The 144,179-nt window shown below is 45.1% G+C and overlaps 1 protein-coding gene and 2 long non-coding RNA genes across 3 annotated transcripts; 2 read left to right on the plus strand and 1 right to left on the minus strand.

Moving 5' to 3' along the window:
• The first annotated feature begins 13,381 nt into the window (after nucleotides 1-13,381).
• Nucleotides 13,382-32,484, plus strand: LOC136788718 (uncharacterized). Its single transcript, XR_010827347.1, has 3 exons — nucleotides 13,382-13,514; nucleotides 14,008-14,165; nucleotides 31,031-32,484. It is a non-coding gene; the product is annotated as an uncharacterized lncRNA (long non-coding RNA).
• Nucleotides 32,485-35,194: 2,710 nt separating this feature from the next.
• LOC125181591 (microtubule-associated protein 1B-like) lies at nucleotides 35,195-101,503 on the minus strand. The gene is made up of 7 exons (XM_066987367.1): nucleotides 101,179-101,503; nucleotides 93,324-93,425; nucleotides 78,799-78,881; nucleotides 50,115-50,255; nucleotides 42,224-48,449; nucleotides 37,687-37,925; nucleotides 35,195-36,971 (listed from the first exon to the last, which is right to left on the minus strand). The coding sequence occupies exons 1-7, from the start codon at nucleotides 101,348-101,350 to the stop codon at nucleotides 36,816-36,818; spliced, it is 7,119 nt and encodes a 2,372-aa protein (XP_066843468.1). The 5' UTR covers nucleotides 101,351-101,503; the 3' UTR covers nucleotides 35,195-36,815.
• On the plus strand, nucleotides 62,814-70,434 carry LOC136788709 (uncharacterized). Its single transcript, XR_010827341.1, has 2 exons — nucleotides 62,814-68,659; nucleotides 69,111-70,434. It is a non-coding gene; the product is annotated as an uncharacterized lncRNA (long non-coding RNA).
• Nucleotides 101,504-144,179: the final 42,676 nt, after the last annotated feature.

The following is a 144,179-nucleotide window of genomic DNA, read 5'->3' on the forward strand; positions in this document are numbered from 1 at the left end:
GGTACCCCTTCCAGCGGGGATGGGCTTTTGTCTACATCGTTGTTTGCTTGACTGTCAAGTTCTAGAGCCTCATACCTGTTGCTTAAGGGTAGCCAGGAAGGTGAGGTAGACAGGGAGGGGGCTCACCTGTCACCCCGAGCAGAAACCTGGTTCCATTCACCCCACATCCTAGGTCCCCTCCTACTGCCTGATGGGGTAGGGGAACCCTTGCCTCTTGTGTGGTGGATGGCTGATGAATCTGTCTCAGGAATGGTAGAGTATACTTCTACCAGTCAATTTCCCTCTCTCACTCCCTGATGCTCCTCAGCCTACTCACCTCCTCACGAAGCGCTGCCACCAGGCTGAGCAGGTGTAGTGGGTTTACGTGGCAAGGTTTTGGTAGCAGGGGGCCATAAGGGTGGCTTCTGTGAGAAGAATCTAGAAGCTGCCCCATGTTAGGTAAGGGCCCCACTGCTGACCAGAGCCACGCCAATAAGCGATGTTGTTTGAGCCTCCGTGAGAGCATATTTAAGACAGGGGGAAAAAAAGAAACAAAACAGAATGCCTCACAACAGCTGGGAGAGTGGGAGGAGTGAGGAACAGCCTTGCAGGCACCAAGGTCAGTGAAGAAGGAGGGGGAGAGGTGCTCCAGGCGCCAGAGCAGAAGTCCCCTGCGGCCTGTGGTGAGGACCATGGTGAAGCAGGCTGTCCCCCTGCAGCCCATGGAGTACCACGGTGGAGCAGGGTTCCACCCTGCAGCCCATGGAGGAGACCATGGTGGAGCAGGTGGACCTGCACCGATGGAGGCTGCGGCCTGTGGAGGACCCCTGTCAGAGTAGATTCTGGGCCAGACCTGTAGCCCGTGGAGAAGAAACCACACAGGAGCAGGTGACCTGGCAGGAGCTGCTGCCCGTGGGGGACCCAGGTTGGAGCAGTGTGCTCCTGAGGAATGGACCCCGTGGTACGGACCCATATCTGGAGCAGTTCTTGAAGAGCTGCTGCCTGTGGGCAGCCCACGCAGGATCAGTTCAGCAAGGAGTGCATCCCGTGGGAGGGACCCCACAGCACAGGGGACGAGAGTAATCAAGAAGGAGCTGCGGAGAAGAAGTGCTATAGACTGACCATAATCCCCATTCCCCCGTTCCCCTGCGCCGCTTCGGGGGAGGAGGAGGTGGAAGAGGTGGATGGGGGGAAGGCATTTTTGGTTTTCTTTCCTTTGTTTCTCACTTCTCTAGCTTGTTAGTAATAGGCAATAAATCTTACTATCTCCCTATGCTGAGTCTGTTTTGCCCATCATGATAATTGTTGAGCGATCTCCCTGTCCTTATCTCAACCCTTGAGCCCTTTTCATTGTATTTTCTCCCTGTTCCTCTTTGAGGAGGGGGAGTGAGAGAGCGGTTGTGGTGGAGCTCGGCCGCCCACCTGAGTAAAACCACCACAGCACATCTTCAGCCTGGGCACACCTCCCACAGGCATACCCTCTGCTGCTGCTGTCAGACACTGACAGAAGACTTGGGCACACCCTGCAGCCCAAGACCTGGACGGCCACATGTTTCCCTGAGACCTCTGTCTGGGTAGCTACATCGGTAGCTGTGGCTGGAGAGGCCGCAAGGGACACAGAGGCCAAGGCTTTCTCCTGGGTGGATACCATGGCTGGGTTCTTCGCAAACAGGTTACAACCACTGTTAAAAAACAGTGGTGACAGCACCCTCCCTGCTCGCCCCGCCTGCGCAAACTGCCACGCCACGCCCTGACATGCCACGCACTGACTGAGGTGCCACGCCCTCTTTGTCCATCCTGTTCGCCATGCTCCTCGTGAATTTAGTGAAACCTTAGGCCACAGCATGAGCTCTACATCACCTGAACCTGGTATGTAGTGGTGATTGAGCAACAGTGAGCGGCATTGTGTTGGGGGGCCTGGGTGGCACCGATGGGGGAAGGGGGGGGGGTGCTCACTAAGGACAGCACCAGATCAGGGCCTGCACTATTAACAGAAGCCATCCTCCTTTGCAACAAAGAACAATCTGAAGGAACATAACATGTATGTGTTAAGAACTGAATGGGTTATAGAGGATGAAATGAAGACTGCACAGGTAGAAAAACCCTGGGAAATTTTTGAGTGGGGTCCCTCCTTGGAGGCACCCAGCTCAAGCTGATATATGGGTACCATTAAATTCTTGCTGCTTTAAATAAGAGTCGACTCTTTGAATGAACTCTGGATGCCTGGGGAGACCCATTCTGCTAGGGGAAACGATGGGATCCCCTAACAAACTGTAACAAGCAATGATAGGCAACAAGAGTGAACAGACATGCAAAATACAGCTAGCTCCTGGATGAATAATATGCAGGCAATTTTTGTGCAGCCTCACAGCCCATTGGCTTTCATACTTAGTCTGTGTATTTAATAATGATATTCACCTGACTGGGATTTGATGCAAGAAAAACACAACACTACTCTTGACATTTTTTTTCTTACAGTAATTGGCAAGTCTTTATCAGCATGTCTTTCTGTGAGAACTGCAGTAAGATTAATTAGCAGCTGTGTTGTCATTGAGAAAATGGTAATTAGTCTGAAAACCAGAATAGCTTTCCCTTCCAAGTAAACTGCATTCCTGAAAAAAACAAGAGCAGTGTCAAGGCAGTCTGAGAGGGTGGGTAGCCAGCCTTTCCCACACAGCCCCTGTCCCTGCCTGCACCCCTCCTGCACCCCTCCTCCTCCTGGTCCTGCCTGCACCTATCCTCCTTGCCTTGAGCTCACTGAGCTCAAATTTCAATGCATCTTTTGCTGTTGCTCTGGGGAAGCTCTGCATATATAAACACGTTTATATAAGCATATAAGCTTATAATCAAATGACAGAAAGTAAATAAGAAGGGGGGGAAAAAATAATGTTCTCAAAATGTGAGATGGGGTTGCTGTTTATTGTCTTGTGTGTGACAAAGACTTGGGGCTAATGATCTAACTCATTTAAAGAAAGCTAGTTTTCTTAACATCTGTTCTTTTTGGTGTATTTATTTGAAAGGAGACAGACCGTATATTGTGAAAGGGAAAGAGGGCAGGTCTCCCTCTGTAGCATCCAGTTCTGGCATTAGCCTTTGTAATTCATTTTATTTTAATAGCTCTTCTTCCTTGCCTAACAGGAATGCATACATAAGGCTACATACAATAAAACATCCAATTGCTCTGTTAATAGAAGATCCCCACGATCTGACAATTTAGTTATCCCTGCACCCTTCCCCCCAAATGAAGTGATTAGGCAGAGTTTATTGAAACTAGTCTTTATCACTGGAAAGGAAACAAAAGAAACTGTCTCCCTTTAGTTGCCATAGAAATTGCATATGTAATAGTTGGCGACAGACAACACACACTTTGCTTCAGGCAAAACTAAGCTTCATATATAAATAGAAGCTAACAAATTAACGTAGTTAGAAAAGAAATGCGAATAGTCATATGCAAAGTTAAACAAAGATACATACTGGCCACCTGACTCAGCCACCAACTTTGGACTTCACTGAAGTTGCTCCAAGTCTTATCTGGAATCTTGGAAGTGATCGTAAACGTGCCAGAAGGCAAATATTTTGTGATATCATCAGAGGAGGAGGTGACCCGTGCTGAAGAAGCCCCACTGTACAACAAGCTACCAGAAAATGAGACGAAATATGCCCTGTTCACTGATGGGTCCTGTCGTATTGTGGGAAAGCATCGGAGATGGAAAGCTGCTGTATGGAGTCTTACATGGCAAGTTGCAGAAGCTGCTGAGGGAGAAGGTGAATCAAGTCAGTTTGCAGAAGTGAAAGCCATCCAACTGGCTTTAGATATTGCTGAATGAGAAAAGTGGCCAGTTCTCTATCTCTATACTGATTCATGGATGGTGGCAAATTCCCTGTGGGGGTGGTTACAGCAATGGAAGCAGAGCAACTGGCAGCGCAGGGGCAAGCCCATCTGGGCTGCTGCACTGTGGCAGGATATTGCTGCCCGGGTAGAGAACCTGGTTGTAAAGGTACGCCATGTAGATGCTTGCATACCTGAGAGTCGAGCCATTGGAGAACATCAAAACAACCAGCAAGTGGATCCGGCTGCTAAGACTGAAGTGGCTCAGGTGGATCTGGACTGGCAACATAAAGGTGAGTTATTTATACCCCGATGGGCCCATGACACCTCAGGCCATCAAGGCAGAGATGCAACATACAGATGGGCTCGTGATTGAGGGGTGGACCTGACCATGGACACTATTGCACAGGTTATTCATGATTGTGAAACATGTGCTGCAATCGAGCAAGCCAAGCGGTTAAAGCCTCTTTGGTATGGAGGACGATGGCTGAAATGTAAATATGGAGAGGCCTGGCAGATTGATTACATCACACTTCCTCAAACCCACAATGGTAAGCTCCGCTTCTCAGGGATAGGCTGGGACCGCTGCTCAGGGATAGGCTGGGCATTGGTTGTTGAGTGGTGAGCAATCACATTGTGCATCACTTGTTTTGTACACAGTAGTAGTAGTAGTACTAATATTATTATTATTATTATTATTAGTTTCATTTCTTTTCTGTCTTAATACACTGTCATTATCTCAACCCGCAAGCTTTCATTTTTTTCCTGATTCTCTCCCCCATCCCCCAGAGGGAAGGGGGAGGGTGAGCGAATAGCTGAGTGGTGCTTAGCTGCCGGCCGGGTTAAACCAGAACTGTGTGACATCATATGGTATGGAATATCCCTTTGGTTGGTTTAGGTCAGCTGCCCTGGTGATGTCCCCTCCCCACCTCTTGCCCACCCCCAGCCTGCTGGCTCTTGGGGGTGTTAGAGGGAGTCCTGATGCTGTGCCAGTATTGCTCAGCAGTAGACACAACACTGGTGTGATACCAATGCTGTTCTAGCTACAGGTGAAGAGCACAGCACTGTATGAGCCGCTGCAGGGAAAGTTAACTCCATCCCAGCCAGATCCTGTACACCTGGAGACTCAGCAGAAGTTCCCTGTTCAACCACGCAGGTCTTCTTCCCCGCCAGCTCATCTTACAGCACATGGGGACAGCCTGCCTCTGGGCCTTTAAGACTTCCTTCTTGAGGAGCGTCCAGCCTTCCTGGACCCCTCTTCCCTTCAGGACTGCCTCCAAAGGGACCCCCCATACCAGTGTCCTGAACAATCGAAGTCTGCCCTCCAGAAGTCCAAGGTCGCAGTTTTACTGACCCCCCTCCTGACTTTGCCAAGAATAGAGACCTCTACCATTTCGTGGTCACTGCCCAAGACAGCTCCCGACCACCACATCTCCCACCAGTCCTTCTCTGTTCATGAACAGTAGGTCTAGCAGGGCACCCCCTCCAGTAGGCTCACTAACCAGCTGGGTAAGGAAGCTATCTTCCATGCACTCCAGGAACCTCCTAGACTGCTTCCTCTGGGCTGTATTGTATTTCCAGCATACATCCGGGAAGATAAAGTCCCTGTCCTGGTTTTGGCTAGGATAGAGTTAATTTTCCTCCTAGTAGCTGGTAGGGTGCTGTGTTTGGGATTTAGGATGAGAATAAGGTTGATATCACACTGATGTTTTAATTGTTGCAGAGCAGTGCTTACACCAAGCCAAGGACTTTTCAGCTTCTCGCTCTGTCCTGCCAGCAGGCAGGCTAGGGGTGCAGCAGGAGTTGGGAGGGGACAGACCCAGGACAGCTGACCCAAACTGGCCAAAGGGGTATTCCATACCATCTGACATCATGCTGAACAATTAATATGGGGGGACTGGCCGGGGTGGGGGAGACCAACTGCTCGGGGATAGGCTGGGCATCGGTCAGCGGGAGGGTGCGCAAATGGCTGTGTGCTGCTTAGCTGCCAGCCAGGTTAAACCACAACAGTCCCCCATGAGAACAAGCGCTGGCAATTGTGTGACTTCTGCCAGCTGCTTATAGAACGTCTCATCCTTCTCTTCATCCTGGTTTGGTGGTCTATAAACGATCCCCACCAGAATGTCTGCCTTGTTGGCCTTCCCCCTGATCCTTATCCATAGTGTCTCGACCTTATCATTTCCAGCCCCAAGCTCAAGAACATCAAAACACTCTCTAATACAGAGAGCCACGCTACCGCCCCTTCTTTGTTGCCTGTCCCTTCTGAAGTGCTTGTAGCCATCCATTGCAGCACTCCAGTTGTGGGAGTGGTCCCACCACGTTTCAGTGAAGGCAACTAAGTTGTAGTTTGCCTGCCACACAGTGGCTTCTAGCTCCTCCTGTTTGTTGCCCATGCTGCGTGCATTAGTGTAGATACACTTCAGCTGAGCCATTGCCTTCACCCCCAACCCTGGCATTGCTCCCCCCAGCTCATCTCTATTGAGCCTCATGTCATCCCCGTCCCCCTTCATACCTAGTTTAAAGCCCTCTCAGCAAGCCCCACCAGCTCCTGGGCTGGGATCCCTTTCCCCCTTTGAGATAGGTGGGACCCTTCTGCAGCCATCAGGCCAGGTGCCAAGTAAACCACCCCATGGTCAAAAAAAAAATAAAGAATTCCAGCAATGGCACCAGTCTCTCAGCCATTTATTGATCAGCTGGGTTTTCTGGGTCCTCTCAGTATCCCTCCCTGCCATTGAAGGGAGAGAGGAAAACACCATCTGTGCTCCCACTCCATCCACTAACTGCCCCAATCCCCTGAAGTCCGTTTGATAGCCTTCAGGCTTCTCTCAGCAATTTCATCGCCACCAGCCTGAATTATCACTAAGGGGTAATAATCAGAGGGGCGAACCAGGCCAATAAGTTTCCTGGTAATGTCCCTGACCTGGGCCCCAGGGAGGCAGCAGACTTCCCTATGGGTAGGGTCAGGCTGATATATGGGGCCCACTGTTCCCCTCAGAAGGGAGTTGCCTACAACAACTACCCTTCTTTCCTTCTTGGTGGAGGCAGTTTTGAGGCATGGAGTAAACTTCCTTGTCCTAGACAACCTCCTGGGTGGTCCTTCCACCACATCCTCACCTACCCATTCCTCAAGCTCCAGAGCCTCAAACCTATTGTGTAAGGATACCTGTCATCTTAAGAGAAGGTTCAGTGGTGAAGAAATTTCCAGGGTGAAATACGACAGTTATGCATTGAATCTGTTCCATGATGGTCTCCTTGGCAACATAGCCTGCAACCTTAGGTATTGGTAGCATCAGGGAAGTTCGGTGTGCTGACTCTAAGAGATATAGCACAGAAGGTGGAGTGAAGACACCGCAGCCAGGCTCTGTGCTATCAGTGCAGGGATGGGGAACCTGATGGTACCATGGAACTTATAGATTGCATGGTCGGCCCTTAGTCTAACTGATAACCAAGTCATGTCCTCTGGGTGAACTTTGCTCATTATAATCTCATTATAATGCCAAAACACATCTCCATCCCAAAGGCTACCCACCTCCAAGGTGCACCCACCCCTCGCTGAGCATGCGCTCTGAATTTCTCTGAGCCTATACCTTTAAACAAATGTGAGAAAAATTTATACCAATCAACGAAGACACGTATGACTGGAGTCACTCAAGCTCCACCTAAGTAAGAAAATAGCATAAAAATGGCTCAAGAGAAGGAAAATGTAGGGGAAGACACCATCACAGATAAGTTGTAAGGACATTGCTGACTTCGGGGATCAGTTGACGGGCTGAACCTCTCTTCCCCCCCCCCCAGGGACTCCTATTGGGTGAGATTCGAACTCTTGGTTATACCGAGTGCTTCCCTGGGAAACCTAACATTCTCTATAGAGTTGTTTCATAAGTTAGTACATGTGTAGTTGGTTGTGTTTTTCATATTCTGGGTATTTGCACGTGCTTTGCAGACAGTGTATTTATCGCAGGCAAACCAAAAGAACCTGTACTCCTCTTGCTTCAATAAACTACACCAGTCATTTACCAGACTGAAAGTGTATCACGCTATTTGTGCATCCATAATTGTGATAATTTAATATAATTTAGTATATTGAATGCGACCAGACTTATAGTGTCAAATTGGGCATCACTCGGAATCTAAGCCCGGCCACCCTCAGCCCCTCTGATACCTGAGGACAAGCTGGAAGGCAAGGGGGTTTAGGTCCTGCCAAACTTCCTTACCCTTTAACACAACAACAGGGAAGGTCTTTGTGGGTGATGTCTTGGTTGTAGGCCATCTTGTGCCCAGTGATCATGAGATGAGAGAATTCTTGATCTTTGGGGAAGCAAGGAGGACAGTCAGCAGAACTGCTAATTTGGATTTTCGGAGGGCAGAACTGGCCTATTTAGGGACCTGGCTGACGGGTTTAGAACACAATTCTAAAGGGCAAAGGAGTCCAGGAAGGTTGGACCTTCTTCAAGAATGAAATCCGGAAGGCACAGGAGCAGGCTGTCCATATATGTTGAAAGACAAGCTGGTGGGGAACAAGACCAATGTGGCTGAACAGAGAGTTTCTTCTGGAACTCAGGGAAAAAAAAAAAAGAAAAGAGACAGCTCGTCCGGGATCTTGTCGCCTGCTGAAGATTTCTTGCCACCACAGACAAGAAGGTGCACCCCGCTGATTTCAGCGGTCCCATCGGGGATGGTGGGTCATCTCGATACGGCTGGCAAAGGACCGAGACTGTTAATCTGAAGACAGGCTCTGCGAAGCTCTGGGGAGAAGGGAGGCCAGCACAAACATACACAGACACAGCCCACATATAGTCCAGCCCGGATCGGGAACATGCACGGGTATTACTGCTGATAACCCGGACCGGGAAGCCGTGCACGGACCAAGGTAAGTGAAACTTTACCGTATCTTGCCTCGGGTTGTGTTCGGGGAGACTCTGGTGTGAATGAGTGTGAGTGTGAATGAGACGCACTTTTAGTGCGGAGCGAATGTGAAGTCCCGATCCGCGAGGCTCGGTGGTCCTGCGAGGGGATGAACAAAGTCCCCTTGGCTGGAGAGGGACGAAGCGAAAGAGAGAGGAGAGGAGTGAAAGAGAGTCTTGGGGGTTTGGGCCCTTAGGTATACGGTACCCTGAGCACAGTGAAGTGAGGTGCTCGGCAGTACACCCCACCTCTGTCCTAATCCTAGGTGAAGGTGTGTGGTACCCTGTGGATGGTAAAGTCCACAGCAGCATGTCAGGAAGAGCTGGGGATTAAGGGTTCCAAGAGTCAGCAGGGTGGGGGTGGAGACCCCGGGATTGTGCCTAAAGATAGTCCTTTGGGGAAAATGATAAGGATTTGGAAAAACAACCCAAAAAGTAGGGAAAATGATTAAAAATTATATAATTAAAAAAATTGTTTGATATTGTGTAATTGTCTGGTCTGAAAAGCTAATAAAACAACTTCAGTATTTTGGCCAAAATACGGGTCTGATGAAAATTCAAGCTTGAAATTTATATGTAAACAATAAGGTTCCGTTTTCGGAGGAGGAATCAAGTTATGCTCCCTATAATCCTAATATTGCACCGGAGGCAGCGGCAGCTGCTCCAGGAGGGGAGACAGGGACTGCAATTGACGCTGTCCCTGGAGAAGTCGCACCGGGGAGTGCGGAGCAGCAGGAGCAGAGGTGGGGGGGGTCCCGGTGGGGCCTCGGGGCCGTGCAGGGCCGACTCGGGGCCAGTGCCAATCCCCCCTTACCAGCAGAGAGTTTAGGAGTTTTAAGAAGGAAATGAAGTCTTTAATTGAGGGCCTAGCAGAACAGTCAAATCCGTTTCTAAGGCCTAATTTGTATTCCTGGGGGGGGGGGGGGGGAAATGTCAATCTTGGGTATGTTGTTCACTGGAGAAGAATGTTTAGGAGGGGAACGATTCGGCAGGCAGCTATGCAAGAATGGGAAAGAACTAACACCTTCCCCCAGACCGAGAGTAATTCCAATAGAGCAGAAATATCCCCTTATCTAACTGTGATAATAACAACCCGCAACATAGAAATCATATGAGAGACTTGGGGTCAGAATGAGAAAGTACTCGGGGATGAATCCTGAGGACCCGGTAGCCCAAGGGCTCTTTAAAGTTCATTTTGTGATTAAAGCCTGGCCAGATCTGCAGAAAAAGCTCCAGAAGGTGGGAGGATGGAGTGAACAGTGTAGGTAGTATGAAGGTGTATGACCAGGAGGGGAGATGAGAAGGAAAAGCAGAGAGCAAAATAAATGGTATTCACAGCATACTGGGTAGTGAGGCAGAGGGCTGGAGATAGAGGGCCCAGGATGGAAAGGAGAGGAAGAGAGACGGAGGAATGGCAGACAAGGAAAGCTACCTGTGTTGCAGCCTAAATCCTAGCAGGGACAGGCTTTGAGAAGATGTTTTAAGTGTGGCCAGGCCGGCCACTTCAAATAGGAGTATCCGGAGTGGAAGAAGGAGGAGAGATTGCTGTTATAAATTCAGAGTAGGGGAGTCGGGGCTTCTCAGAAAGCTAGTTCCCTGATAAATGAAAAGGCGTACCTCAAGGGTTCCTCCGGTGTACCACAATGGGGATCACTCTACAATTATCATTACTGGCAAAACAGACTTCGAATAGGAAGATTAATGAAATTTATTACCTATTGCTGACAGGCTGGAGCGGTGAGAAAAAGAGAAACAAGCTGGGGGCACCTTCCCCCATCCACCTTCTTCCACCTCTTCCCTGCCCTGAGTGGCACGGGGGGGCCGGGAGTGGGGGCTGCAGTCAGTCCGTGGTGCTTCGTTTCCACTGCTCCTTCACGGTCACTCTTCTCCCTGCTCTGTTGTGGGGTGCCAACCTTCCTGGGCTGGTCCTGTGTGGGTTCCTCCACGGGCAGCAAAAAACAGGCTCTTTGGGAGCTGCTCTGGTGTGGGGTCCCTCTCATAGGGTGCTGACCTTCCTGGGCTGCTCCTGAATGGGCTGCAGCGTGGAGATCTGCTCTGCCATAGTACACCATGGGCTGCGGGGGTCTGCCTTCCCCACCAGGGGCCTCTCTGTGGGCCGCAGGGGGGCTTCGGCTCCGGCACCTGGAGCATCTCTGCACTGCAGTCCCCCTCCTCTGCACTGACCTTGGTGTCTGCAGGGAGGTTTCTCACTCCTCACTCTCCCAGCTGCTGTTGTGCAGCAGTTTTTTCCTTCTCTTGGATGTGCTGTGATAGAGATTTAAACTGCATTGCTCATGGCTTGGCTCTGGACAGTGGTGGGCCCCTTTGGAGCCAGCTGAAACTGGCCCTTATCTAACATGGGGCAGCTGCTGGATTCTTCTCACAGGGACTACCACTGCAGCCCCCTCCCTGCTACCAGAACCTTGCCATGTGAACCCAATACACTGGGGCAGCTAGGTCATTACTGGCCTGTAAAGTATCAAGGCTTAAATTAACTAATGAAACCCTAAATGTGATGGGGGTAGAAGGGACTGGGATAACAGTGCCACCTTTGGGGGATACCAAGCTGAGACTAGGGATAGAATGATCACTGGGCAATTACTGTATGTACCTGAGGCAGGGACTAACTTGTTGGGAAAGGTGTTGATAATGAAAATGGGCATTCAAATAGTAAATTGTTAGGCTAGAATAATGGTGTTATTAATGGGGTGCTCTCAGACCCTGAGAGCAAAGATATATTTGCCTTTGAGTGGAAAGACCCTGAAATGGGGCGGAAGCAGCAATACAGATGGACGATTTTACTTCAGGGGTTTACAGGGCCACCAATTTATTTGGGCAAGTTCTAGAACAAATTTTGGAGTAATTCCAACCTCCAAAGGAGGTGTTAGTGTTACAATATGTGGATGATCTTTTATTGTCAGGACAGGCGAAAACAGCTGTGAAGGAAGCCACTGACAAGCTATTCGACTTTCTGGGAAAACAGGGCTTGAAAGTATTGGAAAATAAATTAAAATTCATACAAAGAGAAGTCAAATATTTAGGGCATCTAGTGTCTGAGGGGGAATGAAGAATAAATCCAGAGAGGATTCAGGGAACTGTTGAGCTACCCCTACCCAAAACGTAAAGAAGTAAAAAGTTTTAAGAGAAAGAGGTTTTTAAGGAATTAGGAGTCACGAAGTCCAAAGGAAAACACAGCCGTGCACGGCTTCCTGGTCCGGGTTATCAGCAGTAATCCCCGTGCCTGTTCCCGGTCCGGGCTGGACTATATGTGGGCTGTGTCTGTGTATGTTTGTGCTGGCCTCCCTTCTCCCCAGAGCTTCGCAGAGCCTGTCTTCAGATTAACAGTCTCGGTCTTTTGCCAGCCGTACCGAGATGACCCACCATCCCCGATGGGACCGCTGAAATCAGCGGGGTGCACCTTCTTGTCTGTGGTGGCAAGAAATCTTCAGCAGGTGACAAGATCCCGGACGAGCCCCCAAATTGTGAGAAAAATCTCAAATGATATTCTTCAGACAGGATCTTCTGTGAAGCTATTTTATTCGCGATTGGAATGGCAGGCGTCTTGTCAATCAGGAGCGCATTTTAGTAAACAAATCATAACCTTTTATTCTCTATTACCTGATGCTTGATCACCTTCCCTGTTTCCTCACTGGATGAGTACTACAGGTTCACAAGCTACTCGACGCTCCTCTATAACATCAATGTACAATTTCTCTTTTTTTCAACCCTTTAATTTCTCCTTTCTTATGTTTTGAGAACTTGTGATCTTTGTTTTACTGTTCTCACACTGCTCGTCCTGTTTTTCTCAAGCTTCTACCTTATTTTGGAACAGTGAGGCCTTCTACTGTCCACTTATCTACTTAGCATTTCTCCTTATTATGACTACACAACTACCTTGGAATACAGAAAAGTTATTCTCTGCTGCAAAAACACAACTTTGTTTCTCACAAAAAGGAGGACTAAGGAGAACCTCCATCCTTTATTGGATACAGGAGGAAACATAGTGGCAGGAGATGAGGAAAAGGCTGAGGTACTTAATGCCTTCTTTGCTTCAGTCTTTAATAGTAAGACTAATTTTTCTGAGGGTACCCAGCCCATGGATCTGGAAGACAGAGGCAGGGAGCAGAATGGAGCCCTTATAATCCAAGGGGAAATCAGAAGGATTAGGATAGGAAGGAGAGGTGTGTGTGTGTGTAGGGGGGGTAAACCTGTATGTTAGGGAGTGTTTTAATTGTCTAGATCTGAACAATGGCGATGACAGGGTGTATTGGGTTTACGTGGCAAGGTTTTGGTAGCAGGGGGCTGCAGGGGTGGTCTCTGTGAGAAGAGTCCAGAAGCCGCTCCATTGTTAGATAAGAGCCAGTTTTTTTCAGCCGGTTCCAAAAGGAACCCACCACTGGCCAGAGCTGAGCCAATAAGACATGTTGTTTGCACCTCTGTGAGAGTATATTTATTAAAGGGGGAAAAAAGAAACTGCTGCACAACAGCAGCTGGGAGGGCAAGGAATGAGCAACAGCCCTGCAGACACCAAGGTCAGTGAAGAAGGAGGGGGAAGAGGTGCTCCAGGCGCCGGAGCTGAGGTTCCCCTGCGACCTTTGGAGAGGACAGTGGTGGAGCAGGCTGTCCCCTGTAGTCCATGGTGAACCACAGTGGAGCAAATTTCCATGCTTCATCCTGTGGATGAGCCTATGGTGGAGCAAGTAGATCTGACCTGAACGAGGCTGCAGCCTGTGGAGAACCCCTGACGGAGCAGACTCTGGGCCATACCTATAGCCCATGGAGAGGAGTCCACGCAGGAGCAGGTGAACTGGCAGGAGCTGCTGCCCGTGGGGAACCCATGTTGGATCGGTTTGCTCCTGAAGGATGGACTTTGTGGTATGGAGCCATATTTGGAGCAGTTCTTTAAGAGCTGCTGCTTGTGGGAACTGATCCATGTAGTATCAGTTAGGGAAGGACTGTATCCTGTGGGAGGGACCCCACGCTGGAGCAGGGGAGGAGAGTGTTTGTGAAGGAGAGTGGGAAAGGAATTCGCAGGTGACTTTGCACTGTTTCACACGTCCCTGAATTAGAGATAATGAGGAAACAAGAGGTAGAAACAAAAACTTGAGCAAGGTTGAGATAAAGTAAATTGGCTACAGATGAGCTTTGGGCAGTGGCCAATTGCTGGCTGGCTCGAGGCGCATGTCTGTCCATCTAACCAATTGTATGACAGATTTGGGCGCGTGGACAGAGCATGGGGCTATGGGGAAAGTATATGTAGTGGTGAAAAATGGCAATAAACGTCTCCTGTTCAAGAGCTATCAGGAGTCCATGTCTTTCATCCCTTCAAATGATGACCCCGACGTGATAGGGGAGGAGCAGCGCTGCACGAGCGTCCAAAAGGAACCCAGCCGAACAAGTCAAGCTCGCAGCTGGACTGCAGCTTCAACCCTGGGACATCACCTGGAGGACAGGTGAGCGGCTGAGCGTTGATCGTGGGAGCTAACCTCACAGTAGAAGAAGAGGTTATAGTAAAACTATTAATGCAACTACTAACAAAAAGGGGAGTGAAATATGATGCAATTGTAAGAAATGGTCCAGCAATTCGTGCCACTAAGGGGTTTTGAAGGGTTAACATTGAGGCCTGGGTTTAGGCGAGAAAAGAACAAAGGGATTTCTTCGGAGAAAAACTGCTGACTTTGCACGGATGTGCAGTAACTTCTGATAGCCGGCCAAGAGACCACTAGATAAGGAGGAAGAATAAGAGCCTTCCTGTCTCCCTGTCTCCCTGGACCACTAGATAAGGAGGAAAATATGAGCCTCCCTGTCTCCCTGTTCGAGCGGCCCCTGAGAAAGTAACAGAGACTGATAAGCAGGCGACATCGGATTTGGGAAACCAATTATAATAACCCTGCCTCTTCTAGAAGTAGTAATGAATATGTATTAGCCTAGGAGTATAAAAACCAGCTGCCTTACGTAACAGGTGTGCGTCCCGGTGGAGCAGAGACTCCCGGCGCACCCAGCGCTGTTTGCTTGCCTCTATTCGTTTAATAAATTGTAAACTCTGATTGTAATCCTATTTGGGACTCAGTCATTTATAACAATTGGGGGCTCGTCCGGGAGGGTCTTGGTTCCTGAATTCTGACTTGATCTAGGAGGGGCGCCCCCACCATTTGGTGGCTCCTGTTCGAGTCAGGTCAGGGCTAACACCATCCTGAACCTGAATAAGGGCAAGCAAAGATTTAGATTTTTTTATGAGCTCCCTTTGCCGGCTGCAGCACTATATTTTGCCCGTAATTCTGCGCGCGAAGATCCGAACGAAGACGACGGAGTCGTAAGTATTTAATGTGTATACCGTTCGGTTGGGTGGGATTCGGTTGCCTGTGTGTGTGAGAGTGTGATTGAGACGGAACGTAGTTCCGAAGCGATTGTGGAGGTCTTCTAACCGCGGTTCCAATCTCCCGCGAGGGACTTGGCCGGTGAAGGACCGAAGCGATTCCTATAGGATTCGTGGGTGGGTGATAGGTCCTAAACCCCCTGCAAGACACTCTCACTAAGGCAACCAAGGGCTGTAGGAATTGCCACAGTAAAATTCCTAGATGGGTCAGACAAAATTGAAGACCCGGGACCAGAGAAAAGGGAGCAAATTACCAGACATACCACCAGAAAGTCCATTAGGGATAATGATTAGAAATTGGAACGATAGGGGCCCCAGAAAAGGAAAAAGCAAAGTAAAAATGATTCAGTATTGTATGATAGAATGGCCAAAGGAGCCTTTAAGACCACATGTCTTTTGGCCTATTTTCGGATCTTTTGAAGACTGGGTTTGCCAGGCTTTAAATCTACATGTTAACTCAAAGGAACCTTTTAGCCAGGAGGAAAGTGATTATGCAGGATTATGGATCAGGATCTCACGTCCTTTTCCAGCCTCAATATTTACACTGAAAGCAGACGAGAAGTTTGACGAAGAAGAGAACAAAAAAATAAAAAATAAAAAAAAAAAAAAGGAAAAAGAAAAAGATGATGAATGGGAGTCATTGGATAACCTACCACCTCTATATCCTAACAATCCACCCCCGGTGGTGCATCTTGTAATCCTGTTTTGTTCTTAAATGTTTTGACTGTGTCAAGGAGGAAGGTGGGAGCATTATCTAAGTAACAGTTTAGAAGTTTGGGTATATTCGCGGTGGTGTTCGGTCAGTTTCCCAAGTATCGGGGGAGCGGGGCTGACTGATTATCAAAGTGGTAGAACGGAGAGTCACTTCTTTGGTGGTTCGGGCCTGAGCCCTGGGAATTTGGTAAGAAGGGGGAGAGCGAATTTATTTAGGCCTCAATACCTTTTTAAACCCCCATCTTGACGGATACACAGGAGTGATTCCTTGTTTTGTGTAGGCTTACTAACAAAGTGCATGAGAAAAATTAGCATTTGGCTTGAAATTCGGTCTTATTGAAATGTAAACTTTGTGGAAAAGGTGTTATTGTTTGTCTAGAAGACAGAAGGCTGAGTGCTTCAGGTGTTTTTTCCGAAGTCCTGCGGATTTATGATTGGAATGGGGCTCATTAATAATCTGAAATAGTAAAGTTTGTATGTGGAAAGAAGAGTTTAATCCCAGAGAATTGGGACATTTGGGAAGAAGATTAGGAAAAGATAGTAAAAACCTGCAATAAAAAGGTTTGTGTGGAAATTGAAACAAGGGACAGTAACTAATATAAATAAATAAAAGGGAATGGGAAATCAAGGAAAAGGGGAAAATCCAAAACAAAGACGTCCTAAAAAAAAAAAAAAAAAAAAAAAAAAAAAAAGCCTCCTTGGGTGCATATTGGCACATTGGAAGGATATTGTTAGAAATGGGGGCACAGAAAGCAAGAGGACTTTCACTAAGTATTGCAATCAATGGTGGCCACTATATAAACTAAATGGCCACTTTATGGATCAATCGACTATAACAGTGTCTTGCAATTAATGTTTTTGAGGAGAGAAGGAAAATAGGATGAAATGTTGTATAGTGATATGTTGTTTCAGCATGTTGGAGGGAAAAGGTTTGGAACTAAGTTGGCCCCTGACTGAGCCTTTGGTGTTGGCATTAGAAAAGTACGGGCTGGAGAAAGATAAAGGAAGTGTTAAAAGGGTTGTTGAAGGTGTTAAAGGTTGTGTGGCATGTAGTATTTAACAGAGCTGTTTGAAGTTGAATGAGCAGGGGAAGAGGATGTAGGAATGTTAATAGTTCCGCCTCAACCCGAGGCTGAGATCTCTAAATCGCGGTGTGAGCCCTCTGGGGCAGGGGGACCGTGATGGGTCCGAGAGAGTTGTCGTGGAAACAGAAAAGCAGCTAACTTTTGAAACAACCTGAGTTCGTGTGTGAGCTCAGATTGCCAATGGGACCGCTCAGGGAACTTTCAACGATTGCATTCCCCTGACCGACCCCCTCACTGAGACCCTAATCACCCCGGAAATTATGTAAATACTAAAATCTGGTTAAATTGGCTATTGGGAATTGAGAATCTGTTCCAACAAGGTCCAAAAGAAACCCCTATGGAATTTAAGGAATTTTTGAATTTCTGGACCAACTTTGAAATGCAATGAAAAAAAAAAAAAAAATGGACCTGGCTTTGAAAAAAAAAAAAAAAAAAAAAAAAAAAAAGAGAGAGAGAGAGGCAACTGGCTAACCTCTTTCCAGGGCAATCAGCCCCTGATATCAGAAAGAAATTGTCTTAGGCTGCAGGACAAACAACAGTCAGGAATGATGGGGACCTGGGGCATCTACCCTAGCAGGTCCACTAGTTGAAATAAAGCTAGGAAACGAAGACAGGCTTGAATTTTTGTTGGTTATGGGAGCTTCTTTCTCTGTGTTAATTAGGCTGTAAATGTAATAGGAGCAACATATTCAGTGTTAAATAGTTTAAAAGGACGATTAGGAACTAAGACAACTACAATAATTGGAGCCACAGGGAAAGAGGAAGAATGGTCATTCTTACGACCCCTTGATTTGCGTTTTGGGGGTGAGGAACTAACCCATAAATTTTAGTATGTACCAGAATGCCCGATGCCACTCTTGGGACGGGATCTATTAGCCAAATTAGATGCAACAATAACCTTTGAGGATGGAGAATTAATAATGAAGGTACCTGAGTCCAAAGTAGGCCAAATCCTAATGATCAAAGATAAACCCTTTGTTAATATTCCAAGAGAAGTAGAAAATGCAGTTATAGCAACAGTACGGGAAACAGATGTACCAGGGAAGTCGAAACTGGCACAACTGGTAAAGGTGGAATTAAAGGAAGGAGCCAAACCTGTTTGAATCAAACAATATCCACTTAAGATAGAAGCTAGGCACGGGAATAGTGAAAATTATTGACAAATTTCTCAAATATCAGATTCTGGAAGAATGTAAATCGGAATACAATACTCCAATTTTTCCAGTAAAGAAGCCGAATGGCGAGTATAGATCTGTACAAGATCTTAGAGCAGTAAATGAAATAACAAAGGATATTCACCCGGTAGTAGCTAATCCTTACACATTGTTAACATCTGTGAAAGAGAAATATAAATGGTTTACCGTGATAGATTTAAAGGATGCCTTCTTTTGCATACCTCTTGATAAAGATAGTAGAAAATTATTTGCCTTCAAATGGGAAAACGTATTGAAGTTTTTGGACCACATATGGTAACAACCGTTTTGGAACAAAGGGGGGGGGCACTGGTTATCACCCAGCCGGATGATGAAATATCAGGCAATCCTAACTGAACAAGATGACATAACCTTGAAAACGACTAACCTGTTATATCCAGCAGTATTTCTAGGAACCGTTCCAGAAGAAGGACCGTTGGAACACAATTGTGTGGAAATAATCGAACATAAGCCAGCCACAAAGATTTGAAGGATGTACCCCTTGAAAGGTATTCAGTGGGAATACCACACTCCGTGGCACCCACAAAGCTCAGGGAAAGTAGAAAGGATGAATCAAACAATAAAACAACAATTGGCTAAGTTAATGATCGAGACACAGCTGCCCTGGACGAAATGCTTACCATTGGCACTTTTAAACATAAGAACTAAACCACACAGTGAGACTGGATTATCATCATATGAAATGTTATATGGTATGCCTTATTCTCAAGGGATGCCCCTAGGGAACAATGTAGTTGAGGATCATAGTATCCAGAAATACATAATTACCATTGGAAGGAGATTACAGGAGATAAGATAAATTGGGATGATGACTCAGACACCACCTTTAGGATTTGCTATTCATAAAATACAACCAGGAGACAAGGTCTTAATAAAAACCTGGAGAGAAGAATCATTGAACCCCCGATGGGAGGGACTGTACCTTGTTTTACTTACTACTGAAACAGCTGTGAGAACAGCAAGAAGGGGTTGGACCCACGCATCCAGAATAAAAGGACCAATAACTACCGAAGCCTGGAGGGTTGAGTCCACTCCTGGGGAACTGAAACTGAGACTAAAGAGGAACTGATATCCCAGCAATGAGGTTCTGCATGAATTAAGGGCACTGGATAAAGAGGACAAGGCTGAAGGGAGGAAAGGGAGAAGGCAAGACCGGGGTAGGACCCTCCACTGCGGCGTGTATGGTCTACCGAGGGAGGCAACCCCTATGGGTATTGACCGCCGAGTGAGAGTGCCTCGACCGGACTTCTCCTACACCAAGATCAGTTTGTCCTGAGAAAAATAACATGAGAACCTTTTAAACCCATAATAAAATTGTGATTAGTTTTTCCAGGAGCTGGATCACCCTGAAGGGCTGAATGGTAACACAAGCTCTGAAAGCGGGCCCAACCCCATGATTGAAGGCGCTTCCCACACTCTCAAGATTGGACGGCGAAAAAGGCTTATAATATGACAGGTCGCCAAAGGGAACTGAATTGTGACTGTAAGTGGAAACCCAACGTGGGAGCTTGGAAGCGTGCATATACGAGTACAAACGGGGCAGACATTGTAACAGGACCACTCGGTAACAAGGACACTCTGTATTATCACGCCCCAAAGGGTAAAGATGGATGGGATGGTCATTTTCCAAACGGGACGTGGGCCCTAAAGGGACATTATTGGGTGTGTGGCAAACATGCTTACAAGAGGCTACCTGGAAACTGGTCGGGAATATGCTATGGGGGGTACATAAGACCCTTGTTCTTTTTATTGTCACAAACACAAGGAAATCATTTAGGAATAAGATTATATGATGACCTGAACAGAGTAAAACGATCTATTGATACTTCCTTATCCGGGGATAGTGCCCAAAAATGGGGAAAGGATGAATGGCCTCCTGAAAGAATCATACAGCATTATGGGCCAGCCACCTGGAACTCAAATGAGTTGATATCAGGAGCCCGAGAACCTATTTATAATTTGAACCGAATAATTAGGTTGCAAGCTATCCTCGAAGTTGTAACAAATCAAACAGCGACAGCCTTGGATCTTTTGGCTGACCAATCCACTCAAATGAGAAATGCTATATTCCAACATAGAATGGTCTTAGACTATTTACTAGCAGAAGAAGGGGGAGTATGTGGAAAACTGAACGATTCTAATTGTTGTCTACAGATTGATGATAATGGAAAAGTGGTCAAGCAGATAACAAAGGAAATTAGAAAGCTAGCCCACGTCCCAGTACAAACTCGGAAGGGTATGGATTGGGATTTCTTTTCATGGTTGCCTGGTGAACCATGGGTTAAAAGGATGCTGTTTTTATTTTTATGTGGTGTAATGACATTATTGTTTATACCTTGTATGATACCTTGCTTTACGTTGTTGATACGGCGAGTAATAAATAGCACCCAATTTGTGATGACTTCAGTGGAGAGAAAAGGTGACGTGTCGATAATGATGCTTAAGAAGTGGACACCCCGAGAACTGACTGATGAAATCCAATTGTTACTGACAAAGGTTGAAGGAGAGACACGAATTGATGATTAAAAAAAAAAAAAAAGGGAGGAATTGTAAGAAATGGTCCAGCAATTCGTGCCACTAAGGGGTTTTGAAGGGTTAACATTGAGGCCTGGGTTTAGGCGAGAAAAGAACAAAGGGATTTCTTCGGAGAAAAACTGCTGACTTTGCACGGATGTGCAGTAACTTCTGATAGCCGGCCAAGAGACCACTAGATAAGGAGGAAGAATAAGAGCCTTCCTGTCTCCCTGTCTCCCTGGACCACTAGATAAGGAGGAAAATATGAGCCTTCCTGTCTCCCTGTTCGAGCGGCCCCTGAGAAAGTAACAGAGACTGATAAGCAGGCGACATCGGATTTGGGAAACCAATTATAATAACCCTGCCTCTTCTAGAAGTAGTAATGAATATGTATTAGCCTAGGAGTATAAAAACCAGCTGCCTTACGTAACAGGTGTGCGTCCCGGTGGAGCAGAGACTCCCGGCGCACCCAGCGCTGTTTGCTTGCCTCTATTCGTTTAATAAATTGTAAACTCTGATTGTAATCCTATTTGGGACTCAGTCATTTATAACACGTTTAATATAAAACTATTGTTGAAATTTTTGCAAAAGAATGGGGCCCCAGCTTCGGCGGTGTTTGATTTAAAAACTTGGGAAAATGCTGGGACAACTATATGGGACGCTGCCTCACGGGGAGATACAACAGCTGCTGAGGTGATGACGACCTGGCGCTTAGCAACTGAGACACTGAGATCATGGCAAGCGGAAAAAAGGGTACAGACAATGTGATGTATAAAGCATGTTTGTTCATTATTTCCCATGGCTATATTAAGAAGGAACAAAGGGAGTCACCCAGGTGGCGGTAAGAACCTTGAGGCACCCTGCCTGTTGCTGTCTCGGACAGAAGATTGAGAGAACTTTGTGTAAACAATATAATTGCAAAACCAATAACCCACTGCCCTATCTTAAGACAAACCAACATGACCAATTAAGGAGGGGAAAACACCACATACCAAGCAGAGGAAAACTACTGCCTTCATCCGCGCGACCACCAGAGGGACCGGAGACGACCCCCTAGCAACAGTCGACGCAGCCGCAGTACCAGGAAGGGGGGCTACGTAACCCCGGAAGAACTCGATGATAAAAGGGGACTGCGAAAGGGGGGGGGGGGGCGCGCGCCATTTGGAGGAGCATGGACTCCCCGGCCGCCCAGCGCTGTTTTGCTTGCTGATCGCTTACTCAATAAACTAATTCTTTCTGGCTAAAAGAGTAATTTATAACAGACAACGGCCGCTCAGGCTACGCAGGCGGGTGAAATAAAAAGTGGTGACTGCGTACCGCCAGAGAAAGCAAACCTGATAGACTTCGGAATAGAAGCAGAGACAATATCCCAACCCATGGCGGCCACTCTGCGCTCGATGCCATTGCGGCCATCAGCGCCGCCATCGCCGCCGCCCGCCCCGTTGTCAGCTCCGGGCATCCGCCCGCCCGCCCGCCCCGCCGCCGGCTGCTGCGTTTCTCCGGTTTGAGCGCCCGCCCGCACGGACCGGGCGCTACCATGTTCCGCCTGCTGCTGCGCCCGGGCCCACCGCCTCGCGGGCCCCCGCTCGCCGCCGCCCGCCGCCGCCGCCGCTGCTGCCTCCCCCGCCCCCCCCCGGGTCGGCCCCCCCTCAGCCCGCCGGCCCCTCTGCTGGCGCTGCGAGCTGCCGGCAGCTCGGCCAAGGATGTGGGTGGATCCCCTGAAAAGGCAGCCACAGATCTCAGCAGTGAACGCAAACTCAATAAATCCCAGCAGCTGAAAAAAGTTTTCAAAGAATATGGTGCTGTAGGGGTTTCATTCCACGCTGGAATTTCATTAGTATCTCTAGGAATCTTCTACCTGGCTGTATCAAGTGGTGTGGATATGACTGCAGTTCTCTTCAAACTTGGTTTCAGTGAATCATCGCTGCAATCTAAAAGGGCTGCTGGTACAGGCACATTTGTGTTGGCATATGCTATTCACAAATTGTTTGCTCCAGTACAAATCAGCATTACTATAGTTTCTGTGCCATTTATTGTCCGATACTGCCGGAAGATTGGTTTCTTCAAACCTCCTACCCCAAGTCCATGATAACTTATTTTTTTTTACTCGCCCAACATGGGGCTCAAGGAATTTGAGATAAGGATGATAGTTGAGAGAAGTAACGGGCAAAACATGGACTGGATGTTTTTTTTTATGAATGCAATAGTTGTGAAGAATTTAAGAAAGCAGCAATTGTGAGGAATATGTTTCATATTAGTGTGGTAAGGGACGAGGGGTGGTGTGTGTGTAAATTGTCCACCTCGTCGGTGTTGTGATGCTGTTATGTTTATTTTGGTGTGGGGAATTCTTTTTCTTTTTGATGTAAGTGAAGTTTGTGAAGCTTGTGATGACTGTAAAGTAAGAGTATATTGTGATTATTCTTAAATATGCTTTTCACAGAGGCGAGGGGTGGAATGTAGTGGGTTTACGTGGCAAGGTTTTGGTAGCAGGGGGCCATAGGGGTGGCTTCTGTGAGAAGAATCTAGAAGCTGCCCCATGTTAGGTAAGGGCCCCACTGCTGACCAGAGCCACGCCAATAAGCGATGTTGTTTGAGCCTCCGTGAGAGTAGATGTAGGAAAGAGGAAAAAAAAAAATAAGGGAAAAAAAACTGCTGCGCTTCACAGCAGCTGGGAGAGTGAGAGGAGTGAGGAACAGCCTTGCAGGCGCCAAGGTCAGTGAAGAAGGAGGGGGAGAGGTGCTCCAGGCGCCGGAGCAGAAGTCCCCTGCATCCCGTGGTGAGGACCATGGTGAAGCAGGCTGTCCCCCTGCAGCCCATGGAGTACCACAGTGGAGCAGGGTTCCGCGCTGCAGCCCCGCTGCCACGGTTACCACTGTGGACACCTTCTCAGGAAGAACCAGAGGGAGTGCCGGAGTGGATGTCTCCACAGTAACACACGCCACCTTGTGGGGTACTCACGTTCATAAAATTCCATTGAACGTCAAAGGACCAATTGGGAATGACTGTAGTGTATTGCTGCTAGGACGATCAAGTGCAACTTTGACCGGATTTTTTGTTTTGCTGGGGATAATTGATGCCGATTATAATGGACAAATCCAAGCTATGGCTTGGACACCGTCTCCACCATTGTCAGTAACAAAGGGAACTAGAATTGCTCAATTGATTCTTTTCCGAGCAGTAGTCTGCAGGAGTTGGTTCAAGAACAACTCCAACAAGGACATATTGTTCCGACAAACAGCCTATGGAATTCACCAGTGTTTGTTATCAAGAGGAGCGGGAAATGGAGATTACTGCATGATTTGCGACGAATCAATACACTGATCGAGGACATGGGATCCTTGCAGCCAGAAAACAAAACAAAAAAAAAAAGAGAAAAAAAGGAAAAAAGAGAAATAAAAGAAATAAAAGAAAAAAAGAAAAAAGGAAAAAAAACAAAGAAAAAAGAAAAAACTAAAAATAATAAAGGAAAAAAAGATAAAAAAGAAAAAAGAAAAGGAAAAAAAGAAAAAAGGAAAAAGGAAAAAAGAAAAAAGAAAAAAAGAAGAAAAAAGAAAGGAAAAAAGAGAAAAAAGGAAAAAGGAAAAAAAGGAAAAAAGAAAAAGGGAAAAAGAAAAAAATAAGAAAAAAGAAAAAAGAAAAAAGGAAAAAAAGGAAAAAAAGAAAAAAGGGAAAAAAAGGAAAAAAAGGAAAAGAAAAGAAAAACCTAGTACCTTTGAATATTGTATCGAACTCGCAATATGCTGTAGGTGTTGCTCAGCGCATTGAGAGGGCACATTTGAGACATATCCCAAAGGAAAACTTGTTTCTAAAATTTAAAGAGCTGTTATTTTTGGTAGAGCAGCGAGTGCACCCATATTGTATTATTCACATGCAGAGCCACACCATGTTACCCGTTACTTTTACAGAGGGTAACGCACGCGCTGACCAGCTAACTAATATGACCCTGACTGCCCCAGTGCCTAAGGTGCTGGAGCAAGCACGGTTATCCCATGCCTTTTTCCATCAATCCACCAAAGCCTTGGTGAAACAATTCACTATATCGATCACTGACACCAAATTGATTTCCAAACATGTCCTGACTGTCAACAACATGTTTCGACCCAGTCTTTAACGGTAAACCCTAGAGGTCTACGGTCCTTACACTTATGGCAGACCGATGTAATGCATATGATTTGCCCAAACTGAAGACTTCAGTCATCTTTCTTTGGTAAAAATATTACAGAACTTGGCCAAATCATTCTTTATCTTAACAGCTCCAGTTTACCAGGTACACCCATCAGATGAATGCTAAACAGCTAAGTTACAAACTACCTTACCTTAAAGACATTTTTAATGCAATATACAAGTGATTGTTTATTTTCCTTTGAAATGAAACAAAGTACCTCTAAAAAAAGTTGAACCTACAGCAAGAAAAAGGTAATGTACACTGTCTCCCTTAATCAACACTCTTGTATTTATGCATACAGATCATGAGACCACAGTTAAAATTGGCATATATGCATCAGAGAGAGCTCTCTCTAGAAAGTCTGTAACCACCCAGACTGCCCGCTCAAAAATGCGGCAGTTCAGGTCTCTGGATGCAGGGAGTGTCTGAGCCTGTTGCTGCCATCTGAGGGAGGCAGAGATACTGTGTGTGTGAGGTGCGAGCAGGTGGATGACCTGGTCCGCCTGGTGGCAGAGCTCAGGGAGGAGGTGGAGAGGTTGAGGGCCATCAGGGAGTGTGAGCGGGAGATAGACTGGTGGAGCAACTCCCTGCAAGGCCTGAAGGAGAGGTACTGGGGTGAGACACCCCAAATGGGGATGGACCCCCCTGCCCTGTTGCTGTCCAGCAGAGGGAGGGGACCTAGGAGTTGAGGAGGAATGGAGACAGGTCCCTGCTTGACCTCGCAGGCAACGCCCCCCCCCCCCCCCCCCCACCAGCCCCACCTTCCCAGGTGCGTGTACACAGCAGCTTTGAGGCCTTGGAGCTTGAGAGACTGGTGGGTGAGGATGAAGTAGAAAGTCTACCCAGGATGATGCCTAGGGCAAGGCAGTCGACTCCACGCCTCAAGACTGCCTCCACCAAGAAAAAAAGAAGGGTAATCGTAGGCAACTCCCTTCTCAGGGGAACAGAGGGCCCTATTTGTCGGCCTGACCCTACCCATAGGGAAGTCTGCTGCCTCCCTGGGGCCATGGTCAGGGATGTTGCCAGAAAGCTTCCCAACCTGGTTTGCCCCTCTGATTACTATCCTCTTTTGATAGTCCAGGCTGGCAGTGATAATATTGCTGAGAGAAGCCTGAAGGCTATCAAAAGGGACTTAGGGGGCCGGGACGGTTAGTGGGTGGAGCGGGAGTACAGGTGGTGTTTTCGTCCACCCCTACAGTGGCAGGGAGGGGTACAAAGAGGACACGGAAAGCCCACCTGATAAACACGTGGCTCAGAGGCTGGTGCCAACACAGAAATTTTGGGTTTTTTGACCATGGGGTGCTTTACTCGGCACCCAGCCTGATAGCTGCAGACGGGTCCCACCTATCTCTAAGGGGAAAACGGATCCCAGCCCAGGAGCTGGCAGGGCTCATTGAGAGGGCTTTAAACTAGGTAAGAAGGGGGACGGGGATGAAATAAGGCTCTTTAGAGGTGTGCCAGGGGGAACAATGTCAGGGCCGGGGGAGAGGGCAATGGCCCAACTGAAGTACATCTACACTAATGCTCGCAGCATGAGTAACACGCAAGAGGAGCTGGAAGCCATCGTGCAGCAGGCAGGCTATGACTTGGTTGCCATCACGGAAAGGTGGTGGGACCACTCTCATGACTGGAGTGCTGCAATGTCTGGCTATAGGCACTTCAGAAGGGACAGGCAGCACAGAAGGGGTGGTGGTGTGGCTCTATATATTAGAGTGTTTTGATGTTGTGGAACTTGAGGCTGGGAATGATAAGGCTGAGTCCCTATGGGTTAGGATCAGAGGGAAGGCCAACAAGGCAAGTATCCTGGTGGGGGTCTGTTACAGACTGCCAAACCAGGATGTGGAGACGGATGAAGAGTTCTACAGGCAGCTGGCAAAAGTTGCGAAATCACCAGCGCTTGTTTTTGTGGGGGACTTCAACTTCCCAGACATATCCTGGAAGCACAACACAGCCCAGAGAAAGCAGTCTAGGAGGTTTCTGGAGAGCGTGGAAGATAGCTTCCTGACACAGCTGGTTAGAGAGCCTACCAGGGGAGGTGCCCGGTAAACCTTCTGTTCACAAACAGTGACGGACTGGTGGGAGATGTGGTGGTCAAGAGCTGTCTTGGGCAGAGTGACCACGAAATGGTAGAGATCTCTATTCTTGGCAAAATCAGGAAGGGGATCAGTAAAACCGCTGTCTTGGACTTCCGGAGGGCTGACTTTGAGCTGTTCAGGACACTGGTTGGCAGAGACCCTTGGGAGGAGGTTCTGAAGGGCAAAGGAGTCCAGGAAGGCTGGGCACTCTTCAAGAAGGAAATCTTAAAGGCTCAGGAGCGGTCTGTCCCCACGTGCCGAAAGACAAGCTGGCGCGGAACTAGACCGGCCTGGCTGAACAGAGAGTTGTGGTTCGAGCTTAGGAGAAAAAAGAGGGTTTATAATCTTTGGAAAAGAGGGCAGGCCACTCACGAGGACTATAAGGATGTTGCAAGGCTGTGCAGGGACAAAATTAGAAAGGCCAAAGCTCATCTGGAGCTCAATCTGGCTACTGCCGTTAAAGACAACAAAAAATGCTTTTACAAATACATCAACACCAAAAGGAGGACTAAGGAGAATCTCCATCCTTTACTGGATGCGGGAGGAAACTTAGTTACAAGAGATGAGGAAAAGGCTGAGGTGCTTAATGCCGTCTTTGCCTCAGTCTTTAGTGGCAAAACCAGTTGTTCTCTGGATACCCAGTACCCTGAGCTGGTGGAACGGGATGGGGAGCAGGATGTGGCCCTCGCTATCCACGAGGAAATGGTTGGCGACCTGCTACAGCACTTGGATGTACGCAAGCTGGTGGGGCCGGATGGGATCCACCCGAGGGTACTGAGCAAACTGGCGGAGGAGCTGGCCAAGCCGCTTTCCATCATTTATCGGCAGTCCTGGCTATCAGGGGAGGTCCCAGTCGACTGGCGGCTAGCAAACGTGACGCCCATCCACAAGAAGGGCCGGAGGGTAGACCCGGGGAACTATAGGCCTGTTAGTTTGACCTCAGTGCCAGGGAAGCTCATGGAGCAGATTATCTTGAGTGTCATCACGCGGCACTTGCAGGGCAACCAGGCGATCAGGCCCAGTCAGCATGGGTTTATGAAGGGCAGGTCCTGCTTGACTCACCTGATCTCCTTCTATGACAAGGTGATGCCCTCAGTGGACGAGGGAAAGGCTGTGGATGTGGTCTACGTTGATTTCAGTAAGGCTTTTGACACTGTTGCCCACAACATTCTCCTCAAGAAACTGGCTGCTCATGGCTTGGACTGGCATACGCTTCGTTGAGTTAAAAACTGGCTGGATAGCCAGGCCCAAAGAGTTGTGGTGAATGGAGTCAAAATCCAGTTGGAGGCCGGTCACTAGTGGAGTCCCCCAGGGCTCAGTGCTGGGGCCAGTCCTCTTTAATATCTTTATCGATGATCTGGATGAGGGGATCGAGTGCACCCTCAGCAAGTTTGCAGATGACACCAAGTTAGGTGCATGTGTTGATCTGCTCGAGGGTAGGAAGGCTCTGCAGGAGGATCTGGATAGGCTGGACCAATGGGCTGAGGCCAACTGTATGAAGTTCAACAAGGCCAAGTGCCGGGTCCTGCACTTGGGGCACAACAACCCCAAGCAGAGCTACAGGCTGGGAGAAGAGTGGCTGGAAAGCTGCCTGGCAGAGAAGCACCTGGGAGTACTGGTTGATAGGCAGCTGAATATGAGCCAGCAGTGTGCTCAGGTGGCCAAGAAGGCCAACAGCATCCTGGCTTGTATCAGAAGCAGTGTGGCCAGCAGGTCTAGGGAAGTGATTGTCCCCCTGTACTCGGCTCTGGTGAGGCCGCACCTCGAGTACTGTGTTCACTTTTGGGCCCCTCACTACAAGAAGGACATGGAGGTGCTCGAGAGAGTCCAGAGAAGGGCGACGAAGCTGGTGAGGGGTCTGGAGAACAAGTCTTATGAGGAGCGGCTGAGGGAGCTGGGATTGTTCAGCCTGGAGAAGAGGAGGCTCAGGGGAGACCTCATCGCTCTCTATAGGTACCTTAAAGGAGGCTGTAGAGAGGTGGGGGTTGGTCTATTCTCCCAAGTGCCTGGTGACAGGACGAGGGGGAATGGGCTAAAGTTGTGCCAGGGGAGGTTTAGGTTGGATATTAGGAAGAACTTCTTTACTGAAAGGGTTGTTAGGCATTGGAATGGGCTGCCCAGGGAAGTGGTTGAGTCACCATTCCTGGAGGTCTTTAAGAGACGTTCAGATGTTGAGCTTAGTGATATGGTTTAGTGGAGGTCTTGTTAGTGTTAGGTCAGAGGTTGGGCTAGGTGATCTTGGAGTTCTCTTCCAACCTAGATGATTCTGTGATTCTGTGATCAGGACAGGCCAAACCTTATATTCAACAAAAATTCAGTATGTCCATACTTCCATCTGGTCTGATCAGAGAGCAGAATTCTGTGATAGAATCACTGAATGATAGAACTGGTTTGGGTTGGAAGGGTCCTTAAAGATCATCTAGTTCCAACCCACCTGCCATGGGCAAGGAAGCCACCTACTAGATCAGGTTGCCCAAATCATTTGGGCAATATCATTATCTAAGCATTTGGACTGTATCTGTAGCCAGCTTTTTTTCCTGAAGCTATTGGTTTTAAATGAATTAAAGGGGTCAAAATTGAGTCACTCATGAATCACTTTTATTTTATACTTCCTACTGTCTTAGAGTAGGCTTGCAATATTCCATGGTAGAGTGAAACCACAGAGACTAGCTTTTACATCTGTAGTATTGCATCAAACTAATTATGATCTTGTGAGTGCTGTGTTGTACTAGTACTCACAGAATACATTTCCATTAACTTCATAATCTCGGGGTATGTTTAAAGGGGGTATAAATAAGCAGGGCTCAGAAAAGGGAGTAGTTATATGATTTATCCTGCAAATGGCTTTTAGCTTCACTTTCCTCTATTTAAATATCCTGTGTCAGATTTCCCTGCCTTCAGCTGCAAATAGTAGTGCTGTTGTCCTAGCAGTGACCTAAGAATAGAGAAGATACAGAGCATGGAGAAAGAAGTAAATAAGATTAGCTGATGTAGCTGGGAAAGAAAGACAAGCTTTTAGGTGCAGTCTCCTCACCAAATTGTTGCACCAATAGAGCTGTGATTAGGGACCGACAGAATGCTCATTCCCCTTTCCCAGCTACTCCAACTTGTCTTACAGAAAATATTATTTCTTTGTATGAACTGTGTGTGTCTTAAATTACAGTTAGGAGATTTATTTTTCTTTAATTAATTGAGGAGTTTTGTCTTGACTTCTTTATTCAGAACCTGAGCGAAAAATTTAGGATTTCTAAGATCTCTTGGAGAGATCTATCTTGTATTCTCCTTGTGCTTCATTTTCAGAGCACTGTCTTTAGTAAATGACTTGGAAAGTGTTCAGATTCCAAGATGAAGCATATGTCAAGGGTAATTGTTAAAAATCTTTATACATATTTTCATTTTTTTAATCCTGTCAGTCTTCCCCATACTTTTCCACATTAGGAGCTCCTTTATCAAACACTCAAAGAAGTAAGAGACTGAAAGGTAATGAGATGTTAACATGTTTATAAGATATTAACTTTAGTATTTGTATCTCAAATGGATATCTGCATAGCTCTTGGAAGAAATGAAAAAAATGCTGCTATGCAAACTAATTAATTATTTTGTCATAATATTTCCAGAATTTGATCACTTAAAATATGTTCACGTATCAGTAGACACTTTCTCTCATGCTATTTGGGTGACAGCTGCAGTGGGTGAAACTAGTCGCCACATCCAGGCTCACTTCCGTGTTGCTTTCATGGCGTTAGGCATCCCAAAGGAAATAAAAACCGACAATGGCCCCGCCTATACTAGTCACTCCCTTCAAACCTTTTTTCAAATTTGGGGTATCCGACACATCACAGGCATTCCTCATTCCCCCACGGGTCAAGCCATTGTTGAGCGCACACATCGCACCTTGAAAACACTGCTAAATAAACAAAAAGGGGGAGACACCCAGGAAACACCACAGAACAGGTTGGGAAAGGCACTTCACGTAATGAATCACCTATCATTACCCTTTCCTCACGAAGAGGTACCGCCCATAATAAAACATTACAAAAATATGAATTCTGCACTGTCACGGGTGCCACAAGCAGAGCAGGCCTTAGTGATGGTAGAAAATTTAAATACAGGTCTTTGGGAGGGACCCCAGGCTCTAATAACTTGGGGTCGAGGGTATGCTTGTGTCTCCAGAGGTCACGGACCAAGATGGGTACCAGCAAGGGGGGTAAGGCCATGGTTGGCCTCCTCCTCACAATCGCCGCTGTCATTGGTTATTGCCAGCCCTGGGTCTCCATCCAACCACGCCGCAACATCTGGGTCAAGTGCACCCTCAGTAAGTTTGCAGATGACACCAAGTTGGGCAGGAGTCCTGATCAGCTTGAGGGTAGGAAGGAACAACTGCATGCAGCAGTATAGGCATGGGGAAAAGCGTCTGGAAAGCTACCTAGCAGAAAAGGACCTAGGGGTGCTGGTTGACAGCCAGTTGAACATGAGCCTGCAGTGTGCCCAGGTGGTCAAGAAGGCCAGTGGCATCCTGGCCTGCATCAGAAATAGTGTGACTGGCAGGACAAGGGAAGTGGTTGTCCCCTTGTACTTGGCACTGGTGAGACCATACCTTGAGTACTTTGTGGTTTCTTGGGCCCCTCACTACAAGAAGGATATTGAGTTGCATGAGCATGCGCAGAGAGAAGGGCAACAAAGCTGGTGAAGGAACTAGAAAACGACCTATGAGGCGAAGCTGAGGGAACTGGGGCTCTTTAGTCTGGAGAAAAGGAGGCTAAGGGGAGACCTCGTTGCTCTCTGCAATTATCTGAAAGGAGGTTGTAGCAAGTAGGGTGTTGGTTTCTTTCCTCAGGTGACAAGTGATAGGATGTGAGGCAATGGCCTCAAGTCGGCTACAAAAGCAGAAAGCCTGATCATACAACATCCCTTTAACAGGAGTAGAGGACAAGAGTCTATAAAGTAAAAAAAAAAAAAAAAAAAAAACACAAAAAACTGAGAGCATGAAAGTACAGTTTTGTCTTGACTCCCTGCTTCTCCCAAATACTCCATGCTAGCTGACCCCATCCCCTCTCACCAGGATTACAGGGCAACAGTGGTTGTGAAGGGTCCATGTTCTCTGGAGACAAGCAATGCACTCTTGTTAACTTGCAGCTCTCTGGTGTGGAACAGATCTCTTTTCAAACCAGGGTGGGCTCAGTTTGATGTAGCTTTATTGGGTATCATCTCTGACACAGCCACTTGAATGTGTACTTACTGAAAATGAGGTGTTTTCTCATGCTACTGAGGAATACAGAAATGAGAACTAAAAGAAGCCACATCATGGTACATCATAGTAATGTTTTACACCATAAGAAATAAAAGTAATCTTCATTTATTTTCCAATTTCTAAATAGAGTTTGGTTCTTATCTAGTGTTTAAATAGTCACTGATCTTTTGAAAAAAGTTCTGTATAGTAGGTAGTCATGACTGAAGGATAGGGAAAACTTACAAATACATGCATAGACAAGGACAAGAAACAGGTCAACACCACTTTACCACTTTTGTATTTTATTGTGGAACTGAGTTTGTTTCCTTTACATCAAATATCCTCAGTGGAAGAGGGGATATTGCACACAAATATCATAAAAGCACTACATATTACTTTCACTGGAAACTACTTTTCTATGGTAGATATGATTGGATAGAATAGAAGTGATTCAGGATTATAAGACATAATACCATACACAGCTGCAGACCGACACAAACACCATTCAGAACAAGAGAGAGGAGGTGTGTGAAGTGCTTCTCAGACAGCAACAAGACTCTTCCTTTCCATAGCTTGGAAAATAATGGCCGCATGCAAATGCATGAAAACATATTTCAGATTTGTTCTTTTTCATTTGTGATTACAGCTCAGTCTTGAACAGATAGCTCCCACCATCTAGTGCAGAGAAGCTTTTTATTTTTTTTCCTTCCTTTTTTCTCCTTTCAGTATTTTTTGTTGTTTTTTTTTTATTTTTTTGTCACAATAAACAGACTTTTTTCTTTTTTTTTTTTTTAATTTTAAATAGCAAACATTTTAAAACCAGGTGAACGATATAACTGCATTCTAAGAAATACTTACCCCAGTTGCTTTTAGTGTTTTGTTCAATTATGTGAAGATGAAAGCTTACAGTTTCTTTCAAGTGCAAACATTATACTTTTTCCTTTTCTAATAAGTCCAGACCAACAAAATTACTATTTCTCTCAAAACATTACTGAACAAGAACCTCTGGCAACAGACGAACAAAGTGAAGCATATGACAAAAATGTCCCAAATGCACAATAAGCGCTCTGTGGAGCTGACTTGCTTGCGGTGGGAGGGATTGAAAATTCAACAAATTGATTAAACATTAGTAAATGAGTACCAGAACTGTCCTAAAATGCATAAGCTATTGTAGACAATTAAAAAGAATTATATACACAGTTATCTCCATTCACCACAGTATGTAAGATAATTTTAAAAAATCAAAAGTGAATTCTATAAAAGATGGGGTGAAAAGTTGAGGTCAATGAATTTAGGCCCACCACAGGACTTGGAAAAGGCATGCGAGAGAGACCCTGTCCAAGTTCAGGAGTGGGCGGTGATCTCTAAAGTTAATTCTTCATTTAATTTTATGAACGAATATAGTAATAGCATAAAGATCATGACTGGGCATGCTATTATGTATAATACCATAATTTAAATGGTGTGCCCTTTGCACTCAAATACTGATTTTTTTATAATTAATCAATAACAAACCATGCTCCTAGAAATCTATGCTGATCAACAGCACTCATTGTTAATGCACACAGTACATTTTGATGACTGTTACTAAGCTAATCGTGTAGTATTATGACGAGCACAGTTAGATCAGTTCCACAGGCAGGAAAGACATTAAGGGTAAAAGGAGCTAATGGAGGAGTTCATCACTGTGTTACACCCAGACACAGTTGCCATTTAAAAGGGAATAGATGGAACAGGCATTACAATACCTCAGAAGAGCCAGACTGGGTTTTTAATATTATTGTAGTAGCAAAAAATGAATGTACATTTTAAGATTGGTTTTAACTACTTTTTTTTTTTTTAAAGTAAAACAAATGCTTGAGTCATCACAAACTTACTTGGGGAGATTTAAGGCTTGATTCTAATTTCATTTACAGTAGGACCAAATGACTCTAACTTCTCTGATTGCAGTGAAATTGTTCCTGATTCACATTGGCATAAGTTAGATTAGTCTCTGGACCACTGCTGTACTTAAAAGAGATTTTCTATCAAAGCAGAGGTACAAAACATTTCAGATATTGTCAGAAAATCAGAAAATCTGTTCCTACCCACTCAAAAAGTTTGAAATCTTTCTTACCTATGTAAGAAAGTAGACAAAACAGAAAGAATTGCAGAAAGGCCTTTGAAGGCTATGTATTACAAAGGCAATTTTAAGTTAATGATTATGAGCCCAGCAAACACGCTTAATTTCACAATACATTTCCATCTGTTTTTTGTGCCATAGTCATTCTGGGTTATTCTTTACAACTCTGAGTTATTCTTTTCAACTTAAAAGGTTAATAAAGCAATATTGCTAGAGACACACAAAAAAAACAGATAATGTTAAAAATAAATTGAAAATCCCAACAACTGACAAACAGTAATTTACAGTATTAAACAGGCCTCAAGAGCCCACATTTAAAGAGTCGTAAAGCAGTATATAAAAAAAAAAATCACAAAAATTAGGAGTGCAAACATATGCCTATTAAATAAAAATATCCTACAAAATGTAAATTTGAAATAAATTATAAGTAAATAAAATAAAATGAGGTCATAGTCCGTCCACTACATTATGAAACTTAATACCAGCCATAATGGTGAATCATACAGACCAGCACATATCTCCATTTTGGAGGCTTTTGCACATTCTTCAAATTCCAGTTCACAAACCTTCTACAATGTAACAATATGTTTTTACTGGGGTAAAACTTCTGAGGTTAAAAAAAAATCCAAACTATTTTAAATCATGGAACTGTTCTATATGCTGTTTCCTCTGCAAGCAATCTAGAGAAGGTAAGGAAGGGGGGAAAGGAAAGGAAAGGAAAGGAAAGGAAAGGAAAGGAAAGGAAAGGAAAGGAAAGGAAAGGAAAGGAAAGGAAAGGAAAGGAAAGGAAAGGAAAGGAAAGGAAAAGGAAAGGAAAGGAAAGGAAAGGAAAGGAAAGGAAAGGAAAGGAAAGGAAAGGAAAGGAAAGGAAAGGAAAGGAAAGGAAAGGAAAGGAAAGGAAAGGAAAGGAAAGGAAAGGAAAGGAAAGGAAAAGGAAAGGAAAGGAAAGGAAAGGAAAGGAAAGGAAAGGAAAGGAAAGGAAAGGAAAGGAAAGGAAAAGGAAAGGAAAGGAAAGACTTGTTTTAGTTTATTGCATCTTTTTTCAAGATCTTGTGAGGGTTGAGAATGTAGGCTACACCCTTGTAAATATTAGGCAATCAACATTTCAAATCCCGTTTTCTGTTATCATCAATAGGTTAATTTTACCACCAGGGTGCCCCCCACTGCAAGGTATTGGCAGTTGACTATTTTCAATAAATTTTACCTCAATATCTATTCTTACTAGAACCTTAAACAAATTATTCATTTGTCTTACAAAACTACTAAGAAAAAGTTGCCTTTACCTGAATTTTTTTTCTTTGCATTTTCCTGTAAATTAAAACTTTTTTTAAAAATTCATCTATTAAAAGTTCATGCAGCACTAAAAGAAAGGTTTCTGTACATTTATTCCCACATTCACTCTTAAATTAAACAAATAAAACAAGGTAAAACCAAGGAAGGATGAATACTGTACAGACTTGCAGGTAACCTTTTTCATCATCCTGAATGTTTTGCTAAGTTTTGCAATTCTGATACTGGACACCACTTCAATCTTGCTTCCACAATACAAAAGAAACTTTGGAAAAAATGCTTGCCTTGCCTTGTTGAGCTGTCCAGGTGCATCAATGAAGTGCACACATGACTAACATATGTAATTCATAGCACCAAGCTGTTTGACTAGTCAGATAGGTTTCTAGTACCATACATGCACACTCACACTTTACTGGTGTAACTATGATCCTACACAGATGTTTTATAAATTTGATGTCTCAACAGTAAAAAATAAGTGCAAGTTTCTTTATACATTCAAGTCACGTTCTAAGGCAAATTGTATACTGTATATACTTCCAACCGCTTTGATATTTTACTTCAGTCAATCAACAGTTGACAGTTAAGCATGTGGACTGGTCAGTTCTGAGTGGCATAAGTGTATTTTCACTGGGAGCATGCCTTAGACCAACAGTTCTGCATGTTGAAAGGAAGGTTTTAAAATTCTGAATGGGTTCAGACTATGTATATATTTGGCCTGTGATTGTTATGGTATGTCAGTATGCAGAGTTCAAATTAAAGTGGAAAACTGCTAATGAGAGTTTAGGTTGTATATCCCTTCCCAGCCACATTCTGCCGCTTCTTATTTTCCAGCTAACAATTCTGTAAAGTAAGGACCCCCTTTGCTATAGCTCAGACTGATACAAATTTAAAACTGCAAACTGCATCAAGCAATACATCTGTTGCCATGAGACTAAAGCAGATCTAATTTTTTATTACTTTCTCCTCCTAACCCTCTCTCTCTTTCTCTCTCTTTGTGTTTCTTTAGAGGGCAAATGCCTCTATCTGACAGAAGTCAGTTGGAGTTGCTAGTGCATGCTTTCCAAATATTCAGAGGAGATGAAACTGGATCTGTACTGTCACAGTGCTATGAAACCTACTGTGGGAATACTGTTATTTCCCTTAGTAATTAGCAAAGACTGAAAAATATTAGTGACTTACATCATTGTGACACAGTATAGCATTCGGCAGGTATATAGTTCAGCAGCTGAAATAGATGGGTTGAATTTTTATAAAAGGTGTTTTCAAACTGAAGAATTTCTGGAAACAAAGTTTAATGTTGTGGTGCATGGTCTCATTCTTACAGTTCAATTTTGCATGCGGGAAAAGATTCATCTTGCATGACAACAGTGCTGCTGCTTGCCAAAACCATGACGTTGAGGTCCTGCTGTTTCTCATGGGTCTCTTGGTACCATTCTCTCATCACTTCTGAGTCATGGGTTGGGATTAAGGTCACCTGCAACACAAAACAGGATAACTCCTCAGGAATTGACAGCAGAAACAACTGATAAGAAAAATGTCTGTTAGAAGTCCTGGCCAACAAGCATGTTTCCCTTTTGGAAAGAGTGGCTCTTTATGCAATAAATACTTAGGTAAATGAATGGATAAAAGGAAATAAGTAAATATGTAAATAAGATGAAATGACTGTAAAGAAGCAGCTTTGGTTCTATAAGCTGCTGAGATGCAGCTTTCCAGAGAAGTAGCAGGCTGTTGTCTGTACTGATAGCTCTTCAGATTATGGCCAAATATTTTGTTTATTTATTTACCATGTTGGAAAGGTACAAGAAGTTTCCAAGTGTATGTGATTACTATACAAATCATGAAACATTCACTTTTCTTTCCTACCTACAAACTGCAAGGTTTCCAAACTTGGATCATATATGGTATAGCAATAGCATGAAACAGCTAAATGGCTCTCTAAACCAGGAATTCCAAACTGTTTTATTCTCCAGGGACAGGTCAGATGGGCCAGAAATGGGGGAGTGGCTGAGTATGGTGCAGCTCTGTGCTTCACTTGGGTGTCCTCTCACATTATTGGTGAAACGAGGTGCCCTGGCTGGAAATCCCATGTCCCGAGCAGTCGCCATCCACTCCAGCAATGCTCTGGCTTCCCATAGTTGCTTCCCAGAGAAGTTTAAAGTTCCAGGTAGAAATACTAGTGAAGAGCTTACCTGCATGTTACTCTCCCACTGGGCTTTGCCCTCCAGCAGGGAGTCTAGAACAGTCCTGCTCGGTTCCTCGGCTGTAGAATCATTCCCGCTCACCACATAGTAGGATGACCGCACCCTCTTGAAAAACTCAATGTCGACATTCTTGCTATTGCTGTGGTTGGGAATGTACACCAGATCCAAATACACTGGAGGTCCTGGAGGCACCACCGTAGATTTTGCCAACTTAGTATTCCCAGTTCCTTTGGAAATAAAACAATAAAAGAATATATCTGGTTATAGGCTGGTTAAAAACATGCATTTCCTAATTACTGTTATAATTGCTGAGGTGATATTCCTTAAAATAGCTGCTGTTTGTTAAGCATTACATAGCTACAGCTGTACTTCTGTGTCCTCTGAAACAGTTATGGCATTACCCTCCTAATGACACTTTCCAGATTTGTTGTATCCCAGTTATGACTGTACTAAGAGGAAAAAATAATAAATGTAACTAACTATACAATACAATAAAAGCTCACTACCACATAACCAACAACTGACTAAACCTTTCCCAGTAATATGCTATTATTATCCAACAATTACTACGCAGGGCCATGAATACTGAATTACCATTCAGTAAATTAAGGTAAAGTAAGTAAAATTTAAGGACACCCTTCTGAGAGTGCAAGAGCTCTCCATCCCCCAGCAGAAGAAATCAAGCAGAGGAGGCAGGCGACTGGCATGGCTGAGCAAGGACCTGCAGCTTAAACTGAGGGAAAAGAGGGAAATGTACAGGAAGTGGAAGCAGGGTTGTGTAGCCTGGGAGGAATACAGGGGTGTCGTCTGGATGTGTAGAGATGGGATCAGGAAAGCCAAAGCACAGATGGAGCTGAACTTGGCAAGGGATGTGAAGAATAACAAGAAGGGGTTCTACAGATACATAGGCAGGAGGAGAAAGGCCAAGGAGAGTGTTCCCCCTCTGATAAACGAGACGGGAGAACTGGCTTCCTCAGATATGGAAAAAGCTGAGGTACTCAATAAGTGCTTTGCCTCAGTCTTCACTGGTGGTCAAGTATCCTATGTCTGTCAGGACCCTGAACCTCGAGGAGAGGGTGAGAGGAGCAGATTCCGTCCCACTGTGACAGTGGAACAAGTCTGGGACTGCCTAAGGAAATTGGATGTGTACAAGTCCATGGGGCCAGATGATATACATCCCAGGGTGCTGAGAGAGATGGCTGATGTGGTTGCCGAGCCACTCTCCATCATATTTGAAAAATCATGGCTATCTGGTGAAGTCCCCGGTGGCTGGAAAAAGGGAAACATTACTCCCATTTTTAAGAAAGGGAGAAAGGAAGACCCGGGGAACTACAGGCCGGTGAGCCTCACCTCTGTGCCTGGGAAGATCATGGAGCAGATCCTCCTGGAAGACATGTTAAGGCATGCACGAGATAAAGAGGTGATTCGAGACAGCCAGCACAGCTTCACCAAAGGCAGATCTTGCCTAACCAATCTGGTGACCTTCTATGATGGAGTGACAAAGGAAGGGTGATGGATATCATCTACCTGGACTTGAGCAAAGCCTTTGATATGGTCCCTCACCACATTCTTCTCTCTAAATTGGAGAGGTATGGATTTGAAGGATGGACTGTTAGGTGGATAAAGAATTGGTTGGCCGGTCGCAGCCAAAGGGTTGTGGTCAACGGTTCTATGTCTGGGTGGAGGCCGGTCACAAGCGGTGTCCCTCAGGGGTCAGTCTTGGGACCGGTGCTCTTCAACATCTTTATCAATGACATAGGAAATGGAATCAAGTGCACCCTCGATGACACCAAGCTGAGCGGTGCAGTGGATACAGTAGAGGGAAGGGATGCCATCCAGAGGGACCTAGACAGGCTGGAGAAGTGGGTCCATGAGAACCTAATGAGGTTCAACAAGGCCAAGTGAAAGGCGTTGCACTTGGGCTGGGGCAATCCCAGGTATTTATATAGACTGGGCGAAGAAGAACTTGAGAGCAGTCTGCGGAGAAGGACTTGGGGGTCCTGCTGGATGAGAAACTGGACATGAGCTAGCAGTGCGCGCTTGCAGCCCAGAAGGCCAACTATGTCCTGGGCTGCATTAAAAAAGGGGTAGCCAGCAGGGAGAGGGAGGTGATTGTCCCCCCTCTACTCTGCTCTTGTGAGACCCCACCTGGAATACTGCGTGCAGGCCTGGGGCCCCCAGCACAAGAAGGATGTGGAGCTCTTGGAACGGGTCCAGAGGAGGGCCACTAAGATGATCAGAGGGCTGGAGCACCTCTCCTATGCAGAAAGGTTGAGGGAACCGGGCTTGTTTAGCTTGGAGAGGAGAAGGCTCCGGGGAGACCTCATTGCGGCCGTCCAGTACTTGAAGGGAGCGTATAAACAGGAGGGGGAATGCCTGTTCATATGTGTTGATAGTGATAGGACAAGGGGGAATGGTTTTAAACTAAGACGGGAGATTTAGGTTAGAGATTAGGAGAAAGTTTTTCACTCAGAGGGTGGTGAGGCACTGGAACAGGTTGCTCAGGGAGGTTGTGGATGCCCCATCCCTGGAGACATTCAAGACCAGGCTGGATGCGGCTCTGGGCAGCCTGCTCTAGCGGTTGGCAACCCTGCCCAGAGCAGGGGGGGTTGAAACTAGATGATCTTTAAGGTCCTTTTCAACCCAGGCCATTCTATGATTCTGTGATTCTATTTTTCAAGTTAAGAATCACAGCTTTTCAAAAGTCTTGGGTATGCATGATTATAAAACTTAGGATCACACAGGAAGTCATGCAGATTTTAAGCAGTCTTGAGATTTGGGGTATCAGCATAGCAGCTGTTGATATTTTCAGGCTGTCTTACAGGAGCATCAGGAAGCTACTACATGAGAGCAGAAAGAGGGGCAAAGAGGAACTTGGGAGGACAGTGAAATTTCCTAATTCAATTGCTTCAGGGAACTAAGAACAAGTATTTGTTTGCCTGCTAGTTCCTTATTTGCATACACAAATTAGCCACGTCGCAAAAAGTAAGGGGAAGAGTGGTTTTGCTGCTATACATAGTGTAGTACCTGTTCTAAGAAGAGCTTCAGTCAAAAGGAAGTTCAAAGTTTAAACACTAGCACTAAAAATATTTCAAAAAAGCTGCTTTTGTCACACATTGAATCACAGAGTGACCTGACAATCAGGATTCAATCAGTAATTGTATTTAGATGATCACCATTTATGTTTTATTAACCTCTCCATGAAATTACGGAGTATGAAGTTTGGTAAACTAAATTATCTGAGCAATACACTTTATTAAGGGTTACATATTGAAAGGCCAGGAAAGTCCATTACAATTGTCTAACATGACCTGATGATATTCATCAGAGAGCAATATGTCAAATAAGCATCATAATATGATAAGTTTTCCTGAATTAGAGCATTTTAACTACTGCATATGTTATAAAATCTTTGATCATCTGTGATAAAAAGTCTGTGATAGACCTTTTGAACTGTGAATACCAACATTGGATAAAGTATTAGACATTATATTTTACACCTAAATGTCAATATCAAATAGAGCCTTGTCTTAAGCTCTAGTGTATGTTTGAGAAGTATGCTTCAAGGAAGAAGAATCTAATAGAGAGCTAAAGTGCTGGAGAAATGTACAGCATGAGGAACTACACCACTACTTTGAAAAGCATCTCTTAACAGAGACCTGCAAATGATGGTGTATGAAAGGAAGAGTAGACCACTGAAAATGGGGAAGCTACAGACAGCTGAATGCTGGTTTGCTTGTACTGAATCCGAGACTTGCGTCTTGTAAAAAGCTTTCAATAGAATATCAGTCCTGATGACAACAGCAAAATCAAAGTATCCTCAAAATGCTCTGTAACAAGATCTGCCAGAAACAACATATTAGCACAATGCTTCCTTCAGTGATATAATTCATATTTTATTACTACTTAGACTACACAACAGTCATTCAAAATAACATTAACTTTCCATATGTTTAGCCATCATTGATAGCATAAGACTTTAACCAGATTATGTGATGTACATGCTTAGCTCACTGAAAGTGCTCTTACTGCTATTTTTAAAATACTCTTTAAAAAGAATCCAGCAAAGTAATAAACACATCCAATGTCCTATATCACCTTTGCCTCTCACAAAATTAAAATGAATTGGTTTATGTTAAGAGCATTATGCCTACATGATTCTTACAATGAATAAAATGGGTCACTTTACTACTAATTTCACTTCACCTACAAAAGCAATACTTTTAATTCTATTAGTTGGTTAACTAATTTAGACAGCTAGTATTAATCTTTTTATATTTGATGTACTCACTCTAATTCTTTACATCTGAGCAAACTGATGCATATAGTTTCCCTGATTGCAAAAGTTAATTCAGCATATTTCATTCATTTAAATGCAGCCTTTACACTCTGGATTTATTTTTAAAGCATGGACTTTCTTTGGGTGTTTGCTGTAAATTGCATTCTCAACTGACATAAAGACAACCTAACTTCATTGAAACAACTAAGAAAATCTTAACACTAGGGAGATCCTATCTGCCTTTACCTGTGGTTGCAGTCTTTGCTGACTTGGATGCTGTTGTATTTGTTGCATTCTTGATATCCTTATCTTTCTCTTCCACTTGGGACTTCACATCTGGATTAGAGATATTTTTGGTTCTCTTCTCCACAAACTCCTTTTTTGGAGAAGCTGTTTGGGAAATTTTGTCTAAAGAATCTCTTACAGCTGGTTTTGGTGAAGCCACTTCTTTTGATTTACCATCACTTTTTTTAACAGGAGAAGACAACTTGGTCTTAGTGCCCTGCTTTTTTGTTTTTGTCTTTTCTTTGAGGTCCTTCTTCAAAGGTTTACCCAAATTCTGATCGACTGGCAAAGCCTCTGGATCAACCATGGAGACATCAGGGTGCCTAGGGGAAGGGCTGCGATCCTGAATTGGGACAGGTGGTGGGTCAATGTGTTTGTATGCAATTGTCTTGTCTGTTGGAATGGTTTCTGATTCATCTTCTGAGTCAATGTTAGCATCTGCAGTGATGGAAGGACATTCCTCAGTCTCGGGGGGAACATCTGAATCAGTCTGAGATGGGGCAGAATCGCTCACTGATGTAGGAGGGGTTTCATCACACTGACGCTCTTGCTGCTTTCCCCCAGAAGGTGGATGGGCTCCCCCAGATTGAGTTAATGGCTTTTCTTGATCTTGAAACTGTTCCCTTGCAAACCACTCAAGGGGATTTGGGTTGATAAATGAAGGTGAAAGTTCAGTTTTAGAATGTTTATATTCGCAGGAGGACACAAGACATAAATCAACATCCTGACAAGATTCTGCTAATGATTTTCCTGGAGTAAAATGTGCACTTGCTTCATAGCAATAGCTACTAACTTCAGGTGAGCTGGTGGCTTTCCCAGTTATTTCACAGGAGTAAGCCATGGTCTCTGGTGACCTGGTGGTTCTCCCAGTTGTCTCATAGCAGTAGCTAATGGCTTCTGGTGACTTAGTGGTTTTCCCTGTTGTCTCATAGGAAGAATCCATAGCATCAAGTGATCTGGTAGCTTTCCTAATTCTCTCATAGGAATAATCTGTGGCCTGAGATGATCTAGTAGATTTTCCAACTGCCTCATAGGAGTAGCTAATATCCTCTGGTGACCTAGTAGTTTTCTCTGTGGCCTCATAAGAATAACTAAGCTCTTCTGGTGACCTGCTGCTTATCGCTGAACCTATTTTTTCTGGGTTGAATAAAAGTTCTGGGCTGTGCTTTGTTAGAGGTTCCCGTAATATGACAGCCTGTTTACCAAATGCTTTGTCAGAGGACACTTGCAGTGACAGTGAAGCTGTGTAACTAGCTGAAACCACTTCTGTGATTACAGGAGGTGAATCTGGAAAACTAGGAGAGTATAGAGGAGAAGATTCCCTTGGAGTTAGTGGAGATGGGTCAGACTTTGGAAACAGCCTTTCTCCTAGGCTCTGTACCTTTTCTGAGGTAAAAGAAGAATGCAGTGACATATCTCTGGGTGAACCAGCACCTGAAAAAGTTTCCTCTAGCAGTGGTGAAGTTACCTGGGAAGGTGTATGAGCTGATGAAGTTGAAGATGAAGCTTCAGTTTGAGAAACTGAAATAATTTCTGAAATATCCTTCTCCTGAGAGTAAGATGTCTGCTCCACAGGGGAAATCTGTGCAAAAGTTGGCTCCTGTATATCTGAAGGACTATAATCTACTTCTGCTGGTCCATTTTCAGATATATGGTGTATACTTGTGCCTACAGTAGGATATTCTGGAGATTGCCTACTAAAGTCCATTGCTAAAGACTGCTCAGGGGCCTCCTGGCCAAATTCTACTGACTGCTCAGGAGATCTGTGATCATGCATAAGGGTTTTTGATTTTGCGGTTTTAGGTGGGAAATCTGGTGGAGAAATTGACGTAGACCTTGGGCACTCCTCCTTAGACTGAGACATTTCTGTTTCCTGAAACGTTGTTGGTGTTTGTACAACTGACACTGAAAGGGAATCGTCAACTTCTGTAGAGTGGGGGGATCCAACCTCAGCATGCAAAGGAGATACATCATCAGTAGTTGGTTCTGGAAATGAACTAGTAGCAACAGATGCTGTAGAGACAGAAGCTACTCCTATATGGGAATAGGTGTCTTCTGCTATGACCTCATCAACAGGAGTTGCAGACTTGTCAGAAACAGTGCCTTCAGAAATTGACATTTTGGTGTCTTCTTTTAAAGAACTGAACTGACTGATATCTATTTGAGTAGGTGAGAGATCACCTGTTAACTTCCGGTCATCCAAGACCAATGAAGACTGGGAGTTGCTGGGTTCTGTATCCTCCATTTTCCTTTCTAGGCTGAAGCTTTCCTTAATTACCATAAACTCCATGCTTTTTTCATCTTTTTTTTCTTGGCAAAGGCCCACAGAGCTGCCTTCAGAAGCTGGGCTCATCTGAACAGGTGTTTTTTCTTTTTCAGGTATTCCCTTAGAGGGACTTCCATAATCTCTGGTGGGACACTTTACATCATCGCTCAAAAATGTATCGTAAGTGGTCTCTGAACCTATCAGTGGTGGACTCCGTAGAGGTGAGAGAACCTTTTCAATAGGAGATTCTGAATCTGGCACAGGTTCATCCATAGGGCTTATTATGGGTTTTGAAGACTCATCTTTGACTTTACTGAATTCAAAGCTAACTGGAGCTTCTGTTGACTTTTCACTGGTTTCAGAGGGAAGCTGGCTGGATTTTTCAGCAGTGGGAGACTGATAATAAGGTGTGTGGCCAGCACTACCAGCAGAAGACTGTGAGGGAGATACTACTTCTAATGTTATATCTTCAAGGCTTGCACAGTGCTCTTTGGCAACTTCTTGATGTACATCAGGCAACGTAGCAATGGGGACATTCTCAGCCGAGACCTTGATCTCATTGGGAGTAAGTGAAAAGTTCACACTACGTTCACTCAGTGGTGTTTTGGCAACTGGTGATAGAGGGGACAAATTCTCAGATGGACTCTTGGCTGGACTACATTTTCCACCAACATTTTCTGAACAGGTTTCTTTGATTTCTAATTTAGTAGTGCCTTGGGTTTCATTTTCTTTTTGCCAGTATACATCCTGGAATGCAGATTTGCAGAATTTGTCTTCCTCTAATGAAGAAGGTGGCGAGATGGTAGACGCTGAGGCATTATAGTCTCTACCTTCTGTGGCCTCTGTTTTGGTTCCTTCAGATAATCCATTAAAAGCATCCAGAAGTGTAGAAAGTTTAAGTCTACCAAACTCTTGAGAGTACAGTGATGCCTCATACTTGGTGATGTTCGCATACTCCTGATAAGTTGAGTCACTGTCCTCATTGTTAGTTTCATCACTCATGACATCCCGGGGTGTAGACATTTCATCCATTGGAGTTGGTTCACTAGGTATTTCGATGGTAGACTGTGTATAACCCAAAATAGCAGTGAATTCCTCAGGTTGATTTCTATTTTCTTCATCAGAAACAATAGCTTCACTTTCTGAATCACCAGGTAATGTCTCATCATGGATTGGAGAGGCCAGTTCAACTGCTGGAGACTGAGGCTCTGAGCATTTTGTTGGTGTAATTATGAGTAGGCCATATTTATCTTCAACTTCACCAGCTTCTGCAGCTTTATCTACAACAGACATTACATAATCTTCTTTAGCTTCTATTTTTTCAGTCTCCTCTTTATCGCTGATGCCTTCTGTTTTGTCTTCCTCCTCTTCCTCAGTTTCTTCAGTTTCTGCCTTTTCTACTGCTTCTTCCCCGTCTTCTTCACATTGTTCACCTGATGCCTCATAATCTGCCTTTTCAATATATTTTTCATCTTTAATGTTAGCATCTTCTTTGACCATTATTTCTTCTGAACTCTCTTCCATTATTCTTGCTTCTTCCATGTATAGTTTTGTGGTGTCCAATGATGTCTTTTCTTCCTCATCTTCACCTTGATCTTCAGCATCTTCTGTCTCTGCCTTTTCCTCATAATCTTCCACTTCAGATGATTCTGCCAAGCCAGTTCCCTCATCTTTAAACTTTTCATTGTCATCAACCCTGTGCTTTTCCACTGGTTCCAATTCTTCGGGTGTCTGTTCACACTCACCCTCAGCCTCTGCGTTAGTTATACCTTCATCAGAGGACTCTGAAGGTCCTTCATTTTCTAATTTTTCTTTTTGGGAATCAAAGGCCTCTTTTTGTTCTTTGCCAGTGAGTTTCAGTTCATCCTCTATGAATGCAATCTGAGGTTTTGTTTCTTTTATTGTTTCTACTTCTTCAGCTTTTAATTCTTCAAAATCCTTTGTTAAATCCTCTGGTGAAGACATAAGGGATCTTTCCACTTCAAGTTGTTTTCCACTAGCTGTAATTTCTGCAGCTGCTAGAACTGTTACAGTTGTGGCAACAGTTCCAACTGCTACAAGGGCAGCTTGTGCTCCACTGAATTTGATCTCCTTCTTCACAGTCTTAATTTTTCCATTTTCCTTTGGCTTTCCAGCAGGTACTGCTTCCTTTTTAACAGGCTCCTCCTTCTTTTGTGATTTAGGCTTTGCTGCTGGCTTTTTGGCTTCAGTTGAAGGACCAGTTGTCTTCTTTGCTTCTTTAGAAACCTTTTTGATGTCCTTTTTGGCGTCTTTTTCTTCCTTCTTAATTTCCTTCCTCGCTTCTTTTTTAGCTTCCTTTGGTGGAGCATCTTTCTTTACTTCCTTCTTACTTTCCTTCTCTTCCTTTTTCACATCTTTTTTAACTTCTTTCTTGATCTCTTCTTTTTTGTGTTTTTCCTCTTTTTTGATGAGTATTTTCTCCTCTTTTTTAGAAATCTCTTTCTTTGTTTTTTCTTTTTCCTCTTTCTTTTCTTCAGGTTTTGTTTTGACTTCCTTTTTCACTGTCTTCTCCTTTGCCACTTTTGATTTTACATCTGTAACTTGTTTTTCAGGAGTTTCAGATTTCACTATTTGCTCTTCTTTACTTGTTCCATCTTTTTCTGTCACTATAGGTTTGGTCTCTGTTTTTGCTGGTTTCTCTTTTTTAACTGGAACTTTTTCTTTGCCTTCTAATTTCTGAGTCTTTTCCAGTGCTGGACTAGGCTTTGCAGGCTCCCATGTTTCTTTAGATTCTTTTCTGACTATCTTGCTTGGTGGTGTCTTTGCAGCAGGCTTGAGACTCTCCTTGCTGTCTGTTCGTTGTTTCAGCTTTGCTTGTTTCACAGCCAGACTAGCAATGTTTACAGTTCGGTCTTTTTGTGTAACTATGGGTTGTTTAAGGAAATCTAAGTCTTTAAGTTTTTCTAGTCCTTCTAGAATATTATATTGGGTGCTGTTTCCAGGAAATAGAACTCGGATTATTTTTTCCGTAGGATTAGCTGGATGCCACACAATCAGGGATGAGACAGAGGTAAAATAGGATAATGGAATGTCTAGTTCTTGGCCATTTGGTAGCAGAAATTCAGCTTTATCTTTGCTAGTACCACTCCACTGTTGCATAAAATATTGCATCTCTTTGCTATTTTTGACAGGATTGAGCACATACATCTCAAGTTTGCCAACCCCCATTTTCTGAAATAAAATGATGGGGTCAATGGTATTTCCTACATTTCTGAAAAGAGGTTCTGGTTTCATAGACAGTTTATTTAAATACCGGAGAGTAAAACAAGCTTCTTCTATACTACTTTTTATTCTAAAGTTAGGATTCAGGTTCTTCAGGTTCTCAGGTACATTAAGGAATAAAACTCCTAAATCAGGTGAGATCAGATTTTTCATCCAGTCACTGTTGGTAGTAGACCCTTGGGACTGTTCCTCTTCTAATTCGGCTATCTTTCGCTGAAGCATGCTATTGATTCCTGGCAAGTTATCATCTCCGATGTGAGTGAGCAGAATGGAATCTACCCTGTCCAAATGTCGGATAAGTTTCCAAAAGCAAGATTTTCTTTCAGATCCTCCATTGATAAGCATGTTGAATCCATGCACTGAAAACAGTGCAGAGTCCCCTCTTCCACCTGGGAAAATATAACAGCAGGGTTTGGAGAGTTTCAAAAAGCCTCCTGAGGTTGGGGGTTCCAAAATGTCAAAGGGTGATGGTACTTCTACCGATTCTGACAGATACTCTGTGAATTCAGAGAGTCCTTCCATTTCAGGCAATATGGAAGCTGAGTTGAGTTTAATATTAATAAAGTCTTGAAGGTTGTGTCGGTCAAGGTTAGAATTTTTCCAGTCTCCTTCCTCGGGGCAGAAAAGAGTTAAGCTGGCTTTATTAGCAGGGTGGGTGGTGCTCAATAATTCACCAATCTAGGGTTTTAAAACAAAAACACAAGAAGATGCATGTAGATTCATTTTTTAATAATTAATACCAGCACACAGTATTTTCCAAGGTTCCCCCTTCCCTCCTTCTCTCTTTATAGGAGGATAGTACAAGTTTTTATATTCAGAGGGGATGAGGGCTATGAAGCTAATGCTGCCAGAGCTGCCACTATCTCTGCCATAGGCTCAAGAGTCTCTGTGCTGCCCCAGTCCATCCAGAAGAGCTGTCCAAATACCTAAGGGAAACAGCACATCTTCTTAACAGGCACAGAATACCTGCAGCCTGGAGGAGGTCAGCATCCTCCCAGGGGCAGTTGCCTTCCCCACCCCTCCTCACATGGGCTGTATGTCATGACACCATCATTACTTCAGTTCTTTCTGCAGTCTTGCTCCTGAAAAGCTGGCACCACTCTGAGATTAGTATGACTGACTGAAGGGCAGTTTTTCAGAACACTAAGAAATGATTTGCTGCTTTGGAAATCCAAAGAGTCACAGTTTTTGTATTTCTGAGACTGTGAGGTGTATATGTGCATATATTTATAAATATATGATAATATATATATATACCGTTTTATTAAAATATATATAAAGTCGGGACTAAAGAAAGAACAAGAAAAAAATGTTAGGATTAAAAATACTCTTGTTAATACTTTGATTTTAAACTCACAGACCACAAAAGTGAAAATCTAGAATGACTCCACTAATTTTGACAGTACCAAAAACAGCTGCTGAAATAAAGGCACAGAAAACAAGAAATTCTATGCCATAGTATCAAGAGCTATTTTTCTGTTCCAAGATGAACTAAAAGCTAGTATTTAATGGTTCCAGTGGAGATGAGCCAAGGGAGCCTCCTCAGAGCCCATGGGAGGTACCCCCTGGACACCTGCCACTGCAGCAATCTCTTGGTGAAATGGCTGTAACAGTAGGATTTGCCCCTAGTTTTGCATGTAGTCATAAAGTAATTATGTTTAACTAATTAGCCAGAGATGCAAGGAGCTTGGGTTTCCGGTTTCACAGAAAAGTAACTGTGAACTGATAGTGACTTTTAGGGGTCAGATGCATTTCAGAGAGCAGGAATCCAATTCTTTCCCCAACTCTACAACCACATGCTGAACAAAGAGGCTTTGAGAATAGGAACAAATAGATGCAATAAGGTCACACTGGAGCTCATGCAAACTTTGCTTTTTCAGTGCCAAACTTTCAAGTTTCCCTCCACTGAAATTCTCCTAATTAATTTTGGAAACTAAAATCCTAGGGATGCAGCCATATAGTTTATTTAACTATATGCTTTGCAGAGCAGCCAAATTAAGAAGTGTGACATCTTGCTTGACTTTGTTAGTGCACCTTAGATAAAAAAAAGTATACTTTAAACACAAAGATATCTCCTTCCATTGTCAAAAGGTTCCTTGGTTTTCTGTTTCTCAAAGTCACAATTTTAATTCCCCAAATTAAAATGTAGTTCTTTTGTTAAGCAATTTACATCAAAGCTAAAGTAAATAAAATACGTTTTGAAAGAAATCCTCTATTAAAGAGTAAAGAGCATCAGCATCAAGCTATCAGTGCTAACTCTAACTTAACAGAGGGCCATTTTTAGTTTTCTAGAAACTTGTGCCATCACATAACAGCACATGGAAGACACTTTTCTGAACACACCTCTTGATCCGTGAAGATCTCAATGAAGTTTTGGAAGGAAAAGGACCCTGACTGAAGAATGAGTTCTCCTGTGTTTTCAAAGCACTGTCCACTTAGTACAAGGAGTTTGTGTCTTGCAACATCTGTGATCATTAAACGCACCTAGAATGAAGGAGAGAAGCACATCAATAATGGGAGTTGCCATGTGTTTCTATATTTCTCTGAGAACATGCAGTTTACCTTGCCTAATTAAAAACATATTTTGCACCAGTCTTCCAGGACTGTTGAAATATTATCAAGTTACAAGGAACAAAAGGGAAAAAAGGAGGCACAAGGAGTGATTAGAGAGAAGGCCTAATGAATAAACAAAACATGGAAAAAGGAACAAGGAGCAGAAGAGAATAAAATTTGAATGAAAAAATAATATTTTCATGAACAAATACATTCCTTATGTAACTTGGTGAATTTTAATAGCACTGTATCAGGACAGCCTTGGCCAACTGTTTCACACATGATAATGAGGGACAACTACATGTGTCAGACTCAGTTTTTGGAAGGTCATTCTTTTTTTCCCAGTATACAGCATGACTTGCCATTCAGTTGCAAAAACATCACTGAAAATTAACAGCCACAAATCACAATTCTGCTTCACCATAATCATAAACTTGAACTTCAGGCACTCAGATACAGTCACATGCATCATTTACATCTCATGATATCACTAAGTATGGGCACTATAACTTCTTAAAGTGTGGCAGCCAAAGACCTTTTTCAATAAACATTAGCAAATTATGTGGATGCCTAATGCCTCAAAGTAGCTTGCTACCGAGAAATAACCTTCTTCTGCATTTTAAAATAACTCAACTATTTTAAAGTAGATTCTTGTTACTTGATCCTCACTGCAGCTAGTAATAATTCCTGTTTCCACCCAGGGGGAGATTTACTTGTATGCTAAGAAAAATCCATATATTCAGTGTACTTCTATTGGCTGAATTCAACTTAAATTGAAGAACAAAAGTAAACAAAACTTTTGTAAGACTATGTACTGTTGAGTAAACACTCTGCAAATATTTCAAAAGCCTTGTCCAACACTGAAACATCAATTCAAATTAAGGTAAGGTACGAATCTCATGTGTAGCAATTCCTCTGTTCAAGGAGAATTAAGTTAAACCAGAATGGTGATCTTGACTTTCAGCAGCATAAAGTTCCTTTAATTAAACACAGGACTAATGCTGGTTTATCACTATTTGCACCAGATGATTATAAATTCAACAATATCTTTGCTAGATCAAGTTTATTTATTTCTGTTTCAGACAAGAATATAGATACATGCAGCTGGCTGTCTGATGTGTGTTACTGAAATTCTGTCTGCTGTAGTTGTAATCAAACCATAAAAGAACTGGCTTCCACTTCTACATTTTCATAGAATCCTAGAATATCCAAGTTGGAAGGGACCCACAAGGATCATCAAGTCCAACTCCTGAGTCCCCAAAGGACCACCCAAAAAACCACAAACTAAAACAAAAAAACAGATCATGTGTCTGAGAGTGTTGTCCAAATGCTTCTTGAACTCCGGCAGGCTTGGTGCCATGACCACTTCCCTGGGGAGCCTGTTCCACTGCCCAACCACCCTCTTGGTGAAGAACCTTTTCCTGATATCCAGCCTGAACCTCTCCTATCTCGCAGCTTCAAGACATTCCCTCAGGTCCTATCGCTGGTCACCAGAGAGAAGAGATCAATGCCTGCCTCTCCGCTCCCCCTCATGAGGAAGTTGTAGACCACGATGAAGTCTCCCCTCAGTCTCCTCTTCTCCAGGCTAAACAAACTAAGTGACTTCAGCCACTCCTCATATGTCTTACCCTCTAGACCCTTTACCATCTTTGTAGCCCTCCTTTGGACACTCTCTAACAACTTCATGTCTTTCTTATACTGTGGCACCCGAAACTGTACACAGTACTCAAGGTGAGGCCGCACCAGCACAGAGTAGAGCAAGACGATCACTTCCCTTCTCAATCACAACAGGCGGTTGGCCCTCTCGGCCACCAAGGCATACTGCTGGCTCATGTTCAGCTTGCTGTCAACCAGAACCCCCAGATCCCTTTCTGCGGGGCTGCTCTCCAGCATCTCATCCCCCAGTTTGTATGTATAACCAGGGTTGTGCCTTCCCAGGTTCAGAATATGGCACTTGCTCTTGTTAAACTTCATATTGTTGGCAATTGCCCATCTCTCTAATTTGTCTAATTTGAAGAGTCCAGAAGCTGCCCCATGTTAGATAAGGGCCAGTTTCAGCCGTCTTCAAAGTGACCTGCCGCTGCCCAGAGCTGAGCCAATAAGCGATGTTGTTTGAGCCTCTGTGTACTGGATCTGGCTAGGATGGAGTTAACTTTCCCCGCAGTGGCCCATACAGTGCTGTGCTCTTCACCTGTAGCTAGAACAGCATTGGTATCACACCAATGTTTTGTCTACTGCTGAGCAATAGTGGCACAGCATCAAGACTACCTCCAACCCCCCCTCCCCAAGAGCCAGCAGGCTAGGGGTGGGCAAGAGGTGGGGAGGGGACATCACCAGGGCAGCTGACCTAAACCAACCAAAGGGATATTCCATAACATATGATGTCACACTCAGTAATAAAAGGTGGAAAGGGGAAGGAGAAAGGGAGGACTCTTGTTATGAAGATGTCTGTCCTCCCAAACTACCACTGTGCATATTGAGGCCCTGCTTCCCGGGACGTGGCCGAACATCACTCGTTGATGGGAAGTAGAGAATAATTTCTTTTCTCTCTCTCTGTGCTTCCTTGTGGCTTTTGCTTGTTTTTTCCCCCTGGTCCTTTTCCCTTTAATTAAATTATCCTTATCTCAACCTGTGAGTCTTTTTTTTTTCTTTCCACCATACTTTCTTCTCCTCCCCTTCTTCTGAGGAGGGGGAGTGAGAGAGTGATTGTGGTGGAGTTCAGATGCCCAGCAAAGTAAAACCACCACACTGTGAGAGCATATTTAAGAAAGGGGAAAAACCTGCTGCTCAGCAGTAGCTGGGAGAGTGAGGAGTGAGAAACAGCCTTGCAGACACCAAGGTCAGTGAAGAAGGAGGGGGAGGAGGTGCTGTGCTCCAGGTGTTGGAGCTTAAGTTCCCCTGTGGCCTGTGAAGAGGACCATGGTGGAACAGGCTGTCCGCCTGCAGCCTATGGAGTACCATGGCAGAGCAGATCTCCACACTGCAGCACATGAAGGAGCCCCCGGTGGAGCAGATGGATCTGACCTGAAGGAAGCTGTGACCTATGAAGAACCCCTGCTGGAGCAGACTCCAGGCCAGACCTGTAGCATGTGGAGAGGAGCCCACACAGGAACAGGTGACCTGGCAGGAGCTGCCGTCCATGGGGGACCCATGTTGGAGCAGTTTGCTCCTGATGGATGGACCCCATGGTATGGACCCTTATTTGGAGCAGTTCTTGAAGAGCTGCTGCCTGTGGGAAGCCCATGCAGGATCAGTTCGGGAAGTACTGCATCCCATGGGAGGGACCCCACATTGGAGCAGGGGAAGAGAGTGGCGGTGAAGGAGAGGTGGAGATGAAGCAGTATGGATTGACTGCAACACACATTCCCTGTTCCCTTGCACCGCTCGGGGGGAGGACATAGAAGAGGGTAGATGGAGGGGAAAGGTTTTTTTAGTTTGCTTTTAGATTCTCACTGCTCTAGTCTGTTAGTAATAGGCAATAAATTATATCAATCTCCCCAATGCCAAATTTGTTTTACCCAAATCAAAAAAATCAAACGGTTTGGGGTAATCTGTGAGTCCCAGTGCAGGAGCAGATTTTAAGGCCTCTTTGATATCTTTGAATGCGAAGACTAACCACAACTCCCATTCCCCTGTTCCCCTGTGCCGCTCGGGGGGAGGAGATGGAAGAGGGTGGATGGGGGGAAGGTGGTTTTAGTTTTTCTTTGTTTCTCACTGCTCTAGCTTGCTACAAATAGGCAATAAATTTCTCTAATCTCCCTACACCGAGTCTGTTTTGCCCATCATAATTGTTGAGTGATCTCCCTGTTGAGCTTATCTCAACCCTTGAGCCCTTTTCACCTTATTTTCTCCCCCTTTCCCTTTGTGGAGGTGGAGTGAGACATTGGTTGTGGTGGAGCTCAGCTGTACAGCTGATTAAAACCACCACACCTGTGCAATAGTGTCCATGGTCAGCTCCTTGATCATGAGACCATCTGTATGTTGCATCTCTTCCTTGATGGCCTGAGGTGTCATCACCCACCAAGCTATAAATAATTCACCCTTACGTTGCCAGTCCAGATCCACCCATGCCACTTCAGTCTTAGCAGCCTGATCCACCTGCTGGTTCTTTTCATGTTCGCCGAGGCGATCAGCTCTGGGCGGGCGCATTCTGCAGTGGAGCGGAGGATCACGGCATAGAGAGGGATTTCCTGAGCTAGGGAAGCTCCAGGGGAGTACAGAGTCCTGCTAGGGGCTTGCGGTTTGTGAGAAAACTACGAGTTGTGGGTAGGGCCAGCAGTAACATCCATCACCCCCCACTCCTCCATAAGCAACCCATAGGGAGCTCGAGTGGACAAACAGGGCATGGCGCATCAGTCAGGGCGTGGCGTGGCAGTTTGCATGGCAGTTTGCGCGGGAAGGCACCCCTTTGAGGAAGCGCCATTCCACTATCCAAGCAGGAAGCGCATAGTACACCTTAACCCCGCACCCAGATCTCCACAGGCCAAGGGCACACATCTTTTCCATCTTTCCCGCTCCTCAAGGCAGAATAGTGAGCACTTTTCTCAGGGCAAAGGCTGCGGCTCTGGCTGCGTGGTCTGTTCTGTCTTCTCCAGTGGTGGCTGATGCCTCCACCCAGACACAGCTACCGAGGGGTGAGGTTGCAGTGCAGACTTTTGACTGCTGGAAGTGACTAGATCTTTCCCCTGGGGCAGGGACATGTGGCAGACCTGCCTGAAAAAAAGTGTGCCCAGGTGGAGGACCTCCTGCACCAGGTGGACGAACTGCAGTGAGAAGGCTGCTTAGCATCAGGGAGGCTGAAGAGGAGTAAGACAGCTGGATCCTAGTACAGTCTTCAGGGGACCCACACCCCATGACCAAACAGCCTGAAACTCCCTTACTGGCATTCACAGAAGGGAAGGGGGCCAATAACACAGGGAAGTGGAAGCTGGCAACAACAAGAACCAGCAGGAAGAAGAGTCTTACCCCAAAGCCCGAGTTCCTTACAGAATTGCTTCACTCCTCTGTGGACTGAAAAGGAAAGACATATTGCAGGGAGGGTGGAGCTGAATAAGACAGCCTGGTCTGCTCCCCATGTAACATCTAGTCCACCTAAGAAAAGGTGAAAGGTGATAGTAGTAGGAGACTCTCTTCTGAAAGGTACAGAGGCATCCATCTGCTGACCTGATCCGCTCTTGAGGGAAGTCTGATGCTTACCTGGGGCTTGTATCACGGATGTCATCAAGAGACTGAGAAGCCTTGTACAGCCTAATGAATATTATCCACTCCTGCTGTTTCATGTGGGCACCAGTGATGCAGCCAACAGCAGTTTGAGGATTATCAAGAGGGATTACAGAGCCCTGGGAGCAGCAGTAAAGGACTTGGGAGTGCAGATGTTTTCTTCATCAGTCCTGCTCGTAAAAGGGAAGGGGATTGAAAGGGCCAGTCAAATCTGGCAAATCAATGGATGGTTCCAGGATGGTTGGTGTTTCAGACAGAGGTTCAGCTACTTAGACCAGGGGATCTGGCCCAGTCAGCATGGGTTCATGAAAGGCAAGTCCTGCCTGACCAATCTCATCTCCTTCTATGACCAGGTAACCCTCCTGGTGGATGAGGGAAAGGCTGTTGACGTAGTCTACCTAGAATTCAGCAAAGCCTTTGACACGGTCTCCCACAGTATTCTCCTGGAGAAGCTGGCAGCCCATGGCTTGGACACGTATGCTCTTTGTTGGGTTAAAAACTGGCTGGATGACCAGGCCCAGAGAGAGGTGGTGAATGGAGTGAAATCCAGCTAGCAATTCGTCATGAGTGGTGTTCCCCCGGGGTCAGTGTTGGGGCCCATCCTCTTTAGTGTCTTTAATGATGAGTTGGACTAGGGAATTGAGTGCACCCTCAGGAAGTTTGCAGACGACACCAAGTTGGGGGGAAGTGTCAGTCTGCCCGAGAGTAGGAAGGCCCTGCAGAGGGACCTGGGAAGGCTGGATTCCTGGGCAGAGGCCAATGGGATGAGGTTCAACATGGCTAAGTGCTGGGTCCTGCACTTTGGCCACCTCAACCCCATGCAATGCTATGGGCTCGGGGCAGAGTGTCTGGAAAGCTGTGCAGAGGAAAAGGATCTGGGGGTGTTGGTTAATGCTTGCCTGAACATGAGCCAGCAGCGTGCCCAGGTGGCCAAGAAGGCCAACGGCATCCTGGCTAGTATCAGGAATAGTGTAGCCAGCAGGACCAAGGAGGTGATCATCCTCCTGTACTCAGCTCTGGTGAGGCCGTACCTTGAGTACTGTGTTCAGTTCTGGGCCCGCTTCTGGGCCTCTCACTTCAAGAAACACATTGAGGCCCTGGAGCATGTCCAGAGAAGCTGATGAAGGGTCTGGAACACAGGTATTATGAGGAGTGGTTGAGGAAACTGGGGTTGTTTAGTCTGGAGAAGAGAAGGCTCAGGGGATAACTTATTGCTCTCTACAACTACCTGAAAGGAAGTTGTGGGGAGCTGAGGGTCAGCCTCTTCACACAGATAACTAGCGATAAGACAAGAGGGAATGGCCTCAAGTTGCACTAGGGGAGGTTCAGGTTGGAATTTAGGAGACATTTCTTCTCAGCAAGAGTAGTTAGGCATTGTGAGAGGTTGCCCAGGGAGGTGGTGGAGTCACCATCCCTGGGGGTGTTTTAGAAAAGGTTGGACGTGGTGCTTAGTGACATGGTTTACTGGGTGATATTCGTGGTAAGGATCAGTTGGACTAGATGATCTTGGAGGTCTTTTGTAACCTTAACAATTATATGATTCTATGATTCTATGACCATGGGAATCGCTTTGAGAAACCTGGTCTGCTGGGGGCTGATGGGGTCCACCTGTCAGAGAAGGGGAAAAGCATCTTTGGTCATAGGTTTGCCAAGCTGGTGAAGAGGGCTCTAAATGGGAGTTGCTGGGGGAGGGGAACCTTAATTCATCCCGCTCCTCCCAGTTTGAGGCTAGTGTCAGTGATAGATGCCCAGAGCCTGGAGAAGGGTCATGGGTCAGCAGGAGAGCACCTGAAAAGCAGCACAAAGGAATTCCAGACACTCCAGCCAGTAAGTCAGCTTCATCAGGGGCCCAACTTAAATGTCTCTATGCTCACACATGGGGAATAAACAAGAGGAGTTAGAGATGTACACATGCCTGCAGGGCTATGACCTCATTGGCATTACAGAGACATGGTGGGATGGCTCCCATGACTGGGGTGTTGGAATTGAAGGATACAGGCTCTTTAGAAAAGACAGGCACGAGAAACAAGGAGGGGGTGTTGCCCTCTATGTCAATGAGCTGCTGGAGTGCATGGAGCTCTGCCTGGGGATGGATGAGGAGCTGACAGAGAGCTTATGGGTCAGGATTAAAGGGAGGGAAGGGGCAAATGACATTATAGTGGGGGTCTGCTACAGGCCACCTGATCAAGAAGACCAAGCAGATGAGGCCCTCTATAGACAGACAGGAGCAGACTCAGATTCACAAGCCCTGGTTCTCATAGGGGACTTCAACCACACCGATATGTGTTGGAGGGACAGCACAGCAGGGCTTTGGCCATCCAGGAGGTTCCTGGAATGCACTGATGACAACTTCCTTCTCCAAGGGATAGAGGAGCCAATGAGGAGAGGTGCTATGCTGGACCTCATTCTCACCATCAAGGAGGGGCTGGTGGGGAATGTGAAACGCAAGGGCAGCCTTGGCTGCAGTGACCATGACATGGTGCAGTTTAGGATCCTGAGGGCAAGGAGGACAAAGTACAGCAAGCTTACTACCCTGTATTTCAGGAGAGCAGACTTTGGCCTCTTCAGGAATCTGCTTGGTAGAGTCCTGTGGGACAAAACGCTGGGGGGAAGACGGGCACAAGAAAGCTGGTTAATATTCAAGGATCACCTCCTCCAAGCTCCAGAGCAATGCATCCCAACAAAGAGGAAGTCAGGCAAAAACACCAGGAGGCATCCATGGATGAACAAAGAACTCCAGGTCAAAGTCAAGCAGAAACAGGAGGCCTACAGAGAGTGGAGGCAAGGACAGATAGCCTGTGAGGAATACAAAGAAATTGTCCAAGCAGCCAGGGATCAGGTTAGGAAAGCCAAAGCCCTTTTAGAATTTTTAGCCCTTTTTAGCCCTTTGGCCAGTACATCAAGGGCAACAAGAAAGGCTTCTATGGGTACATCAGTGATAAAAGGAAGACTAGAGAAATTGTGGGCCCTCTCTGGAAGGAAACAGGAGACCTGGTTACCTGGAATACAGAGAAGGCTGAGGTACTCAATGAATTTTTTGCCTCAGTCTTCACCAGCAAGAGCTGTAACCACATTGCCCAAGTCCCAGAAGGCAAAGGCAGGGACTGGGAGAATGAAGAACCTCCCACTACTGGAGAAGATCGGTTTCAAGACCAGCTAAGGAACCTGAAGGTGCGCAAGTCCATGGGACCTGATGAGGTGCATCCATGGGTCCTGAGGGAACTGGTGGATGAAGTTTCTAAGCCACTGTCCATCATATTTGAGAAGTCATGGCAGTCTGGTAGAGTTCCCACTGACTGGAACAGGGGAAACATAACCCCCATTTTTAAAAAGGGAAAAAGGAAGACCCAGGAACTACAGGTGAGTCAGTCTCATCTCTGAGCCTCGCAAGAGCAGATGGAGCAGATCCTCCTGGAAACTATCCTAAGTCACATGGAAAATAAGGAGGTGATTGGTGACAGCCAACATGGTGGCAAGAACAGAATCTTGAGGGCCACAGTGACCAAGTAAAACCTTTTGCTTCATTATGTGTAAAATAAATATTAAAGTTCACACCCCAGAATATGATAATGAGCTTAAAGAAGTACATGCTAAACATATATGACTATAGTACTTGACTCTTCACCCAAATCATGTTAAATTTCACCCCAGGGGCAGGGAACAAATGAGGTTAGGATACAAAAGAGTGTTAGACATTAGTGAAAAAAAAAAAGAAGAAGAAAGAAAAAAATAGAAAAAAGAAAAAGAAAGAGGAAGTTAGTGTTAGGAAGAAAGTTAGAGTGAGGAAAAAAGAAGAGCTGGGGCGAGGCAGGGAGAAGAAATTGGAAACCTAGAAGAGGCAGTCGATGGGTTGTGCTCCTTCTCCTTCACCAAGACAGGGATGCCTTCTTGGTAAGCTCTGTGCTTTCACCCTTTGATGAGGAATACCCAGGATAGCATTTTGCAAGCACTGTTATCATATATTAGCGCTATTCCAGTAAGAGTATTTATCAACGGCAATTCCAAATCTGTTATATCTGTTGCCTTATTAAATATGTTCAACTTTGTGAAACTGTCTCAGTGAAAGCTCTTAGCAGGGCTCTGAAACTGGCAAACATTGAACCATAAATAATTTCAGCTTTGTGAGACTGTCTCACTGAAAGCCCTTACAGGGCTATGAAACAGGCAAACTCCAGACTCTAAGTCCCCTTTAACCCAACACAAAAGAATGACAAGCAACAGTGACAGAAAGAGCATTCCTCTATTTTTGGCAGTTCCTTCTGCTCCCCACCCCCCCACACACATACACTTTATAGCTTTTTACTCTGAAATCCTGAGTGTGTTAAAGACAACTTAAAGAGCTGCTACCCAGCTAATAAGTACCTCTAATGCAGTGTAAGAGTTTTTCCACTCAATATTTTACTCAATGAACTGCTATTAACTAAGGCGACTTATCCATTTTTTAAACTTTTAAAACTTTAGAAACTTCATTTGTTTCAGTGTGTTTCTTCCTGTTTGTGTTTAATATCATTTAAGGTTGACAAAAAATAGATTTTTTTAATGAAATACTACAAGCAGAGACACTTCATTTCCCAAAAGAAATTGTAACATGTCAGTGCTTCCCAGCACTGGCTAGCAATGCAGTTATCACTATTTTTTCAGCCTTCACTAGCAAAATTTCTGTTTTGTCTTTGAACTACATGCTCAGTTCTTTGACTCTAGTGAGACAGGGAACAAGATAAAGGATGTTGATTCCATAGGTCTTAGATAACACAATTATATGTTAATGACCACAAAGTTAAGGGAGTAAAAGAGTGTATGCATAGATAATAGCACCAGAAAGAACTGGCTTGACTGCTGATGTCTGTCAAAGACAGGAAAGGTCAGAAGTTTAGCAGCGAGGAAGACTTCTGGCCTTCATCAAAAGACCACCAGAGTATGCTGGATGACCACCCAAGGACTCCAGTACGCATGCGAATGGGGGCGGGAACCTATGTTAATGATTCTTTGGAGAGCTGATGAATATGCAAGAGACTTATGGGAAATTAGATGAATATGCATATAGGCCACTAATAAAAGCACACTGCCGGTAACCCTTGGTGTGTGTTAGGCAGATCGATCCCACACACACCCGGCACCGTAATAAAGAATACCTGCTTAATAACTTTAGTTATTGAGTTTTCACTGCATCAGTTTGGCGACCCAGATGGGACACTCTGTCCAGCTGCAGGAGCTGCTGAGATGTGGGACTCTCTAGGCGTGCGCCAGGAAATTCTCGGAGGGACTCCTCACCTCAGCTGGCTCACCGTGGGGACAGACAAGAACCATCTTTTCCAAAGGTATTCTTCTTGGAATTTTGTTTGGTTGGTATACTGTTGTTTTGTAAGGTATCCATAAAGCATAGAAGATGTTCTATGTTGGGTGCCGTATGTGGGAATAAAAATGTTGTTTTTGCAGAGTTACATTGTTTAAAGGTAAGGAATGTGGTATTGAGATATGCTTGCAGTGATAAGAAAACTTAGCAGGTGACCTTGTAAAATGCAGACAACCAGACTCCTTAGAACAATTAGGTGAAGATCATGGTGTCAAGTCCAGTCAGATAAGTGAAGAAACATTACCACTTCAAATAGTAAAAAAATCAAAAGAAATTTGAAATTTAACAGACCAGCAACTGAAGGCCATGCATTGTCTGTGAAGCATCAGATAGATTGTGAACCTGGATTACCTACTCAGTGGGGAAACAGGGGAGAGTCCCGGTCATCGAGGAAAGAAAGTATATAAACCATACTGTGTGACTAGTAGGCGCCCTCCTGCTTGTGGAACGCCCGCCATTGCAATCGCGAATAAATTACTACTTCACTGAGATCCTCGCCTGAGCCTAAGTTATTGGCTACGGAGTGTTTCTCACAATCTGGGGGCTCGTCCGGGATCCAGTCACCTACCGGGGAGCCCCACCGCCGCAGCAGCAGGAAGGCATGCCCCGCTGATTTCAGCGGTCCTGTGCATCAACGGTGGCGGTTCTGCGGAGAGCTGACAGAGGGCCCGAAACTGATTAAAGAGGCAGGATCCATGAAGTAGTGGGGAAGGGAAGAAGGTAGGCACTCCGGGTTTAAGAACTGATCCGGTAACTCTGTGCACAGACCGAGGTAAGAAATATTAAGTATTGCCTTGGGGGTCGGGTGAGACTCTGTGTGATGTGTGATTGAAACGTACTTTTGTACAAAGCAAGTGTGGAGTCCTGATCCGCGGTTCCGTAGCTCCACGAGGGGCACAGCCAGAGCCGGATGAAGCATGAGATAAGAGAGAGAAAGGAAGAGTCTCGGGAAATTTGGTGTACGGTAAGCCCTTGCACAGGGAAGTGCTTGGCAGTACACCAGGGAATCTGGTAAACTCATAGGCGTGCAGTACCCCTTGCACGGTAAAGTGCTTGGCAGTACACCCCCATTTTCCAGAATCAGAACGTTAGTGTGTGGTACCCTGCAGGAGGTAAATTTCTGTAGCAGCACACTGACAAGGGCTAGGACAAATGGGAAAATATGGGTTCCAAGGAACAGGGAGATATCCCTGGGGGAGTGCCTACCGAAAATTCTTCCTGAAGAATGATAAGAAATTGGAAAAATAATCACAAAATTGGAGGAAATGATAAAAGAAGAAAATGGTTAAATATTGTGTATCAGACTGGACAAAAGAACCAATTAAGGAAACAGCAGTATTTTGGCCAAAATATGGGTCTGATGAAAATTCAGACTTGAAATTTATATGTAAACAATAAGATTCCTTTTTCGGAGAAGGAGCCAAGTTATGCTCCCTATAATCCTAATATTGCACCGGTGGCAGCAGCAGTCGCTCCAGGAAGGGAGACAGGGCCTGCAATTAACACTGTCCCTGGAGAAGGAGTGCACTCTAGGCTCCGGCAAGAATTAGAACAACCTAGAAGAGATACTGAGAATTTCGCCTTCCCTGATACTAGCAGTACTAACACTCCTATGTATCCTCTTAGGTGAGCTCCCCCCCTCCTTACCAGCAGAGAGGTTAGGAGTTTTAAGGAGATGAAGTCTTTAATTGAGGATCCCATCAGGCTAGCTGAACTATTAGACCAGTTCCTAGGACCTAACTTATACTCCTGGGGGGAAATGATGTCTATACTAAGTCTGTTGTTTACAGGGGAAGAAATGAGAATGATCAGGAGGAGAGCTGCTATACAAGAATGAGAAGGAGCTCATCCTCTGGGACCAGGGGTAATACCGGCAGGGCAGAAATACCCACTTGCTGATCCTGGCTGGAGTGGTGATAGTGTGCAGCACAAGGGGTCATGTGGGAGACTTGGGGTTGGGGTGGGGGAGTGCTTGGGGGTGAGTTCCGAGGACCCGGTATCCCAAGGCCTCTTGAAAGTTCATTTTGTGATTAAAGCTTGGAAGATATACAGAAAAAGCTCCAGAAGGTGGGGGGATGTAGTGAACAGTCACTGTGGGGGGCCTTCCTGTGGGAAGCCCTGAAGGTGTGTGTCAGGAGGGGAGATGAGAAGGAAAAGGCAGAGAGCGAAACTAATGGTATTGACAGTGTAGCAGGTAGTCAGGCAGAGGATTGGAGAAAGAGGAAGAAACTCTTCAGGGGGAGTCGGGGCCAGGATGGAAAGGAGAGGAGGAGAGATGAAGGAATGGCAGGCAAGGAAGGCTGCCTGTGTTGCAGCCTGAATCTTAGCAGGGACAGGTTTTGATGGGGTGTTTTAAGTGTGGCCAGGCTGGCCACTTCAGGTAGGAATATCCAGAGTGGAAGAAGGAGAGAAGGAAAATGGGATGAAATATGGTATACTGATATGTTGTTTCAGCATCCTGGAGGGAGAAAGGTATGGAATTAAGTTGGCCAATGACTGAGCCTTTGGTGAAAGTACAGGCTGGAGAAAGATAGAAAGAAGTGTTAAAAAGGGTTATTGAAGGTGTTAAAGGTGTGGTATGTAGTGGTTGACAGAGCTGTTTGAAGTTGAATGAGCAGGGAAAGAGGATGTAGGCATTATCTAAGTAACAGTCTAGAAGTTTTGGTATATTTGCTGTGGTGTTTGGTCAGTTTCCCAAGTAATAGGGAGGGACGGGGGACGGGGGGGGGGGACGACGACAGCCTGCTCCACCAGGGGCCTCTCCACAGGCCACAGTGGGGCTTCGGCTCAGGCGCCTGGAGTGCCTCCTCCCCCTCCTTCTGTGCTGACTTTGGTGTCTGCGGGAAGGTTTCTCACTCCTCGTACTCCCAGCTGCTGTTGAGCAGCAGGTTTTTGTTTGTTCGTTTTCATTTTCTTGGATGTGCTCTCACAGAGGCACGGACTGTGTTGCTCATGGCTTGGCTCTGGGCAGCGGTGGGCCCCTTTGGGGCCGGCTGAAATTGTCCCTTATCTGCCATGGGGAGTGTGATAAATTAGCGGGTGTTTGTTCATTGTCTTTAAAAGGAATTCAGAGGATCTGCTGAGAAGATAAGGTTTTGCAATTTACGACCTTGTTAAGGGGGAAGACTAAGCAAGTAGATAGTGGGGTGGGGGTGTTGGATAAACATCCTTGGTAAAACAAAGACTCTGTGAAATACTGTTTCCCGCTTCACTACCCTCCCCCTTGAACACGAGCACAATGCATGATCATTGAAAGAAAAACAACGACCCCCAACAACGAACTGCACAGCTTCAGAAGGTCCAACAAGTCCTGACAAGCCGAAACTTGGATGCTATAAAACGGCGACACTGAAAGGGGAAAGTTGCGTGCTGTGGTGGAGCGGAGACTCCCCAGCCGCCCAGCGCTGTTTTGCTTGTGCCTGCTTACTTAATTAATAAAATATTTCTGATAGACCAAGAAATTTGTATGGTCTCACTTATAACAAATTTGGTGCCGTGACTCGGATAAAGACGGATTGACTGGGAATCCCTCTAGGGGAGGCGCCCCGCCGATTCTGGCGGCCCCGGGAACGGGAAATCCCGCTCGAGCCCTTCACCGACGAACCCAAAATTAGGCACAAGCAAATAAAACCGGTAACCCCAAGCAATCTTTGTGCACGAAGACCGAACGAAGACCCACGGGGTGGGTAAGTATAGGCCGGTGATCCGTTCGGTTGGGGTTGGTGATCCCGGAGTGCGTCTGTGTGAGACGTCCAATTGCGGACGAAGTGAGTGCGGACCCCTCAGTAGTGCGGTTCCCACATCCCGCGAGGGACTGGGCCACGACCAGGGGGAAGCGGCTGTGTGTGTGTGTGAAGGCACTCCGGAAGATGGGACAGAAGAAGAGTAAGCCTTCTGGTCCCATGGGTGGGGTAATGCCTAGTGCTAGGTTGCCCCCTATTCCCACAGATAGTCCACTGGGGTTAATGATTAAGAATTGGAGTGATTCCCCTTTTAGGCGGGGAAAGGATAAAGTAAAAATGATTCATTATTGTGTTGAAGTTTGGGGAGGTAGGCAAATTATTGGCCCATATTTGGGTCGTTTGAAGACTGGGTTTGCCAAGCCTTAAACATTTATGTAAATACAAAGGAACCTTTTTGTTTAGAGGGGAGCGAATATGCGAGCCTTTGGATTGGCTCAGAGAATCGAGTTAATCTGTACCCTCTGTACCCTTTAAAAGAAAAAGGAGGGGCAAAATTACAAATTGTGGAGCAAGAGATAAAGTACCTGGGTCACCAGTTAAGTAAGGGGACTAAGAAGTTAGACCCAGGCAGAATCAGTGGAATATTGGCTTTAGCGTCCCCGTGAACTAAAAGGCAGGTACGGCAACTGTTAGGGTTGACCGGATACTGTAGACAATGGATAGAAGATTATAGTGGAAAGGTTAAATTTTTATATAACAAGCTGAATAAGGATGGATTACTCAAATGGACAAAAGAAGATGAGGAACGACTGAACAAGTTAAAGGAGGAACTAGTACGCCCCCCAGTGTTAAGCTTACCAGATTTAAGGAGGCTGTTTTGTTTTGTTTTGTTTTTTTTGTGAACAGCGCAGCAGGCACAGCATACGGAATGGGCAAGAAGTTAAAAAAAAAAAAACAAACCTGTGGCCTATTTGTCTAAATTATTGGATCCGGTTAGCCGGGGTTGGCCAAACTGTTTGCAGGTAGTGGTAGCTGCTGCCTTGTTAGCGGAAGAAGCACAGAAGATCACTTTTGGGGGGGAAATCAAAGTAATATCTCTACACAATATATGCGGGGTACTGCAACAGAAGGCAGAGAAATGGATCACTGACGCCAGATTATTAAAATATGAAGGAATTTTGATTTCCTCTCCAAAATTAACATTAGAAACAACCTCCCTACAGAACCCTGCTCAATTTCTTTATGGGGAACCAAATGAGTCCTTAGGACACGATTGCCTCCGAAATATAGAAGAGCAAACGAAATTGAGACCTGATCTAGAGGAGGTGGAATTACCCATCGGTGAACAGATATATGTGGATGGTTCCTCGAGAGTAGTCGAGGGAAAGCAAAAATCAGGATACGCGTTAGTAAACGGGAAAACATTTGAGATAGTGGAATCTGGACCTTTGAGTCCTAGCTGGTCCGCCCAAGCTTGCGAGCTATATGCCATATTGCGGGCCCTAAAATTGTTGAAAAATAAAAGCGGTACAATATATACAGATTCAAAATATGCTTATGGGGTAGTACATACATTTGGTAAAATATGGGAAGAAAGGGGGCTCATCAATTCACAAGGAAAGGGTTTAATACATCAGGAATTGATTACCCAGGTTTTACAAGCTATCAGAGAGCCCAAAGAAATTGCCGTAGTACATATAAAAGGGCATCAAAAAGGCCTCACCTCTCAGGTTAGGGGTAATAATCTAGCAGATCAGGAGGCAAAAAGGGCAGCATTAATGAGTATAAGAATTAGAAGAACGAGGGAAGATTGCCCAGACTGTGGGAAATACTTAATACTTATACTTAAGATATAGTAATTAATATAATAATAATATAATAATATATAATAATGCTTAATATAATACTTAATACTGTGGGAAAGACTTAAAGGAATTTCCATGTTATGATTGCTGGAGTGAATGGGGAGTTGATGGGATTGAATGCAATTGTTCTGAGGAAGAAAGCCCGCCTTATAAAAACTGCTACAAGTGCGGGCCGACTAACTCCCTGTGGTCGAATGGACCCATTCCCCTCCCCTTACTCTGTTTCACTATTACAGAAGAAGACAAGATGACACAAATGGGGGTTCAAAACAAAAAAAAAACAAACAAAAAAAAAAACCAAAAAAAAAACGATAAAGGGAAATGGGTACTGCCTGATGGACGGGAAGTGTTACCAAAATCAGTAGCTATGAGGGTGCTACGGAGATTTCATGAACAGACGCACTGGGGTACTCAGGCGTTGGTGGATCAATTTGCCACATATTATATGTGTATAGGGATTTATAATATAGCAAAGAGGATCGTAAATGATTGCATAACTTGTCGGAGGGTAAATGCTCAACACATGAGAAAAAGGGTCCCGGGAGGAGGACGAGAATTGGCACATCGACCTTTTGCAAAGATTCAATTAGATTTTACTGAACTTCCAAAAACGGGGCGATATAGATACTTATTGGTTATTGTAGACCACCTCACAAACTTTGTTGAAGCATTCCCTACGGCAAGGGCCACAGCTCAAACCGTGGTAAAGATATTATTAGAAAGCATCATACCCAGATACGGGGTAATAGAAGCAATTGACTCTGATCGAGGCCCACACTTTGTGTCAAAGGTATCCCGAGACACGATGAAGGCTCTGGGAATTAAATGGGAATATCACACTCCCTGGCATCCTCAGAGTTCGGGAAAGGTAGAACGAATGAATGGTGGAATTAAAAAGCAACTAACAAAGCTTATGATAGAGACTAAAACCTCCTGGGTGAAATGTTTACCGCTTGCACTATTGAATATCCGGACATAGCCCCGAGCCGATGTCGGAATCTCACCTTTTGAAAGGCTGTATGGTATGCCTTATGATTTAGAGATGCCATCTGATCACCCCCAGGTACAGGATATCCAATTAAAACCTTATTTAATACAGCTTATGAACCGACGGAGGGAGTTGCAAGCGAAAGGCTTGGTGGCTAGATATAGCAATCCATAGGATACAACCTGGAGATAGGGTTCTAATTAAGACATGGAAAGAAACGTCTTTAACACCACGGTGGGGAGGCCCCTATGTTGTTTTACTTATCACAGAGACGGCTATCCGGACGGCTGAGAAGGGGTGAACGCATGCCAGTCGCGTGAAAGGACCGATCCAGAAAAGCGAATGGGAAGCGGTCGCAGGCCCTGATGACTTAAAGCTCACGTTGAAACGAACTCGATAAGTATGGTCTAACTGTCTATGTATCGTAAAAAAAAAAAGGAGGAGAGGGGACCCTGTTTGATCAGAAAAAGGTCGCGGTTACCTGAGAAACTCCCCTGAAGAACACTGCTGCTGCCAAGAAGAACCTGCACCTTGTAGTTCGCTGCAACCGAACTGACAAGCGAGGCAGAGAGTGAAACGGTGGGGAATTACGTGGCCAGGTAAAGAACTCTGGAAAATGGGCCCTAGCCATTTTTTTTTTTGCGATACATAGTAATGGGTACGATTGTTTACACTGTTCCTGGGTCTGCGCACCCTCACAAACCTTTTAAATGGAGCCTGATTAGATGGGAAGATCACCATGTTGTTCAGCAGATAACTACTGCTGGGGGACTGATAGGGGAGGCATCATCTATATAAAGAAGGAAGAGACTAAGAGTCCCCAACGGGTGGGACCAAATCAGAAACTGTCGGGGAGTGTTTTGAGGATTCAGCCTACACAAGCTTTTAGAATGCTAACTCCTAATAGCCCTAAACCACTGGAGGTTGCTAATAAATCAGTAAACCCGGAGTACGGGATTAGAAATGAAGGGGTGACCGGGAATAACATATGGAGAATCATGAATGCTAGTTATCAGTTGTTGAATCAACCAAATCCAGACGTGCCTAGACCTTGCTGGTTATGTCTTGATATAAGGCCCTCATATTACGACGCCATTGGGGATCTGGGAGAGACCACCCGTTCAAACGAAACCGATCCCCCACAATGCAATTGGGGAAGGGATGTAGGAATAACGTTAACGGAAGTAACTGGGAATGGCAGATGCGTAGGCACGGTCCCTGGTGATGTGGGAATAGAAATGTTGTTTTTGCAGTGTTACATTGTTTAGAAGGAAGGAATGTGGTATTGAGATATGCTTACAGTGATAAGAAAGCTCAGCAGGTGACCTCCTAAAATGCAGACAACCAGACTCCTTAGAGCAATCAGGTGAAAATCACTATGTTAAGTCAAGCCAGATAAGGGGAGAAAACATTACCATCTCAAAAACAGGCCGGCAACTGAAGGCCAGGCATTGTCTGTGAAGCATCAGATAGATTGTGAACCTGGATTACCCACTCCAGTGGGGAAACAGGGGAGGGTCCTGTCATCAAAAAGTATATAAACTGTGTTTTTGGAGCTGGTAGGTGCGCTCTCCTGCTTGTGGGGCGCCCGCCATTGCAATCGCGAATGGATTGCTACTTCACTGAGATCCCCGCCTGGGCCTGGGTTGTTGGCTACGGAGTGTTTCTCACAGTAAGAAGTTCCATCTATGCAATATTACAGAAAATGTTACACAGTTAGACAAAGAAAAATGGTTAATACCAGCAGATAACACCAGATGGGTATGTTCGTCTCTGGGGGTAACTCCATGCTTATCTTTGAAATTGTTCAACTCGTCTCATGATTTTTGTGTACAGGTAGTAATTATACCTAGGATTCTTTACCATTCTGAGGAGTATATGTACATCCAACATGCTATGGCAAAAAAAACACTTAAGGAAGAGAGAGCCTATTACGGCTGTCACTTTAGCCACTCTGATGATTCTGGGGGCTGCAGGAGCCGGAACTGAAATTACCTCTCTGGTAAAACAAAGCCAAGAATTTACCTCTCTACGCATTGCTGTAGATGAGAATTTGGCCCGTATCGAGCAATCTGTATCAGCTTTAGAGAAATCTGTACGACAAAATCGTAGGGGATTAGATGTGATTTTTCTACAACAAGGAGGATTGTGTGCAGCCCTACGAGAGGAGTGTTGTGTATATGCAGATCATACTGGAGTAGTAAGGGATACAATGACTAAATTGAGAGAAGGGCTAGAAAAACGAAAAATAGAAAATGAAGCCCACCAGAACTGGTATGAATCCTGGTTTAATTACTCACTTTGGCTCACTACACTGCTATCAACTATAGCAGGACCTTTGTTGCTGCTCATATTAACACTAACTTTTGTACCATGTATATTCAATCGAATAATCGCGATTGTAAAAAAACCGATTAGAGGCAGCTCACCTTATGCTTGTGCGTGCGAAATATGAATCTCTTGAACAGGAGGAGGATGACGCAGAAACTTTAATATTGAGCAAACAAGTGCTTCAAAAATTCATCAATGAACAAAATATGTTAGAAAAAGAAAAAGGAGGGATTGTGATAAATTAGCGGGTGTTTGTTCATTGTCTTTAAAAGGAATTCAGAGGATCTGCTGAGAAGATAAGGTTTTGCAATTTACGACCTTGTTAAGGGGGAAGACTAAGCAAGTAGATAGTGGGGTGGGGGTGTTGGATAAACATCCTTGGTAAAACAAAGACTCTGTGAAATACTGTTTCCCGCTTCACTACCCTCCCCCTTGAACACGAGCACAATGCATGATCATTGAAAGAAAAACAACGACCCCCAACAACGAACTGCACAGCTTCAGAAGGTCCAACAAGTCCTGACAAGCCGAAACTTGGATGCTATAAAACGGCGCCACTGAAAAGGGAAAGTTGCGTGCTGTGGTGGAGCGGAGACTCCCCAGCTGCCCAGCGCTGTTTTGCTTGTGCCTGCTTACTTAATTAATAAAATATTTCTGATAGACCAAGAAATTTGTATGGTCTCACTTATAACAGGGAGGCTTCTGGATTTTTCTCGCGGGGGCTGCCACTGCAGCCCCCCCCCCCGAACCTTGCCATCGAACCCAATACACTGGGGCATCTAGGTCATTACTGGCCTGTAAAGTATCAGGGATTAAATTAACTAATGAAACCCTAAAAAGTGATGGGGGTAGAAGGGGCTGGGATAACAGTGCCACCTTTGGGGGATACCAAGCTGAGACTAGGGGATAAAATGATCACTGGGCAATTATTGTATGCACCTGAGGCAGGGACTAACTTGTTGGGAAGGGATTTGATGATGAAATTGATCATTCAAATAGTAAGTTGTTAGACTGGAATAGCGGCGTTATTAATGGGGTGCTCTCAAACCCTGAGAGCAAAGATATATTTGCCTTCGAGTGGAAAAACCCTGAAATGGGGCGGAAGCAACAACACAGATGGACAATTTTACCTCAAGGGTTTACAGAGTCACCGAAACTATTTGGGCAAGTTCTAGAACAGATTTTGGAGCAATTCCAACCTCCAGAGATGGGGTGTTACTGTTACAATATGTGGATGATCTTTTATTGTCAGGACAGGAGAAAACATTTGTGAAGGAAGCCACTAAAAAGCTATTCAACTTTCTGGGAAAACAGGGCTTGATTGCATCGAAAAATAAATTACAATATATGGAAAGAGAAGTCAAGTATTTATGACATCTAGTGTCTGAGGGAAAACAGAATTAATTCAGAGAGCATTCAGGGAATTGTTGAAAACTAAGAAAGAACTAAAAAGTTTTAAGAGAATGGTTTTTTTTAAGGAATCAGGAGCCACGAAGTCTGAGGGAAAATGGATACTTCCTGATGGGAGAGAAATGCTGAATAAAGCACCAATGAGGCAAATACGATGTTTTACATCAAGAGAGTCATTGGGAGGTGCAAGCAATGTGTGATGTTGTGCTAAAAAAGTATGTCTGTGTAGGAATATACACTTTAGTGAAGCAAATATGCAGAGGATGTACCATATGTCAAAAGGCAAATAAAAAGGTCATCTGTAACTCACCTAGAGGGGGACGGGAGCCAGGGATTCGACCTTTCCAAAGTATACAGGTAGACTTTACTGAGTTACCTAAAGCAGAGAGACTTAAGTACTTGTTTGTCCTAATTGACCACGTGACTGGATGGGTGTAAGCTTTCCCCTCCGTATCTGCCACTGTGAACATCGTGACTAAGGTATCACTGGAGCAAATAGTCCCTAGATATGGGATAGCTGAAAACATTGATTCAGATCAAGGAAGTCATTTCACTTCACAAGTACTGCAAGGGTTAATGCAGGCCTTAGAGATTGAGTGGGCTTTTCACACCCCCTGGCACCCCTCCTATTCTGGGAAGGTGGAGCGAATGAACCAGACATTAAAGAAGCAATTAACTAAATTAGTGTTAGAAACCCAACTTCCTTGGGTAAAATGCTTACCTTTAGCACTCCTACAGGTTCAAACAGCACCAAGAAAGGATATAGGAATTTCACCATATGAGATGCTGTTCGGATTACCCTATCTGGGCAGAAGGGATGAGATACCACAATTCAAAACAAGAGAGAATTTTCTTAAGAACTGTATTCTGGGGTTGTCCTCTTCTTTGTCGTCTCTCAGGACCCGTGGGTTGTTGGCTCAAACCCCACCTTTGGAATTCCCCATTCACCACCATCACCCAGGAAACTGGGTCCTGATTCGGACCTGGAAAGAATCAAAACTCCAGCCTGAATGGGAAGGACTATTCCAAGTACTACTAACCACTGAAACAGCCGTAAGAACTGCAGAAAAAGGTTGGACTCACTGTACTTGAGTGAAGGCATCTGTCGACCCTGGTACCTGGGAAGCTGTTCTTACAGAAGACTTGTTGGAAGTTGAAATCGAAGAGAAAAAAATCTCATAGTGGACTCTGAGCAGGAAAAAAGCTTACAATTGTAAACTAACCTTTTATTTTCACAGGTAACTAATGAGTGTGACTTGTGATTGAGAGAAAGGACTGGCCTATAGCGAATCGTGCTCCCAAGGGGTTTTTGTTCTAGTAGTAGTGTACATATATCTTGTTCTTTGTATTGATAATTATTTGGAAACCTAAGGGTTAAAAATAATGACAGGGAAAAATCAACTATTAATTTTGTTTCTAGTGATTGTAGGCCTCAGATAAGGCATTGGTCAATTGGCAACTTGGAAAAGGCATGACCAGACAATAGTAAGATGGGATACCCCGTCAAAATATGGGTGAATGTGACAGAGGGTTATGTACCACAATCCGTCACGTTTGATGCTTGTGAGGTGTTAGCTTGTGGAGATTTAAATGCCCAAGGACACTTGAGCAGAGAGAACAAATAACTGGTAGAGACCCAACAGCCAGATTGAGAATAGCTGTATGGAAACGATCCTCTATTGCCATCAGAGAAAGGGAGAAACTCAAGGAGAAAACAGGAGAGAAAACAGGAGGCCCTCTTTGAAATGTGGCAGTTCAAACATTTGAGATTGAAACAGGGTATGGGGATGAGAATGCCTGGATAGAATGAGTCAAATATACTGTCCAGAATCTCAACCATAGCAATTGCTATGCTTGTGCCTCGGGACGACCGATTGCCCAGATAGTGCCCTGCCCATTGGGGTGGACCAAGTATTCCCAGGGGATGCGATGTATGATTGCATTGTACCAAGAAAAGACTGCCTGGGGAAGTGAGGCCTGTAAGTCTCTCTCTTTGCTATTCCCTTCCTTGTGTGATAGCAATATCAGGGTTCCCCCTGCATTCTCTACAGCTATAGGTAACCATATAGCTTGCCTCTCACGGCAGGGTGTGAGTGCTACCCGGTATCTGGGAGGATTTGTCTTGCGCACGAGGACCTTGAATGCTACCGAGGACTTGATGGGAAACTGCTCAAGACTTGAGATTCCCCAGGGCAGATCTCTGGTGGTACTGTGGAGGGAAGATCTTACCGTCCACCCTACCATCTAACTGGGGAGGCACTTGTGCACTTGTTCAATTAGCTATACCCTTCACCCTGGCATTTGAAAGAGAAACATCACAAATACCCAGAAGAAGTAAAAGAGGCTTAGGAATATCATTCGATGATAGAGTATACATAGATTCTATTGGGGTGCCTAGAGGAGTTCCCGATGAACAGGAAGCCAGGAATCAAATTGCTGCAGGGTTTGAGTCACTGTTCTGGTGGGTAACAATCAATAAGAATGTGGATTGGATTACTTATATTTATTATAATCAGCAGAGATTCATAAATTATACAAGGGATGCGATAAGAGGAATCGCTGAACAACTAGATGCCACCAGCAAAATGGCTTGGGAAAACAGAATATCATTAGATATGATGCTCTCAGAGAAAGGAGTTGAGTGCGTGATGCTGGGCAATCATCGTTGCACTTTTATACCCAACAGTACTGCCCCGGATGGCACAGTAACTAGAGCATTGCAAGGGCTTACCACCCTTGCCAGTGAATTGGCAGAAAACTTAGGAACAGACACTTCCATGACTGGATGGTTGGAATCTTGGTTGGGTAAATGGAAAGGGATGGTAATGTCCATATTTACATCCTTGATTGTAGTAGCAGGAGTTTTGACAGCCATTCGTTGTTGCACTATCCCCTGTGTAAGAGGACTAGTACAGTGGTTAATTGAAACTGCACTGTTGAAACAAATGACCATGGAGCCACCACCTTACTCAGATAAGATGATGATATTAGAGGAGATGGAAAGCAGAGAAAGTGAAGAAGAGGAAGATATCTACCAAATTATACCTTCGAGAAAAGTTTTGCAAAAATCAACAATTTATAAAGAAGAAAAGGGGGGAATTGTGGAAACAAAAATGTTGTTTTTGCACAGAGTTACGTTGTTTAAAGGGAAGGAATGTGGTATTGAGATATGCTTGCAGTGATAAGAAAACTTAGCAGGTGACCTTGTAAAATGCAGACAACCAGACCCCTTAGAACAATTAGGTGAAGATCACGGTGTCAAGTCCAGTCAGATAAGTGAAGAAACATTACCACTTCAAACAGTAAAAAAGTCAAAAAAAATTTGAAATTTAACAGGCCGGCAACTGAAGGCCATGTATTGTCTGTGAAGCATCGGATAGGTTGTGAACCTGGATTACTCACTCAATGGGGAAACAGGGGAGGGTCCTGTTCATCGAGGAAATGAAGTATATAAACCATACTGTGTGACTAGTAGGTGCGCTCCTGCTTGTGGAACGCCCGCCATTGCAATCCCAAATAAATTACTACTTCACTGAGATCCTCGCCTGAGCCTAAGTTATTGGCTACGGAGTGTTTCGCACACATACTACTAGTCACTGGGTGTCCATGTGATTTAGTCAGTATTTTGTTTTAGTTTTGGATTTGTTCTGGTACTTTGACTCTGAATGTGTTCTTGACATTGAATAACGGAAAACTCTTAATGGATCACAATTTATACTGGGAGATTTGTTGTAATAAGTGATACTATTTGTAGTAGTGATTGCTGTTTTGTGTTGCTTGAGTGAAAGGTATAAGGGGCTTCTTTGTGTGATTGTGCTGTGTGAGTGAGACGCAGCATCGCTGTGAAGTGAGTGCGGAGTCCCGATCCGTGGTTCCACTATTCCGCGAGGAATATGGCTGGAGACAGACGAAGTGTAAGAGATTGAGAAAAGACATCATAATGGGAAGAATTTCGAGTACTATTGATAAAAAGACCCCTCTGGGTTGTATCTTGGCCCATTGGGAGGACGTTAATGGGCCATCTGGAGGAAATGTTAATCATAAGACCTTAATTAAGTATTGTAACCAATGGTGGACTTAATAGAGAGAAGAAAAAAAAATCAGGATCCAGACTGGGGAGACATTGATCTAATGTTGGCGGAGATGATGGAAACAGAAAATCAGCTAATTCTTAAAACAGACTGAGTTCATGTGCGAGCTCCAATTGCCAATGGGACTGCTCAGGGAACTGTAGACAATTGTGTTCCCCTGACCGACCCCCACCGAGACCCTAATCACCCTGGAAATTTTGAACGGTTATGTAAATATCAAAATCTGATTCAATTGGGAATTGAGAACCAGTTCCGAAAGCTAAAAATCATTCAAACCTGTATAGTATCCAACAAGGTCCAAAAGAAAACTCTACGGAATTTTTGGACCAACTTTGAAATGCAATGAAAAAAAATATATCTACATATATATATACCAATTTGGACCAGGCTTCGGAAGACAAACAGAGGCAATTGGCTAGCCTCTTTCTAGGGCAATAGGCCCCTGATATCGGAAAGAAATTATAGAAATTGGAGAGACAAGATTTGGGAGACCCAGAAGGGTTATTGAATGCAGCGTGGAAAGTATTTAGGAATAGGGAAGATGCGAAAGACAGAAGTTATCTAAGATGATAGCCATGGCAAACAGCGACTGCACTACAGCAGAAAGAGAGAAGGAGGGCGGCAAAGGGGGAACTGAAAAAGGTAAAGAAAGGACTTTAGAAGGGTTTAGAGAAACATTAGGACAGAACCAGTGTGCGTACTGCAAGAAGGAAGGAGGCTGGAAAAAAAAGAAAAAAAAGAAAAAAAAAGAAAAAGAAAGGGATTGCCTTAGGTTGTTGCAGGATAAACTTGCAACAGTCAGAGCAGGAATGACAGGGACCTGGGGCATCTACACTAGCAGATCCACTGGTTTAAATAAAGCTAGGGAACAAAGAGAGAGGCATGGATTTTTTTTGTTGGATAGGGGAGCTTCTTTCTCTGTGTTAATCCAAAAATTGATTCTGGAAAAGTGCTGAGTCTGTAAATGTAATAGAAGCAACTGGCTGTCAGGAAAAGGTGTTCTTTTTGCAATCCTTGAAATTTAAATTGGGAAAAATGATTGGAATACATCAGTTTTTATACTTACCCAATTCACCAAGGCCCTTATTAGGAAGGGACTTGCTGGAAAAAATTGTATGCAAAAATTTATTTTGAACAAGGGAAAATGGAAATAAAAGTAACATATTAAACTCTGAAGTTTATCCCTGGCAAGTCCGGAGGAAGCTCCAGACAGGACTCCCTGGATGGATGTAATTATGAACCAAGTGTATCCAGGAGTTTGGGCTACAAGAATACCTGAGAGAGCAAAGAATGCAGTACCTGAAAAAAAAAAAAAAAAAAAAAAAAAAAGATTTAAAGGAAAATGCTCCCAGGGTATGCCAAAAGCAATACCCACTAAAGGTGGAAGACAGAAGGGAAATGGAAGGAATAATCAGTAACTTTCTTAAATATGGACTATTAGTAGAATGTGAGTCAGAATATAACACTCCATATAGGCCCAGTTAGAAAGGCAGATGGAACCTATATTATAGTCCAGGATTTAAGGGCCATCAATGGAATCACAAAAGATTTATATCCTATAGTAGCCAACCCATATAACCTTTTGACAAAATTAGAAAACAGTCAAGTTTGGTTCACGGTACTAGATTTAAGAGATGCCTTTTCCTGCCTGCCCGTGGTGACTGAAAGCCAGAAACTCTTTGCCTTTGAAAAGGAAAATCCCAATAGAGGATGAAAAACTCAGCTTACTTGGACAGTGTTACCTCAGGGATTCAAGAATAGCCCCACCATATTCAGGAACCAACTAGCCTGTGATCTTGAAGCTTGGAAAACCCCTTCAGGAAAAGGGGACACTGTTGCAACACATAAGTGACCTGTTGATAGCTACTGAAGAAGAAAAAGAATGTGTAGAATGGACTATTAGTTAACTAAATTTTTTTGGCACTAATACTGTGAACCCAGCCTCTTTCCTCAGTAACAGAGTTTCCAGATTACCCATTCATGATTGCATCAAGACCATGGACACAGTATACTCCAGCCGACCAGATTTAAAGGATGCACCCCTAGAAGATGCAGAGGATTGGTATATAGATGGCAGCAGCTTTGTCCGCTAGGGAGTTCACCTCACAGGATATGCAGTAACAAACATCAGCCCAAACGGTGGAAATCATCGCCTTGATAAGAGCTCTTGAGCTAGCAAAAGGGAAAAGAATTAACATTTGGACAGACTCAAAATATGCCTTTGGTGTGGTGCATGCACACGGGGCAATTTGGAAGGAGAGAGGACTTTTATCTTCCTCAATTAAACATGCAGAAGAGATGCTGAAGTTACTCCAAGTGGTATACCTGCCTCCTAAAGTTGCCATTATGTGCTGTAAAGGACATCAAACAGGGGATACTGATATTGAAAGAGGAAATAGATTGGCTGACGCAGATGCCAAAGGGGCAGCAGAACGGGCATCTGAGAGTCAAATTTTGGTACTAGTACCAGGAACAGAAAACCAGGCATTAACAAAAGCCTTAGAAAATGAAGTAGAATATTCTAAGATCGATAAGCAATTAATTGAAGATGTAAATGGAAAATGTTACCTACAGGTTTAGTGCAAATAAATGATGGGAGAATCGTGATATCCTCCAAACTGTTATATCAGATGGTATTTGAAGAACATAATAAAACGTGCTGGGGAGCTGAAATAATCAGATTTTAAGTAGAAAATGGATAGGACCTAATTTGTATACCATTGTCAGACAGGTATCGAAACAATGTGTCATATGTCTTAAAAATAACTCACAGACAGGAATCAAACTCCAAATGGGAACAATAGAGAAGGGAAATGTTCCTGGGAAACAGTGGCGAATTGATTTTACAGTTAATGCAGCTCCTGTTGATACTGAGTCAGAAGGACATATGGTTTTCTCCCTGGCAGAGTAATAGAACCAGATCTGAAATATTTTATGAACAGATGAGCCAAACCTTTACTATGTTTAGTTAGATAGAAGGAAGTCTAGAAACTTTGTATCTCTAGCGTCACCTTACCCACTAATTAGTCAGCCTTATCTATAAGACCATACAGAACTCTATCCCAGGATGGGGGAGGAGGTCAAGATAACCCAGGCCTGGAGGATGTGTCTGAAAAAGAATAGGTGAGGAACTCATGGTATGCATAGGTCCTTGGATATGTAAATGACTGATCTTAGTATGCATGCCTAAATTGACTATCGATGACCACCAGAAGACCCAGAAAGACCACCAGTAGAAACAAATGCGCATGCATCAGGTACATTTACATATTTTAATGAGTCCCGTGAAATGGTATGAATATGTTGATTCTTTCTTGGAAATCTAATGAATATGTGTATTCTGATTGTATATAACCCCTGTAGCTTGAACAATTCAGCACGCACAGTAGGTGGAGCGATCCCCTGTGTGTCCGGCGCCGCAATTAAAGAATGCCTGCTTTCTAAAACTCCAAATTGAGTCTTAGAGAGTTTCTTTGATTGACTTTTACGGTAACACTATGGTCCATGCAATAAAATATTTCTGACTGACTTACCTCAGTACTAACTGCTTCATCTGAGGGATTGATCAGGACTACAGTTTCTAAGACATTACTTCTATGGTGAAGAATTTTCCGACCTGCAAGCACAGAGAGGAAAAAATAAAAGAAAATTTAAATTAAACCAGCCATCCAGCATGGTTTAAACCAGCACTTTCCATGAGCTAGCTATATGTCCCACCATTCAGTAGCTCTCTGGTAACCAAGAGCATCACACACTGGCCACAGCAGCTGAACTGGCTCATGTCTTCAGAAATATGATATCATGTTGTCCTGTAATGGAACAAACTCTCCCTTGGAAAAGAAGAGGTATTGTCTATGTTTAAATAAACATCCCTATAATCAAGTATCATTTATGTAGTACAGGACCCAAAAAAATGTTTATCATTTAACCTAGGCTCCCTTTGATCAGGGACAAAATACTCCTTCTGTAAGAAACAACAGAAAGTTGGCAAGAGAAAGTAGCCTTAAGTTGTCCTTAAGTGACATGTGACCATATATGGATTAAAAAGGGTTAGGGTACTTCATCAGAAAAGACCACCAAAGACCACCAAGGACCCCCAAAGAAAGGAAGGCATGCACAGAAGGTCCTGAAAAGGAGCCAAGAAGTACGACGATAAATATAATCAAGAAACTGGCATTAGGTGTGCTTCATTTGTTGAAAATCCAACAAGCACCCAGGCCTAAATAAAAGCAATAGCTCTCCTGAGTGTGTGAGAATTGGATTATTGCACACCGGGCAAAGGATCCGCTTTTTCAAACAACAGTCCTAGGGGCCAGAAACTCCAGAAATTCAAGGCAATGAAAAAAAACTGGCAATAGCAATGGGTCCTGCCCCTTCTCCCTGACAGGAGGACTCCCTGTTACTCACCTTGGTCTCACTGAGCTGGTGCGGATCAGGGACTAGAGTAACTGTCACCAGCTGAGCATATGGCCCTGTATTTTTATGGACTTATCTACACCACAGATATAGCTGAGACTACACAGTCCTGTAACATGCACAGATGGTTTTAAATGAGGTTTTCCAGGAACTATTAGCAGCTTAGCCACAGCAGCTGGAAAGTCAGCAAGGGCTGCAAACTTCCCCTTGTCCTGGTTTCAGTTAAGACAGAGTTAACTTTCCTCCTAGTAGCTGGTAGGGTGCTATGTTTTGGATTAGGATGAGAAAAGCGCTGATAACATGCTGATGTTTTAATTGTTGCAGAGCAGTGCTTACACCAAGCCAAGGACTTTTCAGCTTCTCGCTCTGTCCTGCTAGCGAGCAGGCTAGGCGTGCAGCAGGAGCTGGGAGGGGACAGACCCAGGACAGCTGACCCAAACTGGCCAAAGGGGTATTCCATACCATCTGACGTCATGCTGAACAATATATAGGGGTGGCTAGCCGGGGTGGGGGGCCGGCTGCTCGGGGATAGGCTGGGCATCGGTCAACGGGTGGTGAGCAATTGCATTGTGCATCACTTGTTTCGTACACATTATTATTATTAATACTATTATTATTATTATTATTATTATTATTATTGTTGTTATTATTATTTCCCTGTCTTAATAAACTGTCTTTATCTCAACTCACAGGCTTCACTTTCCCATTTCTCTCCCCCCATCCCAGAGAGGGAGGGGGGAGGGTGAGCGAACGGCTGTATGGTGTTTAGCTGCCAGCCGGGTTAAACCACAACAGTTAATATTCCAAGAGAAGTAGAAAATGCAGTTATACCAGCAGTATGGGAAACAGATGTACCAGGGAAGTCGAAACTGGCACAACCGGTAAAGGTGGAATTAAAGGAAGGAGCCAAACCTGTTTGAATCAAACAATATCCACTTAAGATAGAAACTAGGCACGGGAATGGTGAAAATTATTGACAAATTTCTCAAATATCAGATTCTGGAAGAATGTAAATCGGAATACAATACTCCAGTTTTTCCAGTAAAGAAGACGAATGGCGAGTTTTTTGTACAAGAGATTTGTACAAGATCTTAGAGCAATAAATGAAATAACAAAGGATATTCACCTGGTAGTAGCTAATCCTTACACATTGTTAACATCTGTGAGAGAGAAATATAGATGGTTTACCATGATAGATTTAAAGGATGCCATCTTTTGCATACCTCTTGATAAAGATAGTAGAAAATTATTTGCCTTCAAATGGGAAAACATATTGAAGTTTTTGGACCACATATGGTAACAACTGTTTTAGAACAAAAGGGGGGGCCACTGGTTATCACCCAGCCGGATGATCAGGCAATCAGGCAATACTAACTGAACAAGATGACATAACCTTGAAAACGACTAACCTGTTATATCCAGCAGTATTTCTAGGAACTGTTCCAGAAGAAGGACCGTTGGAACACAATTGTGTGGAAATAATCGAACATACGCCAGCCACAAAGATTTGAAGGATGTACCCCTTGAAAGGTATTCAGTGGGAATACCACACTCTGTGGCACCCACAAAGCTCAGGGAAAGTAGAAAGGATGAATCAAACAATAAAACAACAATTGGCTAAGTTAATGATCGAGACACCGCTGCCCTGGACGAAATGCTTACCATTGACACTTTTAAACATAAGAACTAAACCACACAGTGAGACTGGATTATCATCATATGAAATGTTATATGGTATGCCTTATTCTCAAGGGATGCCCCTAGGGAACAGTATAGTTGAGGATCATAGTATCCAGAAATACATAATTACCATTGGAAGGAGATTACAGGAGCTAAGAGAAATTGGGATGATGACTCAGACACCACCTTTAGGATTTGCTATTCATAAAATACAACCAGGAGACAAGGTCTTAATAAAAACCTGGAGAGAAGAATCATTGAACCCCCGATGGGAGGGACCGTACCTTGTTTTACTTACTACTGAAACAGCTGTGAGAACAGCAGAAAGGGGTTGGACCCACGCATCCAGAATAAAAGGACCAATAACTACCGAAGCCTGGAGGGTTGAGTCCACTCCTGGGGAACTGAAACTGAGACTAAAGAGGAACTAATATTCTGGCAATGAGGTTCTGCATGAATTAAGAGCACTGGATAAAGAGGACAAGGCTGAAGGGAGGAAAGTGAGAAGGCAAGACCAGGGTAGGACCCTCCACTGCGGTGTGTATGGTCTACCGAGGGAGGCAACCCCTATGGGTATTGACCGCCGAGTGAGAGTGCCTCGACCGGACTTCTCCCGCGCTAAGATCAGGTTGTCCTGAGAAAAATAACATGAGAACCTTTTGAACCCATAATAAAATTGTGATTAGTTTTTCCAGGAGCTGGATCACCCCGAAGGGCTGAATGGTAACACAAGCTCTGAAAGCGGGCCCAACCCCATGATTGAAGGTTTTTCCCACACTCTGATTGTACGTATGCATAGGCGTACTCGGGTTTCTTATGAATACGTAAAAGCAATGATCTATATATTTAGAAAGTTCGACGGTTGTGTGTGCGTGTTGGTAGAGCGTAGACTCCCCGCGCACCCAGCACTGTTTACTTGCCTTTTATAAATATTACTAAATTCAGATTGAGTTTGTAAGGAATGGTCCAGCAATTCGTGCCACTAAGGGATTTGAAGGGTTAACATTGAGGCCTGGGTTTAGGTGATAAGAGAACAAACGGATTTCTTTAGAGAAAAACTGCTGACTCTGCATGGACGTGCAGTAACTTCTGACAGCCGGCCAAGAGACCACCAGATAAGGAAGAAGAATATGAGCCTCCCATCCGAGCAGCCCCCGAGAGACTACCAGAGACTGATAAGCAGGCGCCCCTGGGAGGACTTCGGATTCGGGAAACCAATTATAATAACCCTGCCTCTTCTAGAAGTAGTAATGAATATGTATTAGCCTAGGAGTATAAAAACCAGCTGCCTAACATAACAGGTGTGCGTCCTGGTGGAGCAGAGACTCCCGGCGCACCCAGCGCTGTTTGCTTGCCTCTATTCGTTTAATAAATTGTAAACTTTGATTGTTATCCTATTTGGGACTCAGTCATTTATAACAAGTTGTATCTTCATTTATAACACAAAGATACGTGGTGGCCACCTGACTCAAAGCCACCAACTTTGGACTTCACTGAAGTTGCTCCAAGTCTTATCTGGAATCTTGGAAGTGATCACACACTTGCCAGAAGGCAAATATTTTGGGATATCACCAGAGAAGGAGGTGACCCGTGCTGAAGAAGACGCACTGTATAAAAAGCCACCAGAAAATAAGAAGCAATATGCCCTGTTCACTGACGGGTCCTGTCGTATTGTGGGAAAGCATCGGAGGTGGAAAGCTGCTGTATGGAGTCCTACACGACGAGTTGCAGAAGCTGCTGAGGGAGAAGGTGAATCAAGTCAGTTTGCAGAAGTGAAAGCCATCCAACTGGCTTTAGATATTGCTGAATGAGAAAAGTGGCCAGTTCTCTATCTCTATACTGATTCATGGATGGTAGCAAATGCCCTGTGGGGGTGGTTACAGCAATGGAAGCAGAACAACTGGCAGCGCAGAGGCAAACCCATTTGGGCTGCTGCATTGTGGCAGGATATTGCTGCCCGGGTAGAGAACCTGGTTGTAAAGGTACGCCATGTAGATGCTTGCATACCTGAGAGTCGAGCCATTGGAGAACATCAAAACAACCAGCAGGTGGATCAGGCTGCTAAGACTGAAGTGGCTCAGGTGGATCTGGACTGGCAACATAAAGGTGAGTTATTTATAGCCCGATGGGCCCATGACACCTCAGGCCATCAAGGTAGAGATGCAACATACAGATGGGCTCGTGATCGAGGGGTGGACCTGACCATGGACACTATTGCACAGGTTATTCATGATTGTGAAACGTGCTGCAATCGAGCAAACCAAGCAGTTAAAGCCTCTTTGGTATGGAGGACGATGGCTGAAATGTAAATATGGAGAGGTCTGGCAGATTGATTACATCACACTCCCTCAAACCCGCAACGGCAAGCTCCATGTGCTTACAATGGTGGAAGCAACCACCGGATGGCTGGAAACATATCCTGTGCCCCATGCCACCGCCCGGAACACTATCCTGGGCCTTGAAAAGCAAGTCCTATGGCGACACGGCACCCCAGAAAGAATTGAGTCAGACAATGGGTCTCATTTCCGAAACAACCTTATAGACTTGGGCCAAAGAGCATGGTATTGAGTGGGTGTATCATATCCCCTAGCATGCACCAGCCTCCGGGAAAGTTGAACGATACAATGGATTGTTAAAGGCTACACTGAAGGCAATGGGTGCTGGGACATTCAAACATTGGGATACGCATTTGGCAAAAGCCACCTGGTTAGTCAGCACTAGGGGATCTGACAGTCGAGCTGGACCTGCCCAATCAAAACCGTTATATGCTGTAAAAGGGGACAAAGTCCCTGTAGTGCACATAAAAAATGTGCTGGGGAAGGCACTCTAGGCTACTCCTGCCTCAGGCAAAGGCAAACTTTGGGATTGCTTTTGCTCAGGTACCTGGATGCGCTTGGTGGGTAATGCAGAAGAATAGGGAAATCGGTTATGTACCTGAAGGGGATTTGACTTGGGAAGAGAATAGTATATGATTTGAATTGTATGATGTTAATTGCTATATAATACTGTATGTCATCACTACTATGATGGCTATATGTCCTATTAATGGTATGTTGTGGTTTAACCCGGCTGGCAGCTAAACACCACACAGCCGTTCGCTCACCCTCCCCCCTCCCTCTCTGGGATGGGGGAGAGAAACGGGAAAGTGAAGCCGGTGAGTTGAGATAAAGACAGTTAATTAAGACAGGAATATAATAATAACAATAATAATAATAATAGTGATAATGATAATAGTATTAATAATAATAATGTGTAAGAAAACAAGTGATGCACAATGCAATTGCTCACCACCCGTTGACCGATGCCCAGCCTATCCCCGAGCAGCCCGGCCCCCCACCCCGGCCAGCCACCCCTATATATTGTTTAGCATGACGTCAGATGGTATGGAATACCCCTTTGGCCATTTGGGGTCAGCTGTCTTGGGTCTGTCCCCTCCCAGCTCCTGCTGCACCCCCAGCCTGCTTGCTGGCAGGACAGAGCGAGAAGCCGAAAAGTCCTTGGCCTGGTGTAAACACTGCTCTGCAACAATTAAAACATCAGCATGTTATCAGCGCTCTTCTCACCCTAATCCAAAACATAGCACCCTACCAGCTACTATGAGGGAAAATTAACTCTGTCCTAACTGGAACCAGGACATGGTATCACACTAACAGTCATGTAGATAACAACGAGTGAATGTTATTAGAACTGGACAAGCATAGCGGTGTGTTGTAGCCAGAACAGGCTTCAGCATGCGACGATCCAACATCACACGCTATCTGATCTGCCCTGAAAGATTGTTGTGACAGATGGAGCTCAAAGTCAGTCATGGACTACACAAACTCAGTGGACATTTTATATACATATATGAAAAGTGGTGATTAATTATCATAATATTATAATGGAAAGTGTGGGACCCGAGTATTGCATAAATGGTATGGACTAAGGGGTGGATATTGTCCTGGTTTTGGCTAGGACAGAGTTAATTTTCCTCCTAGTAGCTGGTAGGGTGCTGTGTTTGGGATTTAGGGTGAGAATAATGCTGATAACACACTGATGTTTCATTGTTGCAGAGCAGTGCTGACACTAAGCCAAGGACTTTTCAGCTTCTCACTCTGTCCTGCCAGTGGGCAGGCTGAGGGTGCAGCAGGAGTTGGAAGGGGACAGAACCAGGACAGCTGACCCAAACTGGCCAAAGGGATAATACATAGCATATGACGTCATGCTGAACAATAATATGAGGTGGCTGGCCGGGGTGGGGGGAACCGATGCTCACGGATAGGCTGGGCATTGGTTGTTGAGTGGTGAGCAATCACATTGTGCATCACTTGTTTTGTACACAGTAGTAGTAGTAGTACTAATATTATTATTATTATTAGTTTCATTTCTTTTCTGTCTTAATACACTGTCATTATCTCAACCCGCAAGCTTTCATTTTTTTCCTGATTCTCTCCCCCATCCCCCAGAGGGAAGGGGGAGGGTGAGCGAATAGCTGAGTGGTGCTTAGCTGCCGGCCGGGTTAAACCAGAACTGTGTGACATCATATGGTATGGAATATCCCTTTGGTTGGTTTAGGTCAGCTGCCCTGGTGATGTTCCCTCCCCACCTCTTGCCCACCCCCAGCCTGCTGGCTCTTGGGGGTGTTAGAGGGAGTCCTGATGCTGTGCCAGTATTGCTCAGCAGTAGACACAACACTGGTGTGATACCAATGCTGTTCTAGCTACAGGTGAAGAGCACAGCACTGTATGAGCCGCTGCAGGGAAAGTTAACTCCATCCCAGCCAGATCCTGTACACCTGGAGACTCAGCAGAAGTTCCCTGTTCAACCACGCAGGTCTTCTTCCCCGCCAGCTCATCTTACAGCACATGGGGACAGCCTGCCTCTGGGCCTTTAAGACTTCCTTCTTGAGGAGCGTCCAGCCTTCCTGGACCCCTCTTCCCTTCAGGACTGCCTCCAAAGGGACCCCCCATACCAGTGTCCTGAACAATCGAAGTCTGCCCTCCAGAAGTCCAAGGTCGCAGTTTTACTGACCCCCCTCCTGACTTTGCCAAGAATAGAGACCTCTACCATTTCGTGGTCACTGCCCAAGACAGCTCCCGACCACCACATCTCCCACCAGTCCTTCTCTGTTCATGAACAGTAGGTCTAGCAGGGCACCCCCTCCAGTAGGCTCACTAACCAGCTGGGTAAGGAAGCTATCTTCCATGCACTCCAGGAACCTCCTAGACTGCTTCCTCTGGGCTGTATTGTATTTCCAGCATACATCCGGGAAGATAAAGTCCCTGTCCTGGTTTCGGCTAGGATAGAGTTAATTTTCCTCCTAATAGCTGGTAGGGTGCTGTGTTTGGGATTTAGGATGAGAATAAGGTTGATATCACACTGATGTTTTAATTGCTGCAGAGCAGTGCTTACACTAAGCCAAGGACTTTTCAGCTTCTCGCTCTGTCCTGCCAGCAGGCAGGCTAGGGGTGCAGCAGGAGTTGGGAGGGGACAGACCCAGGACAGCTGACCCAAACTAGCCAAAGGGGTATTCCATACCATCTGACGTCATGCTGAACAATAAATATGGGGGGACTGGCCGGTGTGGGGAACCGGCTGCTCGGGGATAGGCTGGGCATCGGTCAGCAGGTGGTGAGCAATTGCATTGTGCATCAGTTGTTTTCTACACATTATTATTAGTAGTACTATTGTCATTATTATTATTTTCCTTTCTTTTCTTTCCTAATAAGCTGTCTTCATCTCAATCCACAGGCTATCATTTTTTTTCTGATTCTCTCCCCCATCCAAGAGAGGGAGGGGCAAGGGTAAGCGAACGGCTGTGTGGTGCATAGCTGCCAGCTGGGTTAAACCACAACTGCCCTGCAGAGGGAACTCGACAGGTTGAATCGCTAGGCAGAGGCCAATGGGATGAAGTTCAACAAGGCTAAGTGCCAGGTCCTGCACTTTGGCCACAACAACCCTATGAAACACTACAGGCTCCGGGCAGAGTGGCTGGAAAGCTGTGCAGAGGAAAAGGATCTTGGGGTGCTGGTCGATGCTCGCCTGAACATGAGCCAGCAGTGTGCCCAGGTGGCCAAGAAGGCCAACGGTATCCTGGCTTGTATCAGGAATAGTGTAGCCAGCAGGACCAGAGAGGTGATCGTCTCCCTGCACTCTGGTAAGGCGTGCTCTGTTTTGGGCCCCTCACTTCAAGAAAGACATCGAGGCCCTGGAGCATGTCCAGAGAAGGCGTACGAAGCTGGTAAAGGGTGTGGAACATAATTCTTATGAGGAGCAGCTGAGGGAACTGGGGTTATTTAGTCTGGAGAAGAGGAGGCTCAGGGGAGACCTTATTGCTCTCTACGACTACCTGAAAGGAAGATGTGGGAAGCTGGGTGTTGCCCTCTTCACACAGATAACCACTGATAGGACAAGAGGTAATGGCCTGAAGTTGCACCAGGGGAGGTTTAGGTTGGAAATTCCAAAATATCGGAAGTCAAGCAGGCAGGACAGAAGGTTGGCTTGGCTGACCAGGGATCTTCTTCTGGAGCTTAGACATAAAAAGAAAGTGTATGGCTGTTGGAAGCAGGGTCAGGCAATGCAGAAGGAATACAGGGACGCTGTTCATTTTGTACGGAGAAAATTTGTGCGGCCAAAGCCCAACTAGAGTTGAGGATGGCCAGGTCTGTGGGAGACAATAAAAAGCTCTTTTAAGAATATGTGAACAGAAAAAGGAGGAGCAAAGAAAACATAGGTCTGCTACTTGATGGGGATGGTCACCTCACAGACAAGGACATAGGCAAAGCAGAGACGTTTAATGCCTTCTTTGTCTCCATCTTCAATGCTGATGATGGGCTTTGGGACCCAGGGTGCCCTGAGCTGGAGGACCATGACGGTGGGAATGACAAACTCCCAACCAACCTTGAACGTGTGCGGGATTTGCTGCTCCACCTGGATCCATACAAGTCCATGGGTCTGGAAGGGATTCATCCCAGGGTGCCTAAAGAGCTGGCTGACGTCATCGCGGGACCTCTCTCAATTATTTTTCAATGGTCTTGGGAATCTGGAGAGGTCCCAGTTGACTGGAAGCTAGCAAATGTTGTGCCAGTTTTCAAGAAGGACAAGAAAGAATACCCTAGCAATTACAGGCCTGTCAGTCTCACGTCAGTGCCTGGTAAAATTATGGAGAGGATGATCCTTGAAGCGCACCTGGGGGACAATGCAGTCATTGGTCTCAGCCAACATGGGTTCACGAAGGGTAGGTCCTGTTTAACTAACTTGATTTCCTTTTATGATAAGATCACCCATCTGGTCGATCAAGGGAAACCAGCTGATGTGATCTTTTTGGATTTCAGCAAAGCTTTCAACACAGTTTCCCATAGGATCCTACTGGACAAAATGTCCAGCATACAGCTAAAAAAAAAAAACATTATAAGATGGGTGAGCAATTGGCTGACAGGCAGGGCTCAAAGGGTTGTGGTAAATGGGGCCACATCAGGCTAGCAGATGATCACTAGTGGGGTCCCTCAAGGCTCCATTTTAGGGCCAGTCCTCTTCAATGTGTTTATAAACGATTTGGATGTGGGACTATAGAAGGTGTTTTGAGCAAATTTGCTGATGACACTAAACTGGGAGGAGCTGTGGACTCTGTTGAGGGTGGAAAGGCCTTACAGAGAGATCTGGACAGATTGGAGAGCTGGGCAACCACCAACCCGCATGAAGTTTAACAAGAGCAAGTGCCGGGTCCTGCACCTGGGACGGGGCAACCCTGGCTATATGTACAGACTAGGCGACGAGATGCTGGAGAGCAGCCCCAAAGAGAGGGATCTGGGGGTTTTGGTCGATAGCAAGCTGAATGTGAGCCAGCAGTGTGCCCTGGAAGCCAGGATGGCCAACCGTATCCTGGGATGCATCAAGCACGGCATTGCTAGTCGGTCGAGGGAGGTGATTGTCCCGCTCTACTCTGCGCTGGTACGGCCTCACCTTGAGTACTGTGTGCAGTTCTGGGCACCACAGTACAAAAAGGATGTGAAACTATTGGAGAGTGTCCAGAAAAGGGCTACGAAGATGGTGAAGGGCCTAGAGGGGAAGACATATGAGGAGCAGCTGAGGTCACTTGGTCTGTTCAGCCTGGAAAAGAGGAGGCCGAAGGGAGACCTCATCGAGGTCTACAGCTTCCTCACGAGGGAGAGTGGAGGGGCAGGCACTGATCTCTTCCCTTTAATGACCAGTGATAGGACCCAAGGGAATGGTGTTAAGCTGCAACAGGGGAGGTTTATGCAGGAAAAAGTTCTTCACTGAGAGGGTTGTCGCACACTGGAACAGGCTCCCCAGGGACGTAGTCACATCACCAAGCCTGTCAGAGTTTAAGAAGCGTTTGGACTGTGCTCTTAGTCATATGGTCTGAATTTCTGGGTAGACCTGTGCGATGTCAGTAGTTGGACTCGATCCTTGTAGGTCCCTTCCAACTTGGGATAGTCTGTGATTCTATGAAATTAGGAGACATTTCTTCTCAGAAAGAGTAGTCAGGCATTGGAATGGGTTGCACAGGGATGTGGTGGGTGGGATCCCTGGGGGTGTTTAAGGAAAGTTTGGACTTGGTGCTTAGGGACATGGTTTAGTGGGTGACATTGGTAGTAGGCTGATGGTTGGACCAGATGATCTTGAAGGTCTTTTCCAACCTTAACGATTCTATAACCAATGACAGATCAACTTCACAACAAAGCGGGCAAGTGCAGCAGTAACTGGAGCTAAGCTGGCACTGGCATCCAGAAATCCTACTCCACCTGTCCTGACCACTTTGGCAGATGAAGCCTAAAAACAATTCCTATGGACATTTTGGGATAGGCCCATGGAATGGAAAAAAGTACCTATATATCTGTTAAAGGACGGGGAACAGTGGTGATGGGAATACAAATATACTAAATATGCAGAAGCTGATTTTGACACACATTATGGAATAAGTGGTGGAGGTTGTACTGGGTTTGGCTGGGATGGAGTTAACTTTCCGTGCAGTGGCCCATATAATGTTGTGCTCTGCACTTGTAGCTAGAACAGCATTGGCATCACACCGATATTTTGTCTGTTGCTGAGGAGTGCTGACACAGCATCAAGACTCTCTCCAACCCCCCCCACAGCCAGTAGGCTAGGGGTGGGCAAGAGGTGGGGAGGGGACACCACCAGGGCAACTGACCTAAGCCAACCAAAGGAATATTCCATACCATATTATGTCACACTCAGCAATACAAGCTGGGAAAGTGAAGTTGGGAAAGGGGAAGGAGGAGGGGGGCTCTCCTTATGAAGATGTCTGTCTTCCCAAACAACCAACACATCTATTGAGGCCCTGCTTCCCAAGATGTGGCTGAACATCGCTTGTTGATGGGAAGTAGAGAATTTTTTCCCCCCTGTGCTTCTGCACAGCCTTTGCTTGTTTTTTTTAATTCAAGGGAAAAGAAAGAATAAAAAATTATCCTTATCTTAACCTGTGACTTTTTTTTTTTCTTTCAAGCACACTTTTTTCTCCCCCTCTTCTTTTGAGGAGGGGGAGTGAGAGAACAGTTGTGGAGTTCAGCTTTCCAGCAGGGTAAAACCACCACAACACTGCAGGCATGTGGTGTGGGGACAGATTTGACCCCATTTCCTCCAAGCTTCCTTTTTAAGAATGACTCATACCCTTCACATTGAAACACGGACTGAGCTGGTGGTGCATAAATAAAGAGGCTTCAGTCAGTAGTCAAACCTCACTACAGTAAGAGCTGTGCAGACACACTAAATGCCTCTGCCCTTCCTCAGGAGTAAACTATCCCTATTTTCGTGTTACACAAAGAGTTCAGTCTCAGAAGGCTGCAGAGAATTAAAAAAAGCTGTTTAATTACATCCCATCTGACATGCCATACACTATCCTCTCACCTTGGATGAACACTTTCTGAAGAATTTGGGTAGCTTCTTATACAAGGAATTTCTGAATTTGAGACCATAAGAAAATATGAACTTACAACCATCGTTTTAGTATTTATGTTGCCAGTTTCATAGATTGAACACTCACCAAAATTCAACATTTGGGCATTGTAACAAATGAAACATTCTAAAATTTTATGAACATATGGCAACAACAACAAAAAAAGCTCTCCTTCACATCAAACAGTAGAGAAAACACAGAGGACCCTCATCAATTTTGGCAACTTATTGTTTAAAGATTGAGCAGTGCTGAAAAAACACATACATTACTGGTTGACATAGAGATGTTGATTAATTCCAGTCACATGCAATTAAGCTGTAATTCAACACAATGACAGGCTCAGACAGGTCTAGACAAACAAGAAAAACAAACAAAAAATACAATTCCTAAAGGATTCTATAATATTTCTATAGAAAGAAAAAAAAGAGGCGCATAATCTTTCATTTACCAAATAAAAGTAGAGTATTTAATTCATGCAATGCTATCAAGAGATAACATCTTAAAAAGAAAGCAAAAATTATTAAACACACTAGAATATTTTTGCTGAAGAAGCAGCATAGGATCTTTTTTCCCCCTGAAGTTTTAAAGATGAAGTTTTGTACATGTTAAAGATGAGGTATACCACACATTGTATTTCTTAAAGATAAATTTTGTTAGTTTCACTTACCAGAATACCCTCTCTGTAAAACAAGGCAATGGGTGTCACTGAAAAGTTGAATTTGCATCACTGTATTTAAACTGAAATAAGAGATGTATTCCAGGACTGAGTTTACTTCCATGTAATTCAGTAACTACACGTCTTGACCCTAAATCTTCAGAGTATTCACTAGATCTGTTGGTTTTCAAACCAGGGAAAAAATAGAGGCATATCTTTTCCTTAAATCTGGCCATGTTTTACTCTTTATAGCTATGGGCAGATATGACAAAGTCTGCTATAATCTATGCTGCAAAAGGAATAATTAGTTACATAAGACATTTTGGTACATTATACAACACCATCAGGTCAGTGCTGTCATGTTAGCTAGACATCACGATCTCTTTGTCAACAGCGTATAGTAACTGACACTAGGAATGTGATATAGTAGTATGATACAACATTTCATAGCCCTTTTCACCATACTTAAGAGATGTTGCTGAAGCTGGAATTTATAACGTTTATTAGTACTAGGTTCTACTGGTCAATGTGCACATGGCCACAATGATTTCACCAATGAAAGCAAACTGTACTCGTTTGAGAAGGCTATATATTTTTATATGAAAACCAAGATTAATTTTCACACATGCTCACTCAGCATTTGTGTTAAAGTAATGAGATGTTAAAACTTACCAAACACTTGAGTCCCATGCAACCAGAACAAAATCAAGTTTTACACTTCAAACTTTTTTTTAATTTTTATTTTTAATTTTATGAATCCTCTAAAAGAAGGACAGCCTTGAAAAGGAAGCAGATTTAATCTCATGAGTCCTGTAAAATGTTAACTTTCTCATAAAAAACAAAGATCCTGTAAGTCAAGATAGACCCTTCACCCCTCAGCTTTTTATACCAAGAAAAAGTTCCAAGCCATTGAGGGAGAAACACAGCTTGAGCTACACTTGTACAACAGCTGTGACACCATTTCCGGCTCTGTCAAACTGTAGAGCTAAGCTTTCAGGTTATTTTTTGTATGTGCTCTACCTACCACAATAAGGAACAGCTTAAGTCTCCAGGACTAATAGATTGGCACTACATAAACTGTTCAGTCAAAAAGTAAGTTTCAGTTAATTTTAATGGTGCCCCAAAACTAACATGTATTACTAAAGTAATCATGATCATATACACATCAAGCTAATGTAAAAGACTGAATATTTTAAAGTTTCATTTAAGTGACAGCTTCTGTAAGTGACATTTACTTTTGTCAGAAAGTTAAGACAAATTTAAACCATATTTTAAAATAAAGGAAAAAAGTATTCATTGTAAAGAACCAGAGAGAAAAATGGGCCATCAGATACCTAAGCATATTTATTAATTCTCCTCTCAAAAAAACTGATAAACTTCCAAAAACTCACCTTTAACTTCAGGAGAGAATCGAGCTGAATGGCGAGACACAAAAAGTTTCAGTTCTTGATCTAAGTTGCACTCAATCAAGTTTGTGTCCCATGACCGGATTCCTAAAATTCAGAATACAAAACATCTAGCTTGACATATGAACACTAGAAGTTTCAATTCACTATTACTCAGTTTACATTCTTGTTATTTACATATTTCTAAATTCCAAAAACAGCCTCTCTTCCTTTCAAGCCACACAATCATCTTCTGCAAAGTGTTGAGTGCTCAGAAGAAGCACTCTGGACAGGGATCAGTCAAAAGCAAGAAGAAATTTGCCTTTCCAAGAGGTAACAGTCCTTTAAGGCCCTGCATCCTAGTAGTGACATTATGAGAAGTTATTGATGTCCCCGAATTTACTTTAGAATAGCAATTTACAAAATTGTAGAGTGAATCACTCAGGAGATACTTTAGCCACATTCCACGACCACTTTATTTGTCCTCCTGTGAAAAAAGAGCGTCGTCTAGCATGTTGTAAATTAATACTTAAATATGAAGTATTAAAATGCTGACCTCTTCATTCAAAAGCTTTGAAGCATCCCATATTTTAAATTAAAATTTAAGTGATCTTTTATTTATTAAATATTAAAATCTAGTTTTGAGATTTAAAAATAGATCTTTTTGATCTTTTTCTTTAAAAATAAATAAATAAAAATAAATATCACATCTTTATTCCCTACAGCTTCCCCCCCCAGCTACTTAAAAAGTGAGACACTTGACATATAATGTGAACATAAAAAGATATTTTGAAAGCAGACATTTTAAGGACTGAAATTTGACTGGGGAAAAAGAAAAAACTTCACAGCAGCCAAAAGATAAACATATAGATTCCTACCATAAGATTTTTATGAAAAAACAAACCAAAAAAAAATAAAACCTCCAACACTACTAACAGGAGAATATGTTTTAACATTTTTCTATAATTTTCTTGTTAAGCTTTGAAAAATAATGAGTAGGCAGTTGCACTAAAGGTAAGCCTAGGTACTGCTGCGATTTTGATTCCTAACAAAATGCCATTAGACTTATACAAATCAACTGGCAAATATAGAATGGAGTGCAGGTGAGGAAGGATCTAGTGGCCCCTTCCCACATGCCCGAACATGTCTTTGCATAAAATTGTTGAGTTAAATCACTTTCAGATTTGGTACCTTTTGGGGTGGAAGAAAAGCCTGAAGAGGTGCATGGCCAACCCCTTACCATGAGACTAGCACTACAGGCTGCTAACTTTCCTGTCAACACTACCTCTCATATTTTATTCTCTTTCAAGGCAGCAGAAATGTCAAGCCTCACTCTGGTAGAGGCCATGCTGTAGGGTTGAAGGATAAGGAGGAAAAAGAGGGGGAAGAGCAGATAAACCAGATCTGTACTGCTGATCTCCCATTGCAGCTCTGATGAGGTTCTCCATGCAGTTATGGATATCTGCATTTCAAGAGTCTGATCCCTCTTCTGAGATAACTCATTGAGTACTTTTCCTTGTCAGTAGGACAGTCAAGGTATGAACTAGTAGTGTATCCCCATAAGAAGCATGTGCTATTAAGTAGTTGGTATTTTAAGCTTTACATAGATTTCAAAATACAGCATTGCCTGTATGTATCTCTGAAGCTCTTCTAAAATATAACTGAACTATGATCATCTACCTCCACTTAATCACTTATGCGTCATTGTTCAGAGGCATAAGCAACAAGTATCCTTCTACAAGTCTCCTGATTTTCATTTCTCAGAAACCTCTTGGCCATATGGTATATTTGGTATCGACAGGCAAATACAGCTCAACAAGCTTTAATGTTTTCCAGGTGTTGGAATATTTGAAAAGAGGAAAGTAAAGACTATGTAATACCATGCATGTACAATGCATTTGAAAACTGATGAGTAAACTGATATTGATCATGAGGCTGATGTATGTTGAATGAATGAGTGCTGAACTTCAAGAAGCTAGAAGATAACAGGTCACTAACAGCAAGCTGGGGGGGGGGGGGAGCGCTTCAAAGTTTTCTGGAGATCAGTTAAGCAAAATTGACTACAATTCAGCAATACTGTTAATGACAGAGCCTGTCCACCATCCCTAACCACAGGGTCACAGAACCGTAGGGGTTGGAAGGAACCTCTGAAGATCATCAAGTCCGAGCCCCCTGCTAAAAGCAGGTTCCCTACAGTAGGTTGAGCAGGAAAGCATCCAGGCAGGTCTTGAGACCAGCTCTCCAGAGAAGGAGACTCCCCAACCTCTCTGGGCTGCCTGTTCCAGTGCTCTGTGACCCTCACTGTAAAGAAGTTCTTACACATTTGTGTGGAACTTCCTGTGTTCCCATTTTTAGCCATTGCCCCTTGTCCTATTGCTGCACACCACTGAAAAGAGCCTGGCCCCCATCCGTTTGCCTCCTACATTTTAGATATTTATAAATGTTGATCAGATCCCCTCTTCTCTTCTCCAGGCTGAGCAGACCCAGGTCTCTCAGCCTTTCCTCATATGGAAGATGCTCCAGGCCCTTAATCATCTTTGTGGTTCTCCTCTGGACTCTCTCTAGATCTCTTTTTTGAACTGGAGAGCCCAGAACTGGACACAGTATTCCAGATGTGGCCTCACCAGGGCAGAATAGAAAGGGAGGATCACCTCCCTCAACCTGCTGGCCCTGATCTTTTTAATGCACCCCAAGATGCCATTGGCTTTCTTGGCCACAAGGGTACACTGCTGTTGTCCACCAGGACCCCTAGGTCCTTCTCTGCAGAGCTCCTCTCCAGCAGGTCAGCCCTTAACCTGTGCTAACGCATGCAGTTATTCCTCCCCAGGTGCAAGACTACACTTACTCTTGTTGAACCTCATCAGGTTCCTCTCTGCTTAACTCTCCAACCTGTCTAGGTTTCACTGAAAGGCAGCGCAGCCTTCTGGTGCACCACTCCTCCCAGCTTTGTATCATCAGCAAACTTGCTGAGGGTGGACTCTATCCCTTCGTCCAGGTAACTGATGAAGATGTTGAACAAAACTGGACCCAGTACCAACCCCTAGGGAACATCGCTAGCTACAGGCCTCCAACTAGACTCCGCACCGCTGATCACAACCCTATGAGCTCTGCCAGTCAGCCAGTTCTCAATCCACCTCACTGTCCACTCATCCATCCCACACTTCCTGAGCTTCATTAAAAGGATGTTGTGGGAGACAGTGTCAAAAGCCTTGCTGAAGGCCACGTGGACAACATCAACTGCTCTCCCCTCATCTACCCAGCCAGTGATGACATCACGGAAGGCTACTAGGTTGGTCGAGCATGATTTCCCCTTGGTGAACCCATGTTAACTATTCCTGATAACCTTCTTCTCTTCAAATTGCTTGGAGATGGCATCCAGAGCAAGCTGTTCCATCACCTTTCCAGGGACCGGTGGTGAGGCCTGTAGTTGCCTGAGTCTTCCTTCTTGCCCTTTTTGAAGACTGGTGTGACATTGTCTATCCTCCAGTCATCTGGTACCTCTTTCCATTCTCCATGACCTTTCAAAGATGATAGAGAGTGATTGAACAATCACATCTGCCAGCTCCCTAAGCACACATGGGTGCATCCCATCAGGGAACATGGATTTGTGTGCACTGATTTTGGCTAGATGCTCTCTGATCAGATCTTCCTCAACCAAGGGGAAGTCTTCCTTTCTCCAGACTCTCTCTCTTACCTTCAGGGTCTGGGATTCCCAAGGGGCAGTCTTAGCAGTAAAGACTGAAGCAAAGAAGGCGTTCAGCATTTCCATCTTCTCAGTGTCCCCTGTTACAAGGGCACACACCTCATTCAGTAGTGGACCCAAATGTTCCCTAGGCTTTTCTTTTTATGTCAATAGTAAAAGGAAGACTTTCTTGTTATCTTTGACCTCCTTTGCCAGATTTAATTCCAAATGGGCCTTAGCCTTCTTTGTCGCATCCCTGTGGGCCCTGACAGCATTCCTGTATTCCTCTTAAGTGACCAGGCCCTTTTTCCACATTTCATAGACTTTCTTCTTTCCTTTGAGTTTATCCTTGAGCATCTTGCTCATCCGCGCAGGCCCTTTGCCACCTTTCCCTGTTTTTTTGCTCTTAGGGATGCACCAATTTGAGCTTGGAACAAGCTGTGTTTAAGTGTCAACCAACTCTCTTGGGCCCCCTTACCTTCCAACGCTCTAGCTAGGATACCTCCAAGTCGGTCCTTGAAGAGGTAAAAGTTGGCTCTCCTGAAGTCCAGGGTTGCAGTCCTACTAACTGCTTTGTTTCTTCCACACAAGATCCTGAACTCTATTATCTCTGATTGCTGCATCCTAGGCTGCCCCCAACCAGTCCTTCCTTGTTAGTAAGAGCAAGGTCCAGCAGCACATCTCTCCTCATTAACTTTCTGATACAGATGGTAGAGGAGCTATCTTCAATGCACTGCAGGAACCTCCTGGATCATGTGTGCCTGGCAGTGTTGCTAATTCAATAAATATAAGGATGATTGAAGTCCTCCATGAGAATCAATGCCTGTGATCATGAAGCTACTTCTAGCTGTCTGTAGAAAGCCTGTAGGTGGCCTGTAGTAAACATCCACAACAGTGTCACCCATATTAGCCTGCTCCTTAATTCTCACCCACAAGCTTTCCACTCATTCATCATTCACCTCCAGGTGGCGCTCGATACATTCCATTTGCTCTCTCACATGAGGGGATGTTTCACCACCTCACCTCCCTGACCTGTCTTTCCTAAAAAGGACAGCATTCCAGTCGTGAGCTGTCCCACCAAGTCTCCGTGATCACAGTGAGATCATGGCCCTGTGACCGCACACAGATCTCTAGTTCTCCCTATTTATTCTTTATGCATTGGTATACAGGCACTTTGGGGAAGCAGGGGGTACAGGTATCCCTAGAGGGATGCAAGAGGATTTCCCATAGATATAGTCACTATTGAAGTAGCTGGCCTTCTGGCTTCTGTCATTGGAGGCAGCTAAGGAACATTTGTTGCTCATTAGGCTGGCCTGGCTCATTCCCTAGTCCGTTGCAATGGCACAAGCATTGTTATTATGGACCCCACCCCCCAAGGCCTTCAGTTTAAAGCGCACCTCACTAGGTTAGTCAGCTTGTTGCCAAAGACTGCCTCTGCTAGACCTTTGTTGTGAATCTAGATTTGTGGTAGGGATAAAGTTCTGATTGATTAGGCATAGTCAAACTGCTGAGCCAGTGTCCAAAATACACCACTCAATGTAAAATAAATAGCTAAAAATGCCTAGACATACCATGCACATGGTAGTCCTAGAAGCTGAAGTTGGGATTTAGATAGAATATCCCAGATCTGCAGCTGCATGATTCAGCATTCTGAATGCAAAAATTGTACATGTACATTATAATCTAGTATAATGTATTATATTCATTATGTAACCAAATCATGTTTGGATAGAACGGAGGTAAGTCTGGAAGTAAAATTCAAGGTCAATCCAACGATGTACAGCATTAACAGGATGGAATTAACTACTGGAAGTATGACCGAGCTGGAGCTATTTCTTTCTGAAGTCTTAGGAGTGCAATGCCACTAGACACAGGACTAATCAGACAGCACACCCAGTAGCATCTGCTGAATCAGTGGAAAGAAAGATCTTGAAGCTTTCTTTTCACTCCTCCCTTATTTTTTGGTGAACAGCAGATTGGAGGATTGCCCCTTTTGCAAAAAAAACGTCATCCCAAATGTAATCATTTAAAAATGAAGAAATGAAGCTTCAAGCCATTCCTGCTTCATGATATGACTCTGCATTCTACCAGGTTGTATAGCGTCACGCCACTGTTGTGTTATCAGCAAATATTGTCTTTGACACATTGCTCTGTAGTTCAGTGCATAAATTCACACTTTTCAGTGATGACTTAAGAGATGTACAAGCGAAGACATCAAGGCAGTAATCAAGAACCCTAAACTCATTTAAGGCTCTGCTGAGAATAAAGCTTGAAAGAAGCTGTTTTGTTTTTTTTCTTCCCCCAGACTACAGCATACTTGCCCAAAAGAAAGATTAGTCAAGTCCATATTTGCCTCACACAGATAGAGCTTCAGACTCCCAGTATACTCATCCAGAGCAACACAATGCAAAATTTGATCAAGGTTTTTTCCTAGTGAGAAAAATCCCCATCAGACCGTCTGACACCAGGAGCAGTGAGGTGACTTCTAATCTAAAATGATGAAAAAGCCAAAGCATTCCCTCTGAACATCTAAAACTGTAAGTGGGTGTTATGCTTAGTGACAGGAGGTAGCAGCAACTGTATAGTAGAAGCTTCAAGAAGAGACTGAAGGGCATTTCTTCAGAGGAAGGATGACATCAGATGTCTTGAGGGTAGAAGTTTTTTGCTCTATAAATTTTATTTAATTAAAATGCAGCCAAGTCACTTCTGACAATCAAAACTTAAATAAAATTAGGAAAGTGCAATGCTGAAGAGGCTCTGAATGACAAAGCATCTACCTCAGTAGTTCTCCCTAAAACACAATAGTCACAATAAAGATGAACAGGTCACAGTAATGCTAGTTACCTGTGATGAGGCAGCCCTTTACCACAGACATGAAAAAGAAACAAGAGAAATAGCCAACTAAACCAACAATGTTTGAGAAAACAATAGAGACTATTCAAGTCCTAACTAGACTGCTGAACCACACCCACATGACAAGGCTGCTACCAGTTCCCCCTTGCGTGGTCTTTCTCCTCTCTAATGGCAGGTTTCTGATCTCTGCTTTCAACAGACCAGAACAAAATAGATGTTATAAAATCATGTTTCAATTGAGCTTAAACTATAGGGTCCAGCAACAGTTTCCTTTGTGTTTCATACCGCTATTATGGCAACAGGGTTTTTTTTCCCTTCTCCATGTACACCGCTATCTATTTTATTAGAAACTACATCAAGAACTTATAATATTTAGTTATTTCATTTGTCTCTTTCTTAAGACAGCAATACGTGAAGGTATCACAAATAAACATTGAGTCATAGCAGCCTGTAGCTGGACAATAATGAGGCTGAACACTCAGATATTAGCCTTGTACCTATATATTTTTATTTGTTTAAATATACATACGAGTGTGTATATAAAGCTTAGGTCCTGAAAAAAAATGTAGCAAATAGAAAGTCTCATTGCTGAAAGTTAGACACAATAGGCACAGATGCATTCCTGCTCGGGAAGAATTTGCTAGCCAGAGGAAAAAATCCCCGAATTCCGTCGGTTTGATTTCGCGGTGAAGGAGAACTGTTTGCTCGGGAGCCGAGGGGGGAAAACAGAAAAGCCGTCCTAACCCAAACGCGTTTTTCAGCGGCGGCGCGGGTGTCCTTTGTCCGCTCTGGGCTGCCATAGGGACTGCAGTGCGGACTGCACCACACCCACCCGTCGGTGTCTCCGAGCAGACGGACTTGGCAAGTACCCAGTTTCTGCCGCAGCTCCAGCGCTTCCACCCCGACAATGGCGAGGAGGGGGCTCACCCTCCTCGCCCGCCGCCAGCAGCAGAGCGGGGGTGGAGGAGCGGCGCATGCTGAGACGACTGTGGATCTTCGTACGGCTGGCAGCGAGGGGCCGCCGCCGTACGCCTCAGGGGGGTCAGCCCGTAGCCTCTGACCGCCGCGCCCCGGCGCTCGTACACGACCGGGCGGGGGGGGGGGAATAGGAGGGACGTGCAGTCAGGCGGGACGATAATCCCCTCATAAAATGAGAAGCGAACAGATTTTGCAGATCATGTTTGTGTTGTTCCTCCCCTAGCTCCCCACAACCAGCAAGGGGCGGACGGTAGTAGACGTGAGTGGCCGCCCGCACTCCGCGACGCCCCGGCTCGCCCCGCGGTGCAGCCGCGCCTGCGGCCGTCCTGCACCTTGCCGCCGCCTCACCTCGCTCGATGTTGGCGATGGCCCGCCGCAGATGCTCCTCGGTCACCAGCTCGCCGATAACCACCAGCAGGTAAAACTTGTTGTCCAGGAAGCGGTGCGAAAGGCTGGATGAGGTAGGGTTGGGGATGCTACAAGATGGCTCCGAGTCCATTTCCACCACCTCAGTGGCCATCGCGGTCGCCCGCTCCACCCCGGTGCTCTGAGGGGAGGAGGGCCACTCAGCGATAGATCCACAAGCGGTAGGGACTGAGATCGACTGGAAGGGTGGTGACGCTTTTATACAGAGATAGTGCAGGGCAGGGACCTGGCAACGAGGAGGAGGAGGAAGGGGGGGAGCCAGCACATCCCCGCACTGCCACTGCTGCTTTTCCAGCATCCACAGCTGATGTCATCTGCAGCAAATCCTCCCTGCGGCAGCCCCTGGAAGCAGGAAGGATACGGGATGCGAACATTGCCCTGAGGGGGTACTGTGGGGACAGCCTTGGAGTGTGCCCTGGCCTGCAGCAGGACCTGTCTGGGACTGGGGGCGAGGGCCCCTTCCTTTGGCACCCTCTGCTTTGGTGCAGTTTCCACCTCCCTTTCTCCCTCTGTGCCCTTCAGGGGTCTCACCCTCCCAGTTTGGTCATTCCGTGTTGTTTGTTCCCTCTTGGTCTTACTCTGCTGGCTTGGCCATCCCTCACTCCCCAAGGCTTTCCTAAGATCTCAGCCTGTGGCTTGGCTGTCCTGGAAGCCTGGTGGCCATGCCATGAGGAGCCACAGGTGATCCCTGGCAGACCTCATTAGTTCATCTGGAAAAGCTGGCATTGGGGCTCCAGCTGCACTCCTGACTGAATGAAAAAAGCAGCTCGGTTGTCTAAGGCCACGAGTCCAGTCTCCTGCATCTTACTGTAACACTGCCACAAAATTTGAGCCATGTTTTTCCCCCCCTCACAACTGGCAATCTAAATATTCTTATTACTTTTTTTTCTTTTGGAAGCAGCTTTTTGCACGTATTCAAGGCCCATGGATATATTTGACTCACCCCAGAAAAGCACTGTTTCTGGACTAGCTGATAAAATCCATAATTTTAAGGCTCCAGAAGTTCAAAGGGCTTTCAGTAACTAATTTTGATTAGGTTTGAGCAACTCCAGGGAGCAATAGTATCAGAAAACATCTACAATTACAGAAACAAAGGCTGGATTCCTCTTGATTACCATGTAAATATTAGACGTCGGCTTTTTGATACTCACTGAGACCCACTTGAGAGAAACTCAATCACCTCCTAATAGTGTGTTATTTTCCCCTAAAATGGGATAGAGCAGTCTAAAATAAATCAGCCTCTATGAGATGTTCCTCTCACTTTACTTGACAGGAACCAGGTGCTGTTTTACATTTTGCATCTTGTTTGTATGGCTAAAGTGATGTGGTAGAAATCTCACTGTGACCTAGATAACTTCTGGTCCCTGACTGAGATGACACTTCCTCTGTGTGCAGCTCCTTCCAGTACTGACTGTTCATATTCCCTGCCTACTCCTCAGAAACAGTACTTGCCTGGATGAACCAATACATCAGTCCTGTTTTCTTAGAATATATATGTTGTTTTAGGGCATAGTGGACTCATTCTAATTAACGTGTGTTTCAGGTACCTATAGCAGCTACTATTTTTAATATGAATAGTTCTACATAAATACAGCATTGAGAGCCTTGGCTAATGTGTGATGTGTTTGGATGTTGCATTCAAAGGAGACTATTCTGAGCTGCCATTGCAGCAGCTAAGGTTGTAGGCTGTGGACAAGCATTTTTACAGCCATGTCAGGTGGCTGAGATAATGCAAAGATAAAGAGCAACAGTGCTCATTCTTCACTAGAGCTGACATTGCTGATAGAACAAATGCAATCGTATAGATGCAGAAGAACTAGTAGCAGTTCTAAAGTTGGCAAGGTATTCATGGGTAGAGAATGTTGTTCTTAGGGTACCCCCATTTGTCTGAGCCCTTCTATGACTAGTGTTTTCTTGTTGAGCCTGGCAGTTTCCATGAGATAGCATAGCTGGGCCCAAATTAATATGGGTGCAGATGCTTATCTAGAAATAATGTCCTCTCCACTGTGGCCATGTCTTATGTGACCCCCACACTAATAGTCTGTATTCTTATTATAGATATCCTCAATACTTGCCACATGGTGCCCATTAGAGGAAGCCAGCTTCTGGCTTCTCCAATTGCAATACATAGTTTTGGGGTATGCATTTATTTCAATCACCAACAAGAGCATCTGGTCTCTGGAGTATGGAAGTGTACTGGGTCTGGCTGGGATGGAGTTAACTTTCCCTGTAGCAGCCCATACAGTGCTGTGTTCTGCACTTGTAGCTAGAACAGCACTCGTATCACACCAGTGTTGTGTCTACTGCTGAGCGATACTGGCACAGCATCAGGACTCCCTCTAACCCCCCAGGAGCTAGCAGGCTGGGGGTGGGCAAGAGGCGAGGAAGGAATATCACCAGGGTAGCTGACCTAAACCAACCAAAGGGATATTCCATACCATATGATGTCACACTCAGCAATAAAAGGTGGAAAAAGGAAGTAGAGGGGAGGGGTGGGCTCTCGTGAAAACGTCTGTCTTCCAAAACAACATCTACATGCGTTGAGGCCCTGCTTCGAGGACGTGGTCAAGCATCACTCGTTGGTGGGAAGTAGAGAGTAATTTCTTTCCTCTGCACTTCCATACAGCCTTTGCTTGTTGTTTTTTTTTTATCCCTTTTTCCCTTTCACTTTTTCCCTTTAGTTAAATTTTTAAATTAATAATATTTTCCCCTTAATAATTATTTTTCCCTTTAATTATCCTTATCTCAACCTGTGAGTTGTTTCTTTCCTTTTCTTCTTCCCCTCCTCTTCTGAGGAAGTGAGAGTGAGAGAGCGGTTGCGGTGGAGTTCAGCTGCCTGGCAAGGTAAAACCACCACAGGAAGGAGCTTTCTAAGGGGACTTGCTAACTGGTTGCAAAATGGAGTGATAGTGGTTCTTGGACATAAAGGTAAAACAATTACTTGCCTCACAAGCACAGCAGGTTAAATGTGTTACTCTGAGAAATACATGCTAGTGCACAAAAGATATATATGCTTTTTAGCACTTTGTTATTTTAAGAAAAAATGAAGACATACATAACTGAAAAAATGTCCATGGATTTGAAGAACAAAAGGCAAAATGGATATATTCTGTGTTGTGATTTAACCTGGCCAGCAGGTAAGCACCACACAGCATTCATTCCACCTTCCCCCCCAGGTGGGTTGGGGGAGAGAATCAGAAAAAAATAAAAGCTTGTGGGTTCAGATAAAGACAGTTTATTAGGAAAAAAAAAAGAAAATAATGATAATAGTAATAATAGTGAACGAAACAAGTGATGCACAATGCAATCCCCACTGCTTGGGGATGGAATGGGCATCAGTCAGTGGGCTCACCACCCGCTGACTAATGCCCAGACCATCCCTGAGCAGCAGTCCCCCCCAACCCTGGCCAGCCACTCCATATTAATTGTTCAGCATGATGTCAGATGGTATGGAATATCCCTTTGGCCAGTTTGGGTCAGCTGTCCTGGCTCTGTCCCCTCCCAGCTCCTTGTGCACCCCCAGCCTGCTCACTGGCAGGGCGGTATGAGAAGCTGAAAAGTCCTTGACTTAGCATAAGCACTGCTTTGAAACAACTAAAACATCAGAGTGTTATCAACATTATTCTCATCCTAAATCCAAAACACAGCACCATACCAGCTAATAGGAGGAAAATGAGCTCTATTCTAGCCGAAAGCTGGACATTATGTCAAAGAAGAAAATGCTTGCATGCAGGTAGGTAATACATATATATTTGAAATAGCCTGCTGAGGTAGTCCTCTATTTTATATTGTGCTGTAAAAGAATATGCATCTAGAATAGAGTATAAAATGTGAACTGTTACAGTCAAACTGTATGATGATGGGACATGTTTCACATATTAAAACCTTAAGGAACAAGAGGCTACATTTGGAAGAAAATGGTCTTGCACTAAACTCTTTAAGGGATGCAGACCTCTGCCCTCATGTATTCACAAGCATATGCCACTTCATCTGAAATGGAAGTCAAAGAAGAAAAGATGCTTTAACCTTATGGATGCATCTCCGAGAAAGCTGCAGGTTCTCAGCTCCATTGGTAGTACTCACACTGTAACTTGCCCTACTGGAATCTCACTTCAGTAGTTTTGTTTGTCATCATCTTTATGTATCTGGAAACCCATTTATATTCCACAATATGGAGCATATCCACTGCTGGGTGAAATGTGGAGATGTGCTGTATAACGCTGACTCATTGTCATGTGACCCTCAATGTTTGAAAGTGATATCAGCTTTCTAGCTGCAGCAAAATCACACAAATATGCCACTTCAGTAGAAGAAATAGTAAAAGTTCATGTGGCCTATGGAATATGTCTTGCTGTTTTAAAGAGACAATTTTTGATATCCACTGCTGTCTGGCTTTTTATTTGCTTTGTTTTGGTTTCATTTTGTTCCATCAGTACATTTAATGCCAAATTGGTATCCCACAATCAAATATAGTCGAATATTACACAGAGCTGGATTTTTCTTGTCAAAATGTATTTTTTAAAAAGTAAACAGGTAGTTTTATATAAAGCGTTTGAAGTCTAAATCTAGAACATACTTCTTGGTGGTGCATGCTATTTGTTATGCACTAATACTGAGGCTTTGTTCAAGTACTGTCTTCAAGTTTTAAATGAGTTATCAGTATTGCACAAACCTTTAGGCTGGCCATTGTCCAAGGCCAGATGTGACCCCTAGCATAAAAGAAATACATATCCATGTGTATTATAGAATCATAGAATATCCTGAGTTGGAAGGGACCCATAAGTCCAACTTCTGGCGCCACACAGGTCTACCAGAAATTCAGACCATATGACTAAGTGCACAGTCCAAACGCTTCTTAAACTCTGACAGGCTTGGTGCCGTGACTACATCCCTGGGAAGTCTGTTCCAGTGTGCGACAACCCTCTCAGTGAAGAACCTATTCCTGATATCCAGCCTGAACCTCCCCTGTCGCAACTTGACACCATTCCCTCGGGTCCTATCACTGGTCACTAAAGAGAATAGATTGTCGCCTGCCCCTCCACTCTCCCTCGTGAGGAAGCTGTAGACCTCGATGAGGTCTCCCTTCGGCCTCCTCTTTTCCAGGCTGAACAGACCAAGTGACCTCAGCTGCTCCTCATATGTCTTCCCCTCTAGGCCCTTCACCATCTTCGTAGCCCTTTTCTGGACACTCTCCAATAGTTTCACATCCTTTTTGTACTGTGGTGCCCAGAACTGCACACAGTACTCGAGGTGAGGCCGTACCAGCACAGAGTAGAGCGGGACAATCACTTCCCTCGACCGACTTGCAATGCCGTGCTTGATGCATCCCAGGATACGGTTGGCCCTCCTGGCTTCCAGGGCACACTGCTGGCTCACATTCAGCTTGCTATCGACCACAACCCCCAGATCCCTCTCTTTGGGGCTGCTCTCCAGCATCTCGTCACCTAGTCTGTACATATAGCCAGGGTTGCCCCGTCCCAGGTGCAGGACCCGGCACTTGCTCTTGTTAAACTTCATGCGGGTTGGTGGTTGCCCAGCTTTTATTGTCACCCTCGATCAGACCTGGCCAGCTTCAACTGTAATTGGGCTTTGGCCGCACAAATTTTCTCCGTACAAAATGAACAGCGTCCCTGTATTCCTTCCACTTTGCCTCAGCAATTTAAGACCAGTGTAATTCAGACCAATTTAAGAACTTCAGTCAAAGTGGTTCAGAAGGCTCTTAGATAGTCTGTCTTCACTGAGAGAAATAATCTATCTGAAGACTGCACAGTCATTAAGTGGGTTCATGAAGCGGGTAGGTTTTCATAAGAAGAGGCAATAAGACATATATTTAGGAGATGAAGTTTTGCCAGACTACACCAGAGATCAGAATCACAGAATGGTTGAGGTTGGAAGGGGCCTCTGTAAGTCATCTGGTCCAACTCCAATGCTCCAGCAGGGCCACCTAGAGGAGGTTGCCCAGGGCCATGTCCAAACAGCTCTTGAATGTCTCCAAGGAGGGAGACTCCAAAACCTCTCTGAGCAACCTGTGGTCCTCACAATAAAGAACTGTTTCCTGATGCATGAAGAAGTCAAGAACATGCCACCAATATTATAGCAAATAATACACATAACATTTTGTACCTCAGCTGATGACTTCACAATGTGACTTAATGTCACTCTCAATACTCCCACTCCCCCATATGTAACACTACACTCCTAATTTAAGAGAATCATAGAATGGTTTGGGTTGGAAGGGTTTTCAAAGATCATCTCATTCCAACCTCTCTGCCATGGGCAGGGACACCTTCCACTAGATCAGGTTGCTCAAAGCCCCATCCAACCTGGCCTTAAACACTTCCAGGGATGGGGCATCCACAACTTCTCTGGGCAACCTGTTCGAGTGTCTCACCACCCTCCGAGTAAAGAATATATATGTATATTCTAAATAATATATCCTTATATCTAATCTAAATCTAGCCTCTTTTAGTTTAAAGCCATTACTCCTTGTCCTATCACTACATTCCTTGATAAAGAGTCTTTCCCCAGCTTTCCTGTAGGCCCCCTTTATGTATTTGAAGGTTTTCATTAGGTCGCTCCCTGGAGCTTTTTCTTCTCCAGACTGAACAACCCCAAACCTCTCACCTGGTCTTCATAGGAGAGCTGTTCCAGCCCCTTGATTATCTTCATGGCTCTCCTCTGGACTTGTTCTAATATGTCCATGTCCTTATATTGGGGGGCCGCAGAACTGAATGAAGTAATCCAGATGGGGTCTCACGAGAGCAGAGTAGAGGGAGAATCACCTCCCTCTGTTAGTCTCCACTCTCCATTAGACTTTTGCACTGGCTATATGGGACTATTAAAGGGTGAGTGAGTCTTGCTGATCACTCCTTGGCTCTCCAGTCAATGAACCACCTCATGTATGGGAATCAGTGAGTCTTGACTGGTGCGATATTGCTGCCACTGTTGTGGCAGCAGTTGGCACTTGCTGTTCTTTGACCCTCAGCAATCTCACAACAGAAGGGGGATTCTGAGAGGCCAGGCATGGTAGACAACTGCTTAATCTTCTCTGTACTTAAGGCAGCTATGCCAAAAGCCCACCGGTACCCCTTTTTGGGTCCTTGAAGTACCCTCTCTTGAGGTAGTCTATGCCAAGGTTGCATGGAGCCTCTGGGCCAGTCACAATAGGGTGTTTTTGCCATTCATTCCCAGTTAGACTCACTTCAGCCTCCAATACAGTTAATTGTTGGGATCCCCCTGTCACTCCAGAGATACAGATGAGTTCTGCCCCTTGGTAGCCTGATGGCATTAGGGTACATTGTGCTGGTGTCTGTTAGAGCATTCTACTCCTGCGGGTCCAATGTGCCGGGCCATCGGATTCACATAGTCCAGTAAATCCAGTTATCCCTTTCCTCCACCTGGCCAGAGGCAGGGCCCCTATAGTCCTGGTTGGAGTATACACTTGCCATTTTTGGTGGTTTTACCCTGCTGGGCAGCTGAACTCTACCAGAACCACTCTCTCACTCCCCCTCCTCAAAGGGAAAGGGGGAGAAAATATGATGAAAAGGGCTCAAGAGTTGAGATAAGGACTGGGAGATCACTCAACAGTTATCGTCACAGGCAAAACAGACTTGGCATAGGGAGATTAACATAATTTATTGCCTATTACTAACAGACTAGAGCAGTGAGAAGCTAAAAGCAAACTAAAAACACCTTCCCCCCATCCACCTTCTTCTACATCATCCTCCCGAGCGACACAGGGGAATGGGGGTTGTGGTCAGTCCAGAACACTTCGTCTCCACCCCTGCTTCATGGTCACTCTCATCCCCTGTTCCAACGTGGGGTCCCTCACATAGGGTAAAGTCCTTCCTGAACTGCTCCTATGTGGGCTTCCCACAGGCAGCAGCTCTTCAAGAACTACTCCAATATGTGTCTGTACCTTGGGGTCCATCCATCAGGATGTCGCGTTAAAGGGTGTAGCTGATTAACCGTTACGGGTCCGGTAGGATTCAGGGTACTGAACTATCACAATCACAGATTCACCAATAACGTATAACCGATATGGGTCTGGTCGGATTCAGAGCACTGAACTACCACGGTCACGGATTCACCAATAACGTATAACCGCCTTTACTCTAGCCGTGTTCAATGAGAACTATCACGGCTAGGAACAATGCAGTTAAGTGCAATTTATTACAGCAACAGGTACACAGGTTCTTTGGATTGCCGGCAATAGTTACTGTCTGCAAAAGCAAGCTAGCATGCATGAAATACACAGGTGCGCAGCCTGGAAATTAATGCGTTAAAAGGCACAAAGACTCTATAGAGATTTCTAAGTTTCTGCGGAGACACACAGTATAACCAAGTGTACAAATCTCACCCAAAGGCGTCCCAATGGGGAGGGAAGAGAGGCTCAGCCCGTCGACTGATCCCAGGAGTCAGGAGGTCCTCGGGATGGTATATTCCCTCGTGATGGTATGTCCCCTGACGGTGGTATCTTAATGATAGTATCTTCCCCGACATTCCCTCTTTTAGGCCAGTTTATACTATTTTCTATCTTTTAGGTGGAGCTTGAGTGACTCTAATCAAGCATATCTTAGTTATGACATGAAAAGTTTTCCCATCTCCGTTTAAAGGAATAGGTTCCGAGAAATTCAGAGCGCGTGCTCAGTGAGGGGTGGTCGCACCTTGGAGGCGGGTAGCTTTTGGGATGGAGGTGTGTTTTGGTATTATGATGATATTATAATGAGCAAAAGTACACTAGAGTACAGCATTTGTCAAAACATGACAGGTCGCTGGCTCAGGGTAGCAAAAAGTGCAGCTTATCGGTCTCAGTGTACACAAGACTCCTTCTAGCCAGATCTACTTGCTCCACCGTGAGCTCCTCCAGAAGCTGCAGTGTGGAAATCTGCTCCGCCATGGTACACCATGGGCTGCAGGGGGACAACCTGCTTCACCATGGTCCTCTCCAAAGGTCGCAGGGGAACTTCAGCTCCGGCGCCTGGAGCACCTCCTCCCCCTCCTTCTTCACTGACCTTGGTGTCTGCTGGGCTGTTTCTCACTCCTCTCTCTTCCAACTGCTGTTGCGCAGCAGTTTTTTCCCCTTTCTTAAATGTGCTCTCACAGAGGTTCAACCAACCTTATTTATTGCCTCAGCTCTGGCCAGCAGTGGGTCCCTTTTGGAACCGGCTGAAACTGGCCCTTATCTAACATGGGGCAGCTTCTGGACTCTTCATAGAGACTCTATCCCAGCCAAAACTAAGACACAACATTATCCACCAGTGCTGCAACCATTTCATAGAGGGCCACCAAATTTGTCAGGCACAATTTTCCCTCAGTGAAGCCATGTTGGCTGTCACCAGTCACCTCCTTATTTTCCATGTGGCTTAGCATAGTTTTCAGGAGGATCTGCTCCATGATCTTGCCGAGCACAGAGGTGAGACTGACTGGACTGTAGTTTCCCGGGTCTTCCTTTTTCCCTTTTTAAAAATGGGGGATCTGTTCCCCTCTTCCACACAGTGAGAACTTCACCAGACTGCCACAGCTTCTCACATATGGACAGTATCTTAGCAACTTCATCAACCACTTCCCTCAGGACCCGCAGATATATCTCATCAGGTCCCATGGACTTGTGCACCTTCATGTTCCTTAGATGGTCTCAAACCTGATCTTCTCCTATAGTGAGCAGTTCTTCATTCTCCCAGTCCCTGCCTTTGGATTCTGTGACTTGGGCTATATGTCTAGAGCACTTGCCAGTCAAGATTGAAGCAAAAAAATTGAGTACCTCAGCCTTCTCCATGTCGCCTGTAGCTGGGTCTTCTGTTTCACTCACTGTGGGGATAAAGTTTCTTTTAACTTCCTTTGCTGTCCTTGGTCAGCAAAGAACCTATCCCTTTGGTTGGTTTAGGTCACCTGCCTTGGTGATGTCCCCTCCCCACTTCTTGCCCACTCCCAGCCTGCTGGCTTTTGGGTGGGTTCGGAGGGACTCTTGATGCTGTGCCAGTATTGCTCAGCAATAGACAAAACACCAGTGTGAAACCAATGCTGTTCTAGCTACAAGTGCAGAACACAACACTATATGGGCCGCTGCAGGGAAAGAACTCCATCCCAGCCAGACCCAGTACACTGGGCCATACCCTTATAATCTTCCCAGGATGAGTATCTCTGTCTCCACTGTCTATGCATTTTGGTTTTATTTTCTAAAACTCCATGATTTCTAAACTCCTTGAATCAAAGAGGTAAGGAGCCTAGGTGTGGTTGAATCCACTCCTAGTCCCAGACTTGTTCAGCCGTTTATATCTAAAGGTTATATGTGCACAATCAATCTAAGATATAATTTTAGTGAAGCTTACAAAGTTTAGCAAGCTATTAATCACTTACCGAAGATCTGTCGTGGAAAGGAATCTCTTGCAAGGAGTAAGGGTTCTCTGCAGCAAGTGTGACCTTGAGAGGTGTCCCTACTTAAGGGGAGAACATGTAGCGGTCAGCTGCCATGCAGAAGAGCTCAAAGGGCCCTTGTCCTGCTCATTATTTATGGGGTAAGATGATGGATTAAGAGTCATATTTTTTTTTTCTTGGCATGTGCTACATTGACCCTCAGCTGCTGAGCAAGACCTCTATCTGTCAGTTTCTCCAGCACCCAGTTTGAGCCGATATTTTTGTCCCTCTATGCATGAGCAAGGCCTCAGGTGTAGCCAGTACACTGGTTCACCTGAGCCCCCGAGCATTGGCTGCCCCCCATGCCAACTCCCTCCAGTTTTCTTTTTCAGCATGGTGTCACAGGATATGGAATATTCCTTTTGTGAGTTTGTGTCAGCTGTCTGGGTTGTGTCCCCTCCCAGCTTCTTGTGTACCTGCCAGCCTTCTCACTAGCAGGGCAGCATGAGAAACAAGAGTCCTTGACGTAATGCAAGCACAATTCAGCAACAACTAAAACATCAGTGTGTTATCAACATTATTGTCCATTCAGTGGATAAGGAATTGGCTTGAGGGTCATACCCAAAGAGTAGTGGTCAAGGGCTCTATATCCAGGTGGAGGCTTCTGATGAGTGGTGGCCCTCGGGGGTCTGTCCTGGGACCGATACTGTTTAATATCTTTATCAACAACATAGACAATGGGATTGAGTGCACCCTCAGCAAGTTTGCAGATGACATCAAACTGAGTGGTGCGGTTGATACCAAACAAGGAAGAGATGCCATTCAAAGGGACCTGGACAGGCTGGAGAAGTGGGTCCACATGAACCTAATGAGGTTCAACAAGTCCAAGTGCAAGGTGCTGCACCTGGGCTGGAGCAATCCCAGACATGAGCACAAACTGGGTGAAGAATTCACTGAGAGCAGCTCTGCAGAAAAGGACTTGGGAGTTCTAGTGGATGAAAAGCTTGACATGAGCCAGCAGTGCACGCCTGCAGCCCAGAAGGCCAACTGCATCATGGGCTGCATCATGAGAGGTGTGACCAGCAGGTCGAGGGAGGTAATTGTCCCCCTCTAGTCTGCCCTTGTGAGGCCCCACTTGGAGTACTGCATCCAGGTCTGGGATCCCCAGCACAAGAAGGATGTGGACCTGTTAGAGCGAGTCCAGAGGAGGGTGTGGTGGTTTTACTCGGGTGGGCGGCCGAGCTCCACCACAACCGCTCTCTCACTCCCCCTCCTCAAAGAGGAACGGGGAGAAAATACGATGAAAAGGGCTCAAGGGTTGAGATAAGGGCAGGGAGATCGCACAGTAATTATCGTGACGGGCAAAACAGACTCAGCATAGGGAGACAGTAAGATTTATTACCTATTACTAACAAGCTAGAGAAGGTAGAAACAAAGGAAAGAAACCAAAAGCACCTTCCCCATCATCCACCCTCTTCTACCTTCTTCCCCCAAGAGGCACCGGGGAACGGGGGAATGGGGGTTGCGGTCAGTCTATAGTGCTTCTCCACTACTCCTTCTCGGTCACTCTCGTCCCCTGTGCTGTGGGGTCCCTCCCACGGGATGCAGTCCTTGCTGAACTGATCTGGCGTGGACTGCCCACAGGCAGCAGCTCTTCAAGAACTGCTCCAGATATGGGTCCGTACCACGGGGTCCATCCCTCAGGAGTGAACTGCTCCAACCTGGATCCCCCACGGGCAGCAGCTCCTGCCAGGTCACCTGCTCCTGCGTGGTCTTCTCTCCACGGGCTACAGGTCCGGCCCAGGATCTGCTCCAGCAGGGGTCTTCCACAGGCTGCAGTCTCCATCGGTGCAGGTCCACCTGCTCCACCGTGGTCTCCTCCACGGGCTGCAGGGTGGAACCCTGCTCCACCATGGTACTCCATGGGCTGCAGGGGGACAGCCTGCTTCACCATGATCCTCACCACAGACTGCAGGGGACTTCTGCTCTGGCGCCTGGAGCACCTCCTCCCCCTCCTTCTTCACTGACCTTGGCTCCTGCAAGGCTGTTCCTCACTCCTCTCACTCTCCCAGCTGCTGTGTGTGGCGCAGCGGTTTTTTTCCCCTGTCTTAAATATGCTCTCACAGAGGCGCAAAACAACATCACTTATTGGCTCAGCTCTGGTCAGCAGTGGGGCCCTTACCAAACATGGGGCACCTTCTAGATCCTTCTCAGAGAAGCCACCCTTATGGCCCCCTGCTACCAAAACCTTGCCATGTAAACCCACTACAGAGGGCTACAAAGATGATTAGAGGGCTGGAGCACCTCTCCTATGAAGAAAGGCTGAGAGGTCTGGGCATGTTCAGCCTGGAGAAGAGAAGGCTCTGGGGAGACCTCATTGTGGCCTTTCAATACTTAAATGGAGTCTTATAAAAAAGATGGAGAAGGGCTCTTTACTCAGGTAGATAATGACAAGACAAGGGGGAATGATCTTAAACTAAAAGAGGATAGTTTTAGACTACACATTAGGAGGAAATTCTTCATTCAGAGGGTGGTTAGGCGCTGGAACAGGTTGCTCAGAGAAGTTGTGGATGCCCCATTCCACACTGGTGGTGTTCAAGGACAGTCTGGATGGGGCCTTGGCCAACCTGATCTAGTGGGTGACATCCCTGCCTATAGCAGGGGGGTTGGACTTAGATGATCTTTAAGGTCCCTTCCAACCCAAGCCATTCTATGATTCTACGGTTCTATGATTCTATGTTCAGCCTGAAGAAGAGAAGATGCAGGGGTGACCTTATTGCAGCTTTTCAATAGTTAAAGGAGGCTTATAAAAAAGATGTAGAGCAACGTTTTGCTCAGGCATACAGTGACAGGACAAGGGGGAATAGTTTTAAACTAAAAGAGGGGAGATTTAGATTAGAGGTTAGGAGGAAGTTCTTCACAGAGGGTGGTGAGGCACTGGAACGGGTTGCCCAGAGAGGCTGTAGATGCCCCATCCCTGGAGGTGTTCAATACCAGGTTGGATGAGGCCCTGGGCACCCTGATCTAGTGGGTGACATCCCTGCCCATGGCAGGGGAGTTGGAACTAGATGATCTTTAAGGTCCCTTCCAACCCGAGCCATTCTATAATTCTATGATCCTATATCAAAAAAATGAGCACCATACCAGCTACTAGGAAGAAAATTAACTCTATCCCAGCTAAAACCATGTTTCATTCTATTTCTTTTTCAAGAACTTTAGATTTCACCTAAAGATGTCTAGTATGTTACAATGAAATGTGGCCTACTCTTATGGGAATATTTTGTGATTGATACTGCCTTGACAGGTTTTAGTCATTCTACTGAAGTGTCTTTTAGCCTTACTTCCATGATAATCCAGTTCTTTATTTCAGTTACAACAAAAGCTCATAGTTTTCCTTAGAACTTGCTATGCTTATGGAACAAACAGGAGGCATGGTTAACTTCATGTTACATCTCTGAAAACAAAACACCAAAGCTGTTCATTCAGACCATCTACATGAGTAACCATCTGCTTCTTCTCCATCATCTTGCCCTTTCTATTATGGCTTAAGAGCAATGTTACTATCCATACAGTTTTGCAGCATCATTTTGGGTTGGTTTTGGCTTCCAGTTTGTTTCTGTCTCATTTTATCTGTCTGTTCCATGCACTCCCAATAGGCTGATACAAAGTAAAGATGATTTAAGGATGTTTTTCCTCTGATATCTTCTTTCTTTCTACTTTATCCGCTCTTTAATTTAATGTCATTCCTAGTCATCAATATTACACAGTAGGTTGAGATTTGCTGACTGAGTCACACTGCAGAATTTAGTCAATGGCCCGAGTAGAAAGCATGCATCAGGGGTGCCTAGAGAGGGCAGTAAGCAGAGCATTTTGCTTAAGGGCCCCTATTTTTGGGAGTGGGTAGAGACCACCACCACAGTGCGCTCTGATGTACAAGGGCTCACAGTCAGTGTTTGCCTTGCACCCATGGGGGTCTTTGCTGGTCCTGCCAAGGCAGTGCCCCAAGAGCCCTTGTGGAGCTGTAATGACACATTGGGAAAGGCAGGAGCCCTCCATGATTTCTGCCAAAGAATTGTCCCAGTTTTTGTCAGGTTCCAGTGTTTAGCAAATGTTGTATGACAACTTCTTTGGATAATGCTAGTGCTCTCAACATGTTTCTGAAATATGTAAAAGTTTTGTTCTTTTTCAGTATTTGCAAATGCAGTAGAGTGACAATATTAAAGCCATTGCTGAAAAGTATGATTTCCAATACAAAAACATAGCTCCGCTACCAAGCAAATATCAAAATGCAGAAAAGAAGCATTATTTTGTGTTCTTTTCAAAGTATTTCATTCGGTTTTACCCAAGATAGCATGAACTTTTCTTTTGAACCTCTGTTATGTTCGTTCCAACAAGTTTTTAAATTACAAATTTAAAAGGTTTAGCCTTCAAAACACAAAGAAGGCAAGGTTTATGTTAGCCAGATCTGACATATTTTACTATTATAATGTCATTATCTGGCACAATAATATGTATTTAAATGCCCACTGATACATGCTCTTTCTATTCCCAGTAATTCCAAAACTACAATTTTCTACATATAGGAATAATTTTGTCCAGTGCTGAGAGGCTGCTATTTCTGAGATAAAACACAGCATGCTGTAGTTGTACTCAGTTTTGTGAAAGGAAGTGTAAAAAATATAACCCCTCCAAATAAATTCACTGAATTACATTGTGCAGGCAGAATGTAATCCCCACTTTTGGGTGTATTGGGTTTTCGTGGCAAGGTTTTGGTATCAGGGGGCTGCAGGGGTGGCCTCTGTGAGAAGAATCCAGAAGCTTCTCCATGTTAGATAAGGGCCAGTTTCAGCTGGCTCCAAAGGGACCCACCACTGCCCAGAGCTAAGCCAACAAGTAATGTTGTTTGCACCTCTGTGAGAGCATATATAAGAAAGGGAAAAACAAACAAACAAACAAAAAAAACCCACACACAAAAAAACTGCTGCACAAAAACAGCTGGGAGAGAGGAGTGAGAAACGATTTTGCAGGCACTAAGGTCACTGAAGAAGAAGAAGGTGCTCCAGGTGCCGGAGCAGAAGTTCCCCTATGGCCCATGGAGAGGACCATGGTGGAGCAGGTTATCCCCCTGCAGCCCATGGTGTACCATGGCGGAGCAGATTTCCACACTGCAGCCTGTGGAGGAGCCCATGGTGGAGCGGGTAGATCTGTCCTGAAGGTGGCTGCTGCCCATGGGGGACCCATGTTGGAGCAGTTTGCTTGTGACAGATGGACCCTGTGGTACGGACACATATTGGAGTAGTTCTTGAAGAGCTGCTGCCTGTGGGAAGCCCACATAGGAGCAGTTCAGGAAGGACTTTACCCTATGTGAGGGACCCCACGTTGGAACAGGGGATGAGAGTGACCATGAAGCAGGGGTGGAGATGAAGTGTTCTGGACTGACCACAACCCCCATTCCCCTGTGTCGCTCGGGAGGATGATGTAGAAGAGGGTGGATGGGGGGAAGGTGTTTTTAGTTTGCTTTTAGCTTCTCACTGCTCTAGTCTGTTAGTAATAGGCAATAAATTATGTTAATCTCCCTATGCCGAGTCTGTTTTGCCTGTGACGATAACTGTTGAGTGATCTCCCAGTCCTTATCTCAACTCTTGAGCCCTTTTCATCATATTTTCTCCCCCTTTCCCTTTGAGGAGGGGGAGTGAGAGAGTGGTTCTGGTAGAGTTCAGCTGCCCAGTTGGGTAAAACCACCACACTGGGTAATACAAAGGCTCTGGATTTTAGCAACAAATGGTCAGAGTTGTGTTTTCACATTTTATGGAGAATATCACATTTATGCAAACCATAATATATCAACTCTGTAATAGGAAATAATTTTACTAATAAATTACGGAAACAAGGTTATTTATTTTGACATCCTTACCACAAGGACTGCATGTTTTCTATGGAGGTTTTACACTAAGTTCAGTCACAGCAGTTTTTGTCATTGAGAAAAGGCACCCAAACAATTCCTTATGACCCATGCACCATAAAATAGCTTATTGTTATATTTCTTCATTCACACATTGTATTTTTAAGAACATTAAAATAATTGTAGATAATTTGTAGACATTTTTTTAATTTAACAACATTAAAATAATTGTAGATAATTGTAGACTTGCCAAGGCGATCGGCTCCGGGGCAGACGCGTTCTGCAGCGGAGCGGGGGATCGAGACAGGCAGGGCTTTTTTTCGGCATCGAGGCCACTAGAAGCAGCCAAGGGAACCGCCAGGACCCGGCAGCCCTCACGAGGGAGGCTGACGAGGCGTAGGCGGAGCCAGCAGTGCCCCCTCCCCGGCTGTTCAAAAGCAGCCCCTAGGGAGCGGGAGCGACCAGGAGCGCGGCGAACAGGACAGGCAAACAGGGCGTGGCGCGTCAGAGAGGGCGGGGTGCGGCAGTTCGCGCAGGCAGGGCGAGCAGGGAGGTCTCCTCGCCGCTCTTTTGCAGCGGTCTTCCCATCAGTACTTGTAACCTGCTTGTGAGGAACCTGGCCATGGTATCAACCAGGCAGAAAACCATGGCCTCCGCATCTCTTGCGGCCTCTCCAGCCGCAGTCACCGATGTGGCTACTCAGACAGAGGGCTTGAGGAGACAGCCATCCAGGTCTTGGGCTGCAGGGTGTGCCCGAGTCTTCTGTCGGTGTCTGACAGCAGCAGCAAGGGGTATGCCTGTGGGAGATGTGCCCAGATTGAAGAGCTGCTCAGCCAGGTAGGGGAGCTTCGGGAGGAGGTGAGCAGGCTCAGGAGCATCAGGGAGTCAGAGAGGGAAATTGACTGGTGGAGGTGTACTCTACCCTCTCTGAGACAGACTCACAAGCCTGCCACAATACAAGTGTCTCCTGCTACGCAGAAGACAAAAGTTCCTTCATCCCACCAGGCAGTAGGAGGAGACCTAGGCCACGGGGGGGAATGGAGGCAGGTTCCTGTTTGGGGTGGTAGGCAAGCCCTGTCCCTGCCCACTTCACCTTCCCATCTACCCTTATATAACAGGTATGAGGGTCTAGAACACGACAGTCAGAACAACGAAGTAGACAAAAGCCCGTCCCAGTTGGAGAGGATGCCTAAGGCAAGGCAACCTACCCCCTGCATTGCTACATCATCCTTCAAAAAAGAAAGAAGGGTTATTGTCATGGGGGACTCCCTTCTGAAAGGGACAGAGGGCCCGATATGCCGACCGGACCCAACCCACAGGGAAGTCTGTTGCCTCCCTGGGGCTTGGGTGAGAGACTTCGCTAAGAAAGTCACTCGCCTGGTACGGCCCACCAACTGCTACCCGCTACTGGTCTTTCAGGCTGGTAATGATGAGGTAGCAAGGAGAAGTCTGAGAGCGATCAAAAGGGACTTTAGGGCTTTGGGGCGACTACTTAAAGGTTCAGGGGCACAGGTTGTGTTTGCCTCTGTCCTTCCGATAGGGGGGATTGATGTTGACAAGCAGACTCATCACATTAATACGTGGCTTCGGGACTGGTGCAACTGACAGAACTTTGGGTTTGTTGATCATGGGAAGGTCTACGTGACACCAGGCCTGCTGGCACCAGATGGGATATGCCTGTCTCAGAAGGGGGAAAGGATTTTTGCTCAGGAGTTGGCAGGGCTAATAGATAGGGCTTTAAACTAGACTCGAAGCGGGAAAGGGATAATACCAGGCACGTCGGTGATAAGCTAAGGGATGGTGCGCTAGAATCAGAGGGACTGTGTGCTAGTGAGGTCTGCTCCACAAGGTTCTGCGTGCAGGGAGGCGCATTGGAAGTGCTTCTACACAAACGCACGCAGTATGAGGAATAAAATGGACGAGCTAGAAGTCTTGGCCCAGTCCCACAGCTGCGACATCATTGGCATAAGCGAAACCTGGTGGGATGAGTCCTGTGGCTGGTGTGTTGCAATAGATGGTTACAGGCTCTTCAGGAGGGACAGGCAGGGTAGGCGAGGTGGGGGGGGTGGCGATGTACGTGAAGCAGGGGCTGGACTGTGTGGAACTTCAAGTTGGCGATGGCAAAGTTGAGAGCCTCTGGGTAAGTATTAAAGGACAAACAAATAAAGGGGATGTCACTGTGGGAGTCTATTACAGACCACCCGGCCAGGACGACAATGCCGATGAATTATTTTTTGCAGAACTAAGAGATGCCTCGAGATCAACTCCCCTTGTCCTTATGGGGGATTTTGAACTTGCCAGACGTCAACTGGGATCACCACACGGCTGACACGAGCAAGTCCAGGAGGTTCATAAAGCACCTAGATGATAACTTCTTGGTGCAGGTGCTAAGGGAGCCAACTAGGAAAGGTGCCCTCCTTGATCTGTTGCTGGAGAACAGAGAGGGTCTTGTGGGGGATGTGGCAATTGGCGGCCGTCTCGGTCATAGTGACCATGAAGTGGTTGAGTTTAGAATTGATGGTGACAGAAGGAAAACTGCCACCAAAACTTCAGCCCTGGATATGGGGAAAGCAGACTTCAGGCTGCTCAGGGAACTAGTCAGCAAGGTCCCCTGGGAAGCTGCTTTTGAAGGCATAGGCATCCATCAGTGCTGGTCAATCTTTAAGCACTGCCTCCTAAAAGCACAGGATCAGGCAATTCCAAAATATCGGAAGTCAGGCAAGCGGGGCAGAAGGCCGGCCTGGCTGACAAGGAATCTTCTACTGGAGCTTAGGCGAAAAAAGAAAGTGTACGGCTGCTGGAAGGAGGGTCAGGCGACAAGGAAGGAATACAGGGATGCTGTTTGTGTTTGTAGGGAGAAAATTCGTGGGGCCAAAGCCCAACTAGATTTGAAGCTGGCCAGGTCTGTGGGAGACAATAAAAAAGGTTTTTTTTAGATATGTGAACAGAAAAAGGAGGAGCAAAGAAAACATAGGTCCGCTACTAGATGGGGATGGTCTCCTCACAGACAATGACATAGGCAAAGCAGAGACGTTTAATGCCTTCTTTGTCTCCATCTTCAATGCTGATGATGGGCTTTGGGACCCAGGGTGCCCTGAGCTGGAGGACCATGACGGTGGGAATGACAAACTCCCAACCAACCTTGAACGTGTGCGGGATTTGCTGCTCCACCTGGATCCATACAAGTCCATGGGTCCGGAAGGGATTCATCCCAGGGTGCCTAAAGAGCTGGCTGACGTCATCGCGGGACCTCTCTCAATTATTTTTCAATGGTCTTGGGAATCTGGAGAGGTCCCATTGGACTGGAAGCTAGCAAATGTTGTGCCAGTTTTCAAGAAGGACAAGAAAGAATACCCTAGCAATTACAGGCCTGTCAGTCTCACGTCAGTGCCTGGTAAAATTATGGAGAGGATGATCCTTGAAGCGCACCTGGGGGACAATGCAGTCATTGGTCTCAGCCAACATGGGTTCACGAGGGGTAGGTCCTGTTTAACTAACTTGATTTCCTTTTATGATAAGATCACCCATCCGGTCGATCAAGGGAAACCAGCTGATGTGATCTTTTTGGATTTCTGCAAAGCTTTCAACACAGTTTCCCATAGGATCCTACTGGACAAAATGTCCAGCATACAGCTAAAAAAAAAAAACATTATAACATGGGTGAGCAATTGGCTGACAGGCAGGGCTCAAAGGGTTGTGGTAAATGGGGCCACATCAGGCTAGCAGATGATCACTAGTGGGGTCCCTCAAGGCTCCATTTTAGGGCCAGTCCTCTTCAATGTTTTTATAAATGATTTGGATGTAGGACTAGAAGGTGTTTTGAGCAAATTTGCTGACGACACCAAACTTGGAGGAGTTGTGGACTCGGATGAGGGTGGAAAGGCCTTGCAGAGAGATCTGGACAGATTGGAGAGCTGGGCAACCACCAACCCACATGAAGTTTAACAAGAGCAAGTGCTGGGTTCTGCACCTGGGACGGGGCAACCCTGGCTATATGTACAGACTAGGCGACGAGATGCTGGAGAGCAGCCCCAAAGAGAGGGATCTGGGGGTTTTGGTCGATAGCAAGCTGAATGTGAGCCAGCAGTGTGCCCTGGCAGCCCGGATGGCCAACCGTATCCTGGGATGCATCAAGCACGGCATTGCTAGTCGGTCGAGGGAGGTGATTGTCCCGCTCTACTCTGCGCTGGTGCGGCCTCACCTCGAGTACTGTGTGCAGTTCTGGGCACCACAGTACAAAAAGGACGTGAAACTATTGGAGAGTGTCCAGAGGAGGGTGACAAAGATGGTGAAGGGCCTAGAGGGGAAGACATATGAGGAGCGGCTGAGGTCACTTGGTCTGTTCAGCCTGGAGAAGAGGAGGCTGAGGGGGGACCTCATCGCAGCCTACAACTTCCTCGCAAGGGGGAGTGGAGGGGCAGGGGACCTATTCTCCGTAAACACCAGTGATAGGACCCATGGGAACGGTGTTAAGCTGAGTCAGGGGAAGTTTATGCTGGTCATCAGGAAGAGGTTCTTCACCGAGAGGGTGGTCGCACACTGGAACAGGCTCCCCAGTGAAGTAGTCACTGCACCAAGCCTGTTGGAGTTTAAGAAGCGATTGGACTGTTCACTTAGTCACATGGTCTAAAATTTTGGGTAGACCTGTGCGGTGCCAGGAGTTGGACTTGATGATCCTTATGGGTCCCTTCCAACTTGGGATATTCTATGATTCTGTAATTCATTCAATGAAAAGTTTTGCTTATCCGCAGAGGAGTCTCTAATTACCTTTTCATTTTACAGCCTCTCAAAGCTCTAGGCTCAAGCCTCCGGTTTCACCATAACATTTTCCTCGCATTCAATTAGTGTCTCAGTGTGGGGAGTATTAAGCAGCCACTCATGGCCAATTTAATGGAAAATGTAATTAAGACCACAGTAGAAGGACCAGTAAAAGTATATGTAGAAGAAAGACATTAAAACCAGGTCATAATGCAATCTACTGAGAAGAGTCATAAATTGAAGAAGAAAAGATTGGGAGACAAAACACAAAGAACATGGTGAAATTATAATGAAATAGTCAAAGAACTATTTTCTACCTCAGAAATGTTCTCTGAATTCTAGGTTTTGTTTTTATGCTCCAAGCATGATCAGGGCTGATGAGTTTTTTTGCCAGAGCCTCAGCCATGTAGTCACTATCTCTGCAATCTCCTGACTGTCAGGAACCCTACAACAGCTCCCATTTTCTCCTCTAGGCTCTTCTGAAAGGTGACCAGTACTGACTGCTCTCATTAAGCACCATCAGGGTTTTAAGACAGATCAAACAGCTCCGTATGATTTTAATCCAATTTCAGCCTTTATCAAATGTACAGACAGTCCCATGAAGGTGAAGATTTAAAATTTAAACCTGTTTACAACAGACTAGATTTTCCAAGTTGCCTTCCACATCCCCTGAGATAGCACCTGCAGATTTCCATGGACCTGCAGACCACAATACAAAAAACCTGTTGCAATCAACAGGACTGTTTGTCCAAAGTAGGAGCATAGCATCATGTAGCGGGATTGCTGTAGTGTGCTGCTTTTTAACTTCTTTTCAAGCAATGTCAAGATGTAAAGGCTCCAAGTCTGAAATCTAATGGGATGCTCTCATGAGTAAGCATTTTTCAGAGCAAGCATACTGTGAACAAGCATACTGAACTCCATGCCTTTGGGGAGAAATTGCAAGACTGCAAGTTTGCTTGCAGACCCCTGCCTCCTTCTACCTCTCTCATTGTGTTACTGGTGACCTGGCCTGCACCAGTAACAAATGCACAAGCACTAGTCAGGGACATCTAACTTATTTCCAGCTTGGCTTTGCCTTGCTTTCTCACTGAGGGTAGCCACTAACAGTTTCATTCCAGAAGAATTGTTTTCCAGTGACTTCCAGACAAATTTCCATTTAAAAGGTTTTTTTTTAGATTTTGGTTCCTTTTTTTTTTTTGGTTGGTTGGTTGGTTTGCTTTGCTTTGCTTAGTTGTTTTTTTTTTTGTTGTTTGTTTTTTGTTTTTCCTGAGCACGAACAGGAAAACATACACTAGAATATAATAAACACTGAAAGTCAAGCTGTATTATTTTGGGCTGATGCATCTACAGTGATATTTTGCACTGAGAATTTAATTAACAATTATTTTGATGGTAAGTAAATCAGAATAAAATCCAGCTCATCCTCCAAGATCTGAATTTGTTCTGTACTGCTAATGGCAGTAAAAAAATAGTAAAATCTTATTTTAGCAAGTAAAGTAAGCTAAGGTAATTCTGAAAGAATGGGAGGAGGCAATTTGCTAATGAAACCAATGTATTTTATATTTGTCACAAATGCATTTATATTGAATCACATATTTGACCTTCATTATTCTTTTCTCATTTATAAACTGAAGATAGTAATACTTGCTCTTCTTTTGAAAGCTGTTTGAAATACATGATAAAAAGTAGATGCACCAAGGATTAATACTTTTTCAAATTATTGGCCACATTTAGCCATGTTCTGCTAGAAGATATTCAGTTCTTAGCAAAAATAGAAGTATTTATTCTCTGCATTTTTGTTTACATTTATTTTCTTCCCCTCATTTTCCTACATGTATATTTTACTTTTAAGGATTTTTCTCCTAATGTTCCTCTATTATTTTCTTTACCTTAATCATTTATCTGCTTGATGTCATTGATTTAAAAAGCAGAGAGATGCTGTCACCATGTAAATTAGTTGAATGTGAGATTTCATAACATGAGAGAATTATCATTCTTGTTTGTTTTCCCTTTTGCTGTCTCTTAGCCTGAGACATCTCATCTGAGGTCTGCTCATCTACTCTCCAGATACACTTTTAGCATGCTGTTATAATACTAACAAAGGAAGTTGTTGTGGTTTAACCCATCTGGCAGCTAAGCACCACACAGCCGTTCACTCACCCTTCCCTCACAGTGGGATGGGGGAGAGAATCAGAAAAAAAAAAGTAAAAACTTATGTGTTGAGATAAAGACAGTTTATTAGGAAAGAAAAGAAAGAAAATAATAACAATAATAATAATAGCAACATGTACAAAACAAGTGACGCACAATGCAATTGCTCACCACCCCCTGACTGATGCCCAGCCTATCCCAGAGCAGCAGCCCCTCCACCCCAGCCAGCCAGCCCATATTAATTGTTCAGCATGATGTCAGATGGTATGGAATATCCCTTTGGCCAGTTTTGGTCAGCTGTCCTGGGTCTGTCCCCTCCCAGCTCCTGCTGCACCCCCAGCCTGCTCGCTGGCAGGACAGAGCGAGAAGCCGAAAAGTCCTTGGCTTGGTGTAAGCACTGCTCTGCAACAATTAAAACATCAGCATGTTATCAACACTCTTCTCATCCTAATCCAAAACACAGCACCGTATCAGGTGCTAGGAGGAAAATTAACTCTATCCTAGCTGAAACCAGGACAGGAGTTTATTGTATCTCTGAGAATTTAAAATTCAGGCACACTGAAAAAAGGTCTACTATAAACACATTTTTTTTCAAGTCAAAATATGAGACTGAAAAGTTTTCAGTGTTGGGGTAATAGTGTATCCAGTACAATATAGTGGCATAGCTCTCTTTCTACTTGTGATACAATGCCTCTGGCTTAGTATAACCTCACTATACAGTATATTGAGTTTACTGAAATTCTGGAGGCTGATAATAATTAAGTGATAAGACATGACAAGTAGTATTTTATTATGCAATCCCAGAATGCTTAGGTGAGTAGTTAGGCACACAGCTAATTGCTTTGAACCACCTGGAATAATTATTTTTATACATAACATGGATAGTGGTAGGGAATGATCTGGTTTGCTTGCAGATATGCAGTTATCACATCTTAGCCACCTTGGGAAAAAACGATATGCTTAGTAAATAGACTGATATTGACTGAAGTAGTAATGACAAAGGATGACCATTGCTGCTGTTTTGATGATTGACAGGGATAAACATGTGACCCAAGGCATAGTAATAGGCCATTAGTCTCCAAGCAGAGCCCTGAAATGCAGTTGTGGGTGTTATTATAAGCTGAGACTGACTGCAGGTATTTCAAGTTTAGATGATGGGCCAGAATAAGGCAGCGTCCTTGAGTAAGCATAGGGTATGTCAAGGGAACAAGGTGTGCATGAGCTCCATGATTTAGATGCATGCTAAACTTTTCATAGGGATTGTAATAATGTGTAAGTTGCCCCAAATAGCTTCTAGTCTTCTTTTTTGAAATGCTTACTATATTTTCATTCAATTGACTTAACCTGTCCTAAAAGGTTACATTTCCAGAAAATGGGATATACTTAATATGGACACTTTGTCCTCTTATGTCAGGTTGTGGTGGTTTTACCATGCTAGGCAGCTGAACACCACAACCGCTCTCTCATTCCCCCTCCTTAGATGAGGAGGGGAAGGAGTAAAGGGAAGAACAACTCACAGGTTGAGATAAGGATGATTTAATTAAAGGAAAAAAAGAAATAATTATTAAGGAAAAATTATTATTAATTAAACAATTTAACTAAACAATTTAACTAAACAATTAATTTAACTAAAGGGGGAAAAAAAAGGAAAGGGGAAAAGGGAGGGGGAAAGGGAAAACTAAACAAAACAAGTAAAGGCTATGTGGAAGTGCAGAGGAAAGAAATTACTCTCTACTTCCCACAAATGAGCGATGCTTGACCACGTTCTTGAAGCAGGGCCTCAACGCACGTAGCCAGCGTTCGGGAGGAGGACAGACGTTTTCACAACGAGAGCCCACCCCTCCCCTCTTCCTCCTTTTTCCACCTTTTATTGCTGAGTGTGACATCATATGGTATGGAATATCCCTTTGGTTGGTTTAGGTCAGCTACCCTGGTGATGTTTCTTTTCTCACATCTTTGCCCACCCCTAGGAGGGTTAGAGAGAGTCCTGATGCTGTGCCAGCACTGCTCAGCAGCAGACACAACACTGGAGTGATACCATTGCTGTTTTAGCTACGAGTGCAGAGCACAGCACTGTATGGGCTGCTGCAGGGAAAGTTAACATCCCAGCCTGACCCAGTACACAGGTTTAATCAATTATTGCCTTGGTTTTCAAATTTGTTTGTTCACCTCTCCGAGCCTTAGCTCACACTGGGTTGAATCTGGGGCCTAATGAAAGTCACTTCAAAAATTTCACTTGTATTAATGGGACAAGAATTGAGGCCTGGTTGTTTTACCGCTTTGGGATACTAGCAGATTAAAATTTGTAGCATTTCTCTAGTCCAGACCACAATAACTGTATCTTGTCTTCATTGCAGTCTTAATGACATAATGGTATATCCTTTTGTATTACTACTTATGCTGCATACATGTATATTGGATAATGACTACATAAGTATTTACCAACGATAGCAATTACAAGTTAAGTTTGAAAACTGCACTGAACATTGGGAGCAGTTATTCTCTCTAAGCAAGACGCCAGGCTTGGGTGTCCGGGTTAGGAAGGAAATCTGCTTGCTTCCTATATCGTTAGAAGAGGATGAGATGGTGTTCAGAGCAGGAGCCTAATCTGGGTGCTGTGAACAGCACTGTGCAAGAGTGCCCCTTTTCCTCTGCTCATTGCAACGGGAACCGAGGAATCATAGAATCATAGATTGATTTAGGTTGGAAGGGATCTTAAAGATCATCTAATTCCACCACCCCCCTGCCATGGGCGTGGACACCTCCCACTAGACCAGGTTGCTCAAAGTCCTTGAATACTTCCAAGGATGTGGCATCCACAACTTCTCTGGGCAATCTGTTCCATTGCCTCACCACCCCTTTAGGTACTGAAAGCCTGATAAGGCTATAAGGAATATGAACTTTTCAATTCAGGCCACTAGATTAAATGCCTAAAAATTAACTGTGGTAACTAAAGCTTATAATGGTAACATTTTATATTGTGTGTGGAAAGTGACTGAGTTACCAATTTCGAATGAAGGCTAAAGTATTTCTGGGTGCTTAGCTGATGACAAGTCAAAAAGGCATTGGTTCATTGTTGGCATGTAAAGGTGGTATATGAAGCCCTGCTGAAGTGAATGAACACTTTGTCACTTGTTCAGTTGCTGAGTTTCATCTAAACTTAAATGTCCAAATAAAACGGTAGTTAAAGAAATGACTGGAGATGAAACTCTTGATTTTGCTTCTTGAAATATTCATTGACTACCCAGATGACCAGAAGGAAAAATGATTGATGTATACTTTAAATGAAAGCAAGCTCATTTACTTTACCTTTTTTCCTCTGCCTCCATGTCATATTGGTAGATGCTGACAGAATCACAGAATCACAGAATCGTCTAGGTTGGAAGAGACCTCCAAGATCATCTAGTCCAACCTCTGTTCTAACACTAACAAGACCTCCACTAAACCATATCACTAAGGGCTACATCTAAACGTCTTTTAAAGACCTCCAGGGATGGTGACTCAACCACCTCCCCAGGCAGTCCATTCCAATGCCTAACAACCCCTTCAGTAAAGAAGTTCTTCCTAACATCCAACCTAAAACTCCCCTGGCACAACTTTAGCCCATTCCCCCTTGTCCTGTCACCAGGCATGTGGGAGAATAGACCAACCCCCACCTCTCTACAGCCTCCTTTAAGGTACCTATAGAGAGCGATGAGGTCTCCCCTGAGCCTCCTCTTCTCCAGGCTAAACAACCCCAGCTCCCTCAGCCGCTCCTCGTAAGCCTTGTTCTCCAGACCCCTCACCAGCTTCGTTGCCCTTCTCTGGACTCTCTCGAGCACCTCCATGTCCTTCTTGTAGTGAGGGGCCCAAAACTGAACACAGTACTCGAGGTGCGGCCTCACCAGAGCCGAGTACAGGGGGACAATCACTTCCCTAGACCTGCTGGCCACACTGCTTCTTATACAAGCCAGGATGCTGTTGGCCTTCTTGGCCACCTGAGCACACTGCTGGCTCATATTCAGCTGGCTATCAACCAATACTCCCAGGTCCTTCTCTGCCAGGCAGCTTTCCAGCCACTCATCTCCCAGCCTGTAGCGCTGCTTGGGGTTGTTACGCCCCAGATGCAGGACCCGGCACTTGGCCTTGTTGAACTTCATGCAGTTGACCTCAGCCCATTGGTCCAGCCTATCCAGATCCTCCTGCAGAGCCTTCCTTCCCTCGAGCAGATCGACACATGCACCTAACTTCGTGTCATCTGCAAACTTGCTGACAGTGCACTCGATCCCCTCATCCAGGTCATCAATAAAGATATTAAAGAGGACCGGCCCCAGCACTGAGCCCTGGGGGACTCCACTAGTGACCGGCCTCCAACTGGATTTAACTCCATTCACCACAACTCTTTGGGCCTGGCCATCCAGCCAGTTTTTAACCCAACAAAGCGTATGCCAGTCCAAGCCACGAGCAGCCAGTTTCTTGAGGAGAATGCTGTGGGCAACAGTGTCAAAAGCCTTACTGAAATCAACGTAGACCACATCCACAGCCTTTCCCTCATCCACCAAGCGCGTCACTTGGTCATAGAAGGAGATCAGGTGAGTCAAGCAGGACCTGCCCTTCATAAACCCATGCTGACTGGGCCTGATCGCCTGGTTGCCCTGCAAGTGCCGCGTGATGACACTCAAGATAATCTGCTCCATGAGCTTCCCTGGCACTGAAGTCAAACTAACAGGCCTATAGTTCCCCGGGTCTACCCTCCGGCCCTTCTTGTAGATGGGCCTCACGTTTGCTAGCCGCCAGTTGACTGGGACCTCCCCTGATAGCCAGGACTGCCGATAAATGATGGAAAGCGGCTTGGCCAGCTCCTCCGCCAGTTCACTCAGTACCCTCGGATGGATCCCATCCGGCCCCATCGACTTGCGTACATCCAAGTGCTGTAGCAGGTCGCCAACCATTTCCTCGTGGATAGTGAGGGCCACATCCTGTTCCCCATCCCCTTCCACCAGCTCAGGGTACTGGGTAACCAGAGAACAACTGGTCGTGCCGCTAAAGACTGAGGCAAAGAAGGCATTGAGCACCTCAGCCTTTTCCTCATCTTTTGTAACTAAGTTTCCCCCCGCATCCAGTAAAGGATGGAGATTCTCCTTAGTCCTCCTTTTGGTGTCGATGTATTTGTAAAAACGTTTTTTGTTATCTTTAACGGCAGTAGCCAGATTGAGCTCCAGATGAGCTTTGGCCTTTCTAATTTTGTCCCTGCACAGCCTCGCAACATCCTTATAGTCCTCCTGAGTAGCCCGCCCTCTTTTCCAAAGATTATAAATCCTCCTTTTTCTCCTAAGCTCGAGCCACAACTCTCTGCTCAGCCAGGCCGGTCTAGTTCCGCGCCGGCTCATCTTTCGGCATGTGGGGACAGACCGCTCCTGAGCCATTAAGATTTCCTTCTTGAAGAGTGCCCAGCCTTCCTGGACTTCTTTGCCCTTCAGAACCTCCTCCCAAGGGACTCTGCCAACCAGTGTCCTGAACAGCTCAAAGTCAGCCCTCCGGAAGTCCAAGACAGCAGTTTTACTGTTCCCCCTCCTGACTTCGCCAAGAATAGAGAACTGAACCATTTCGTGGTCACTCTGCCTAAGACAGCTCTCGACCACCACATCTCCCACCAGTCCGTCACTGTTTGTGAACAGAAGGTCTAGCGGGGCACCTCCCCTGGTAGGCTCTCCAACCAGCTGCGTCAGGAAGCTATCTTCCACGCTCTCCAGAAACCTCCTAGACTGCTTTCTCTGGGCTGTGTTGTGCTTCCAGGATACGTCTGGGAAGTTGAAGTCCCCCACGAGAACAAGCGCTGACGATTTCGCGGCTTCTGCCAGCTGCCTGTAGAACTCCTCATCAGTCTCCTCATCCTGGTTCGGTGGTCTATAACAGACCCCCACCAGGATGCTTGCCTTGTTGGCCTTCCCTCTGATCCTAACCCATAGGAACTCAACCTTATCATTCCCAGCCTCAAGTTCCTCAACATCAAAACACTCTCTAATATAGAAAGCCACACCACCACCCCTTCCGTGCTGCCTGTCCCTTCTGAAGAGCCTATAGCCAGACATTGCAGCACTCCAGTCATGAGAGTGGTCCCACCACGTTTCCGTGATGGCAACCAAGTCATAGCCTGCCTGCTGCACGATGGCTTCCAGCTCCTCTTGTTTGTTGCCCATGCTGCGTGCATTAGTGTAGATGCACTTCAGTCGGGCCATTGCCTTCTTCCCCGGCTTTGCCATTGTTCCCCCCGGCACAGCTCCAACAAGCCTAATTTCAGCCCCATCCCCCTTCTTTCCTAGTTTAAAGCCCTCTCAACGAGCCCTGCCAGCTCCTGGGCTAGGATCCGTTTTCCCCTTAGAGATAGGGACCCATCTGCGGTCACCAGGCCGGGTGCCGAGTAAAGCGCCCCATGGTCAAAAAACCCAAAATTTCTGTGTTGGCACCAGCCTCTGAGCCACGTGTTAATCAGGTGAGCTTTCCGTGTCCTCTCGGTACCCCTCCCTGCCACTGCAGGGATAGACGAAAACACCACCTGACCCATAACCTCATCCTATAATATTAATTTGGGTTTGTTCTCACTTAATATCACCTGTTTTCCTAGCAACACACACATGACACAACCATTTTGTAATGCAAGCCATTCTATAAAAGGTGTGGTTTGTATCAAATAAGTTTTAGTGGTATATAAACTGAAATTTAATGAAATAATGGAAGGTACCTCAAATGTGCAAACAATGACTGAATAATTCATTAATCTTGTTGCGGTTTAACCCGTCTGGCAGATAAGCACCACACAGCCGTTCGCTCATCCTCCCGCCACAGTGGGATGGGGGAAAGAATCAGAAAAAAAAAGTAAAAGCTTATGTGTTGAGATAAAGACAGTTTAATAGGACAGAAAAGGAAGACATAATAATAATACAGATAACAGTAATGTGAGAAACAATCTGTAGCCAATAACACAGGTTCATGTGGGGAAGGAATTCGCAGGTGGCTTTGCGCTGTTTCACACGTCCCTGAATTAGAGATAATGAGGAAACAAGAGGTAGAACCAAAAACTTGAGCAAGGTCGAGATAAAGTAAATTGGCTGCAGTGTTAAAGATGAGCTTTGGGCAGTGGCCAATTGCTGGCTGGCTCAAGGCGCATGTCTGAGGGTTTCTAACCAATTGTATGACAGATTTGGGCGCATGGACAGCGCATGGGGCTACGGGGAAAGTATATGTAGTGGTGAAAAAGGGCAATAAAGCTCTCCTGTTCAAGAGCCATCAGGAGTCTGTGTCTTGCATCCCTTCAAATGGTGACCCCGACGTGATCAGGATGGAGCAGCGCTGTACGAGAGTCTGAACGGAACCCAGCCGAACGAGTCAAGCTCGCAGCTGGACTGCAGCTTCAACCCCAGGACATCACCTGAAGGACAGGTGAGCGGCTGGGCATTAATCATGGGAGCTAGCCTTTCGGCAGAGGAAGCGGCTATAGTGAGACTACTAACGCAATGCCTAATAGACAGGGGAGTAAAAAATGATCCGTTTAAGATAAAGCCATTATTGAAATTTTTGTGAAAACAAGGGTTCCCCTCAATGGCTTCCACAGTATTTGATGTAAAAACTTGGGACCAAGCGGGGGAAAAAATATGGGAAGCAGCATCCAGTGGGGATACTAATGCTGCTGAGGTGATGACTACGTGGTGGCTGGTGACAGAGACTTTAAGATCGTGGCAGGCAGAAAAGGAAGTACAGAACGCCGCTGCCCAGGCAATAACAGCAGCCGAACCGAGATCAGAGCCTGCAAGGTCACCAGAGCAGTGCGATTTGATAGACCTGGGGGATGACAAGGAAGAGGGCCGCGGACCGCCGCCGCAGAGCCCCTCCCCGCTGACCCCCTCGGCTCCCGCCTTGCCTACCCCCGATAATGCCTCCCTGGGGGCCCGAGCTTTCGACCCGCGGGAACGATGGGAGCTGGTGCGCCGGGAAGCGCCAAAGGACGGGGACCCGGTAGGAATGGCTTTCCCGGTGCAGGTGCGACCCAACGGTCCAAATGAATATAATGCCTTCCAATGGGACCTAATTAAAGAATTAAGAAAGACTGTGACTACATATGGATTACACGCACCATTTACTCAGTCATTGTTAGAAAATGTTATGAGTGGTCAATTGTTGGTGCCGTACGATTGCCGTCAGATAGCCGCGATGATTTTAACGCCAACACAAAAATTACTCTGGGAGCGAAAATGGAAAGAAGGGTGCGAATTAGCCGCCCTGGGTAACATAGAATGGCAGCCTGGCTACCCCCTCCGGGGAGCCGGGATCCCACAGTTGATGGGGACTGAGCCGTTATTTGATCCGAGATTGCAGGCTAGGCTCAACGGTGCCATCCTGCGGCAGTCCGCGTCTCTGGCCCTCCAGGCTATGCTGAAGTTGCCTGAAGTTGGAAAAGTCCAGCCATCATTTACCAGCATTAGGCAACAAGTTACCGAGCCTTATATGCAATTCATTGATAGATTGCGAGACGCTTTGGACAAACAAATTGACAACCGCGAGGCCAAGGAGGTCCTTATACTAAAACTGGCAGTGCAAAATGCAAACACAGACTCTAAGAAAATACTCCAAGCCCTGCCTGCTAATACTACATTAGTACAAATGATAGAGGCTTGCAATCGAGTCGGATCCATAGAACATCACACTGCCGCTTTGGCCGGAGCTTTTGTTGCTGCGCTTAAAACCGGGGGTAAACGGTGTTTTCGCTGTCAAGCCACGGGGCATTTTGCCACCGAATGCCCACAGCGAGGAGCAGGGGGGGGAACGTGGTAACCCTGCTCCTCCCACTATTTGCCCACGGTGCGGCACGGGATGGCACTGGGCTAGCCAGTGCCATTCGAAGCATACTGCAGAGGGACAACCTTTACAACCGCGGCAGGGAAACGGGAAGCAGAGCTCGGGGCAGGGCCGCGTGACGACACAAGTGCCCCGGCCCTCCTTCGTGGGCGGGCCATCCTCGCGGAAATCACCGCCCCACGTCACCGTGGATTCCCTCACAGCCAAAACCCGAGGAAGCACCGGATTGGATGTTTCCACAGTAACGAGCTGCACCCTTTGGGACACTCGGGTCCGCAAAATACCTCTAAACGTAAAGGGACCAATAGGGAAGGGATGCAGCGCCCTCTTTCTAGGACGGTCTAGCACCACACTAACGGGTCTTTTTGTACTGCCTGGAGTAATCGATGCTGAATATGAAGGAATAATACAAGCAATGGCATGGACTCCTTCTCCTCCAATGCTCATACCCAAGGGGACTAGAATTGCACAGTTAATACTATTTAAAGCCATAGTTCCACAAGCAGAGATGCACGACCGACATGATGCGGGGTTTGGATCGACGGGACCCCCATCAGTTTTTTGGGCCTCGGCCATCACCATTAAGAGACCTACACTGACCCTAACACTTCATCATCCAAAGGCCGACCCCTCGAGCGCACAAATAACCGTATTAATGGATACTGGGGCAGATGTCACGGTAATTGCTCTTCAGGATTGGCCCAAAGGTTGGCCGTTAGATTCCACCACAAAAGGCCTTGTGGGAGTTGGTGGTGTCTCCGATACTTTTCAGAGCCGGTATATGCTTACCATTAAGACTCATGAAGGCTCACTCTATAATGTCCGGCCATATGCTGCCCTCATACCTGTCAGTCTCCTGGGGAGGGAAGTGATGGGACAGGGCGAGTTCACCCTGAGCTTTCTGGAAAATTAATAGCGGCCATTGACAAACGACCGCGCATGAGACTCACCTGGAGAACTGATACTCCAGTGTGGGTGAATCAACGGCCGCTCCCTGCAGAAAAGGTGGCTGCTCTCCAAGAACTTGTCCAAGAACAGTTACAATTGGGACACATTACCCCCACAACCAGCCCCTGGAATTCACCCGTGTTTGTTATTAAAAAGAAAAGCGGAAAATGGCGATTACTTCACGATTTACATCAAATAAACAATGCAGTGGAAGACATGGGAGCTCCCCAGCCCGGATTACCTTCTCCCGCTATGATCCCTTGAAATTGGAATATAGTAGTTATCGATTTAAAGGACTGCTTCTTTACTATTCCACTTCACCCTGCTGATGCTCCTCGATTCGCGTTCTCGGTCCCAAAAATCAGTAAGACCGAACAAATCGATAGGTATCATCGGACTGTGCTGCCCCAAGGGATGAAAAACTCCCCAACAATTTGCCAAACGTATGTAGCAGTAGCACTACGTCCCATATGCAAGCGATTCCCGCACGTATACATCTATCATTATATGGATGACATATTGCTCTCCAGTCCGACAGAAAACTTAACGCAAGAGGTACTGCCTGTTCTACGGCAGGAGTTACAGAAATGGGGATTACAAATCATGCCAGAAAAAAATCAAATGGAGGCGCCTTGGAAATATTTAGGCTGGAAGATACTGCAGCAAAGTATTCAACCCCAAAATGTAGCCATTACAATGGAAATTCGCACGCTCAATGATGTCCAGAAGCTTATAGGCAATATAAATTGGATAAGAACGCAATGCGGAATTGACAACCATACACTAGCACCCCTGTTCGAGTTGTTAAAAGGGGACACTGATATTAATGCGCCCTTCCGCCTGACTAATGAAGCCAGGGCAGCACTAAACCATATAGAGGAGAAGATCTCTGCCCAATAATGCCAGCGGCAAGCAGAAAATTTACCCATTCAGCTCTACATATGCAACCAGAATCCACAACCTTTAGCTATTATTGCGCAATGGGACTCCAATGCAACAGACCCGTTGCTGCTATTAGAATGGGTGTTTCTACCCCACCAACCGACAAAGACGCTTGCCACCCGCATTGAAATGTTTTCGGATTTGATTAGGAAGGGTAGAGAACAAATTATAGAAATGGCCGGAGAAGAGCCAAAATCCATTATCATTCCGATAGTTAAAGACTATCTTGATTGGTGCCTCCAGAATAGCTTAGAGCTACAATCAGCCCTTTCGGGTTTCAAGGGTCAACTTGATATACATCTCCCATCTCATAAAATGCTTACCTTTTATAATAATGTACAGGTTGAGGACAAGCTGCTATATCGATGGCACCCAGTCCAAGGACAAACAGTATTTACAAATGGGTCAGGGAGAAAAGGAAAAGCTGTAGTCACATGGGAACAAGGAGGCCACTGGCAACATGTGATAGAAACAATACAGGGCTCCCCTCAGATAGTAGAATTACATGCAATAGCAATGGCATTCAAGCAACGGGACCAGGCTCCACTAAATATTGTCTCTGATTCACATTATGCAGTAGGAGTAGCACAACGAATTGAAAGATCTCAGATCAAACACACCCAGAACGAGGCACTATTCTTAAAATTTAAAGAGTTATTATTTCTTGTAGAGCACCGTACCCACCCTTATTGCGTGATCCACATTAGAAGTCATACGACACTCCCGGGATTCTTTACAGAAGGAAATGCCCGGGCCGATCAATTGACCATATTGCATTGCAAGTCCCAGTGCCAAATACATTGTCCCAGGCTCGTTTATCACATCAATTCTTCCACCAGGCAGCAAAGGCATTGTCCAGTTTGCCATCCCCATAGGAGATGCTAAGCTTATAGTACAGACCTGCCCGGATTGTCAAAAATGATCAGGCCCACTGACTACAGTTAATCCTAGGGGCCTCTCTTCTCTTCAGCTTTGGCAAACTGACGTTACTCACATTCCCGAGTTCGGGAGGCTAAAATACGTTCACGTGTCCATAGATTCTTTTTCGCATGCGCTCTGGGCCTCTGCGATGACGGGCGAAACAAGCCATCACGTACAGGCGCACGGCTGTGCCCCTTGCTCTGGCCGTGCCCCTTGCAGAGCTATGGAACCGCGGATCAGGACTCCACACTCGCTTCGTACCAAAGTATGTCATAATCATACTTAACACAACAGTCTTGCCTGACCCAGAAGGCAACACTTGATATTTCTTAGCTTGGTCTGTGCACAGAGTTACCAGGTCAGTTCTCGAAACCAGAATGCCTACCTTCCTTTCTTCCCTAATTCTTCACCGATCCTGCCTTCTTAACCAGTCTCAGTTCCTTTGTCAGCTCTCTGCAGAACCACTGTTACCACAGCACAGGACTGCTGAAATCATCTGGGCATGCCTTCCTGCCACGATGGTAACAGGGCTCCCCAGAAGGCAACTAGATCCCGGACGAGCCCCCAATTTGTGAGAAACAATCTGTAGCAAATAACACAGGTTCAGGCAAGGATCTCAGTGAAGTAGCATTTTTATTCACGATTGCAATAGCAGGCATCTTGCAAGCAGGAGCGCACAGCAAAAGTATATCATAACCTTATATTCCATATTACCTGACACTTGATTCCTCCCCTGTTTCCTCATTGGCTTAGTACTACAGGTTCACAACCTACTTGATGCTTATTACTATGCTATGTATGTACAATTTTATTTTACCAACCATTAATTTCTCCTTTTCTTTTCCTTCTTCTCTTGTGACTAGAGGGCCCGTGATTTTATGTTTTTACTGATTTTGCACTGCTTGTCTTGTTTTTCTTATCTATCCTCCTTATTTTGGGACAGTGGGACCTTACCCTTATCTGCTTAACATCCTCCCCACTGTTATGCCTGCACAATTACTTTTGAATATGCAAGGTTAGTGGAATTTTCTACTGCAAAAACATAACTTTGTTTCTCACAGTAATAATAATAATGTGTCCAAAACAAGTGATGCACAATGCAATTGCTCACCACCCGCTGACCGATGCCCAGCCTATCCCCGAGCAGCCGGTCCTCCCACCCCTGCCAGCCCCCCCATATTAATTGTTCAGCATGACGTCAGATGGTATGGAATACCGCTTTGGCCAGTTTGGGTCAGATGTCCTGGGTCTGTCCCCTCCCAGCTCCCGCTGCACCCCCAGCCTGCCCGCTGGCAGGACAGAGCGAGAAGCTGAAAAGTCCTTGGCTTAGTGTAAGCACTGCTCTGCAACAATTAAAACATCAGTGTGTTATCAACATTATTCTCATCCTAAATCCCAAACACAGCACTCTCCCAGCTACTAGGATGAAAATTAACTCTATCCTAGCTGAAACCAGGGCATATATCCACCCCTTATTCCATACCATTCATGTCATGCTCGGGTTACACACTTTCCAATACATTCCAATTAATCACCACTTTTCATACATATATATATATATAATATTTCCACTTAGTTTTGTGAGGAAAAAAAAAAATCTCAATAATTTTCTTCAAACAGGACTTTCTGTGAAGCTGTTTTTATTCATGATTGCAGTGGCGGGCATCCTGCAAGCAGTAGCGCACAGTAAAAGTTTATCATAACCTTATATTCCCTATTAGCCGACACCTGATTTCTCCCATTTCCTCATTGGCTGAGTACTACAGGTTCACAAGCTACTCGACGCTCCTCTATACCATAGACGTACAATTTTTCTTTTTTTTTCAACCCTTTAATTTCTCCTTTCTTATATTTTGAGAACTTGTGATCTTTGTTTTACTGTTCTCACACTGCTCATCCTGTTTTTCTCAAGCTTCCACCTTATTTTGGAACAGAGAGGCCTTCTACTGTCCACTTATCTACTTAGCATTTCTCCTTATTATGACTACACAACTACCTTGGAATACAGAAAAGTAATTCTGTACTGAAAAACACAACTTAGTTTCTCACAATTCCCCCCTCTTCATTTCTTACTCCTATTGTTGTTTTTGTACCTCTTCACATACCGCGCTCTTGAATTTTTCCAACATTAAGGCGCAATATTCTTCTTCGGATGTCACGGGGGATGACAGATATACAATGCCATTATTATTATAATACCAACAAATAGTTGTTTGATCCAATTCCATTCAGGAAATCACGAAATTAGTTTCTCCCAAATGTTTCTAAATCCCCAGGAAGTGCCATCTTGAGTCATGTTATGTAAGATCTTTTTTTTTTTCCAAATATTTTTGAGATCAAATTCGTCCCATTTGATCTACATATATAGAGCAACTAGCATTAATTACAGTTGTTGTGGTTTAACCCGGCCGGCAGCTAAACACCACACAGCCGTTCGCTCACCCTCCCCCCTCCCTCTCTGGGATGGGGGAGAGAAACGGGAAAGTGAAGCCGGTGAGTTGAGATAAAGACAGTTTATTAAGACAGGGAAATAATAATAACAACAATAATAATAATAGTAATAATGATAATAGTATTAATAATAATAATGTGTAAGAAAAAAGTGATGCACAATGCAATTGCTCACCACCCGCTGACCGATGCCCAGCCTATCCCCGAGCAGCCAGCGCCCCACCCCGGCTAGCCACCCCTATATATTGTTTAGCATGACGTCAGATGGTATGGAATACCCCTTTGGCCAGTTTGGGTCAGCTGTCCTGGGTCTGTCCCCTCCCAGCTCCTGCTGCACCCCTAGCCTGCTCGCTGGCAGGACAGAGCGAGAAGCCGAAAACTCCTTGGCCTGGTGTAAACACTGCTCTGCAACAATTAAAACATCAGCATGTTATCAGCGCTCTTCTCATCCTAATCCAAAACATAGCACCCTACCAGCTACTATGAGGAAAAATTAACTCTGTCCTAACTGGAACCACGACAACAGTGCACGCTCCTTCTTGTGAGCTTAGGAATAAATCTAATACCATTCGATTCCGGAGTACTATTTTTGCAAACTTGTTAACTCCTTTTGTTGTTCCTGGACTGCATCCAGAGTGTTATTTTCTAGTTTTTCAAGTATAGCTGAGATATTTACAATAGCTTTTTCTAATTCACTCACCCCCTAACCAAGGTAAAAAACACCTTGAAAGACTGTGAAATGCCCTGTTTCTTTTTAGTAGAGGGTTAGCTGGAGTCCGCTTAATACTGCATGTGGTCTCAAGGGGGCTTTGGTTTTGTGGGTCTTCAATAATAGTTACATTTGGAATTATTGCCTCCACGGTTCAAGCTCCCTTCCATCTGAGGGGCAACCCCTTCCTGGCTTTATGGCCACATTGCCAGTACCACCCCTTGCCATTTGGGACAGGCCATCCGGTTACAGGATTCTCCTGTTGTACCTGGTGTGCATTATGTATATTAGCATTCCCGTAGCTACCATATTCGGTACAGTATGGATGATTCCCTACTTCATGGATAATATTTCCACACCCAGGGTCAGTACTATTGCCCCGAGTTTCTATCAATGTTGTTTAAAAGGCACCTTTGATAACACAGTATATTGTAGCCAGGATTATGTGTAGGGAACTGAACTTCAAAATCTATTCCTTCCCAGGACTGAGTATGATCTGTCATTTCTAGAGAATCCAGAGAATCTAGAGAATCCAGACACAGTTGCTGCTGGAAATAGCAATCAGGGACAAGGCCTTTTCAGTCTTTCTAGACATCTGGGTGCAAATCCAACAATTATTTCGAGATAGAACTCAAGAGATGTTCTGGATTAATTGGAAATGCTGATTTTTCCCTCCATCCTATCACTAATCCGTTGAGAATAGGTATTACTAAGATAAACTTAAAATACATCATTTCTATATATATAAAAACACCCCTATAATAATTAAGAAAAAAACATCACAAACTAACAAGGATTCTTCTGGTGGGGATTAAATACCCTCCCTTCTCCCACTTCCAGGGAGTGTTCCCTGGAAACACTCCAATTCTGTGTAATTCAATCCTTTAGAAGAATGGCACCCCGCAGGAGGGACCCCACGCTGGAGCAGGGGAAGAGAGTGACCATGAAGAAGCAGTGGAAATGAAGCACCATGGACCAACCACAGCTCCCACTCCCGGCCCTCCCCGTGCCACTCAGGGCAGGGAGGAGGTGGAAGAGAGTGGATGGGGGAAGGTGCCCCCAGCTTGTTTCTTTGTTTCTCACTGCTCCAACCCATCAGCGATAGGTAATAAATTTTATTAATCTCCCTATGCTAAGTGTGTTTTGCCCGTGACAATAATTGTAGAGTGATCTCCCTGTCCTTATTTCAACCCTTGAGCCCTTTTCATTTATCAGGGGCTCTCAGTGGGACTAGCTTTCTGAGAAGCCCTGACTCCCCTATTCTGAATTTATAACAGCAAACCATCTCTCCTCCTTCTTCCACTCTGTATACTCCTATTTGAAGTGGCTGGCCCGGCCACACTTAAAACACCTTCTCAAAGCCTGTCCCTGCTAGGCTTTAGGCTGCAGCACAGGTAGCTTTCCTTGCCTGCCATTCCTTCATCTCTCTTCCTCTCCCTTCCATTCTGGGCCTGACTCCCCTGAAAGTTTTCTTCCTCTATCTTCAACCCTCTGCCTCACTAACTGGTCCACTATGAATACCATTAATTTCGCTCTCTGCTTTTCCTTCTCATCTCCCCTCCTGACATACACCTTCTGGGCCTCCCGCAGGAGGGCCTCCAGTGACCGTTCACTCCATCCTCCCACCTTCTGGAGCTTTTTTTTGTATATCTTGCCAGGCTTTAATCAACTTTCAACTTTTAATCAAATTTCAAGAGTCCTTGGGCTACCGAGTCCTCAGGATTCATCCCTGAGTACTTTCTCATTCTGACCCTAAGTCTTTCATATGATTTCTGTGTTGTGGGTTGTTATTATCCCTGTTGGATAAGTGGATATTTCTGCTCTATTGGAATTACTCCCAGTCTCGGGTTGGTTCTTTCCCATTCTTGCACAGCTCTATATTCCCCCCCCCCACCTAAAACAAATTAGGCCTTAGAAACAGATTTGACTGCTCTGCTAGTCCTGTAGGGTCTTCAGTTAAAGATTTTATTTCCTTCTTAAAATTCATAACCTCTCTGCTGGTAAGGGCTTGGGGGGCGGGGGGGGGGGGAGGAGTTCACATAACCTATTTGTCCTTCTCCCACTGGAACTCCTCCTTAAGAGGATACAGTTAGTGTTAGTACTGTTAGTATCAAGGAAGTGGAAATTCTCAATCTCTCTTCTACATTGTTCTAAATCTTGCTAGAGCCTAGAGTGTGCTCCTTCTCTAGGGACAGTGTTAATTGCAGTCCCTATCTCACTTCATGTAGCGGCTACTGATGCTATGTTGCATTAAGAGTATACCCAATTAGCCATTTGCGCTGTCTCATCGGTAATCACTGACATTTGGACCCCGGTGTCCATGAGAAAGTTTATCAATATTTTTCGGGGTCCAATGGGAATGGCAATGATAGGGTCAGAGTGTTCTTTAAAGAACCATTTAATTGCTAATGCCAGTTGAGCAGGGTGGCTCACTGCCCTCCCCGGGGATAGGAGTTTTCTTGCCGAGATTCTGCCTTGCCAACTGGGCTTGGTGCAGAAGGTGCACTTTCCTTATGGGTTGGGAGTTTTCCAGCTAGGCATTTCTCCCCAGATGGAATATTTTTCTTACCCAGAGATTGGACTAATGTAGGGAGATCCTCTGTAGAGACACCAAGCAAGATTGGTTGGGGTACACCCAAATCTAGGGCCTTACACCACAACTCGCCCCGTTCCCTATTAGGTTTGAACCTCTCTTTGAATTTGGGGTATCTGGGTTTTTGAGTGTGGATTTGGCGAACTTGCTGGGAGCGATCTGGGGGCTTAGTACTGGATGAACTGATCCAGCCCATTCGACGTCCATACTTATCTATGTCTCGTACAAATTCACTCCAGGTGGGAATGGGGAAGTGCGGATTTCATCTACGACCATGATCACCATCCCTACGAGCAGCTTGTATGTGATCCTTGGTATTTGCTACAAACATCTTGAGACAATCAGGGAGGCCACGGATAAGAGGGGTTAATCGTGCTGGGTCGATAGGGGCTAACACGGGGAATTTCCTAAATTTCTCTCTTTCATATATCGCCTGTATGCAGGCTGCTTTCTGTACTGCGACAGCCAAGATGGAATAGCCTGTGGCTCTAATTTCCAGTGGTTTCCTGTATTTTTATAAACTCTGCTGGTGACCATGGGATTGTTCACACAGTAGTGCGGATTTCATCATCATCATCAACAGTGGTCTCAGTTTTAACCAAAAGTCTCAAGGAAATAAATTGAGGTTTGGCAGTCTCTTTGACCTCATCATCACTGTCAGACCAAATATCACCATCCCAGCTTTCAGGGTCTGCACTACACATTAATCTACGAACCTGCTTAATTGGAGCAGAAGGCTGTATTTTATCTAACAGATGATTAACCCTTTCCAGCAATTGTTTAAGATGATTATTCTCATTCAAAAGTTTATCAGCTCTGATTCCCAGTGTTTTTCCTGTCTCCCTTTCAAAGGGCAACGATGACTTTAACACCTCATTTTCCAATTTTAAAGCTGTATATTCCACATCAGAGATTAGTTTGGGAGCAGGAATTTCCTTAGCTTCTTGCTGAGCGCAAGACAAACAGGCTCCTAATACTGCACAGATTACATCTTTACCCTTTTTCACTCCAATCTTCTGCGCAGCCTGACACTGCTTAATGTGTTCTACCACTTTCCCTCCATTTTTCCAAAATTTTTGAGCCCACTCCTTCCCAGCCTGGGAAGGGGCACATTTGTATTTTTGCAGCAGTTTATCCATGGCAGTCCTGCCGACTATGCCAATTTTTTCTGATTCATTAAAGCTTAAAGTAATTGAGAGTGATGCCCAATTAGCTGTTATAAGTCCGGTCGCATTCAGGGTACTGAACTATCATGATTATGGATTCACAAATAACGTAGCACACCCTCACTCTAGTCGCGTTCCGTGAACTACCACGGCCACACTTAAAGATTTTGGTCGCGTTCAATGAGAACTATCATGGCTAGGTTTAATAAAATCTCGTGCAATTTATTACAGCAACAGGTACACAGGTTCTTTGGATTGCCATTGATAAATTCACTGTCTGTGAAGCACACTCAAATACCAAAAGTATGAGTAACACAGCCTGGCTATAAACACTTTAAAAGGTATAAAGCAACTCTATAGAGATTTCTAAGTTTCCCAGGGAGGCACTTGGTATAACCAAGTGTTCAAATCTTACCCATGACACAGTGAAAACTCAATAACCAAAGTTATTAAGCAGGTAGTCTTTATTACGGCGCCGGGTATGTGGGGGGATCATTCCGCCTAACACACACACACCAAGGGTTACTGGCAGTGTGCTTATATTAGTGGGACAAATACATATTCATCTAATTTCCCATAAGTCTCTTGCATATTCATCAAGTCTCCAAAGAATCAATAACAGGTTCTCACCCCTATTCGCATGCATACTGGAGTCCTGGGTGGTCATCCGGTGTACTCTGGTGGTCTTTTGATGAAGGTCAGAAGTCTTCCCCACTGCTAAACTTCTGACCTTTCCTTTCTTTGACAGACTTCAGCAGTCAAGCCAGTTCTTGCTGGTGCCATTATCTATGCATAGAGTCTTTTACTCCCTTATCTTTGGGGTCCTTAACATACAATTGTGCTAGCTAAGACATATGGAATCAACATCCTTTATCTTGTTCTCTGTCTCATCCAAAGGTGTGGGGGGGGGAGGGAGAGACTCAGCCCATCAACTGATCCCAGAAATCAGAAGGTATCCTTCGCAATGGTATTTTCCCTAACATCCTCTCTCTCTTAAGCCAATTTATAGTATTTTCTATCTTTTAGGTGGAGCTTGAGTAACTCTAGTCATGCATATCTTGGTTATGATTGGTGCAAAATTTTCTTGCTTTGCTTTAAATGTATAGACCAGAAAAATTTTTAAACGCATGTTCAGTGAGGTGTGGTTACTCCTTGGAGGCAGGTAGCCTTTGGGATGGAAGTGTGTTTTGGTAT

The sequence above is a fragment of the Anser cygnoides genome, chromosome W, assembly GCF_040182565.1.
Source record: "Anser cygnoides isolate HZ-2024a breed goose chromosome W, Taihu_goose_T2T_genome, whole genome shotgun sequence".
Taxonomy (NCBI): Eukaryota; Metazoa; Chordata; class Aves; order Anseriformes; family Anatidae; genus Anser; species Anser cygnoides.

What these genes read in the sequence shown, in the direction of transcription:
- LOC125181591 (XM_066987367.1), bottom strand. Translation starts at nt 101,350, where the DNA reads ATGGCCACTGAGGTGGTGGAAATGGACTCGGAGCCATCTTGTAGCATC. An exon ending in AGATCTTCACGGATCAAGAG is followed by an intron (nt 48,450 to 50,114) that starts GTGTGTTCAGAA and finishes TTAAAACCCTAG; the next exon opens with ATTGGTGAATTATTGAGCAC. An exon ending in AGCAAAGACTGCAACCACAG is followed by an intron (nt 37,926 to 42,223) that starts GTAAAGGCAGAT and finishes TTATTTCCAAAG; the next exon opens with GAACTGGGAATACTAAGTTG.